At 43.1% G+C, this 144,179-nt stretch overlaps 1 protein-coding gene across 2 annotated transcripts; it reads left to right on the forward strand.

Moving 5' to 3' along the window:
• The first annotated feature begins 3,863 nt into the window (after positions 1 to 3,863).
• Positions 3,864 to 116,953, forward strand: LOC146174876 (synaptotagmin-10-like). 2 transcript variants are annotated; one of them, XM_084584050.1, is made up of 9 exons: positions 3,864 to 5,057; positions 86,480 to 86,642; positions 88,233 to 88,444; positions 89,683 to 89,873; positions 99,336 to 99,440; positions 103,919 to 104,137; positions 109,215 to 109,338; positions 110,492 to 110,663; positions 110,842 to 116,953. In XM_084584050.1, exons 2-9 carry the CDS (start codon positions 86,491 to 86,493, stop codon positions 111,026 to 111,028), a joined length of 1,362 nt encoding a protein of 453 aa, XP_084440176.1. In that variant the 5' UTR covers positions 3,864 to 5,057; positions 86,480 to 86,490; the 3' UTR covers positions 111,029 to 116,953. The 2 variants fall into 2 exon arrangements, with proteins under 2 accessions (XP_084440176.1, XP_084440177.1); XM_084584051.1 differs by having other exon boundaries at positions 3,864 to 5,053.
• Positions 116,954 to 144,179: the final 27,226 nt, after the last annotated feature.

A 144,179-nucleotide genomic window follows, 5' to 3' on the forward strand; every position in this document is an offset into this window, starting at 1 on the left:
GTAAAGTACAAAAAAATGTGCATAACCAAAACCAACAGAATCACATGACACTATACTACACCATAGCAATATATACAACAATGAAATAATATCCAACGAAGATCTCCTCCTTTATAACTATACAATTTATAGCTATTCCCTTATACCTTCCTTTAATACAGGTTTTCATTAGGAAGAACTACAAGACAAGCTGACCTTATGCCTAACTGTTCGTAATAAGTGGTTTACCTTAAACACGTTGCATAAAATGCATAAGCTATATATGCTCCACATTTCTGTATATATGCATCAGCCGCAGAGATGTCATCCATTCAAGACATCTGTTTGAACACGGGCTAGTAGCTTTCGTTTAACCAGGCTCCGAGTATAAAATACACACCAGCAAAATTCTTACAGGCTTTTCTCTACATTGATGGGAAGCTATGGGTTTTACATTCTGAAGCATCTGGAGGTTTCAAGGAGTGCCGTAAAGACAAAACATTTTCTTTATTCTCTTCTTATGTACAAATGCATAATCAGCACTGGGAAGTATTTTCTAAAATAAATAGCTCCAGCAGTTGTAAGTATATGGTTTTATATATCTGGAACTACCTGCTAGGTTAATTTTTTATATAAGCACGGTTCTCTTGCATGTACGAAAGCCTCGGCAAGTAAATGCCTCTTGCATGGCGGAATTAGCTAAGTTCATTGGGGCCAGGAATAGCTATAGTCCCTCCAGGGCTTCGACATACATTAGTAGATTTTTTCAGCCATATATATTGGTTTCATGCATGTTGAGGTATAATGCACACATGATAACTGAACATTCACAACAAACAATGCAACATATGTGATGAAGTTACTGTTTATTATACAGCTGAAATAATAATAAGCTGCATGATACTTTTTATTTCTTTTATGATACTCGCAATCCTTTTGTTTATTGATAGTTATCAATAAATAAAAGGATTTTAATACTAGTATAATGTTAACCACGATACAGTTGATAGGAGCATGCCTTGATTCTGTAGTATTTATTTAATGATTTATTTAATTAAGCAAACTGAGCTCCAGAGAGCATGAAGTATTCCCTTCAAAGGCTGGGACGGTCTTGTAAGGAAACCTCTATTTTCACCAGAGCTCGACGCACTCTTAATTAAAAATGGCATGTACCAGTTTAAGCTGCTGTGCACCTTGCTTGCAGCCTCAAACCGGGGTTAATCGCTCGGCAAGAAACCCTGCTGCTCCTGCTCAGTGCAACGAACATAACATGTGAAACTTTTGTAAATACAGTAAAAACAAAACAAAAACAAAGTTCTCTTAAAAATTTGTATGCGTTCAGCTCTTCGCCGTCGCAGCCGCAAATCGCGTGGCAGTCCTCTCGTGTGCACGTAATGCTAAATTACGGCTGCTATAGCGGCCAGAATATTCAGCTCTTGGTAACACAAAACCACCAGAATATGTTTATTCTAATGTATACTAGACACACACGTAGGGGTTGCACGATAAAAATAGCAACACATGAACTTTAAGCAACTGAATGGAGCGTTGCTAAACTTCAGCACGAACAGACGACACTGGCTGCAACGGTCGCACTTACACGCATTTTCTCTTTTTTGAGGTATGCAATGCGGAACGTAGTCAGAATAATGTAAACAGCTCATGCAGTCCTTTTTTACGACTTCATTAGGGCTCAAAACACGAATGAAAACTTGAATTAAACCTTGACTGCACCGCGTTTCAAGCGCTGCTCCATAGACGCGCTCCTCGCCGAGTGAAACGCAAGTTGGAGTACCCAGCAAGCATTGCGCTTCGTTTGCTTTGACCACCACCTATATTTCACTATTCACCACTGCACATTTCATGTTAATCCCTGTTACAATCATTGCAATCGCTTCACTACACGCGACGTCTGAGCGCTATACTAGACAAAGGATTACACCAGCTCCCATCCCCGCTAGTAAGGCGAGATATACCTTATTCAAGAGATTATCCGTGTCTTCCACACTACCAGATGGATTCATGAGCTTCTAACGTTGGTTCACGCAGCCTTTAGACCCCGCAAACAGCCGGCTCAGTGTGTGCTTATGAGGCAGTGGGATATATATTGAGTTGCTTTTGTAGGTGCTGTAGCCAATCTTAGGGCGCCATTTCTCAGAGTGGGGATCAGCCGCATTAATCCTCCAGTCTCCAGAGTGTTGTAATGCGCTTAGGTGGCGGCTAGCCGTGTTTTATATCGGTTATTTCCTAGACTCTTTTATGCTCGGATGGGCGCTATGAATCATATCCTCTTCCGGAGTGTGTGGATCGTTACGACGATGTTCTTCCTTCTATAGCTAGGAACGTGTTTATGTTCTCTGTCGAAAAAAAAATATATACTGCAAGGTTTCAATGAATGAACAACCGCTGCTTCAAAATCTTCGACAAAAATGAAAAAGGTAGCTTCCATGTTATATTCTTTCTATTCTCCTTTACTAAATAACGATGCGCGATTTCATTACCATATATGAGATAAAAAAGCAGGCAATAGCTGAATGAAAAACAAGCAGTGCAAGCTTTAGAGAAAGCTTGACTACCGAGGATGTAGGAGATGATAAAAAAAAAAAAAACTTCGACATACACTGTACCGATGAAGCTTTGATTGAAATCGTCATCCGTGTTTGAAGCCATCAATACTTGGGAGTTATTATGCTTGTTTTGATACTTTTGTATCGCGTAAGCGTTTCAGTAGACGATATTATAATTATTTCGTCGAAAGCAGAATGCAGACAAATTAATTTATTAAAAATGATGCTATTCCCGTTTCGCGCTTGGCCCCCAAATGAGAGTTGGAATTATTGCACCATGTGTAGACAGACTAACAGAAAACAGCTCAAATATGTGAGACTCGGATTTCTAAGAATGCTTCAACAGAAAGTATGAAAAGGGTTGCCATGGAAAGGTAGTTAGAGTAGGCTTACCTAGGTGACACTCCGTATTGAAGAACGAAAACCGCTATAAGTTAAAGACCAATTGGGATGCCATAACATCATCGCGCATGGGATGTTAAGAAAGTCGGGCACAGAAATCTGTGTACTGCTAGAGTTCTGTAGCGTATAGCGTCGGCCGTATCATACCTCTAGATATGGCGGCTCTGAGAGACCCATGCCACTCAGCATTTCATTTCATTTCTTTTCATTTACTGAAGCCTTAAAGGCCCGAGGGCGTTACATAAGGCGGGGGCAATAACATTGTATAACAGCATAAGAACACCAGCATGCCGTGTGTACGTTGTTCGAAGCACCCGTAGTTCAGTTGTACTTTTTCAGCACAAGTCGCCCTGTTATAGAGAGCTTTCTTGACTTTTTCAGCGGAGGCCAGTAGAGATTTGCGGCCATAGAAATATTCCGAACAATTCGAACAGTTTGACGTTTGCCTTAACTTGCGCGCACCTGTGCCTTTCGAAACAAATATCAGAAAAGTTTGCAAGATCTGCAGATGTCAGCAAACACATATTCCCAGCAGATCTGCGGCACAAAACTGGCATACCGGGCGAAAGCAATACCGGGCGAGCGATAATGCGCAACCGGCGCGCATCGCAACAGGTGCGACTGGGAGAGACGCGTTTTTTGAATTATCGCCTCCGTTTCGGCGCAGAGGCGAAGGTGGCGCCGCAGACGCAAGCGTCCACAGCGCTTCGACGGCTGCTTTCTTGGACACGGGATCGAAACCGCCATCTGTTGCACGCCCGCGCTTACAGATTCGGTGCGCGACCGGTGCGCGGGAAAGGTAAGCCGCGACGGAGGGAGAGCATCAGAGGAATGAGAAATACTGAAGAAAAAAAAAAAAAAAGTTCTGTGCAGAGAAGAAAACAGGAGCGCGAAAAAAGAAAACGAAAGTGCTACTGCGCCTGCGCGCTATGGCTGGCTGGGTCTGCGCGGCGGCGCTTGGGACAAGGTCGACGCGTCGAGGGTTCTCAGTCTCGCGCGCCGCTGGCTGGAGCCAACCCAGGGTCCCCTCCGCAAGACCAGAGTTTAGTCGTTCGGTGTCTGCCGCGCCGGTCGAACGTGCGATCCTGACGCCGGTTCATCGACCCGCCACGCCGTGCTGACGCTTGTTGGTTGGCTCGTCGATTCGGAAGTTCCGCTTCTTGGACTAGACGCTCTGTAGTGGCTGTATCTGCTGGCAGCTCTTTTTGTTGATAGCGCGCTCGCTTTATTTGAGCGCCTACATCAATTTGTGGTGAGCTGTCTTTATCTTCCGTCGTTTGGTGGTCACTTTGAGTGCTGACAGTCCGTATTGTGGCGCCTTCGTTGGCTTGTGTATATAGCTTTGTTGTTTTACGTCTCGCCTCCACTCAGTAACTGGCCGTTTTCCCATCTCCACTAGAGGCTTTCCGAAAGTAAGTCCCCTCGTAATTCCCAACTTAAATCAGTTGTCGAAGCAATATTTAGAGATTATTATCTTCAGCGATCTCTATGTGACCTCCAACTGGTGTCAGAAACTTTAGTGTTCGGAGACACTGCACGCATCGTGCGCTTTATTCGCGGCAACACCTTTGAAAATCTCTCTCTGGATTTCCATATTTACACAGAGATCAGATCTACAGCAGCTTCTTGACCGTGAGTACGCTGGTGGGTTGTATTTTCTCCTTGATTCTAAGATAGGAATGAGTTCTTGCGAGGAAATTTCGCCACCTATTAATGGCCTTCAAAATGCTCACTTGCGAACCTCTGTATTTACAACGTACAGCCTAAAAGTCGGTGCCTCCAGAGCTTAGAAAAGCCCCTCGGAGAATCTCCATTTCTTGTTCTTGCATTTCTATTCAGTTTGCGTGTTCGATGTATTTCTAAAAAAAATTTCGGACTTTGGCTCACTTGACTGTTGTGCAACTGCCTGTTGCGACGACAACAGAAAATACTGGTTGCCCTTCTTGGTGCGCCGAAATTTCACATTGGTGTTGGTGCATACTTAACTCAAAAGTGACAATCACATGAAGTGCTGAACACTGAACGGGACTTCTCAGCCGAATTTGGCTGAAGAGCATCAGACGAGGAGGACGCTTTGTATTCAACAATCCTCGTTACCCCAATATGTGAGTAAGTTGCTCCCATCCAATTTTTTTAATCATTTAATATATTCAAATGCATTCGCTGCGTATCTAGATCAAACATTTTGTTGTGTGCTCGCAGTGGGGCTTGGTGATATGTTTTAGATACAACTGTTGCCTGCGTAGGGCATTTTTAAATGTTCTGCTCGTTGCTGCTTCTTTCGCTACAATCTGCAGTCAAATGTCTTATAATTTCGCGCGCACTGTTTAGAAAACATCGTGGAACATAAAAAAAGTTCAGTTATTTTTTAGACAGCGGCATTTATCGGGACATTTTTTTTAGCTGGCAGTGTTAATCAGCAGCGACACTGTTCTCGGTTTGTTATGATAATATGATAGTGCGCATAATTACTTCGCCTCTTTTGTTTTACGCGCTCTGCGTATGTCTTCAGTTGCGTCTGTCCGCCTAAACCTGCAGAGTTTGCGGTGTTTTTAAATGTTCGTTGACAGGTGTCCACTTTACATTATTGCTAAACTGACGAAGTAATGTTGGTACTGGAGCTGAATTTGCAAGAAAAGTGACCTTTCTCCAGTGCATGGTCAGCAATTATTATAGAGATCGGCATGAACTTCGTCGTCATTTCGAAAGCATAGAAGTAGAAAAAACTCATAAATAGAGCACGAATAGTCTGTTACCTAATTAAGCTACGTTGGGATATCTGTAATTTCTCTTTCTGGGGCACAATTGCGTGCAAGTTATACAATCGAACTATTTTGAATCGGATATATGGCCCTTCTATAATGAAATGTATAAATGCATGATTTCACGCAGTTTTTTTTAATTCTAAATTAGTGCCTTCGTCTAGAAAACATCCAAGATAAATGACAAACCTGAAGAATATCTGTACGCTAGGTAAAACTAAGTGAATAGCATGATTGTAGTGAGCATCGTTTTAACATTTTTTTTTCTTTCATTTTACAAACCTGAACTCTCTGTGGTCCTTCTTGTAACCAGCGGAATAACACATCTTTCGTGATTGGTAATATGGTATCCCCCCATACCCAACATCAAGTAATTTGCTAGGTGTTCCAAGAAAGCAATGTTTAATGCATGAAAGTATTGAAGAGCAAGTTAATAAATATTATTTGCGAAAAAAAAAATGCATGTGTCCCAAGGTTAGGAAGTCAAGGCTAATATTGAAAAAGAAAAGAAAAACAGGCGTGTTCTAAACACAAATTTATTGATATATATTCTTGTAGGAAGTACAAGAAAATCTGGCTTTGAAAGTATTCTAACGCACAAAGCAGTCAGCGTCCATCTTGTCAAAGCAGTACAGGGAGTATGGAAGTTAGATTAGAGGGAGCGGCATAGGAGATGGGATAAGCAAACTTATTTACAAAACAAAAAAGGTAATTTGTTCCCAAAACGGTAACTGTAAAATATACCGGAGTTGTGACGTTACACTGATTACCTGATCACAGCGAAATAACCTTGGAAATTATCTGCAGAGGCTTCAGCACAGGTGCCGAAACTTTCCTTAAGACATCATAGGCACTTTGCTTGAAACGTTTCACCTGAAGTCCCATTCTATGTTGACCTAGTTTCAGCCCCCACACGTTCCACGACAGGTCTTTATTGTCTGCTTTAGTTCTTCAGGAGAAGTTAGGAAAATCGAGCAGACCCTAGTTCGACACTTTGGTTTTCACGTGCTGCATACAAATGTCGGTGCGAAGATAAACGGAAGCAAAAAACATCAAAGCAATTTGAAGACAAGTGGAGCTTTGTACAAACCTAAACAATATAAAAAGTTTTTTCTGAGGTTTGCACAGCTGTTTTTTTTTTTTTTTTTTTTTTTTTTGTTGCTTCAAAGCAGGCTATGCAAAATGCTTTGTCGTATGTGCTGCTGACAGAAGAATAGATTTTGCAGCGTTTCTACAGCAAAATATCAGCACACAAAAACGCCTATTCGAAATTTTTTTTTTCGCCTTTTAGCTGGTCTGAAACGGACAATGTGGACAAGTAGCGGCAGCTGTTTAAAGATTAGCGTTTTTTACATACATCGTGTCATTGTTTCTGCTGTTTACAGATTTCCATTTCAAAAAGTGCCAGTTATACCTTGATGAAGTCTGTATAGGGGGAGGTGTTGTAGAGCTAGGCGTACATTATTTACGGTTCAAATCTTGACGATTCAACAAGTTAATCCTTAAATAGCCTGAAGAACAATTTTATTTTATTGTCGTTCAATAGTTACAAAACTTTCCTACCATTGGCATCCAATGTGCGTCACCATATCAAGTTTTCCTAATTTTCAATGAGCGTTGAAATGTTGAACGTCAAAAATATGCACCTGACAGCCCGTTGAGTTCAATATCATCCATTCCAGTACTCTAAAATGGTCTTGCTGTGCGTAATATGGCCGCTTAAATTCTCTAACCTATGAAACAGACAAACGCCACAGTGTATGCTGGGCAAAAATGCAGGCTACGCAGTTTTATATAATGTCTAATACAAAGAAACAGAGCAAATACATTCAGTTCCTTATTTTTTAAGATACGTGTTTCTAGCCAAATTGTCAAATAAGAAACATACAGGCACGGCAACCTGCTTTACATGTGCGAGTCAGATCAACTGTCGCACTAAAAAAAAAAAGAAAAAAAACGCAAAGAGCCTGCATTGCCTCTACACCGCACCCAGCAGCAACTCCTCCAACAGGACTTCCGAAATACAAATCCGTAAATGGCAAAAAAGCAATTACGAGTCATTGTTCACGCAACATATCACCTAGTTTCTTTTTATTGCATTCGGTATTTGACTGCTGTGTTGTATAGGTTTAGTTCTATTCCTAACTGTGCAGAAGAGCTTCAACTTGCCCTGTAATTATTGTTTATTTTTGCCTGTTTTCTTAAAATGCTTAGTTTGTATTTCCACCCTACTAAATCCCAATACTGGGATTGCGGTATAAATAAATAAACAAATAAATAATCTGAGCACTCCAAACCATATGTAACAGAATGCATGCATGTCTCCTTATAAGCATGCAACGCTTTATGCCGCCATTATAAAGTACGTAACAGCTCACCAATGCACCGGATGAGCATAACCAATCTCCGTTTAACACTCAAAAGAGAAAGGGCGACGCAATTACGAAAGCCTTTCATTGGAAATATTATCGAAGGTGGACGTTCAAATGAGGTATTTCGATCACTTGGTAGAAAAATATTTGTTAGCTACGGTTGACGTAGGTGGTAACTATACCAACTTTCTGCGTTGAGTATTGAAGGCTTGTTTTATTTCGACCGTTGAACGCGAGTGTTTGGTCACGATTGATTCACTTTATGCTCCAAGTATTGAGAATCGCGGTGCTTTAACACGCAAACGGTGTAAAGAGAAAATAAGCTCCAGTTGAGCATTTACATTGCACATTATAAATAGGAAGCTTACTTGAACATAGAGGATAGAAATCATGGTGTAGGTCCGCGGCACCTCACTACCAATCCTCCATATTATGCTGTGTGTCATAAGGATATAATGAGCGGAAGATTGAAAATATGCCGTTCTGAATTCTGGTTACGAAAATAAGCCTTCTTTTCCACGTTTTCCTCTGACATTACTCTTTCTTCTTTTTCTTTCTTTATTCAATACTGCGAACTTTGTACAGGTCCAAGCAGGGTGGTAACATGGCAACAAAGCAATAATAACAAAAGTAATTAACATCAAAGTGTGGAGAAAGACAATAATGAATCATTCCAGTCGGTTACTGTGCGAGGAAAAAAGGAAAATTTGAATAAATCAGTTTGTGCGAAATACGGCGTCAGCGAGTTAGGATGATGGTGGCGCGTATGCCTCGATGATAAAAGCGACAGATGTGGTGAAGGGTTAATAGCTAGGTCTCGATTCCAAACCGCGGAAAGAAATTTCAAGCCTAAATTGTTCCTTCGTTGTTCAAGACATTCAATACCATTAACCTGCATTAATTCAGAGGGTCAGTCATGCGGAGAAAATTTAGAGTAAATGAATCTCACAGCTTTTCTTTGTACCTTTTCTAAACGGGTGATATTGTCCCAAACGGGTCCCAAACAACGCAAGCATATTTAAGTTACGGTCTAATTAGTGTATTGTAAGCAATTAGTTCTACGCTCGAGGGAGAAGTCTTAAGCTTATGTCTTAAAAAGTATAGTTTACGTAAAGCGGAAGAGCAGATGTTATCTATATGTAAGTTCCATGACAAAGTATTAGTAAGCGTGGCACCTAAATACTTGTACTTGACCTCTTCCAACAAAGGTGAAGAACCTAGCCTGTTGATAAACTAGAGCGGAGTTTTTCTGCGAGTGAAGCGAAGAACGACGGTCTTATCAATGTTAAATTTGATGTCCCATGTTTTACACCATTCATAAATCTGAGCCAGAGAGGAGTTAAGATGGATTTGGTCATTAATAGAAGTTATTTCTTGAAAAAGCACACAATCATCTGCAAACAGCCTGATATGCACGTTGTGATCAAGGTCAGTTGTAAGATCATTATGTTGTAAGTTCATGAACGAGACGCTTTGTCCGCACGTAGTGCGAAATATAATTAAATATTGAGTGAGAACTTAATATTTAGGCGATTTCATGCATAGGGTTTTGTTTCGTATACCCTGTTTATTTTTTATTTTTAGGCATATGTTTTTGGGAGGTCTGCCTGAGATGCTCACGTTTCAATCCCTTTGCGTGTTCTCTACTGGCTTCAGATGAAATAACAAATCCACTGGAAAAGTGCGCCGACAACAATAATTCAGAACTATTAGAGAAAAGGTTTTAGCCGTGCTTCTCAAAAAGAAGACAGCTAGATTGAATGAAGGCTGCATAGCTTACGTGTACACATTCAAATTTAGGTAACAAGTTAGCGGCATATTAAGGCTCGACACTACGCACTACCCCACCGTCGTATTTCTATAGCGCCTATTATGAGCTACTGGGCACCAGGGCATTATTGTGTACGGCCCGGCAGTCGCAGGAAGATTTACAAAGGCCCATGCTTACGGTTTGTGTTTACAGTACAGTTTCGCACGAAGCGGTTCTGCGTTAATGCACTGGTGGCAGTATTCACAGCCAGGCTCATTTCCTAGAAAACCATTAGCTTTGCTCATCGACGCGCCTGACGGTGCTCTCTCGGTCATATGCGCTTCTCGAATAGACCGGTCTAATTAAAGGGCTCGGAGATAGCGGAGAAAGACAAGAGGGCTCTCTAGTATTGTTCTGTCTTTTATTTGCTTCGTGTACAAATAGACATCCACTTTTTGCGCGTAACAAAGGGCCCTGAATAGAATGTGAGAACACTTCGCTCGCCTGCCTTTGAAACAGCTTTCACAAAGTTATGGTTTTATATGCTCATTTTGTCGTTATCACTTTGCGATATCACGAAATCTTCACATATGTGAAACAATGTTAGCGTACCGGCATTTAAAGTATTCCGATAGATGCAGACAGAGAGGACTGAGGAAAATTCCCCCAAGACGTAATGTTTTCGCATTTTAGGAAACGTAGCGCAAAGAAGAGAAGGACAAAAAAGAAGGAAACACACACGAGCGCTCGTGTGTGTTTCCTTCTTTTTTGTCCGTGTCTTCTTTGCGCTAGGTTTCCTAAAATGCGAAGGCACCAACTCGCCCAATTTAGCATTCTTGTGCACTTAATGTTTTGCATGTGAAAAAGGCTGACCGCCGAAGAGTTGACGCGTTTGAATTGTGGTGCTGGCGAAGACTCTTGAGAGTTCCTTGGACTGCCAGAAGATCAAATCAGTCGATATTGTCGACCATAAACCCTGACTGCTCATTGGAGGGTCAAATTCTAAAGTTAAAGCTCAGCTACTTTGGTCATCTGATGAGAAGAGAGGAGTCGCTGGAGAAAGATTTGATGTTGGGAAAGGTTGAGGGTCGCCGGAGAAGGGATAGGCAGCGAACACGATGGTTAGATGGCATCCTCGAGGCATTGCAGATGAAGTTATGTGATGTTAGGAAGATAGTGAGAGACCGGAAAGCGTGGCGTGACATGGTCCATAGGGTCACGAAGAGTCGGACACGACTGAACGCCTGAACTGAACTGAACTGCTCTATCATATGCAATACAGCGTCAAATGAATACCAATATTTATAGTTTAATAGATTCATGACAAGATCAGATTATGTACGCCGTTGGCGTACTAACACAACCAAAGTACCATTGCAGTAACGGCGTTAATGAGTGTGGCAGAAATATGTTTTCAAATTCCTCTTGCTTGCAAAGGACTGAACAGCTTGAAGTTAGATGTTATTCATCCGTGTCAGATTGTATAGCTTCTGCACGATTATTGTTACGATCAGATCATGCTGTAATGTCGCTTAACTAGCTTGTTAAACAAAACATCAAGCATACAAAAATTTTTTGGACTTACCGGCATTTTTAGCAACACTTTGATAAAAGCGGTTTGTGTTGGCTGCAGTACGCAGGAGCAACGAGGTGCCTTACACAACAGCCAGCATTTCAGAACTTGCACGGAAGTTCAAAATTTATTGCTGCAATATAACGTTCGTATTTCTCACGGTAAAATGAGTGAAACCTTATCTCTAGAGCTTTATCTGTACAAAAATCGAAATTCTCTTTAGCACCGACCTTGCAATTGTGTAATTCTTTGTGATGCTGTACACAACATGTTAGCTGCCATGCGCCACTGTATAGTCGCTATGGTGCAAGTCACCAAACGTGATCAGCTCTGAGTGCCTTGCACGTAACTTGGAAATGGAATCATAATTTATCAAATGCGAATCTTTCATCGTTTTTTTTTTGATAGAATACAGGTTTGCATTGAAAATTTTATTTGCTTTCTGTGTTCTCGCAGAGTACTTTGTCAAAATAATTATTTGACGGAAGTGTGAACAAAATCTTCGACAAGATTGGGTTCCTCAAACAGTGTAATCCTAGTGATAGAGGTTGACTCCTGCTCACAACCGCAATATGAAAGATAAATTTTAAACATTCTTGAGGCATAGTCTATGACATATAGTCTTTGCTCGACACGTTCTCTCATTGCGCAGAACATAAAGACCGAGTTTCGGAAATTTTGGCGTTCCCTCAGCACTTATACTTAATTTGTTTTTCTAACGTTCTTGGAACTTCACATCCGCTTCAACAATTAGCTATGGTCTTTGTACACCTCTTCTCATGACTTTTAGCACTAAACAGCATTTTGTCTTGAGGAGCATATTTATTTAGTAGATCGTCATTCCGCGGAGTTTCGTAAGGTGGCCTGTACTAACTGGCCCTAGAACATCTACTCGTAGTATACCACTGGGAGTGGTAGGGGCGCATTTGCACTGGGCAGCTCCTTCATTTCCTGTCCCTAAGCGGCCGGTCGATGGATCACTGTCGTTCCCAGCCGATCAGGGTCGCAAGAGAGACTAGCTCGCCTGCCACGAGGCCACTCTCAATTAGAGTCGGGTGCGATCGTTCGGCGACCGACTATGGTCGTTCGGCGCGTGGTTTATTTATACGTCCTTAAACATACACGACACCCCTTAGGTCCGCGGCCGAAAACAAACAGTTGGCTTGACCATAGTGTGACCATGGAAGAGCATTACACTTAGCAAAGCAAAGGCTGCTTAATACAGCGTGAATTACTGAAGACATCTTCATGAGGCTGGTTAACACCGCTGAAACTTGAATTTCTCAACCTTATTGAAAATAATACTTGCTTATGAATTACTGCCTCTAGTTGGTGCGTTAGGTCTGACAGAGCCTTAAGAAGAAAAATAAGGGATAAGAGCATGACTATGTCAAGCAACATAAATGTTTTCACTTAGGAAAAGAAATCAGCGTACAGCAACACGTATGAAAAAATGGAAGAAAAATGTCCGAGTTCCAGCCAACAGCAAACTAAATATGAGTCAAAAGAGTTAGATAATGTCTTAGGAACAAATATGACGTTTAATAGAATACTCCACTTTTCCTTGCCTAAATTAAAGGTATAGTGAGTTCTTAATTATTTCAGTTTGTTTACAGTATTTTTTACGGAGTAATCCTTCTACCTTCTGCACGTATCAGTTCCACAGGATGGCTCAAGTTGCCGCTTCATGCAGCGCCTCCTTCCAACGTGTTTAATGCTCCTCGCCTCTTTCTATTGAGCATGAGCGAAGTGCTTGTTTACACCATGGCTGTCATATCAAAGCAGCATTCATTATATTGGTTCCATTCTTCTTGTTGTACGTCGCGACATGCAGACATAACCCCTGGGTGAACTTTGAATGTTTACGCCAATATATTTTTCGGGCCGCTGCCATTGCTACCAAGGCTACGAAAAGACACTGGGTTGGTTGAGCAGCCGTAATTTTACAATGGAAATACATGTTAAGATGCATATATTATTGATAAGTTACTAGCCCTATAAGGATGGAAGGAAAGCGTAGCAGGGGGCGGCAGAAAGTTAGGTGGGCGGATGAGATTAAGAAGTTCGCAGGGGTCAAGTGGATGCAGCTAGCACAGAACCGGGTTAAGTGGAGAGATATGGGAGAGGCCTTCGCCCTGCAGTGGGTATAATCAGGCTGCTGATGATGATGATGATGACTAGCCCTATATGACGTCTCTACCTCCATACGCTTTGCTCGTGAAAGCCGGCTCACCAGTTTGAGGATTAGAAGCAACGGGACAACAGACTTTGTTCCGTTACTCATATTCTAAGTTAAAGCTTGCCTTATACCAAATGTTGACGTGATGTCTTTCTGTTCTTAGTCAAATGAAGAGACGCATGCTCCTAAGCAAATTAATTTTCTAGGAGCCGTAGCGCACTTGAGAGTCTAACTACGCTTTTATCTTACATCTGTGACACGTACAGAGGCAGTACTGAAAAAGAATAACATTTATTTGAGGGAGACAGAAAAATTGAACCGCTCGGCTTCCCTAATGTGGTTGTTATTAAGGTGGATTTCTTAATATCTGTTGATGTTATGTAACAAATCAATTAAACAGATTTTAGTTTGCAAATAGAATGAGGTTAGGTATGGACCTCTTGTAAGTGAGACGCGTTTGGTTTGGACAAAATTGTTTCACAATGGAAAGAAAAATACACCATAAGCTGTTTGGCTTGAGTGACGATACTTCATTTCTTGTTGAAAGACGCAAAATATTCTTTGTCATGACATTTCAAGTTCTGTTCTTGGGGCTGTTACTTCATGCCCTACAATTACAAAATTTCATTTCGGTGTATGTGTACTTTTCAGCGATAGTTTGCAGCTGTAGCTAGAAGGGCTGTTCAAATTACATACGCTACAACAATGAGGTAGTTTCGAAGCATCACAATGTCTGCAGAGAAGGACATCTGGCTCTAAAACTAAATAAATATTGTAACAGTGGTCAGAAACTGCAAGCTGAAAGGAAAGTTGTTCCTCACAAGCTAACATCATTACTCTCCTATCAAAAGGCTATCCACTGCTCCCTGATTCTTATACGTTTATCTAAATTTGGCTGAGGAAGCTGGTAGATTACATCGAGACCGCATTAATATGCTCCTTGGAAATCAAGTCATACGGTTGTTAATTTAATGAGAAGGCCGATATTAGAGAAGGCCAAGCCTGCAAGTTAGGAACCAGAAATCAATGCTGTGACATCAGGGGGCGTCTTGTAGCTGCACCACTCCCTATATGTTGTTGGGAGCATACTCCATTTTACGAACTGTTAGCAGGGATAAAGCACCTAGATCAGTAACGTCTAATTCATGTTTCATGAGCACAGCAATTGGTATGACCAGTGCGTGAGAAGTGTTCAGCTAGTTCTGAAATAATTGTTGCAGCAATAGTAAAGCTAGGGCCGCAAGCTGGAAATATGGTGACGACGCAATCTGTTGAAGCCTCTGTCATGCAGAAGGTTCTCAATTGTTTTTCCTCGTCGATTACGTGGTAACCAGTCAGTTGATGACGGGGGCGGATTAGCGCATTTCTGCAGTGCACTTTGCTCTGATTGGATCAGATTGCCGCATAGGGGCAGCCGATCAGTGGTTTAATCCTGTATAATCTAGGTTATAGTGCCGCAGTGAGCTGTGCTTTGATATCAGCGTCTATTTATAAGTGTGTCCGATCCCATTTTTGTGGAATATAAATAAACTTAGTAATGCTAAAGTAACATTCTCGAGAAACCAAACCAAGAGCGCCTTGATAGGCACGCCACTTATTGTATTGGCTGCGACTAAGGGTCCTGATGTGGCATGAAAACTACAAGAGAACGCAAGCCGCCGTAAACTAATCTACTGCTTCACTGCCTACAAGTTCACGAGGCCGCATAGCTGAGCAGCCGCGGTGTGCAGCAGTTGAATGTAGACGCATAAATTCATATAAACGATTCCTCTTAGTGGCGAACAGAGGTATGAAAGGTAGTGCAGCGGTTTAGGTGTGAACTGCTATAAAAATCTTGCAAGTTCGCACCGTTAACAGAAGTGGCACTTACTGGGATGCGGCCGGTGAAATTGGAGTCAGATATGATCTGCAAATTTTTTATTGACACTGGAGGTTGCAGGGGAATACATTTTCTTGCTATATAGCTTATATACCATGCAATATACGAGTTTGGCTTTATTACCTTTAGTTGTTAGTTATTACTATTGCGGAGACCAACCTCCTCTTGATGTTTCCCTTGCTGAGAAAATTGGCTCTGCTACCTTCCTGGGAAAAACAAAGCCTGGCTCGGTTTTTCTCTGATTCGCAAAGTAAAGACAATGCAACGTGTAAAACTATTCTCAACAGATGCACGCAAGAGCCGAAATGAAACGTTTGGGAATAACAGCGGATGCTGCGCAGACATGTTGCTGCTGATATGTGCTCAATTTTTGCGCATTCTGAAATATATTAGGGCGAAAGACTTCCATTATTTGAGTGCTCCAGCTTTTTGGATATCGAACGATAGTCGAGCTCCAATTTATACTTTGTTTCCTCTTTAACAAATAAATTCTTGCCCTGGATGTTATTTGAAGCTAATGATGACACCGATAAAATTAACAAACGCTACATTCGGGCAAGCCGCGCTGACTCTGGTTTCACTGCACGTGGTCATCATTGTGTTTTATTTAACCCAAGACATTGTTATTCCTCTTTGTCGGTTTATATACATTTCAAGTGCTTCTGATTAATGCAGTTACAGAAGGAAGCATATTTAAATGAGATAATATTTGAAAGCTTTGAATGGCAAGCTGCATATTTTCTTTTTTGTTTTTCAGTCGGATGACCTCGACCTCCTGCATAAAGTCTTTTGATTGCCAGTGCGTTCATTCTTAGCAATACAGCATAAGCTTCGAGCATCGCCACTTCCCTTTGCTTGTCTGCATTCGTTGCAAATAGCAGCCTTTACGGACCTGATTAGTTTTGTCTTCTTACGCTCGAAATCAGGCTGAAAAAAAAGAGCAGAAATAAAAACCGGGTGCGAGAGGTCAAATGCATCCACCTATAAATGTCGCGAGATGGCGAAGGAGATATCCAATGAACAATATGAAACTTGTGTTCCATTCCGACAGCGCAGGGCGTCAACTTTTCTCGTGCCTTAAGTGAGGCTTTCGAGCACAAGTTCGTAGCCTCCTTGGCCTGTTTTCCTCGTCGTTTCCTTGCCTTGCAATGTACGTGTGTGTGTGTGTTTTATTCTTCGTTAGTGATGCATATTGTGGGCCTTGTTTAATCTTCGCGTGAACATAATCTCAAAACATGTATTTGGTTCAGCGCTACTGCCTTCGTTCCTTGCGTCGCCAAGGCCGACGCCACCTGGAAATGAAGTGAAAACATGTTTTGCTCTGTGATTCATACAATAGGTGGAACTTCAAATGTAATTTCGTCATAAGGTCATCGGTAGTGTCAAGTGGGCGCTTACAAGCGATGTAACGAAGGGAGCACGTGGATATTTCTTTGGTGATAGCCATCTTTGTGTGGTTGCTTGCATGTATAGCTTGAAAACACTGAACGTCACGAGACGATTCTTGTAACGAGGCAATCTAGACTTAGCACAGATTGGACTCCAAGTTGTGTCAATAAATGTTTGCCGAAACAAAGTAGTTGTAAGGGTTTGGAATGGATCTTAGTCGGGCTATCAAAGGTCGCGCATAAAAAAAGAAATGGCGAATGATTGTTCCACGTTCTTTGCCGTAAACCCTATATAATGGCGCAAACCATATATAATACACACACACGTGCATAAACGCGCACTTACGCGTACGCACACGTGCACGCGCACACGCATGCTCACGCGCACGCACACGCGCACACGCACAAACTAAACTGCGCACGAAGACAAACATGGTGGTTATTTTTATTACATTATGGCATGCACCGTAATGACCTAAAACAAAATAATAGTGTCAGAAAACTGCACTTGCACTTGCTGGCATAAATTTAAACAGGGAAGCAAGAAAGCTGCCCTACGTATCTGTGAAAACGAAGCGCCACCAGATTTGTTTTAATTAGTGAATTTTCTTAGGCCTGCCCCACAAGCAATTCGAACACCCAGGAGCTTCCAACTCACGTGCCCTTGAATCTCAAGCAGGTGTTGTCGCGCGAGGCAGTTTAGGAATGATCACGCAGGAGGCGGTTTCTCGCACAATTTAGATAATAAAACACAAGCTGCGAGAAGTTCGCAGCATAAAATAGTAGGATGTAATTACGGATAATGTTCTTTGCGCCATGCTTAATGCACCGTAAATAGCACATAAGCACTTTGCTCCGTTAACGAGCCTCAAAACTCCGCACTTTGTTCTTGGTGTCTTTAATGATGCGTGTGCACCGTGGATAGGACATTACCATGCGTCTTCCGTTCTTTATTTATTCCTATAGCCAGGTTCTACATGAGACGGACTGCATCCCATCGCCTACGTCGCGCGGTAATCTGACCTGAAATGTCCGCCACGTGCCGTTCTATCTAAAACAAACCAGCCGAAATGCCGCTTAAGTGCCCTAGGGGTTTTGTTTAGGTTTTGCTATCTTTTTGTGCCCTTCGCAATAAAATTGGGTGTCGGCCCGTGTTTCGAATTGCCTTGGCTAGCGTAACGCGAGCTGTTATGTCGAGGGCAAAGAGGTTTAAGGAAAAAAAAAACACTACATTTTCGCACGACATCTCACACCTCTGACGAGTTCCTGTCAGCTCATACGCCATCAATTTGGGTGGCTTTAGGGAAGGTGTTGGAGCAAAATCACCATGCTGCTAGAAGAAGGGGTCGACGAAAATACACGGTGATGAACTTGACTGGTACGCTGAAAATGCTAAAGCACACGTCTTTTAAACTTCGTTTGCAGTAATTTCCCTCCCCTCCCTTCAAAGAGAAAATAGGACTTCTTTGCTCCAATTCGCAAGCTGTCAACCATGGCATGTGGCTGTTCGTGCATCAACCTCAGTAGATGGAAGTATCTTAAACACATATGCGAACAGTTTTTGCGTGCATGACATTCACAATAATTTAGCATTAAAAAAGTAAGTATAACGACATCAGGCACAGCCATAACTGCGTAGTGAATGTACATAGCAACGTGTAAATTTAAAAGGTTACGGTGTACCACAGCGGCACACTAAGAATCCCGTGTATATAACGTGTGAATCTCGTCGCTAGAATTCTTTTGCGGCTTAAAACAAGGTCCATCTGAGAGTAGCTATCGCTAAACCTTAAAGAAATTCGTTACCATTAGAAGCAAGAGCCATGCCTCTTTAATTAATTAAGGTCTACCGACTTCAATAACAGCCACATAAATCAAGCAAATACAATGAATGCAAAACCGAGGATGCAGGTCTGATACTGTAGTGACTTCACAAAGTGAAGGTGTAGAAACAACAAGGTCGCTAATTGTCTGACAAGGCGCACTGCGATTTGCGAGAGTACCGTTTGTGATTATTTAAATCCACAATGGTAATGTTTATTGAAAGGTAATACTTTAATTCGATATTATTACTAGGGCCAGTGATGCGAAACCTGTTCGTCATTTCTGTAATTTTCCACCTGGCAGCCTTGGTGTGTGTATTGTAGAGAGAGGGGTCCTATCTTTCCGTTTACAGGGGTGAGCAGGAGGGCGGAACACTTAACAAATAAGCAAAAACAAGAATCGTCAAGAAACACTAAATATAAATCAGTAAATCGTGCAATTTAACATTCAAAAATGGGATAAGGATATAATTGCAAATTTAATAAACTTTCCACAAATAAACTGGAATCTGGATTAGTATAGAATTCAAACTAGTAGACTTACATACGAGAGAAAGAAATTTTGTCGCAATCCCTGAGCAATAATCTCATTTATTGCCCCTTGCTGCTGTCTGTGTGAATACGGGGGGTGAGAGCTCATCAAGCTGCTGTCCAGCAGCTTTTTCTTTCACGTTCCCATATTTATAAAAAAAACTAAATAAACAATGTCCACCTAAAACATTTGGCTTGTTGTCGAATATAAAAAGCAAATTGGTGTATATATGTGCTAGTTATAAACCAGCATATAACCAAAAATACAACCATATGTCGATGTTGTGAAGCGAACACGTGACCAGCTTATGTCGCATGCCAAATTTCTACCCCTTTTGGTTTTCGTATTATCGAGAAAGTATCCTGTGTTTCACTTTTTGCCAGCGCTAGAAGGTTGATGTTTCTTGTGGCTTCCAGAACATTACCGCATTTCTAAAATCAGCGTTAAACATACGTGACTAAGTACAAATTTTGTAGATATACACTTGACAGAATCAACCTTCCTATATTACTCGAGGCAGTTTAAAGAGCTTTCAATCTCTTATTGCCTAGAGAAAAAAAAAAGAATGCGTAGAGCTTACAACTTTTAACAGTAGAACGCAATATATATCTTGTGACATTGGATACCCTGGGTAGAGAACTGATGATGGGAGGAAATCGGTTTCTTTTCAATTTTTTTTTCTTGCCCAACAACTCGTTTTCCGCTGTCTCTTTCTTACCCTTCAATTTAGCAGTCCATATTCTTCTAGTAACATTGATTTATAGTAAATGTTTACAGACGCTGTAGAAGCTTTAGAACAGTGCGACTTTTTGGTGATGGAGGCTAAAATGGCGGAATTTATCTTTATATCAGGTATGAATTCTGAACGAGAAGAAAACGCTACCTGCCGAAGTTCTTTCTGTGCTCCCAGCTTGCACAGAAGACCATGAGAGCTACTGAAATAATAAAGGCTTTTGTTGTCTGGATTGAAAACTGAAGTATGTGAAAAGGGTTTTTGAGACGAAAATATATTCGCTTGTTAGTCTTTTGCGCTGCTGCACGAGTAATAAATCATGAGGGAATTCCCACTCCCGTCATGTTTTAAAGGAAATTACTGCAATGGTGCGCAAGTGATAGTGTAGAAACCAATCTATAATATTTCCAAAGTTTATCTTCGGATCGTGTCGTAGAGCAAACGATGGTTGCTAAGCGATCAAGGCGATATTTATATAAGGGTCTTCTTCGGCCACCTATTGCTGACGAAAATATTGTTAGCTGCCCTAACAAGGCTCTGCGTGACAACGCGAAAAATTAGCGAAGACAAACATGGCTCTGCCTGGCACATACATCCGAACTAAACTTTTAAACCGCATAATAAAGTGTCCTAGGCGTGTTGTCGGTGCATCGAAAACTATTAATTACAATCAGCCGAAATGTCTCCATTTATTGCACATTTCTGTCATCAAAGTAAGTTTTAAGGCGCGAATTTCCCAACCACGGTCTTCTTTTCAACTATAGAGGTTGTACAAGACCGCAAATACCTGCAGCACAAAAACTTCATGTTTTTCCTTGACGGCCTTGAGGTCATAACCTCCGCATTAAACTTGTTAAACATCGTAGAAAATGCTTCCAAAGAGGTTACAATGCTAACTTTCTTTTAGTGGACGAGTGTAAGCCGTGGTAAAATAGAGTACTGAAGTGCTGGTTACAACATTTATCACCTGAATTAAAACGAAGTATGGCCGCTGTAAACTTAGTAAGCCTTGTGAATATTTCGTGTAAAAGAGGCCTGCTACCAGTTTCTATGACGGGAACGTTTGGCACACCAGTGCAACTAGTGTTGAACAGCGCTATGTAAAAATCGATACGAGAGGTCTTTGCTCTCACAAAAGTCGGATTTAGTGAATGATCTCCCAGTACCCATTAAGTGCAGGAAAAATATGTTATTTGTTGTCAAATAGCTCGAAACAAGAACAGGTATCGCTATTGTTTCAAAGTCGAATGCGAGAATTCAATGCGCGCCCAGTTGGAAAACGAAACTATACAGTACCGCGTTATATTATGTCAAACTGTTTTGTAGTCTGGCGTACGTTTGTCCTAACATCCAATATTTGGGGAGGAGTGCAAATTTTTATGCAGTGCTGCAGTTTTTCTTTAGTACTTTTCTGTAGTCACCAGTTGTATAGTATTTTTCTGTGGACTCTACATAAAATTTTGATGTTGTACAAAAATTTCTGCATCACTAAAGGTGTCTTGTCAAACAACGCACATGAATTCTCTTGTCAAAAAAGAAACGTTTCCGTTATGTTTTTCCACTGCTCACGTTACCATGGTGAGGGCAATAATAGCAATGATAGTACTAATGACGATCATAATGATTACGACATGTCCCTCTCATGGTGTCGCAACAAGGGCGGTTTCTCCAAACTGATGACGTTTCAAAGGTGTGCGTTTTTTCCTCGTGAGGGAGACGATGCTTTTTCCACACCTTTGTGAAGGGCGAATAATTGCGGCGTTTTCTTTGTATATTTTCCCATTGGTTCACAACAATTTGTGAGTGCTTCGTCAGGCTGGCTTGTCTGCTGCAGGATAGCAGAAATATTCAGATGAGGGCCGCCCGCACTCGAATGGTATGGCCACTTTAAGACGAAATATTTATTGTTGTATTTATTTAGCCAAATATAAGGCATACAATGGCCTAGTTGGCGTCACAATGTGAAGCATCACGCGTGGACTGAAGGGTGATGAGTTTAGCAAAAGCGAAAGCCTGACATAAAGCGCGTGCTCAATGAAACAGCGGACCTCTATTTTGTAGTTACGAATACGGAAGCGGTCAGTTAGCAATACACGTGGCACACATTACCAAATGTCACGTAACTGGCGGAGAAGTGCTGGAGTTTGCCTGAATAAAAGCGCGATTACTCTAGCATACAGCTAGTAAACACATTATGCGTTCTGTGCTGACATAATGTATGCCTTTAGCACGGAACGTTCATAAGACCGGAACCCGATGAGCGGTATGCCGACGCTTGCGTTTGACCACTGCCGATTCTTCATCGATCAAACCCTCGAAGGGCAAACAAAACCAATATGGTGGTGCCATGAAATATAGGTGCCGCTGCACCGACTGTGTAGACGATTGAACGATGCTCGAAGGTTCGACAACCAATCGTTGACGGTGATGGGTGGCTGTAGGACTCGCAAATATGCAGTTCCCAGCAGTACCTACCTGTTTCTTGCATGCACCAGTCCGACCGTACCTGTCGAGGACTCGAAGGAAAAGAAGTCAGCAAGCGCAGCAAGGCCGCTTGTGCACATACTTCAATAGACGCAAAGCGAGCGAAACGAGCCAGCGAAAGAGGGAAGCAGACCTGTCACTCCAAACCACTCGCACGCAGTCGCCGATTAGCCTTCGTATGATAAATGCGTTAAGTTGGTGTGCATAGCTCAACTTATTTTTCGAATGTCTTTACATAACAGCCAGTGCAGTACAGCTTTTTCATGTTGACATGGGTTAGAAGTTCGGTTCGGTCTTCTAATGCTTATATAAGCCTCGCCAAAAAGTCTTAACTCTGTCGTAAGCAGGTATGAAAGAAAAAAACAAAACGCTGCTTCGCTGCTAGTTTTGTTTTTATTTTTCGTTTTCCACAACCAGTTTAGAAACCCGAATAACTCAATTTCTTAAAGATAAGCCGGTCATTAGTGAATAAAAATTGCGGTCTTTTCATTTTCATCCAGTCATGCCCGATGACAGGCCACTCGTGCTCCCAGATGACAGGCTCCTGGTGTAGACAATAACGGCCTTCATCAAGTTCCGTCCGCGAACCACTTTCGTTACGAAACTCATTTGCATCTGCGTGTGTAAGGGAGCCTGATATCAGCAACGCAGGTAGTACCTTGAGCGGAATAGCTTCCAAACCACTAATTACAGCGGTAATTACCGATGGATGATGTTATGCACACGTGCCCTTGCGGTGCCGTTAGCTAGGGGCGATTAAGGCGTACGCCGAGATTTTAGCGGCCAGTGCCCTTTCAGACCCAAACAGCTGGCTCTTCATGATTAAAATGAAAGCGATCCCACGATGTTCAAATGAAATGTGGCAGCTTAGCCAGTTTGGAAACAATTTTGAAGCCCGGCGGCGAAGGCAGCAGAGCCTAAGAAGAGAGGACTTTGACCGGTGCCGAGCGGCTTCGACTGAACGCTCCACCACACTATAGCCTGGCCCGACTGAACTCGCCTTTACGTGCGTGCGTGCCGCCTGGAAGCGGCTTTTCTGGCGAGCGTTTGGTTGCTTCCCCGCCTCCTCGCGGAATCTCGCACTTACACAACACACCGACGCGAATCGGCGGTGTGTTGCTTAGAAGAATTAGCGCACAGGCGTGCGAAACTTGGCAGATGGTTTCGAGCCCTGAGAATTACGGCGGTGTGTGTGTCTCAATCGATACGGAGGGATAAAGTTGCCCGCAGAACATTCCGGGCAACGGTTTTGTTGCGGTGGGAAACACAAGCCTCGCAGAGATCTGGGCGCCGAACTTAACGCCGGGTACGTCTCTTAGTAGAAAGGTAGGCTTGAAAATCAATATGCAAAAGACTAAGGTAATGTACAACAGCCTCGGCAAGGAACAGCAGTTTACATTAGGTAGCGAAGTACTGGAAGTAGTAGGCGAATATGTCTACTTAGGAGAGGTATAGTAACCGCCCATCCGGACCATGAAAAGAAAATAACAAGAAGAATAAAATTGGGATGGAGCACATTGGCAAGCACTCGCAGATTATGACTAGCAGCTTACCGGTATCGCTAAAGAGGAAAGTATATAACAGTTGCATCTTGCCTGTACTCACCTATGGGGCTGAAACGTGGAGGCTAACCAAGAGACTTCTACTTAAGTTGAGGACAACCTAGAGGGTTATGGAACGAAAAATGGTAGGGGTAACATTAAGAGATAGAAAGCGTTCAGAGTGGGTCAGAGAAATAACTCAAGTTACCGACATTCTAGTAGAAATTAAGAAGAAGAAATGGACATGAGCAGGACATGTAGTGCGAAGAGAGGATAAACGATGGTCGCTGAGGGTAACAAACTGGATTCCAAGGGAAGGAAAGCGTAGCAGGGGGCGGCAGAAAATTAGGTGGGCGGATGAGATTAAGAAGTTCGCAGAGGTCAAGTGGATGCAGCTAGCACAGAACCGGGTTAAGTGGAGAAATATGGGAGAGGCCGTCGCCCTGCAGTGGGTATAATCAGGCTAATGATGATGAGGATGATGAGCACTACCCCCCCCCCCCTCCCCCCTCGGGAAAAGCACAGTCTTGGTGCATTTTACGTTTGTGAAACAGAACGTGCATAATAGGGCTTCAGGCGGGACACTTGCACTATTTCAGAGGATGGCGCTCTGAAGGAGGATTTCGGAGGTACAGATTCAACTTCGTATGTGACGTCGGTCACGGGGCGCAAAACTCGGCAAGGGCCTGTGTAACCGGGCAAACGTTTTTCACACAAGCCAACGCGACGGCGGCACGGGAGCCACAGCAAGACAAGTGACCCAGGAGTATAGTGGTGACTGTCACGGTGGCGACTGTCGTACCGGAACTTTTGAGAGTCTTGGGATGCAGAGAGACTGGCATGAGCTATCCGGCGGGCATCATGAGCGCGGCCTACGGCATCACTGGAGGTAACTCTTTCGATCACCGTCACAAGCTGGATCTCCGCAGTGGCCGACGCATCGCTACCACCACTATGACTATTGACGCCGCTACATCTACTGCCGCCGCACCTGCTGTCGTCATGGGCCATCCCCGTGACCCCGGAACCTTCTGTGGGACCGACGACGTTGATGTCGACGACTGGCTGGGCCAATACGAACGAGTCAGCAAGCACAGCAGGTGGGATCCCACAGTTATGCTCGCTAATATCATCTTTTACTTGACTGGGACAGCGCGGGTGTGGTTTGAGACCCATGAAGAAGACCTCACATCTTGGGATATCTGTAAGCAGAAGCTCCACAACCTCTTCGGAAAGCCCATTGGCCGTCACCTTGCCGCCAAAAAGGCGCTCGCTTCTCGCGCGCAAACGTCTACAGAGTCTTGCATCACTTATATACAGGACGTCCTATCCTTGTGCCGCAAAGTCGACCACGCCATGCCTGAGGAGGATAAAATCGGCCACATAGTAAAAGGAATTGCCGACGATGCTTTCAACCTCCTTTTATGCAGGGATTGTTCCACCGTGGACTCTGTACTACAAGCGTGCCGACGTTTCGAACAAGCGAAACAGAGGCGCATATCTCATCGTTTCGACCGCTTACCGAACACGGCTGCCAGCTCCTCCTGTGTAGATCTTCCGACTCCTCGACCGTCAACTAATGACACTACTTTGACCCGCATCGTCCGCAATGAGGCAATGACTCCTGCAGCTTCACTCTCACATACCGACACCCCGACAACACCTTGGCTACAATATCACTCATTCAGGCTGTTGTTCGCCAAGAGGTTACCAGTATGGGTCTCCCTTCTACCCCGCACCTCCACCAAGAGATGTTACGGAAAATATTCACAGTACAGCAGCTGTCCACACCACTGAGGATGATCATCGCACAGCACTCGCACAGCACAGCACTCTTCTGCGTCTTCGTCTTCTTGGAGTCTGTCGCACTTTTTTTTCGTCAGCACGACCAGCGAATACCGCTCAGTAACAATATTAATACTCAGCCGAGGGACGTTGCTCGATATTATACGCTGACGTTTGTTGGGTTCCGCGAACCAACTTAATTAATAGCGCTATTATTCTGAACAAAAGAACACCTTATCTATCCAACTCCTTTGAAATTGTTGAAGGAGCTTCGTGAGGTTACTTGTTTCGACTGTTTGGCATAATTTTTTCTTATCTCAGGTGCAGAACAAAAACTCTCTCCTGACGTCACTGAAATATGGTGCGGGAAGAACGGTACTGGACGACTGGCCATACGTTTCCTGTGTCTTTTTCTAAGCAATATGACCTCGTAGTATCATGTTCACCCCTGTTACTGCAACGCGAAAGCCGGATCCTCTGCAGAATGGGTCGTTAGCTTTGCTTTTAAAGTAAATAAAGAAAAAGGCGAAAAAAAGCAAGATTCTAGGGCTTTAGAAATTTTTCTTCCTTTTTGTGCGGTCAAACAACCAACAGAACAGTGGAGGCGCCTAGCGCTTCTTTTCTCTAGAACAACGTTCGCGTGTTACACGAAGAGTACGGTTGCCAAGGCAAACGAGCAACACTAACACCTTGCGCGATATCGGTGTGCTTGTGCAGGCTCCCAATTTAATTAGAGCGTGTGCGTAACTGCACTGGGTGCACTCCTGGGTTTCCCAGTAGTTTTGAGGGCGTGCGCAATCAACCCCTTCAAACTGCGAGTTCGAAATTACGGAGGAGGTAACAAGGAAGTACAACTATAGCATGCATAAACAACGAGATCTCGAGGAAAAGCTCCAGAAGCGGGAGGAGAAAGTGTTTCTAATTTCCACTTCGAATCAAGAGAGGATTCAGTTACGCAATTTGCGGCAATGAAGCCATGCTGCGAGGTCAAGTCTGCCTGCTGTGCAAGGTGTTTCGTGTTCTGCAGCCGCAGCCGCAGAAAATGGGCATAGTTAATATATATGTACATGAAGGCAGTATGGTCTCACCGCGCCGCATAAACGAAGGTATATAAAGGAACTGTTAGCGCCTAGTTTGTTTTTGGTTGTCGTAAACAGAACTGTAAACCATATTGAAACAATAGCTTTGTTAGCTGCACACTGCATTGAGTATACGACCATATTCACTTCGCTTCACTTTATTACCTATCACCAATTATAACAGTGCTTATTCAACCAAAAGTAATTGATGTTTGGGGAGGATAAAGGAAGCTTAAACTGTACTTGACAGGTCCGTTTTAATGCCGGTCGAAAAAGCCAAGTATGCACCGGGACTGAAATTCGGCGAAGCAATTGCATGACAGCTAATTTTAATATGAACTCGGTAAATCAGCCAAGCGCTGCGTACTGTTACTCCACTGCAACCACGGATTCCTGTTGTTGGCGTAGGTTCTATCTCGAGAGCATTTGACAAGCAGAAAGTAGTGTCGGTCTAATTCTTTGTAATTTTATTCGCAGTCATAATTTTATTTATTTGAGCCGTTACAACGTTAAAAACATATGTAGCCCAAATCCTGCTGCGTGTCTGCCAGTGATAATCTCTGCCCATATGAAAGAAGGCGTAGAAAAAAAAAAACGAAAATACGTGACGCTTCTCGTAAGTAAAACCACCCCATCGTTGGAACTCACGAATAATTTACTTTCTGATCACTTGATTTATGCTACTTTTTTCCTTCGTTTTGTTTTCCCACCGCCAACGAGAACAAATAGGCTCACCTGATTTGCGAAATTTTGCTTTATTCCTGTTCTTGATGAAAACATTCGACGCAAACAAATGCATTTCGCTTCTTCAAAAAAATGTCTCTACTCAGGTGGCTTTTTACAGTCTAAAAGGTTGGATTAGTTGCTTGCGGCACCTCGATTAGGGGACTTGAATGTGTGCGGTAAGTGAAAACATTACAAGGTTTTAAGGAGAGTTCGGCCGCCAGGATTGCGTTCTGATAATGACGTCACACAGAGGAGAGATAATTTCAAGATTTTTTGCTCCGAGTATCAGGGAAACGTTAAAGTAGTTTGAGGGTGTTTTTTAATACCTGTTCGGAGTACTGCCTGGTGTAAAACGGTTTGCCAACCGTTTTCCCCTAAACAATTTTCGAAATTGTAGCGGCCACCCATTGCGAAATTAGAATTACCAGGAATTAGGCAAAAGACGTGATCCTATGCGCGTTCATCTAGTAAGCGGCAAAGACCGTTGCGTAAGTTTGGAACAGCAGGGATGATGTAGATGGCCCAATCGTACAGTGATTGTGCGAATAGACCGAACCAGGTTTTCATTATCTTCATCATTGCTACCCTGGTGGAAGCTAGTGACAGGTGGCTTGTAACGATAGCATCCGGCCATACTAGTTTTAATAAGGAGGGACTTTCATGATAATCAATTTTAGTGGTGATTTTTCGCTGCACCTTGGCAACCATTACCCCGCTAACAAACTAACAAGGACTGGAATGCTTTCAGAGATGTGTATAAGGGGTTACTTTCTATCGAAAGACTAAAACAAAATGGGCCAAAAATTATAGCTGGTTGGAACCAATGATACATAAAGTGATGACATTAAACGGAAGTAGCTGATTAGCTAAGACGAATTATCTACCTTTTAATGTAGAATTAGGAACACAATTGTTTTTGTAAATCTGTGGGAAATCAAGAAACAAAGTTTTATTCTTCCTTCCAATATAATTTTCTGTGGTCCTTTCTTCTAATACTTAAAGAAGGTTAGCATATTTTGAAAAAAGTACCACGTGTCTGGTCCTGCGTGCTGCTGTGTCACTGTGCTTTAAGCTTCCCCGTGAAGAAGAAAAAATGGGCGGGCTGGGCGTGGTGCTGACAGCAGCTGCCAGTCTGTTCAAAGGGCATCCAAAGAGCACAAATTATTTAGAGACTATTTTGAATGACATAATGTAAATGTTTTCCTTCCTTTTCGTGTTTGATGCGTTTTATAGGCTCATAGCTTAATCGAAGTGCGAATTAGCTGTCAACAGCCTACCTCTTTTTTACTCCCCATACGGGCCCCGCCAAATGCGCAACGACTGAATGCTCTGACACACAGCTCAGGCAATCCTGACTAAAACAAGAGCCGTCCACTTTTAGGTGGTTAACGTAAACATGTCGACAGTTTAAATGCCCTTTAACTCTTACATCTTGATTTTGGATAAACGTAATCGAGTGGTTCTTTTCATATCTGGGGAGATTTTTTAAAATGCTTTAAAAAGGGTGTGGAATATGGTATATTGCTAGAATAATATTGTTGCCTAAAATATTTTCAGATCAATATACTGCATCAAGAAAGGCGATTCTCCTTGAGGAAAATATAAAAATGTTAAAAAAAATATTTGTTCCCATCTTTTTTTTGCGATTTTTCGAAGAATCTCTGAGGAGTGCTCACATGATGACGAACAATGTGTCGTTGATGCGACGAGAGCGGGGTTCCCGCATCTTTTTTTAATCCTTGGTCAAACATAGATGATGCCCTGCACAAATGCAACAGTAAGGAAGACAAAACTCGCACTTGTCACGAGCTTAACGGGTACGTCGGGCCACGTTGCATATCATGTTGCCCCAGTCCGAATTCAGAATATTTTCCTTCAGCACAACAGAATTTCAGTGTGGCCTTTCACAATAAACTTCTTGTGAAAGCAGACATTACTTTGGGGACATCAAGAATTTTTTCTCTTCTGACAACAGAGTAGAAACAATAAAAAATCTACTGATCTCGAAAGCATAGAAAACTACCATGTAAAAAAAAAAAACTTTAGATGTAAACAAGAGTACCGCAGAACTAAACGAAAGTATGAATATTACCGTATTTTTGGCATGGTTGTATATGTTATGTTTTTTTTTTGTTTCACCGGGGCTAAGGCTGCATGGCAAGGCTAATGTTGTTTGCTTGTTAGAAAGGAATGCAAATTTTCAGCGCGGATACCTTTGCACAGTTTATATCACAGTAAGATAAATGGGCGTGCAACTGCTGCCGTGAATAACTTTATAATTCGCTGAAACTCATACTTCAGAAAATGAAGAACTTTGTATCGCCTGAATATAGTATTCCACAGGTGTGTGCTTCTCGAGAGCAGACGCTGACTGGTGGGTGCGTTGAGCGACGTCACGTGTCCACAAATGTGGAGAATTGAGAGAAGTTACCAAGTCATTCAGCTTCCGTGAGGTGGGAGACTGTAATGTGAATCTATCGGGCCAGCCAATTGTCCTCAGTGAGACACACTTTAGTCTTTTGCCACGCATGCTCGTTTGCATGGTTTGGTTATGGGGTGCTTCATACCTGTTCTCTCTAGGGTGGTCTCTGGCGGAATGTTCTAAGGGGATCTAGAGTCGGAGCACTGCGCGTAGTCAATAGCGTAACGGACTCACAACTAAGAGGTGCAGAAGCGCAAACATGGATCATTTCGGTTGAGAGTAGCCTAGTTCAGACTATAATTCAGAATGATAATGCAAAAAATGGTGCCTTTATTTACAAGTTGAAAAGGGGCTGAGAGTTGATAATCAGAAGGCTACCTGATGTCAAGTATGCAAGGAAAAGAAAGTATTAACACATGCAATATTATTATGTGAGTTAATTAGAACCTAGGTATAGAGCAACAACCCACTCGCGCAATTCAGTCCAGTAAATAAGTGGTACCGCAATAGAATGTTTTTTTTTTTATTTAAAGCTCGTTCTTGGAGGTTACAGGCTGAAAAGTAAACTTTGCAAGACCTTAGCGAATCATAAGACACGTACCATGGTTTGCAGAGGTGCTGGTGGCGAGTCATTATGTTACCATTCTTTGATTTTCTAGAAGCGCAGGAGACGTCTAGCATGCAGCAAGCATGACATTTCTTTTCAGGGCCTTGATATTTCGGCACAACTCAATATTTTTTATCCTCAATAAATTGATCACTCACACCGGGTCATCATTACACGAAGATATGCCAGGAATGGGATAAACCTTGTTCATGTTCGTGCAACAAGATGTCTGTATATGTACAGTGCTTTCCAAATGTCTAGAGCCCATCGTGTCTACTTCTGTACCACACCATGTGACTGGTAATGCATTCTTACAGTTTTGAGGCTTCTTAAGATTAAATTTTTGTCTTAAATTTTAGAGTGACAAACACCTTGATGACGCATACCACCACTATAACGTTTAGAAGTAGACACCCTGGGCTATAAACGTCTTGCAAAGACTCTACTTCGGAAGATCTTTCAAGTAACTCAACTCGTGTAAAGTTTGGGTTGTTAAACGTTCTCAAGAATCTGCACTATTTCTCTTTTTGAAATCTGGGAACGTCAATATTTCTTTCTTTCAACTGCTAAACATCTTTTAAAACACCAATGCCAAACAGTTCCAAAATTGGGCTCATTTTAGGTAGAACGCTGCATACTCGTTCAGGAGGAACTCCTGGAATTCAGAAAGACAGGAATACAATAACAGGCACTCCATAGCAGGCAACCTTTTAGCCTTTTGAGCTTCCCTTACGCCGGCGACCCATCCTGACGCCACTATAGTTGGACCGGAAAGACTAGTAGCTTCTTCCGGACACCCATTTCCTTTCGCTATCTTTTATCTTCCCCTTTCTTTCTCGAGAATAAGCCCTTGATTGGACGTTGACAGGCGGGACGTTCTTCCACAGCGGAACTCGTCTCGATGCGGAAGTGATGGCGCGACAGAAAGCGAGACTGACGACCTTTGTCGTCGATTACCGAAAGAACGTCCAGAAACGCGATAGTGAAGGGCGCATGGGACAGTGGCGCTAAGGTCAAGGGCAATATCAAATCACGGATGTGACAGGCAACTCAAACCTGGTCGCCGAAATCTTGGTTCATATGCCTTTGGCTGACACTTCCTTTCTCCGCGTGTTGTTTTTCGATGTGGAAACACGTGCAGATACAACTCGTCAGATAAGGACGGCGCGCGTCTCTCTTACCATCCTCGTGCTCCTTATATTTCCGCCGCTACAAATGCTCGTAAGAACAGGCAGGTCGCAGAGAGCAGAGAAGGACGTTAGAAGGACGTTGTGTACTTTACATATGACGCTGTCGATCCAGGAGCGAGGGATACAATTACGTAGCGTATGATGAAAGCCTAACCACGAAGTAATAATAATAGTAATAATAATAGGTTCACGGGAAGGGGAAGGCGCAGTAACTGTCACACTTGCTTCTATGGACACATTAACCGCGCCGTAAGGGAATAGAGGAAGGTTGGAGTGAAAGTCAAAAGAGAGACAGAGGAGCCATAGTAGAGAGCTACGGAGTAACTTCGACCACTTGAGGATCTTTAACGTGCACGGCCGCCTCTTTGTTTCGCCTCCATCGAAACGCAACCGCCGCGGTCGGGATCGAACCCGGGAACTCCGGCACAGTAGACGGGCGTCTTGCCACTGCCCCAACGCGGCGGGGCAACCACAGAGTCCTTTTCGAATATTTTTGTAAGTGCGGTGCGTAGGTGTGCTGGAAGTTAAAAGGAAATACAGTTTTTTTTTTCAATTGATTGCTGTCGCCCTCATTTAGTGAGCTCATTGTAGCATTGCTCAGTTCTCGGGCTTTAACATATCTTCAAGGGCACTTGTGTCCTTCACAATAACGGTGAACTTAGATGAAATTTAGAATCATTCTGGAGGTGGAGGCTATAAAAACACAACGATTACGTCCGCGAATTTCGGATTGTTGGCGTTCGCAACGCAAAGAGAGGAGGCTTAATGAAAGAGCTGCTTTTGGCTAGGCTCAGTGTCATCTATATTTTTTTTTGTAAACGACGTAGCATTCAGATGATGGCACAATCTATAAAGACACGAAAATAAAAGAAAATATACCGTTGTTTGTCTTTGTTGTAAAAGGAATGAATTTATCGCAAATTATCAGACAATCTTTGTCTGGCCATCGTAGCATAATAAATAAGTTGTGCAATTGCCTATCACATTCATTTACGTAATGTGTTTGCAGGTTTTGCATTGTTAGAATATAAACTATAGATATCTTCGCTATGAGCTCAATTTCGGTAACATTTTAACAACAAAAAATGCCTGATTTGTGGGGCTTAATGCCCAAAGTGACTTAGGCTATGAGAGACGCCGTAGTGGAGGGCTCCGGAAGATCGACCACCTGGGGTTTTTAACGTGCACTGACATCGCACGGCTCACGGGTGCCTTGCTTCCCGCCTCCATCGAGCAGCAGCCATCACGGCCGTGATTTGATCCCGCATCCTACGGCACAGTAGTCGAGCGCCCTAACCAATCGAAAAAAAGATTCAATGATAACATTGTTACTAATCCTACTGAGATAATAACTGCAAAAAATATTATCTTGAAGGTCAGGACATGTTTAGGGCACTTTTGTCGTCTGCGCCTAGCTTCCATCAAAACAAAACAAAAAAAAATTTCCCGGGTGCCCCTACTAACTTGCGTTCATGGATAAAAAGTGTATATTTAAGACATACGAGCTAAACGAGGTTCGCATGCGCTATTTTACATTTCAGTTGTGTCTTATCGTGTCCCGTAAACCTGTACTTGTATGATGTTTTCTATCGCCTACCTCTTTATTTAGTCTCTGCGGCTTACTTATTATTCCATGTAATACCTATCCTGTTTATGGTACCTTTGCTTGCTCATGATGTTCATATTTTTTTTTGCACAGACCGCCCCCCCCCCCCCCCCCCACGTAATAGAACGGTGGGTTTCAGGGGTATGCTGAACGAATGAATAAATAAACAATCCTACAAGCCAGGTTGCGCACAAGTCATTTTTATGCGTTTCAATGAATCATTTCGTTGATCAGGGAAAATGCTTAAATGGGCAATATTGATTTTCTACAATAAGTGGGAAATACAAATTTGGAGAGCACATTCAGAAAACCTAGTGCATCATTTATGACAAGAAAAGCCTAATGTGCATTTTGTTTTTCTGCTTCCAACGAAAGCTCGCGAAATAGAAAAAGAAAGTCCCGTGAGTGGCACATTCCCTCGTGAAGTTAATGTTGCTGTCAGACTTGGTTTGAGCTGGCGAAATCAGCTACGGCCGTAATTGTCTACGTTGCACTGCAAGTATAGGTATTTGGCCAATATGCTGGCAGGATTAATGAAATATCGGAGCGTTAACTTTGAAACGGGGTGGTAGCAGTTGCTATCATGCTCGTTTTATTCCTATATCTTGAATATATTTTTATACCGATCAAATATACCATCTTTCAATTTATTGATGGCCAAAGCGACCACTCCGCTGTTTCAACAACTTTGTTTCTTACCCTTACAACTGTCTGACGGCTGTTAAGAAACCATAGCCAAAGTATCCACAGCAATCGGGCCGTCATGTGCACGACTACAGCATGCCGCTGAAGTTCGCAGCCCTGATCATATTGGTGCCCCTAGGGGACGTCGAGAGCAAGTTCCGGTGTCTGTTACAACAAACAACTGTTTAGCCGTGACCCTGCCCCTCTCTCCAATTCTTGTGCATGGGCGACGTGCCGTAGACTGACTTGCTCTACTGAACAGAGAGAGATTAAAAACAGTGATAAAAATGGAGAGCCGCAGGGCTGCACAGATCGAACATAGCAATGTTGTCATGCTTCTGGGCTGACCACTCGTGCGTTGAGCGGGGCCATTTCTCCGTATTCTATGGCTTCGATTTGTTGCGCCCGCATGGCCGGGTATAAGGACTCAGCAGCCATAGGCTTTCAGGGTGTACGTGAGCGCTTTGTTGCTGAGCGCTACACAGAGTAATACTGTAGGAGAACACGAAACGTCGCTTTGCGCGATTCTCTCGCCTGTCCTTCGAATGGATACGAAGCCATTCAATCTCGGGAATCACCGTCTGCTGGCCAAGGTCGATAAGAATAGCTTAGAATGCTTTTTATTCTTAACCGTGATGCATTAGAAGCGGACGCCTTTATTACATTTAACGTCGCAGGAAGATTGAGGCTCCATTGGTAATGAAATAAACCGATTCTACGCGGGTTCGAAAAATCCCCATTTGCAGCTTACTTTCGTGTGGACGTGGGTGTTCAGCAGGAGCAAGCATTTCGATAGTAGAATCAACTGTTCACCATCTGTTTTCTTGGTTTGGTGCGTTCTGACAGCTTGAAAATGATGACGTAGAGACATTATAATGCACCGCATTTCCAAGAAAGCATCAGCGATAAGATTTTATTTTGTTTTGTTTTGTTTCTTTCTTACTTTATATTCTCCTCTGCGATAGCGTAACAGTGAGTATTTCTTCGTTTGATACGCCGTCAACTTTTGTGATTATGTTGATTGTCTGAGTAAGGAGCGGTTAGTTTTTCATTCTGTTTTTCAACACCAACGCACCAATATTCTCTCAGTAAAGATATCACGTGAGTACCATGATTCCAGTTCCCCCCCCCCCCCCCCCCAGCTATAACTGAACTTCACAAATGAGTTTCAATCGGTGTGTAATGACATTACAATAAAAATTACAGGTGACGCTAAAGACCAGTTAAGAGCAATGAAGCGAAAGCTTTTGGGACAACGCCTATTGTAGTGTTTATTTGTAGGATACTATTTGTGGTTTTTTTGACACATTTTGCGATAAATTATTTTGTAGTCATGATCCATGGGTATTGCTTCTTATTTTGGCATGCAAAATGACTCTTGAGGAATGAAGTCTTCTTGTGTCTGGTGACGTGTTGAGTCGACATTCAAGACCCTGCTCTGTCACATTTTCTGATGCCAAGTTCTGATCACAATTTCTGTACATGGCACACATGAGGAAAGAAAAGCTTCGCAGTAAAGAAGGGTATACAGCGATGGTTTTGTGATGACTTGGCTCGTGTTGTGTGATATAACTAGATATTGTCAAAAATCTAGGAGCAAATGCTCTGAAGCCCGTAATTTTCCGTGTGCGTCACGAGTAATACGTTACTCGCGTCAGGTTACTGAGGATACTGCTGATGCCGTTGAACGGGTTATAACATAACCTAAACTTTTCTCCACAGAATTCGGTTTAAAGCGTATCGCTTTTAACTCAAGGATGTTTTTGACGCCCATGCTTTACCTACAGTTCTCTGTCTATAACCGTCAAAGGCCTAACTTGCATGAACGACATTCGGCTAGTAAAAAAAAAAAAAAATAATCTAAGAGCAAATGCGATGCGACTGATGTTAAAGGGACATTTTGCCTTTAAAAGGTGACCTAAATGAACTTCACCCGGGACCTAAATGAACCACGATATCGTCTTTTTGAGCATAACTAGTCTTTAGGGAGGCCTTATTTTATATCAGAAATATATTAATGTCTACGTTACTCTATGCGGTATTGGCACATGATAGCCTTAGTTGCTTATGCGCCATAAAACCCAACACAACTCTATGGGGTATTCGGTTCAAATATTTGGTTACCGCATACATGTTACCCTATTTACCAAACCATCGACTCTTTCATAGCGCGTGTTCCTAACATAAAACGATCACATTAAGATGCTGCGATAAAAAAAATCAAGGGTTCGATAGGTGGACACGCAGCACTCGAGAAAGATGTTGACAAGTTTCAAAACTACCTGATGAACGGTTCAGAAACTGGCATACAGCACTTGGTGTGGTGCGTTACCAATTTAAAAGAAAGCGGCACTAAATATTTTCTATTTTTCAGTATTTTGAACGTTGGTTATATGTTATGCTTGTATTGTCGGCGGTCGTTCCTTCAGGTTTTCTTTCCAACGTCATTTGCACTTCGCCGCTAGGTTCTTCCTTCTCCGTGAACGTTTCCATCCCTCGAAATAAAGGTACTTTAATCATAACTGAGGAATTCGAAACAGGCAAAGGAGGACTGAAATAGCAGTTAAAGCTCCCCGTACCGGAACTCTGGGCGGAAATACACGATCTTCGCCATACTGTCACGTAGTGGTGAGAATGCCGTCGTCAACAACTGTAGAGACTTGAACGTCACTTGAATAACCTCTTTATTGGGCTGACTTACGCCCACAAAAGAATTATGCAATCGGTGGCGGCGATAGCAACAATCGTGCTCGTCAGCCGTCGAACAAAGAAATTGCGTCATACAAGAAAGCACTCAATTTGTATGCGGTGAGGTAACATCTCGATAGAGCCGCAAACGGTGACTAGCACAGCCTAGAAGATTGCAGAAACATACTCGAGCCCGGATATCTTCAAGATACATCTCGACGCATCACGCGCGACGAAGAAACTGATAAAGCTGCGGATCGCGACAACCAACATGAGAAAATAAAGAATTTTAAACCAGCCAAAAGACCAGACACAGGAAAGAAGAGAACAACACAAGGCTGAACTAGCAACTGAATATTTATTGAAGGAAAGAACACAACGAAGACTCGTTCTGAAATGCGCGCGCACAACCCAACCAGTGAAATGGCAGGAAAAGAAGAAGAAAATTCAGAGACATGGCCTAACTATCGATTTTTCTAACAGAACGAATTCGTTACAATGCAGGCTAACCGATGCCTTAGCCGCACACTTTTCCTTACCTTTAGCAATGTAAAACGCCTCAACTAACTTTCGACAGAATTATTTACCATTGCTGGAAACTACACCCGTGTTACTAAAATCTGGCGTGCAAAGAGACGGGTCATCGTTTGATTTACACTCCCGGGATTGCACTGTAGCCCGTTACGAACTCGCCCAGTCGTCAACCTTGTCAAACAAAGAATACACAATTGATACGCATGCCAGAGTCAGAGTGATAAGGCCGCATGCCGGCGGCTGCCGAAAAAGAACAAACAAAAAATTGTACGATTTGCGGCAATACAAATTTTAAAGGGCACTTATAGGTTCTGCCTGCCACCTTCCTATTTGTCATTCTGATTTTTACCATGGTAGTTAAATAGCGGTTAGTCCGCTTCAATACAGGTGTCGTTTTTAAATTTTCGCATGAAACAACCTTCCGACAACTGTCTGAAAAAAAAAGCATTACACGGGTATGCCCCACGATTTGAAACCTCTGCTTGGTGCGACTATAATTCTCGGTTTTCTTCAATTCAACCCATGCCCTGGAATGGCGGTGCTGTCAGCCAAATTTTTGTCATTAGTTTTGAGAGGCCGTGATTGATTGTTTGACAGCCCACGAGCATCATTTCCTGGGATAAATATTTGTCCGTATTACTCTTCTGGAATGAAACGTTACTGTGGGTCACAGCCTCGTGTTTCGTCAGAATTCAAAAAAGCGGCATAGGTTTTTGTCTTTTTCACTTTGAGATTAGTCTGTGTGCGACGAGTCGTCGTAAGCCTCGAAGCACTACCAAAGGGCAATCGGCTGCTCTTTGCGGCATCTGTGTAGAGGTTGTATCTACATCGCAGTTAAGCAAAAGCAGGTGTTTTTACAGAGCGATCACCTTCACCTTCTACTCCAAAGAAAAATAAGGCACAGAATAAAACACAATACAACACAACACAACACAACACACACACACACACACACGCACGCACACACGCACACACGCACACACACACACACACACACACACACGCACGCACGCACACACACACGCACACACGCACACACACACACACACACGCGCACACACACACACACAGAGGAAGACAAACGCATAGACGCGCACAAACACACGAGCACACGCCGCGCATACACACAGTCTCACGTACAGGCACACACTCAAGCACACAAACGCTCACGGGCACAAATACAAACAAGCGGGCGCCCACACACGCACAGATTCTAATACATATACAGTCTGCGTTTACATTTGCTCATGCTAATTTTTGGCTGAACAAGCAAACATACGGGCACTCATTAAAGGTTTCTTTCAGGTTCCCGCAAGTCGATCAAAATGAGCCTCCAAAATATCCAAACTTCATTTCTGCATCGGTAGTCTCTAACGAAACTAAGACCTGGCGAATGTTTTTCCTCGGTAACATCGCTAACGCGCACTCTGCTAGCACTGTTTACTGCGTGAATTTAGGGAACAGGATACGAATAATTGGCGCCCAGGAACGATAAGGGATTATGTTCTTTACGAATAAAGGTGCATCGCGGTTCTATACAGGGCCGGGAAAGTTTGTCAACTCGGTAATACGGGCGCCGTAAACTTAGCAACACACAAACTGTCGACCCGAAGCTGGCGCTTACTGTGCGTTGTGTTAGGATTCCAGTCAAACCCTTTAGTCGCATGCATCTTCGTTACGGATCTCAGACGTGAACTAAAATTTTTTGTTGGCTCTAGGGTATAAAGAACAACGACAGGAGCCCACGATCCGTGCTAGTAATACGGCGGAAGTAAAGCCTTGTGAAACTGACCCTGGCAACGTTTAATGCTAGAACCCTAGCTAGTGAAGCTAGTTTAGCAGTGCTGTTAGAGGAACTAGAGGGCATGAAATGGGATGTCATAGGGCTTAGTGAGGTTAGGAGGCCGAATGAGGCATATGCTGTACTGAAGGATGGGCATGTACTGTGTTATCGAGGTTTACCAGAGAGGCGACAACTAGGAGTAGGTTTCCTTGTCAATAAGTATATAGCGGGTAATATAGATGAATTCTATAGTATTAATGAGAGGGTTGCAGGCATCGTAATTAGGCTTAATAAGCGGTATAAACTGAAGGTTGTACAGGCCTATGCACCTACATGTAGTTATGATGACCAGGCAGTTGAAAGCTTCTATGAAGATGTAGAATCGGCAATGCGAAAAGTAAAGACGCAGTATACTGTACTAATGGGCGACTTCAATGCCAAGGTAGGGAAAAAACAGGCAGGAGGCAAGGCAGTAGGTGACTGCCGGCATTGGGTCTAGGAATAGCAGGGGGGAGTTACTAGTTGAGTTTGCAGAGCGCAATAATTTACGAATCATGAATACCTTCTTCAGCAAACGGAAGAACCGAAAATGGACATGGAAAAGTCCTAACGGAGAGACTAAAAATGAAATCGACTTCATAATGTGTTCAACCCCCGCCATTGTGCAGGATGTAGAGGTAATCGGGAAAGTTCGATGTAGTGACCACAGGATGGTGAGGTCCCGAATTAGCCTAAATCTGAAGAAGGAACGCAATAGATTAGTAAGAAAGAATCCCATCAACGAATTAGCGGTGAGGGGGAGGGCAGAAGAGTTCAGGATCTCGCTACAGAATAGGTATTCAGCTCTAACTGAGGATGGCGACATTACCCTAGAGGCAAGGAACAATAATTTCAGAGATATCATTACTGAGTGCGCGGTAGAAGTAGGCGGTAGGATAGTTAGAGAGGATACCGGTAAGCTGTCTAAGGAGACGAAAGATTTGATTAAGAAACGGCAGAGTATGAAAGCTTCCAATCCAACAGACCAGATCGAATTGGCCGAGATATCAAAGCTAATCAATAAGCGCAAGGTGGCCGATATAAGGAAGTATAACATGGAGAAAATTGAGCATGCTGTAAAGAACGGGGGAAGCCTTAAAGCGGTAAAGAAGAAATTGGGCATAGGCAAAAACCAGATGTATGCGATAAGGGACAAGGCGGGCAATGTCATCACTAATATGGACAAGATAGTCAAAGTAGCCGAGGAGTTCTATACAGATCTCTACAGTAGCCAAAGTAGTCAGGACCGTAATGAGATTGGCGGTAGGGAAAAACAGTCAGACGTTCCACCAGTGACGAAGGACGAGGTCAAGAAAGCACTAGAAACTATGAAAAGGGGGAAATCAGCTGGAGAGGATCAGATAACTACAGATTTGCTGAAGGACGGGGGGGATATCGTGCTAGAAAAACTGGCCACCCTGTATACGCAGTGCCTGGTGTCATCGACGGTACCGGAAGCATGGAAGAATGCAAACATTATCCTCATTCACAAGAAAGGGGACTCTAAGGACCTTAAAAATTACAGACCAATCAGCTTACTGTCTGTTACGTATAAGGTATTTACTAAGGTAATCACTAATAGAATCAGGACAACCTTAGACTGCAATCAAGCAAAGGATCAAGCAGGGTTTCGGAAACGGTACTCTACTATCGATCATATCCATACCATCAATCAGGTGTTAGAAAAATGCGCGGAATATAACCAGCCCTTATACATAGCATTCATTGATTACGAAAAAGCATTTGACTCAGTTGAAACCTCGGCGGTGATGCACGCATTGCGAAATCAGGGGGTAGACGAGCCGTACGTGAAAGTGCTGGAAGATATATATAGTGGCTGCACAGCAACCATAGTTCTGCATAAAGAAAGTAACAAAATTCCCATAAAGAAAGGTGTTAGGCAAGGAGACACAATCTCCCCAGTACTATTCACAGCTTGTTTAGAGGAAGTATTCAGAGACTTGGAATGGGAGCAGTTAGGGATAAGGCTAGATGGAGAATACCTCAGTAATCTGCGATTTGCTGATGACATTGCCTTGCTAAGCAACTCGGGAGATGAACTGCAAATAATGATTGATGACCTAGACAGGAAAAGTAGAAAGGTAGGCTTGAAAATCAATATGCAGAAGACTAAGGTAATGTTCAACAGCCTCGGGAAGGAACAGGAGTTTACATTAGGTAGCGAAATACTGGAAGTAGTAGGCGAATATATCTACTTAGGACAGGTAGTAACCGCAGATCCGGACCATGAAAAGGAAATAACAAGAAGAATAAGATTGGGATGGAGCGCATTTGGCAAGCACTCGCAGATTATGACTAGCAGCTTACCGGTATCGCTCAAGAGGAAAGTATACAACAGTTGCATCTTGCCTGCACTCACCTATGGGGCTGAAACGTGGAGGCTAACCAAGAGAGTTCTACTTAAGTTGAGGACAACCCAGAGGGCTATGGAACGAAAAATGGTAGGGGTAACATTAAGAGATAGAAAGCGTGCAGAGTGGGTCAGAGAAATAACTCAAGTTAACGACATTCTAGTGGAAATTAAGAAGAAGAAATGGACATGGGCAGGACATGTAGTGCGAAGAGAGGATAACCGATGGTCGCTGAGGGTAACAAACTGGATTCCAAGGGAAGGAAAGCGTAGCAGGGGGCGACAGAAAGTTAGGTGGGCGGATGAGATTAAGAAGTTCGCAGGGGTCAAGTGGATGCAGCTAGCACAGAACCGGGTTAAGTGGAGAGATATGGGAGAGGCCTTCGCCCTGCAGTGGGTATAATCAGGCTGATGATGATGATGATGATGATGATGATGATGAAAGCCTTGTGAATGCTCTGCTATTGGAGAATTCCAATTAAACATTGTGCTTAACCGAGGGCACATGCGACAAGCTTACGCTTATCGCCACAGCAGCGCAAGTTGACATATTGCAAGCTTTGTGGAGCCGGCGTAGCGATGGTGCAAATGTAAGTTAGGTGGCGGAGGTTAACGGCATTAAAGGCCAGCTGCGGTGGTGCATAGATTAGTGCGCCCGACTTCTGTGCCCAAAGATGCGGGTTTGGATCCGGTTCTCGGTAGTTGCTTTTCGATGGAGGCGAGACCCAGGCGCTGGTGTGCTGTGCAATGTCAGCGCATGTTAAATAATCCTAGACGGTCTAAAATTTCTTAGTCCTCCACTACGGCGTCTCTTATAGCCTGAGTCGCTTTGGAACATTCAACACCCAACATTTTTACGGACTCGAAAGCAGCGCTTCAAGGCGTTCAAGCTGCGCTACGTCGTGGATCACATGAACGACTAACTGCAGAGATCCGCGTGCTATACCACGACGCTGCATCAAAAGGTCATGATATAATTTTCCAGTGGCTACCTGGACATTGCGGTATTGAGGGAAACCACCAGGCAGGCCAAGTTGCCCGTTCTGCACACAACGACGGAACTACAGTGAACATTCCTATATCTAGAGTTGACGCAGCTTGTCGACTTCGTTCCTTAGCGGCAGAGCTAACGCTTTCAGCCTGGAACAAAGGAGAATTTTCCAATTGACGCCTCAGGGAACTAGACCCTGGGCTAGGCCTTCGTGTTCCCCCTAACAAAGGGCGGCGCGAAACAACCCTGATGTGCCGTATGTGGCTCGGTGTTGCATTAACCAAAAAATACGCTCATGTGATGAGAATGGCGGATAGCCCTAACTGTGAAAGATGCGGCTGCGAAGAGACCACACAGCATCTCCTTTGCGAGTGCCCTGCTTTTTCAAGCGAAAGATATGCGCTGCGTTCGGCTCTGGACCATCTTGACAGCCGTCCTTTCACAAAGGAGAAAATCCTCGGCCCATGGCCAGAGAAGGCGTCTAACGGCAAAGCCTTCAAAGCACTTATGTGTTTTATGAGAGACACAAACTTGATTGAGAAACTTTGACTATGTGCTCCTCGCCGCCTTACCTTTCCTATCATTCTCTTCTATCTTTCTCCTTTAAACTCCTCAATCCCCTTCCCCAGTGCAGGGTAGCAAACCGGAAGCTTTCCTGGTTAACCTCTCTGCCTTCTCTCTCCCTCTTTCTCTCTTTCAACACCCAAAACCAAACCAAATAAATGATTTTGATGGTTTCATAAGGTATACGGTTCGTTTTGAAACCAAGTAGGATTATAATCAACGCAACCACGTTGCTGCAAAAAGAAGCCCGTTATAGAAAACCGCTGCGAGTAACCTTGTATATTACCAAATAAGGCGAATTGACACCCCAAACACTACCAACATATCAGATCATTATTTCGCCAGCACCAAACATTAGGTTCGTACTCCGCTCACCGTTATTCATGGGTGCTTTCTTTCTCGTAGATTATCTCGAATACACAAAATATACACAAAATGCCGTCTGAAACACAAAACACGTAAAAACTCATTGCTGTATAGAGACCGTGAATTAAAAATGTGTGACGAAAGCTTACGTGATAAGCGGGACATGCATATTATGACAACAAGTAGTGGTGGAAAATGCGGAAAAACGATTTCTGCTTGCTTCCTTAACTGCACCTAAATTGAAGACAAAAAATTTAGCTTGTCAGAAACCGATTCTCAATGACTCCGACAATAATTCTGTTCTTTTTGGCCAAGCGGCGCAAATTTGATTAGACACAATATCGACTTCCTTTTCTTTAGGGAAGCTTTGGGTTCTTATAGAACCCTAGTGGTCTTATATCTAATCTCGTGATGCGAAGCAAGGGAAGGCGGCTGCAGCCTCCACTGCATGCATTTTGCCGCACCAGAAATATTATTCAACATGTGTTTGAATACAGAGAGCGTAATTTGCATGACAAATTGGAAATCTGAGAAGCGGTCCTGTGTTAGTAAAAAGAACATTACTTTTATATAAGTCGTTTTGTCATTCATATAAACCACATAGGTCTGAAGGGAATATTACTTCCAAGAGGATATGGAAAATTTTCAAAACAGCTATTTGGCTATTTTCAGAGCATCAAGCCGCTGCGAACATGTTGTGTTCGTTATTCCTTGTTATTGGATGGCCACTCTCTGTTACTCTTTCTCTATCGTACTACGCATACTGAAACTTGAGGTTTTTACGAAGGCTCTTTTTTCTTTCAAACGTTGCCTAGTTTTTCTTCCTTCAGGGTGGCATCACGGACCAATCATATATTAAGAGTTGTTCCATTACTTTTCTCACGGGCGGAAGCAGTTAGCGCGACGTCTGGACAGGCAATGGTGAAAGGAAATAGCATTTTTGTACAACGAAGACGAATATATTTTTAATTGCTACTAAAGTTTCTGCCTTTCTTAGAGTTCATGCAGAAATGTTTGCTGCCATGCAGATATAAATATAGAGGGTGCACCGGCGACCAGCGGCATGCGCATCAAGAGTTCTCTCTCTCTCTCTCTCTCTCTCTATATATATATATATATATATATATATATATATATATATATTGTGTGTTTCCTTAAGGGTTTCTACAGCATTATTTTCAACCTTGGGACGACAGATGCTCAAGGCGGACATTACATCGATGATCGAACTCAGTGGTGCAACCATTACCCCAAAATAACATTTTGCTTTGCATTTCATCGCGCAATTATATATGAATAATATTAACGAACGTAGAAGTTGCGTTTAGTTTATAAATTATCTCAATTCTTCTTATCGGCAACAGGTTTTGCAACATTTACCCGCATCGCTCGTAATGTAATGTTAAAGGAAATGATGTCAACTGCTTCTACTGCACCAAATAAGCGAATGGATTTGGTACTTGTGGTGTTAGGAATGCATGCGATGCCATTTTAAAAATATTGGAAGCCAACTTCCAAGCTAGAAAGGGCGTAGATTTGAAGATCGATATTTTTTAACTGCACGGTCTAAAAAGAAAATAAAAGCAGACATTACGCTTATGTTGACGACCCTAAATTCTTATTAGAATGTTGCCTCTTAATCTCAAAATCAAAATGTTGATTAGGTTTCGTTTGGGTGGTGGGGTTTAACGTCCCAAACCGACTAAGGCTATAAGAAAAGCCGTAGTGGAGGACGCCGGAAAATTCGACCACCTGGAGTTCCTTAACGTGCACTGACATCGCACAGAACACGGACGTCACTTCATTTCGCTTCCATCGAAACGCAGCCGCCGAGGCCGGGACTCAATCCCGCGTTCGTGAACATAGTAGTCGAGCGCATTAACCGCTGCGCCACCCCTGCGGGGTAAAATTGTTTATTAGTTATTTTAAGTCAACTAATCGTTTCGCCATTGAGGACTATCATGTCCATAAAGTTCGTCTTTCTTTAAAATTCACTTGAGCATACCTCACCTAAGTTTTTTTTTCGCAGGGTATAAATTAACGGCCTGTAAACGATTGAAAAAAAAAAACACCCCTTATATGCGCTTCACGTGCACTTTAGGTGTCAAGGGTTCCCTGTAAACCATATTGCGGTAGTCCCAAAAACAGGAAGGTAAAAAAATGAAAATCTGTTCGCTTGTGCCTGCACAACTATAAGGTGTATGCTTGAGTTTGCCCTCGTGAACACGTGCCTGGCGCACGTCTGTTATCGACCGGCCCATTACTTCGCATTACCGTGGATGACATCGGGCAGTGTCCACGTATGCGGAATGCGGATTCCGTATTCGGCGCATTTTTTCCCGCTTCCATGCCTTCTATTCAGGCTTCTACGTTTCTGGCATATCGGAAGCTCCAATGCGGCAAACGAAGCTCACGGCATCCGAGACAGCAAGGTCAGGAGCTCATAGGCAGCCGAATATGTAGCCGCATCGGCTTCGTGGAGATGACCTGCCTGCACGATCTCGATACAGCTCCTCCATTCAATAAAAGAAGCCCCCAAGCAAGTAAAAGGCAGCAACAAGGAACATATCCTAGACGAATTTGGTCACGGACAGTATCCCACATAGTACTCGGGCGGTTGTATTGTGCGTTATGCTGCCTCTTTATTTTGTAGGTGTTTAGTTTGCATTGCTAAAATAAGCTTCGACTACTGCATGCTACGTAGCTATGAGTGATGCAGGAGAAAAAAAAAAGCGGGAACAATTGAGGTAAAAATAGCCGTTGTAGGGAAGAACACCCTGCCACCGGAGATAGGCAGGGTTGCCTGCGTGCAAGTACATGTTTGTTCGTCCGCTCGTAGGTTCCAGTATTCGTTCAATATAAGTATGTATTTACACTTCTTTCGTGGGTCTGCCGTTTTCCCTGTGAACTCCGCCCTTCACCAGCAAGGTCATTACACCTGCGCCAACTACTGAAACGCTACTTGTTACTTTGTTTTATTGCTACCGCCTTTTTCCACGCCCGCGCATGGTTTCTATCGAGCGGTCGCTGATGACATGCGAACGTGGGTACAAGCAAGAAACGCCGATTGCCAGGCGTCGGTATTTGTCCCTTTGGTCTCGTTCTGCCTGGTTTTGCCAACCACGGAATGCTCAGATCGAGTGGCTGTTCAGGATTCGGGACGAAATCGTACTTTTCTTTTCTATCGCCTGTGCTATTCTTACATCCCTTTCGTTTTGTAACACGTGTGGCTGTGCCGGGCCTTTGGCACATAAGTAGGTGGATATAGAAACGGAAGTGACGGGATCGAGAAGATTGTGGCGAGAATAAAGAAGTAGGGGTTTTAAGCGCAAACGAATAAAGGACAAGAAAGGCGAGACACACACTCACAAGCGTTGGCAGGCATGGCGTACGTGTATTGTTTTCGGCACCCAAAAAGTTAGCAAATCTCTGCCCACGTATTTGTATGCGAAAAAAAGTGAGTACCTGAAGAAGCGCGATAAGCCGTTTGTTAAATGTTCCACTGGAGTGGTTTATTCCATACCCATGTCAGGTGGAAAGTATTACGTTGGCCAAACTGGACGTTGTGTCAATGACCGCCTGGGGGAACATGCCCGAAAATTAAAAAATAATGACTACAATTATAAGCACCTTGTTGCTCGCGTCAGTAAATGTCATGCATGTGGGGCCCGTTTTGAGGAGATGAAGGTTCTTGGAAAAAGTAAAGACACGACAGTACGGATTAGCCTAGAAGCCTATCACATTAAGAAACTTGGTAACGAATACATCAGCGAACCCTCTTTATCTCTGTTTGCGGCAGCGATTGACTTTTTCAACCCTACTACCTGTTGACTCTGGCAAAAGTGTCTTTTCAGGTGTAACAGGCGCCCACCCGCACATGCACCTTGATTTGCTGGCTTATACCTTGCGATTTCTTTTTTTCATTGGCATTAGCTTTCGTTTAATTATCGCCCTCCCTTCGGCCTATATATGGTGTTGCCTTCTACGAATAAGAAAAACAAAATAGCACTTGTGTGTGTGTCTCGCCTTTCTTTTCCTTGTATTTGTTTGCGCTTAGAACCCTTACATCAAGATGAAATACCAACTTGCCCAACATGAAGTTTTAATTATGAAAGAAGTGTATGCATAGGGGATTAGTTATCAGGGCAAAGAGTTTGTTAAAGCACTTTGAACTTTTAGATGTATTTTGTAATTCAAATGGAATTGTGGGAAGATCTTCTGCTCAAGTAAGATCGCTTCAGCGTTACACCTGCATTCACTGTTTCTGGTCTCCTAAATTATTACGCTCATTCTGGAATACCTGGTTTAACTGCGTGATCAAACGCGGAAAGAAAATAAAATAAACTAGAGAAGGCGCGGAGATGCGCGCCCTGTCTGATGTACTAATTTCTGCGTTCTTTCTTACTTGTTTACTTCCGTAGTTAAATTATAGTTTTCATTAAAATTTTCAGCAGGTCCACTTCTTACTCTGAGATAGAATGGCAACAATTTTTGTAAATAACGTTTGGAAATGCAGCGGTTTTACTAAACGTGCTCGCTGTCAAGACGATAGATACTTCGACTTCGCACTTACAACCCGGCAGTTCCTTATATCTTGCACTGAACAAGGCAGTTTATTTTTGTCAGCAAATTCTGCTTTGAAGAGATAAGGTCTTTCAAGATAAACAAATTTTTACTTGTTCTCAGATCAAGTAATATCATAGAATTTATTCATAGTTTGCTTGTTAGGTAAGGCCAGGACATGATAGTCTACCGAATTCAGAACTGGATTCCTTTCATATTATTTATTTATCAAGCATTGAGTGACGCTACTGTTTCAATGTTGCAGAATAAAACAATACGTTATTCTGTTGAAAGCAAGAAGCATTGATATGATTGTTATCATTATAAGCGATGGTTTGGGAGAATAAAGTATGCGCACTTTCGATAACTGCAAACCTAACGATTTATTCGTTCACTTGCAGACATTGTATCATTGTGACACTAGTTTTTTATGAAAAAATAGAATCAAAGCCTCGTGTTTAAACCGGATAGAGAATCGCTGTTGCTCATTTCACTCTAGTCTGCAGTGGTTTATTATATATTAGGTGTTCACAATAAGATATATTTCTGCGTCAAGTGTTCTTCAGGTAGTAAGCGGATAATCTTGGTTGATAATCAGAGGTTGTTTGTCTCTTAATTCTCATCTTTATGAAATGTCCCTCTGCAGTCAAGCCAGTTTTCAGGGCTTTGCAACAATTCTGTAAGACCAAGGTAAGACTAAGAGATCACTCCTAAGAGCGAGTCTTGTTTCTAGGCAATGAGGCGATAAAGGGTGCGCAGCTGCTCTTTCCCCAACGCCACTTTTTTAACCTTTATTTAGTCATAAACACCCACGCTTGCACTTCAAGTTTCTGAGAGTTTCCACATTTCAGCCCTCTATTCCGCTTGGGCAGTTTACCATTGAAATATATTCGAGAATCGATTTCGCTCACAAGTACGACTTCCAGCTGATCCAATCCGCCCTCTGGGCGGTGTATGGAAACTTACGGCATTCAGCACAAGCGCAAAAATAAAAGCTTCAAAATTTATTCGAGGGACTGCAAAGAAAATGTGTATATCCTGCCATTGAAGGCGTGCAATACTTGCATTTGTTTGTTCGGATCTTTTTTTATATATCCCTAGGTAACGGCGTTTAGAGGCTAGTTTGTCACAATAGCTCTTTTTGGAGCAATGCAGTATTTTGAATACACCAAAGGGGAGCGAGCTAGGCACCACAAATTTAAGCAAAAGCGTAGTGTTTTCATCTTTAAAATGTTCTTTAAACAACAAACTACGCATATATAAGGAAGAGAGAGAGGACCGAAATTTTATCGCGTTTTTTATAAAGCGCTAAGAATCGAAAACTTCGGCCAGGGAAATAAAGGAGAAGCAATTGTTTGAGGCTGTGGAGATAATTTTAGTTTTGTCATGAAATATCAGTTCGGAATTTGAAGTACACATATATACCATGTTCAATGTGAAATTTCGGGGGAATATTTTTGAAACGGGAGGTATGTGCGTGCCGGAAATGGAAGTTGACGTCCATAGTTATTGTGACTGCTCTCGAATTGCGTTTAGTCACCTGAACGCCAGTTTTACGAAGCTGTTGGCTTATCTCTTTATTTCGATGGAGTCAAAGCTGACATCACGTAATGATAAATATTGTTAAATGTCATTAGTCGCTGCATTATTCTCCCTTAGACCATTCCAAAACTTATCTGATACAGAGCCGTATGTGTAAATTACTGCTAACTTTCGCTACATTATAACTGTACAAAAATGTGTGGCTGTCTGCATCCCGTGTTCAAATGCAACACATGTCTTACTGCCCTTGATCACGTGTTGACAGGCAACACTTTTTCTTCCTTGTCCTGCCGCTCTGACCTCCACGAATTTCTATACAGCGCTTCCAAAATTTGCGCACGTGGTCGTTGAAATCAAGCTATAAAAGTTTTAGAACCAAATTTTAAAATGGTAGGGTCAGGTTCAACACTTTATGGCATGTCACACCCTGCTTTGGTAGACCGTATGCTGGCTTGGGCTGAATATACGAACTTTGGCTCAAAACAGACTGAGGCATTGTAGAGGTCGTATTCAAAGGAAGGGCACGCCAACCGACAGCATAAGCCGGCCACCCTTTCTAGATCCTGACTTCATTATGGCTTTCATGAACTGGAAGCCAATAAACACTAAACAAACCATACAGGCTTATAGAATAGCCTGCTTTTGGTCTAGACAGAAGACAAATTAACGTCTTTAGGTAGCAATTCATGCGAATTCCCGCAGGGCGGAGTGCCTAGCAATACTCTTTTCAACCTTGCTCTCGTCCACTTGATCGCCTTTCTGGCACAACCTGGTCAGATCTCTATGTATGCAGATCTTTAGGCATCGTATGTTACTCTTGCCCAAGTTAGCTTGAGACTCCAAATGGCGGCATCAATACTGATATATTACTCTCGTTGGTAAGGTCTAAATATTTCGACTTAGAAGTTTGCACTTCAGACGTTAAAATGCAAGGCAATACCATGTTACACGATACATATCATTGACAAATTCATTCTTTATGGGAGAAGTCATCCCTTTAAAGCTTTCATCGACAGAAATGTCTCACGGAGTCTCCACTTATAGTACTTGAGAAATAGACTGATAGCGATTACAATGTTCTCTGCTTTCCATTATGAAGTGCGGGGGTGTCATTGCACTCAGCGATACCACTGTACCGGTCACTATTGCTGTGCACTTGCCTTGCAGATTTGCCATGCTTTCTAATAATGTAAAGACAAAAATCCAGTCTCTTCTAAAGTGTGCAAGTGCGAGGTCTTTTCAGCCTTGAGCTGCCTCAAGCCTCAAAAGCAGCAACTTTGGTTATTGCCCTGAAACATCCTGTTGCGACACATATTGCGGTCCACGCCATGCCAACACATACTCCGCACCTCTCACGGCTCTGCTGTTTTCCTCTCGCTAATCTTCCAGTAGTCACGCCTCGTGATGCACTCGCCAAAGGCATTGGAGCTCGTTGCGCCCATCCTCCCTCGCAGTTCACCTCAGTTTCAAAACCGTGCTGACCCCTATGGAGCTTACTTGGTCGTCAGGTTCAACTTTCCATTCCTGGAATTCCAAAAAGATATCCTATCATTACCAACACTGAAAAAAAAAAAATGGCAGTGATTCATCCGCATTACAACCACAAATCACCAATACAAATCTCAAAGGTCGCTAAGTCAACTCAACCAATTCCTTGGTGTCCAGAGTGATGACTGACATGTTCATCTACTCGACTGATCTGGAACAGGTTGCCGTACGGGTCGCAATTGACTTCATTTGCAATAGCTTTCATATTACTTGTCAGTTTTCAAATACTCTTACCCATCCCTTCAAAGCTTTTAAACTGCACCACGCCCAGAGATTTGAATGCTATACCATGGTCTCATATTAAAAAAAAAGAAACATCAATTTATTTTTATCGGCTTCCTTGCAGTGCGAAATTACAGGAAATCCCCAAGATGACCAGCCTGTCTGTTCTACCCAAAACAAAGGCAATGAAATCAGTATCCATGCATGGAGATTTGACGCAGAATTGTCAGCTTCGCTCTTTGGTGCTGGAACTCACAATATAATCGTCAAATAAACGGCAGGTATGCATCCTTGGCCTGCGCCTTCGTCTTCCACATAACTTTACGGGTTGAGAAGTAAGATTGCTGTGCCGTCTATGCCTGCGTGTTGCTTTTGAAAAGCAATTATTTTTCCCGGTGGGGGCGGAAGAAGGGGCCGGTTTTCAAAAACGTTGCTGTAAGAAATAATTGAACATGTCTTGATTCAGTGCCGTGCCTTTACGACCTAAAGAAACGCTGTGTTTGGCTCTGAACCAACTCAAGCTTCGTAATTTAAAAGGAGATAAGATACTTTGTCTGTGGCCTTAGAGATGTACTGCCATCTACACTAGGCACTGCTTTATCACATTAGAATGACTGAAATGATTAACAAATATTGAGCGCGCTCCTCGTCCTTTGTAATTATCCTTCGTAATTTATTATTATCTTGCCAAGTGCAGGTTAGCCAACCGGGACCACGTTCTGGTTAACATGCCTACCTTCCCTCTAATTATTTATTTGTCTATCTAACCCACCTAAAACTGATTCCCTTAGCATCTCTAACCTACTGCTTTTAACCAATGTGGAGGCCAGGCTCAAACCAACATCATTTTGAACTTGGTCAATCACCCATTGGTCATATATTAAAAATCTTTCACAATGACCAGACGATGTTCCGCTAAACATTAAACTACTTAGATGCCCATCCTGTAGACCAACTTCCCTGGTTCACTGTCCAACTGTTCTCGCTTCGTTAATGCTATCTAATTTACAAGGTAGGCAGCCCACAGGACTGTTCATCAGGCTTTAAGCTTCTCACATTCCTTCGTTGGAGTGGCCTCGCTTCCTCCTCACTTCGTCCTGCGTGAAGTTGCCTAGGTGAATTTGTATGGCAGTGGTGCTTTGTAGAATGTCGGACTTAATTAAGAGGGAGCTTTGAAGAAGACTCTCTGAAGAAAGCCGTTCGCTGGAACTAAGAAAGTGTGCGAAGACTAGACTGCTATCTGATCTGCCAAGAGACTCCAGGACACTTTGAGCAGTCATGCATAGACTGCCCTCAATTAGCTTCATCATTAAGTGGAGCAAGTGGTAGCCAGGATCCCCTGGAGAAGCTGGCTACGAATTGGACGTTTCCTTTCCGTAGTGTTTTTTATTATTCCTTAAATATATATAGCGCTGAAAATCTTGGGTCGATCATTGGAAATTTAGGACGGCCAACTTTCTTTTCTGAAGATTTGAGCAGGTAGATGAGCAAGTATGTAGACAGGAAAGGCAAAATTTGTAAAATACGGCTGACCAAAATTCCTTTACTTTTGAAGATCACTAATGTATATTCTGACTTGATTCAACGGTGCAGACTTTATCTGGGACGTCGCTGATGAATTTTCGCTTTTTAGTTGATGTCGCTAGAGTTAGTCACAATTATCTAGCCCTTTTATTTACTGACAGTCTATAGTTGAATGAATTACTCCAAATTGATTGACTGACGCATTATTGATGTGCGCTCGAATTTCAGTTCAAAAACAGATTTTATTCCAGTAATGAAAACTTGCGAGCCTCATACTAGTATATAAAATAAATATCACATTAGCAGTTTAATCATGTCTGCTGGGAAGTCGTCGCCACCAGTCGTAGAAAATGCCGGATGGGATGAAGCTGTTCCCGCAAAACAAAATTAGGCGAAGAATGCTTGCAGCCGTTTCTAACACATTATCGCTCTCTGCTCCTGAGTGCAGTGATAGCAACCTTAGTGACTGATGTGTAGTAATAGGGAAAGGGTGAATACATGCTAGTGTTTACGTACATGGTAATAGCAAGCAACTGGCCGCTTGATTCCACTGCTGAAATTTACCGACTATTGTAACGATACCCAGAAAATATTTATGACCGATATATATATATATATATATATATATATATATATATATATATTTTGCACGATATCTTACATCGATACGCATATGAATATCGTCTCGCTTTCACAGGCAACTGCAGGCAGCCGCAAATACGCACTTTGACTAAAATAAATGTCATATATATGCGGTACCGCACATTGGCGATGATACGATAAATGTTAACTGTTTTTATAAATGCTTAATCGAGGTTCTATTGGATACTTATTTTGAGTAAACCGACCTCAGAAATACGTTTCGCTGCCTCAGCTGAACGCTTCGCCCATTACCGAGTATCAGCATCACAAAAATGTTTGTTACGCGTGGCCGCATTCTTATTTAAAAATCGATCGTCAAGCAGTTTCCCTTTTTCTAATCAAAGCTTTTGTGGGGATCTGAGCCTAAACCTTTTTAAAAAGACGTCCGCCTTAAAATTTTCCTTAAGGCCTTGGCACAAGGCTTCTATTTGCCATTTCTTTCTGTATGCTGATAGTTGGTCATTGTAACCCTCTTGCGAGGCAGAAGTCGGCGATGTATTTATCTATTTAAGGAAATAAAAATGAAATGAAATGAAAATGCGAATTTCTAAATCACCTCAAGCCGCTGAATCTCTAAACGCTAGATATTTGTCAGAAATAAGTGAAAATAACATTGTTTATCGTTTTGAAGCCTGCGCATGCGGATAAAAAAAAACATATTTAATACAGGCAAAGGCCAGGAGGTAGACGTGAACGTCTGGGTTCCTTATGACGGCTCTTTTATATACCCCTTCAAAGTAAGGCTCTGTGATAATTCGTTGCCCCCCAAAATTGAAAACACCAATCCGCAGTTTCCAGCCGATGGGTTTATCATGTTCTGTTTTCAAAACTTTGGGTCTGCACGTGGCAAATATTATTGACGAAAGGCTCCCATAGGCAGACTTTACTTACGAATTCTAAATTATGTGCGGTATAGAAGAATTATTAGGAAGCACCGCAGCGTAACAAGAAACCGCGAAGTAACCTGTTAAATAAATTGCCATGGGATAGTGTGGTGCCCTTATGGTGAAACAACTTTGCAACAAATAATGAAGTAAGAGTTTGCAGTTTTAAGCCGGGGCGCATTTAGATGTCGATGGCAACCAAGGAATCTCTTTTTTTTTTTTATTTGTCTGTGGTAGGGTGCTGCGCTACCTCTGACTAGAATATTAAACCGCCTGAGCGTGAATATTCGCAAAGGATGCCCATTTGTGACCTTCGGTACTGAGTAGCGATATTTATATTTTTCAGCTTGCGCTGAAATTTTCGCAGCAACACCTGTCACTGTTTTATTTTCATCGCGAAGAGAAAGGCAGTTTCTTTATGTTTTCATCCACTGCGTCAACGCATAGTTTTTCTAGACGTGCGGCAGCAAAACTTGAAAAAAGCGCGGCAGGAGCTCTGAGGCCTTTTGTCTCGGTAATATATCGTTTATAGTATACTGTGTGAAGGAGCAGTCGCTCTTTCGAGTGCTGTTACAGCCGAATTTCTGGACTAGAACATTATTCATTGCAATTTTATTACTTCCCTAATACAAATAACAATTTGAATACCAGCCCTTGATGTTCCGTAATTGTGCACGTCTGCTCTAGAACGGAACGACTGCGAGGTAATATTACATATTCATAAAGCCTCCCTTTCGGAAATATAATTTGGGAGGAAAGAAATCATTGATTATGGCTCTGAAGCGCACATATATTCATATTGGTATTCCAGGAAGGTATTTGCGCAGAATGTATTTTTTTATTGTTCCTTAAAATAGAGCAGCATGACGTGAATATTTAAAATTATCCGTATGTGACACGAAAATAGATTATTCTATTGGATGAATAGTAGCATAAAGTAATTGAAACGTTTCGATAAGGATGATTTAAATTATTTGATGTTCACGAATGCATGCTTGGGTTTCCTTTTCAATCGGGCACAAATGAGAGAGTTTCGTGTGTAATGAAAAAAGAAAATTATTGTTATACCATTTTTTCTCATTGCCCTGCAAAACACGATTCACAGGGCCGATGTTGCGTACTAATATAAGTGTCAAATAATAGTCTTTGCAATGTATGAATTAGTCGTTGTTCTCCCTTGCCTCAAAAATATTGAAGGTTTCTGCTTTTTAACGGTACTGATGATGTAACACCCTCGTCATAACAGCTCTTATGGCCGCATAAATCTGCCAAAGCCGAATCAGGTGCACAATTTTCAGGCTTTTTTTTTAGGATTTTGACAGTGAGCAAATTTTTTCAGCCTTTCGCCTTTAAAATCTAACGCCGTGGTATTACAAACTTGGTGGCTTCAGCGACACCTCATGTATTATGGCAAGCCATCTACTCTGTATATCGTTAATATCAAATCAGTCACTTCATAATTGGGAGATCGGTTGAGACATACAGGACAGTCTATACTGATATCGACATGTGCTGCCACGTCATCTGTGGAAAACGCATCCTCATAGAGGTTGGCCAGCTGTGGAATAGTCTGCTTGACTAGGAAATTGTGGACCACGGTTATCACACATCGGTATTCTATGCGGCTTTGCATAATAAATTGGTCTCGATTAAATTTTCAAGGTTTTCTTTCACCCGGGTTCTGAGCCCATAAGAGCCACCAAATATTTTGAATAAAAAAGGGATAAAAATAAAACTCTCCTCCAATTAGCAAAGAAAACAGCAAATGACATATGTTGGACATTTCTGGTCGGTTCGGCACAATGAATTTTAATCCGTTTTCTGCAACCATGAGGTTTGATTTAGTTTTCCTTTCTCATTAGGCAAAGAAGGAAGAGTCATGCAATTAAGGGTTTGGGAACAAGAATTTCTTGCACAAGAGCTGCGGCCCTGTTTTGCTGACCTAATATCAAGAAGAGAAGGCCTTCCCACTAAAAAAACTCGCATATTAGTGGCCTACATTAAGTAACTTTGGCAGAGGAATCAACGAGGGAGGGGGGGGGGGACCTGTAAATTCTAAAAGATTTGCTCTGTAAGAGAGAGCTTACTTATTTGTTTTGGTTGTAATACTTGCTCCCCAATTAAAAAGAAGCGCTCGCAATGCTATGGTATGTCTACACATATGCGTAAAAAAACAACAAAACAGAACCAAAATCAGCCTGTGCGTGCTGGAGAACGATGGACGGAGAAAATAAGCGAAATCCAATTTAGTCCAGCGAACTTCATTATGTGAACGAGAAAAACCGAGTGAAAAAAAAAATTCAGAGAATAACGAGTCGGCGAAACATTTAGCGTGTAGCGTAATTGAAGGAAAAAATTAGGAAAATTACTGAACGTCTTCAAAATTAGGTGAATTAAAAATTAGGTAATGGGAGGGCCTTTCTCACTCCTAATTAGAAGCTCATTACGCGCTTCAACGGTGAGGTGAACTGAGGCAACGAGAACTGATGCCTACGGGTTGCCTTTGAATACTTTAAAACATTTAGACCTCCTAAAATGCCAATTCTTTCTGTTGTCATTAGGTTTATTTGAAGTTTACCAAAACAAGGTTTGGAACATTCTTATTCGAATGCATGGGGAGGGAGGGATAAGAGCAAGAAAGCATTTATTTTGGCAAGTTCCTCTCTACAATGTGAACAGTGCTTTAATGATTCCGTATCGTCCAGGTTATCAGTGCCACAGAAAAGTGATGCAGTTTAAACGAAGCTATTATAAAAATTTACAATAGGATAATTGAAAGAAATTCGTGGTAATACAATGGACTTCATTGATCGTATTGAAAATTATGAAGTTAATCGGTTTCAAGAATACTGACACTTGATGTCTGGTAGGGTTATCAGTTGCACCTAATATTGTTACACAATAATTTTCAAGTTGGGTCTTTTATTTATTGTTTCGTCCACTTTTTCCCATTAGTCTGCACAGTAAGACTGATCATGCTTACTTGCTCTGCACATAGATAACACGCCGCTATTAGGGTAATATTCTAACTAACAAAGTAAATTTATTTTTGAAGAAAGGTTAAGTGCACTGTTTTTAGGTCATTTGAGAAAATAATTATAGAGAAAAGCAAATGTCCCGGCTTCAAAATGGAATGCTCATTCTGTAGGGAAATCTAGCGCAAAACCTAGTCATTTTGATATAAGGGCGAAACCCTTACTTTGCTCTTAGTGAAATCTCGCGTGGGCGAGACTTATCCGCGAGATATGCCCGCGTGTTTCCACGTGATATCAGAGAGATTCTGCCCAACCTTTAAAAAAATCCACCGTCGGGAACCCAACACCACAGTTGAATACCAGACACACTTAAAAAAAAAAAAGGCTGTGGTTTAGCTTCGGTTAAACCTAGTTGAAGCGAAAGCTGAAGCAAGGACACAAAGAAGCGGCGGCGCCGACGGTCATCCGAGCTGCTCGTCGCTCAGTCCTTGCTGCTAGTGTCATGGCGGAGACGTTTCGCAAGACGCACCTCAAATTTTTCGGCAAGCAGTGGGACATCATACCAAACGGTGGCGGTGGCGGTGGCTCCACAGCGATACGCTCGATGTGACTAATGGCGCGCCGCGAGCGCGGCGTCCGCCAGCGGCGTCAGTTGCCAAGCAACGTCTCAAGGAGGGGGTCTGTGGCTCCTTGGAGTACCGCCACAGCGAAATCAAAATTTCGTGGTCCCTGCAGCTTTCGCTACAAAACCGAGAAAACAAAAAGGGCCCACACTTGAGGCGCTCAACCATGAAGCCATGCGAGTCGTTACTGGACTGCCTCGAGAAACTGTTATCCGTCTGCTTCCTTACTACCTCCACCTGAAGACGCTGAGAGAATTGCCCGAAAACAGACAAACAGACCAAAAAAGGTTCCCGTCGTCCTGAATTCGAGCATCAGCCGCCTCGAGGAAACAACGGCCACTTTCCTTCTAACAGCCTCTTTTTCACTTCAAGTCACAGTCCTTTCCCTTCACCACTGTTTCCACAAGCTTCTTTCACAACGCCTGATGACTGTATTCGTTGCACAGATGCATCCGTAGCCACAACAGGTGGTTCAACTGCTTTTTTAAGCTCACCACAACCTCACCTGAAGCGCAGTCGAACCTACATTACCGATACAGAATCTCATTGTGCCTTCGAATTTCAAGCGATCCTAAGCGGCATAGGAGAAAAACCTGCCAACCCCATGTATAAACAGGCTCACTATCAAGAAGGCCTGAAGCGCCTAAAGGAAGTATGCAGTAACTTTAAGGTTGCACAGGTTATATAGACGGTGTTTGCCATCCTTACCCAGTACCTATACTCATTCACTGGGTCCAAGACGACATAGATATTATTAACTTCGCAACAGACGTGCTTCCTCATGCAACAGATGTGCCAGAACCTCTACGTGATTCTCTGTCACCAGATCCAGTTCTCACGCATTTGACATCTTCAGCGTCCCTCAGGCAGCGTACACGTGCTCTCATTTCCCCGTGTAGTATCCCTTCCACCCAATCTATCAAGGACGGAGGAGGACTCCCTGAGACGGCTGAGATTCGGAGTGGCCCTTACACCTGCAATTCGTCACAAGTGGCAAAGTGAGAGGATGCCAGGTCCGGGCAGATGTCCTCAATACGAAATACCCTCTTGCGACACCGCTCTCCACGAACTGCTATGGATGTGCCCAGGAACTTCGCTTAGGTGCAATTATATTTTCCAGAAGGCAGGACGTTCGCCAACTACTGAGTCTCATTTGCAGTTATGACTAACGAAGAACATGTATGCTCGCAGTTTGTTATTCCTTACATATGACTGGACTGCATACATTTTGTAACGCTAACCCTTAGTACCACCTTTTTGTGCCTTCTGGCAAGCTTTGCGCCATAAATAAATAAAATACAATTCCTTCCCCTCCGATCCCCAGCTGAGTGCGTTCACCTGCTGCACCTCGCCGGGCACGTGAGAGACACGTCTTAGTTCTCCTGGTCTAGCGTTCCTTCCGCTTACATTGCGACGTAGGGGAGCGACGACGGCGCCTTCACCCCAGTCTCCTGGAGGGAACGTGGCGCAAGCCGTCTGCCGCCAGCTATGAATACCAAGAGCGGCAATGAGCAGCCGCCATCGCCGCCGAGTGAAGCTACTCACCTCGAATCCGGCACGGGAAATGCCGCTGTCTTGCACTGTATAATAGGTGCGGTGCTCTCAAATAAGCACTGCAGTAACCAGTCCCGAATGTTTTCGTCTTATCGCTCTTAAAGGGTCTTAAGTGCGTAAAAAAAAATTACGTCACCTGCTTCCTAATGGAAATGTTCTTGAGTATCTAGGTTCAGGAGCTTAAGTATCTAATAACTGAAAAGAACTGGTTTTGTTTGTGTTTTCCTGCCGCAAACTCTAAGCCCTGTATGAGAGACACTAGCATTGTACTTAATTAAAAGTCCTCTACGGTGTGTAGAGACTATAGCGTCTACACGGCGTCAGTAGCGAGGCCCTTATTGTGAAAACATGCGCAAAATGAAACCAAAGAAGACGAATTTCTGGAACAGTTTTTTTCCCTTTTGCTAGTTTTAGTTTTACCCAACTATAACGGAGGAAACTGGAAGCAAGAGGTAGCCAGTAAAGAAAGAGTGGGAAAAAACACATTTCAAGAGCAGTATTCTGCCCTTTACTGGTTTCAGGTTTAGTTAACTATGACGTCGAAACCAGTGTCAAAAGTTGGCCTGTAAAAAAGAGCGATAATTACAACACGCAGTAAATTTTCTGGTTAGCTTGTCAGCCTAATGTTGTCATATATTTAAAATTTTATGTCTATAACAAATGGTTTTTCAATGTTTTAGCATCGTGATTGTATCGAAGTTGTAAAGCTGTTTCGTGGACACTTGGACTACGGTGTATATGATCGGAAATTTTAATATATGGCACGACACTGCAGATTGTGACTAAGCTGTTCAGTTAGGGACTGCTTCACTTTTTTCATTACGTGAAATACGCCTTTCCGCGTATCACATAAAGGGGTGGGGCCATATTATGATATCGTCAGAAGCATTTCTGCTTTCGTTTTTTTTTTTAATAATAGAAATGTATTGCAATAATTAATCTTCGATGAATGGATGCAAAAGGAGATCTCAAATCGAAACTGCCAGAGGGCCCCCGTATAAAAAAATGTCTAATACAAGTACATAGTTTTGGGTGATAGAAGGGAGTATATGTGCGGAAGGCTGTTAAAGTCGATAGCTGTTCGGGGGTAAAGTAAAAATTCAGCTGCGTTAGCTCGATAAGATCGATTCGGTTTCGAGACAGGAGATGCATACTCAAGCCTTGCTCAGATGAGCGATTCGTATAACAATCTAGAGGATAATGTGGCAGGTGAGGTTGAAAAGTCAAAACCATTTACTTTCGAATGCCTGTAGGAATAATTCTAGATTTCTGGAACATTCCGTACAATACGCTATTTCTTTTTCGAGCGCTATGTTTTGAAGGAAGGAGAGAGGATGTCGATATATGCATTTTTTTTTCTTCCTTTTTCGTAGGCGAAAATAGGCAATCGGTAGTATTCAAAAACCATACTGCTCTGACGGCCATTTTTTATTTATTATCGGAAGTGAGCAGTGAGTTGCAATGCATTTATTCGCATATTTTTAATTTGTAATTTAAGAGTCCGTTTCTCTGAAGCGTTAGCCAAGTCGTTTTGTATTCATTGGCGTTCTGCGCACAATTTTGTGCTCCCTTTTCAGCGTAACGCTGTTTTTTGCGCGTAAAGCGTCAGGTTTCACGAGCAAACCTAGGGCAGAACATTCTCAGCAGCCTTCCGCAATTCGCCAGGGTCATCAGGAAAACACACGTTTCGCGCAGTATGATGCATGACAGCCTTGGCATCGGGATGGACGCCGTAAACCTATTGCGGCCTATACACATAAAGGAAAAGCTTAAGTGTTCCCGGGACAGCCTTGTGTGAGGGCCCTCTTGCTAATGCCTAAAGCTAACCAGGAGCACAGGTTTCTACTCGCCATTCGGCAACCTGTCACGGTTAAGCCGGCTACCTGCCATTTGTGGCAGGTAGCAGCAAAGGCAAGCGCGTCAGCCGTCTCCTGCGCTGCGACGGAGGCAAACGTAGCTCTATCTCGCTCCCCACATTTAGGGTAGACGAGGACAGCATGAAAGGCAACGAATAAATTTTTGGCTTGGGATGTGGCGAGATTGAATGAACCCGTCTTCGGAGTGTAGCTGCCAGGCAGAAGGAGTCCGGAGGATGGATTTCCTTCAGTTAGTTGGCTATGAGCAGTGACAAATAGCGAGCAACCACTTCGTGTCGTTACAGGGAGTAGCCGAAATATGGCTACCGTAAAAGCAGAAGTATATGGCGACAACCGAGGAATGCACAAGATGACGAGAGTTGATGGCAGTGGAGGGGAACGCGGTTGGAGGCAGAGGACAGCAGTAGAGGCAGAGAGAAGGCTGAAGTCGGACGTGCAAATGGAGGAGGACAGTTTGGTTGGCGCAGGCGACAGGGCTTAACCTGATTTGCATAGTCTCATGCAAAAGTGGCGTGATGAAATGAAGGCGATGCCCACAATGTGTGGCAACTCCTCCCACTGATGTGGAGACCTTGCCTAAGACGTGCAGAGCCCGCGCCTTTCAGACTGAGGCGTTGGTCAAGCGCCTGAAAACATATTCAACTTCTAGAATAACAGACCTTCTTTGTAACAATAAAGAACTCGAAAAGAAATATCACCTAAAGGATGAATTTGTCAGGAAAACTAAGGAGTACTTATAAGTCCACGTATATAGACAAGTTTGTTTAGTACATATATGTATGTACAAGCTTGTGTCAAATTATTTTCCCCTTATCTAGCAAAACCGAGCGGCTTGAAGGGTTGCGTTCAAATTTCGCATAGTCGACTTTTGATAAGTTATGGCTATTCTTTTTTCTGTTTCCTGTTTTACGGTAGTATGTATGTCACGTCCGCGTGTAGTTTTCATCATAAATTGAATTATCATCACTGCTTAGTTTTTAAACTAATTTGCAAGGATAGACAGAGAGAGAAAGCACTTTATTTGATAAATCCACTTTACCTAAACGGCTGCAGAAACAACAATAAGAAACAAGCGACGATTACAACGTGATTGACTCTGCGCCTCACATGACATCACCACGGAATTTTCCTCATACGTTATTCGCCACTTGAATCGGAAAACAATACAATAAAGAGCAGTTGAAATATATCAGTAATATCCTGACCGTAATTTATAACTAGATTGCGATCTGCTCAAGCCGTTCCCTTCCTTACCATCGAAGAAGCTTCACGGCTGCGAACACTTAATATTTAAGTTGCTTGTGTGTTCAAAGCATCGTAAATGTAAATGCCGGCTTTATGCTTAGAATATCCAGAAACGAAGACATATTGTTATCAGTCGGGAGAGCCACGTGCAAGAAGTCGGCACACGAGCGCTGCTCGCAATGATGGCCACATACTGTTATTTACGACAACGTCAAACGTCCGAGCAGACAGTAAAAAATTGTTATGAGCGTGTTTTTCGCTCGGGGCGCCAGACAGGACACGTTCAGTCCACGCGCAAAAGGAAGCCCTATATGTAAGACACCACCCCACGCATCGCTCGCCGCTAGAGATCAGACTACCGACGGTTCTTTCTGCCAGTGGATTAAAAAAATGCGCTTAAAAGCTAACGCTATAATTTTCGATTTTGTCAACTAAAATAAGCAAAAAACGTTTGCCTCACGTAACCGCACGCAACGTGCGTAGAATTTGACAACATGCTAATGAGAAAGGGTTCGTTAAGTGAAGGGATGGCTTTTTGATGCTGCTTGGTGAGCGATTGAACCCTAAAACATGTTATATATAGCCTTGCCACTCAGTTGCAGCGCCCCAAATATTGCTTCGAAATACTAAGACTTTTTAATAGCCGGCTTACATTTTAAATGCAGACACAGTGCCGATCAGTAGCTTAGCTTTGGACTTTCACAAATAATATTTGTCTACGTCTATGGACGGTTCAAACTAAATTTTTTTTTCGCTTAGCTAAAGGTGCCTGTACATATTCACTTCACTGGACGGTCTGTACAGGAATCAGATCGATTATATTCTTTGCCGGCAGAGATGGAGAAGCGCTATACAAGCAGTAAAAACAAGGCCTGGATCCGATCGTGGCACCGATCATCAGCTTCTTGTTGCCAAAATTAAGCTTCGATTGAGGAAAACGCAGAAAACTAGAAGGTCTTTCAGGTATGATCTGGATCAAATTCCATTAGAATATGCTATGGAAGTGAGGAATCGATTTCGAGAATTAGATCTAGAAGACAGAGAGCCCGAAGAGATGTGGACTGATGATCGTGATATAATACAAGAAGTTCCTACTAAGGTAGTTCCAAAGCAAAAGAAATGCAAGAAAGCAAACTGGTTATCTGAAGAGGCTTTGCAAATAGCTGAGGAAAGGAGGATGGCAAAAGTTATGGGGGAGAGAGAAAGATACAAGGTTCTCAATGCGGATTTTCAGAAAATAGCAAGGAGAGATAAGAATGCCTTGCTGAACATACAGTGCCAAGCAGTTGAGGACAACAGCCAATTAAGGAACACAAGAGCTCTGTATAAGACAATCAAAGATATCAAAGGAAGCTTCTGTGCTAAGCTGGGCGTGATAAAGGACAAACAAGGCAAGGACCTCACTGAAGCCTCAGAGATAAAGAATAGGTGGCAGGAATACACAGAAGAACTGTACAAGAAGGACCCGAATGTGGAAACCCAACATAAGACGGTTGTGATTACTGATCTCGAGCCGGGCATCCTGAAGTGTGAAGTTGAATGGGCCTTAGCCAGCCTTGCTAAGAACAAAGCTAGCGGAATTGATGGCATTCCAGCTGAGTTGCTTCAAAACCTCAACCATGACGGTGTTAACATTCTGCATACATTATGTCAGAAGATTTGGACAACCCTGCAGTGGCCACAGGATTGGCGGAGGTCCGTTTACATCCCCATTCCAAAGAAAGGCAGCGCCAAAGATTGTTCCAACTACCGCGCGATCGCGCTTATTTCGCATGCTAGCAAGGTGATGTTGAAAATCCTCCAAGGTAGGCTGCAGCAGTATGTGGATCGGGTGCTTCCGGACATGCAAGCTGGGTTTCGCAAGGGCAGAGGAACTAGAGACCAAATTGCTAACCTTCGCTGGATCATGGAAAAAGCAAGAGAGTTCCAGAAACCCATCTACTTCTGCTTTATTGATTATGCGAAAGCGTTTGACTGCGTAGATCACAGCAGATTGTGGCAGGCTCTCCAAGAGATGGGAGTTCCAATTCACCTCATCTGTCTCCTCAGGAACCTGTATGAAGGGCAAGAGGCCACAGTCAGAACTGGGCATGGTCTTATTGATTGGTTTCCGATCGAGAAAGGAGTGAGGCAAGGCTACATTCTGTCGCCCTGCCTATTTAACCTATATGCAGAGTGCATCATGAGGAAGGCCGGTCTGGACGAGTCTTCAGCTGGAGTGAAGATTGCTGGAAAACGTATCAACAACCTTAGATATGCGGATGATACCACTTTAATGTCAGAAAGTGAAGTGGAACTCAAGAGACTTCTGATGCGCGTACAAGAAGAGAGTGAGAAATTTGGGCTTAAACTGAACATTAAAAAGACAAAGATCATGGCGTCTTGCCCTATCAAGTCCTGGAGCATCAATGGACAAGATGTGGAAGCTGTGACAGATTTTCTGTTCTTGGGCTCCAAGATTACCTCGGAAGGAGACTGCAGCCATGTAATTAGGAGACGCCTGCTTCTGGGAAAGAGAGCAATGGTTAGCCTTGACCGCCTAGTAAAGAGCAGAGACATTAGTGTGCCAACCAAGATCCGTATAACTCGTGCTATGGTCTTTCCAGTTGTGATGTATGGATGCGAGAGTTGGACTGTGAAAAAGGCTGACCGCCGAAGAATTGACGCGTTTGAATTGTGCTGCTGGCGAAGACTCTTGAGAGTTCCTTGGACTGCCAGAAGATCAAATCAGTCGATATTGTCGACCATAAACCCTGACTGCTCATTGTAGGGTCAAATTCTAAAGTTAAAGCTCAGCTACTTTGGTCATCTGATGAGAAGGGAGAAGCCGCTGGAGAAAGATTTGATGTTGGGAAAGGTTGAGGGTCGCCGGAGAAGGGGTAGGCAGCGAGCGCGATGGTTAGATGGCATCCTCGAGGCACTGCAGATGAAGTTATGTCATGTTAGGAAGATAGTGAGAGACCGGAAAGCGTGGCGTGACATGGTCCATAGGGTCACGAAGAGTCGGACACGACTGAACGATTGAACTTAACTGAAAGGTGTGCATACATTTACACTATTACGCTCCTTCCAACTTCCTAGTTATCTTTATTTATTCCTGTAATAATATACCAGCCATGCTATCGTCGCGACAATATGTGCCAGCGGTATATAAAAATGGCCACCTTACTTCTAGAATGCGCTTTGTTCGGCACGGTGTCACAGCAGCGCGCCGAAATAGGCGCGAACCAACTTGCCTTGTCATTAGAAAAAGCACGGGGAGAGAATCGCATGCGTCCCACGCAAACCCTAAATCCCGGAGTCCCGTTTCGAAAAACACCTTTATTTCGCCAGTTCGCTAACAAGATCGACGGCTGCGTCCGTGTTTTCCCATGCTTCTGGTGTATCGCCGCTGTTTTCCAGTGACGTCAGTCGAGCGGGTTTTCGCTCATGGCTTAAACCTGCACGTTTTATCTCTGTGCAAAACTTTCTTGCGATTCCTAGAAGACATAGAGTAAGGTTTCGAAAATAGCACCATACCTTCAATCTGTGCTGCTCTTTATATGGGGTCTCAAAAAAAAAAAATGTTGTCTTTGGACGGGTGGCAGCAGCGAAGGCATAAGCTTCACATACCGGATTTAGTGCGTTCCTATAAGCTGCTTCGTACGGAAGATTTAATTTAAATTTAGTAAAATATATAAGTTGCCATCTAAAAGCTCTGATCTTTTATGCTGTTTTTATGCTGTATCTACTGAGAGGGCATTTCCAGGTTCGCTGCTGTAGCTCTCGCTATATATGCTGTTCTTGAAAATACTGCATAACTATTCAAGGACCAAGAACGTACCTGAAAATCATTTTAGGCGGAAATCTTTCTTGGCTAATGGGTTGTGTCTGCAGCAGTGTTCGCAGGATATATCTGCATGAACTGACACTTAAAGAAAAAAATATCTGCATGCACTGTCCCACCGCTCCACTTTTTTGCTTCGTATATGTAAGATCTATAACCAGTTTTTATGCTGATGCAGAAAGGGCATGATGAAAAACAGTAACAATTACCAATAGGAATTATTATTTTTCCCTACCATATGCATCTTAGCCCTCGTAGAACCGACGCTTGTGCGTAACGATCTAATACGCAATTTCTTAAACTGAAGCATATTAGGTGGAGCAAAAATGCATATTGAAAAGGACCGAATACAATACTTGATACCGTTATGGAAGATAAATGCATGATTTAATCACTGATGAAGCCTTAATTGATGCTCCAGTCATCCATAGAAAATATCGCTGAGTACAACACCAAAACACGCTTGTGCCGGTCGGCCTACCTCATACACAAATACGAATATCGAACCAGAATAAAAACTAATCATTTCATGGCGTTTGTGCCAGAATGTGACCGCTTCTGCTGGAGTTATAGTTCTCAATAAACATTGTTATGATTAAGAGAAAGTTGCAAAACCTACCATTCTCCTCCAACATCTGCTTCTGAAAGCAGCTTATTCTTGTGCTTAGTCCTCTATTCATGTCGGTCTGGTGCGGCTGAGAATTATACGCTTTAACTTTTCAGGCAAAGAAAGAAAGGTAAAGATTGACATCTAAATGGTAATATCACCTCTATTCATCATGCGTAGGCAGGCACATTAGGGCTGGTGCTTGAGAAATGAGGCAGGCTGACTAAGGAGGCCCTCTGATTCAATGGTGAAAATATTCTGTCTGCAGTGACACCGCAAAAGATATATTAACTCGCTTAGCCTACGTCTCTAAGTCACGGCTAGTTCAGCTTCCTTCAGAATTCAGGCTGCCCACACAAAATTGTTAACCGGTTTGCAAGTTTAAAAGAAAACACTTGGGTCGTTGTGATTTTAACATCTATCTTGTACTATAGAATTAGTTTTAGCGCACAATATCTGCCAAAATAAGTATCGGTACGTGTTCTATTGCTGCCTTTGTCCACAGTATGCTTTGTGCCATATGCCAAGCAGTTCGCACCGCCATTTTCCTCTTTTTTCTTATCAATGCTTGTACGGCGGCCAGATGTCCTTGAAGAAGAAAAATACAAAACGAAACAAAATCTGACGGAGCGGTTAACTAAAGAACTTCAGCGTAGCTCACTGTTCTACGCACAATAACAGCTTCCTTATTTCTAATGCGGGCTTTCGTCATTCATATCAAAATTTGCTTCTTTACAGCTCTTAACAGAATTACGACCGCGTTTTAATGGTTATGCTATCTTTTCAATTGATATTTTTCTCAAAAGCTTCATCATTCCTCTCACTTCGGAGTTCCGTGAGTTCTCTGTTTTCGTAGTGAAACCTACACTAGACTAGCTCTAGCGAGTCTCGCCGTGCTTGTCCGAGGCCACAACTGCGCATGCGTCGTAACCATGGTAATCCGCTTTTCGTTGGACATGCAATCCGCCGCTGTACCGCGGCGCCGGCTCGTGGCGTCACTTGCTGTTTTATGGAGACACGCTGCATATGCGCAAAACGCTCCAGGGTCACATAGTGTTTCTTCTGGGACGCAGTGCTCGCCAAAGAGACTTGAATGAAGGGATCGGCCTCCCTGCAGATGCGTACGCTGGCGTGGAAGAAGGGCAGTGTCTGCAATGCGCATTTTCTTGCGCTGCCACGGAGTGAGAAAGCGTAAGGTGAGAAAGCGTCTGCTGGAATCACACGTGCAGGGAATGAAAGTGGGTTCTGCATAGACTCCGGGGAAATGTTTAGCACTTTAACAGAATGCTGGGTGTGTTCGATGCAACGATATGTCGCCCGCAGCCAAAAGTTTAGCTTCACATTCGCCCCAGCATGCGTGTAACCGCTCTAATTTTTCTCTTTGTTTGGTTTTACGTTACTGTGGAAGATGTATTCGGATGTGAGCCGGCTAAATATTCGGCCAGTTTTTATGCATATGGAATACTGGTTCGTTGTGGAGGTGAAGAACAACATGGAAGATCTCATTCAAGCCGCGATAGTATAGAATCCTGTCTTGAGGCATTCCACTTCCAATTTCCAATAACTTTGAAACAGGTCGGTTCCAGGAAAGACCTCTTTGGGAAATAATTATTTGTGCTTTTCTGCAAATGGGTGCTCAAGTGCGCAACAAAGACGAGACAAAGAGGAGAAGTGGACAACGACGGCGCAGAACTGACAACTTATTTAATGGAAGCTGTCAGTTCTGCGCCGTCGTTGTCCACTTCTCCTCTTTGTCTCGTCTTTGTTGTGCACTTACATTACTGTCCATCATGGTTCACCAACTCGCCCAATCAGCCGTTCTTTAACACTTTTTAGAATACTTTTCAAGTTCCGTTACCAGTATATCAGCGGTTTTCTTCGCTTCGTCTCTATTAAGTGCGCACTGAGAGTATATTATTATGACCGGCAGCTCTTAAATATTGAATAAGTCAGAATTTGTTGGCCTATTTTTCCTCAGGCTCAAATGGCCTTAATTGATATTTCTTCCACATGTAGCTGCATTTATCGCATGCACATTCTGCAGGCTCTTACATTGTACGCGTTTGTGGTAGCCTTGTAGGCCTCAGGAACAATGGACGCGGGAGCTGATACGGATCTAGACCAGAACTGAAAAGCCAGCCTTAACTTTACGTGCCACCGCCAGCCGCCGCCTTTATTTTGTCCCTCCAGCGGCCGTGCGTTGTCCGCGCTCTTGGCGGAGCCAGAAGGAAGCGGACAGGGTTCTCTCACTTTATGCACCTTAGCTGCATAAGGCGCGGAATGGTTTGATAGCAGCGTTTTGTACTGTATTGAAACTAGGGCATATTAAATTAACACATATACGGTTTACAGTATGGCAAAATTAGAGGAAAAGACAGTTTCGCCATTATGCTTCGTTCATATATAAAAAAAAATGCTAAAATATTTCCTATTGTCCTTGCAGTATCTCGAAGAGCGTTGAAATGATGAGCCGAATAAAGTCACTGAAAATTTAAAGAAACCAAATATGTGAAAGTGTATTTCGCAATCACGCGAAGCAAGATGAGACAATGCACTTTGTGAATATGTAAAGAATCTTTGTGAGCCTGTTAGAACAAGCGGCTCTAATGTGAGACTTAGCGCCTCTTGAGGGTGTGCCATGGCCCACTGTGGTATACTCTATTATACATGTTTATGTTGCCCGGCAGGGGTGTTTTTATATCTTTTCTTTCATGGCAACTTTTTGTTACTTATTGTTTATATCTGTTGTTTTACTCAGGCGTTTTTGACGCGCATACGATTTGCATCGATTCGGACTGCAACCAGGCTTAGGTCTTTCTCTGTTATATGCGCCTGTCACGGTCTGCTGAGTATTGCAAATTAAGCTCTTCGTCACATTTTATTCGCCTGCAATGCCTACTGGGCCAATAACGGGACATGTTGCGTGTTATTGCTACATTTTGTCTGTGCGAAACATGGCAATAAATATTTCATCAAAAGTAAAAATCAATAATAATTCGTTAGCCAGACGAGAGAATTAGGCTTAAGACTAATGAAACTTAGAGAATCAAGCTGGCTGTTTGTACTGGCAAGGCCTAAGTCCTTGTAGGGCGAGCTAGAAGTAAAAATATATAAAATATTGTCAGGGCTCTTATTAAGCACTCCTCTCCACATCATCGTCGAAATATAACCAGGGGCAGTATAACAAAACTTCTGAACTTGACGTATATTACAGCATATTCTCCGGGGTGAGCTCTGTTCCCAATTCACATAGTTAAAATAGGGGCTAAATAACAGGAGAGTATTGCTTTGATGATGATTTCGGGCGAAATGACAGTAACAATTTGAAGATAATAATGCGTAGCACTACTTGGCTCATGCACGTTGTATACGGATTGTGTGTACAGAATGTGTCAACGGAGGCTGTGCGGCTTAGATCGAAAATAATAAGCACAATTTTATATCATTGCATAGGTTAAGTCGCGAATATTGCATCTAAAGTATTGCGGGCGTCAAATTGTTGCCGTTAATTAGTTAGTTGGGAATAAAAAGTACATTATTTTATATGACTATATTTATAGTTGAATAGTTTATTTTTAGTATAACTGTATATGCTGCTTATCTTTTTTAAAATAGTTAATCTTGAATAAAAATGAACTTTACGCTATAGCATCAAGTTTTATGACCTCGGATAGCTTATGTCGATAGTAATTTCACCCGAAGGAAAGAGATTTATAATTATCTAGTGTTTAGTTACCTGTGAATAAATAACTACTTTCGGCTATTGTGTCACGGCATATATCGTTGCATATCTTATACCGAGCATAATTTCGGTAGCCCTGTTGTAGGTCATAGATAATAACCATTAAGAAGTCATTTGATATCAGCAATTGAATTTTATGCTACAATATCAAGTGATATGTGGCTAAAAAGGTATCGACGCGTAAAAACGAAACTAAAATGCTAAACCACATGAAACCACGCAAACCTAGCGTTATTCAAGCATAGGATTTTGATAGTTAATTTTATACGAACATTATATATGTCATAGCACGTTAGGTAAGCAATAATTCATAACGTAGAACTAACACCTATAACGCTCGTATATAGTAAACAAGGCAAACCAAAGCGTTACCTAATCTAACGCTCGGTTTCACATGCTTTTGTCCAGTTTGGTGTTTGAGTTTTCGACTTTATCCATCGAGGCCATTTCAACCATATTGCCGCGAAACCTACAAAACAGTATTTGTTGTTTTTTAACAGCCGCCGGCATACAGGCTTATCACTCTGATTCTGGACCGCGTATCAGTTCCGTAATCTTTGTTTGTTACTGCTCGATGTCGCGAGTCACACCTTTATCAGTTTTGTTGTAGCGCAAGACGCACCGAGATCTGTCTCGAAGGTTCCGGCCACTCGGGTGTCTTTCCACAATGTTCCAGCCCGTGCTGGTAGCTTTTTTGCGACGTTATCTAGATTGTTCTGTGCAGCCTTTAAATTGAGCGTTGCCGAGTGTGACGAGCATTCTTTGTTCGACGATCGACAAGCACGTTTCTTTCTATCGCCGCCGCCGAGTTGCTTAGTTCTTTTTAGGGCGCAAGTCAGCCAAAATAGAGTTTCTTTAGTGCAATTATCGACCCCTTCATTTGTGTCGTCGACCTCGTCACCACTACGTGACATCTGGTGGAGGTGCTGCCTTTGATCCTTCAAGCGAAGACCCAAGCCTTGTTCCTGTCGCCGTGGAAGACCAGCCTACAGGTCACCGAGCCAGCCGCCGACTTCAAGGCCTACAGCCAGAGCACGGTCTGCTACCTGACCCTATTCGATTTCGGAAGACATCGACGCTGACAATGGCCCAGCCTACAGCACCGGTTGTTTTCGTCCAACCCCGTGAGCCCCCCTGCTTCCATGGACGACCGGACGAAGATGCGGGAGATTGGATGGACCTTTTCGACCGTGTGGCAGATTTCAATGGTTGGAACGACGCTGCGAAACTCAGGCAGGTCTACTTTGTTCTTCAAGGACATGCCCGAATTTGGTTTGAAAATCACGAGACTTCTTTCAAGGATTGCGAGATTTTCAAAGCACAGTTCTTGATGGCCTTTACAAGTTCTGTCAGAAAAGAAAGAGCTCAGGCCCTCCTCCAATCAAGAATTCAACTACCAAACGAGCCCGTCCTGGCCTACGTAGAGGAGATGAAACGCCTGTTTCGCCGCGCCGACCCTAACATGACCGAAGATGACAGAGTGAAATTCTTAATGCGAGGCATTAAAGAATCGCTTTTTGCGGGGCTTGTCCGGAACCCGCCGAAAACTGTGGAAGAATTTGAGAAAGAAGCATCGACCATTGAGAAGACGTTGGATACCCGGATGCGCCACTACGAGCGACCACTTCAACCAAACTACTCATGCCACTACCCCAGCACATCTGCAAGTAGAGAGAACCTTCGGGACCTAATCCGGGAGATCGTGCGAGAGGAGCTCCGCCGAATGCTGCCATCATCGCAACAACCCCAGGTGGCAACGCTCGCGGACGTCGTCCGTGAAGAAGTTCAGCAGGCGCTGGGCGTTCCTGAAGCGACGGTTGCGACTGTTCCAGCACAAGAAGCAACAGCGATGAACTACGCTGGTGCATTACGTCGCCCTCCGCCCCGACGTGATGACTTTCCCATCCCTCGCCGCTACCGTCCTGTTCCTGAAAACCGCCCCTTGGCCCCCGCCCGCCGAGCTTACCAACGACCCCCAAACCCCAGGAAGTGCGACGCCTGGAGGACTGCAAACAACCGGCCATTATGCTTCCACTGCGGTGAGGCCGGCCACATTCTGCGCCACTGCCCGTACCGACGAATCGGTCTCCGCGGATTTGCAGTCGACGCCCCACGACCACGCCCAGGTGAACGACCGCAAGAAATCGACAACTATCTGCGCAGCGGTGAGACTGCGTCACCAAGCCGTCGGTTCAGATCTCCATCACCATACAGGGCCCGCTTTGCGTCGCCAGGCCGTAACTATGATGAGAGTATGCGCGGAAGGTCCCCAAGCCCGCGCAGGGGAAACTAAAGGCAGCAACCTTTGGAGGTGAGGTTGCTCAACGGCGAAAAGACGAAGATCCTCCGCCGCCGACGACCACTAACGACGACGCAGCCATTTCACCGCCGCTCCACACGTCATCGACGACAACACGACCAAAGTGCAAGCAGACACCGCCGCCCAGCGAAGTAACAACGGTATGCCCGGCCATGACCTGAAGAAACGACGCAGCCGAGATCAGACACCAAGGCCCACGTGCAATGCGAGGACGCGAACAAGTGACCTTGAAGTTGATATCGACGGTCGCAGAGTCACTGCCCTAGTAGACACCGGAGCTGACTATTCAGTCATTAGTGGACCGTTAGCCTCTCAGCTCAGAAAAGTTACCACCGCTTGGGATGGCCCGCTGATTCGCACCGCAGGTGGCAACCTGATTACTCCATCGGGACGATGCACTGCAAGAATAACCGTAAATGGGCGTACTTACCCCACCAGCTTTGTGGTCTTGCAGCAGTGCTCCCGCGACGTGATTTTAGGCATGGACTTCCTAAATGAAAATAGGGCTATCATCGACCTCCGATCCAAGCTCATCAAGCTCTCTGCAGACAAAGCCATACCTGCTACGTCGACTTCGACGCAACACGTCGCTCTAAACGTCCTCGACGGAGAATTGACCGTGCCGCCCCGATCAAGCGTCGCCGTCAGCGTAGGTAGCACAGACATTGAAACCGCTGAAGGCATCGTCGAAGGAAATATCCAATTGCTCTTGCAACGAGGTATCGGCATCGCAAGAGGCATCGCGAAATTCCGGAGAGGACAAGCTCAGGTGCTGGTAACAAACTTCACTGAAGAATACCGGCATCTAAACAAGGGCACGACCATCGCTTTTCTCGACGAATTAGCGGACCTCAAAGACGTATTCGCCCTCCACGACCAACCACTGGAAGACGCACCGGACCAATTCCGTCAGCCCACATTTGATATCAACCCAGTATTGACCCACAGTAGGAAAAACCAGATTCGCAGTCTTCTTCGAAACTACAGGGAGTGCTTCTCGTCATCATCGAAGGTACGACAAACACCACTGGCCAAGCACCGCATTATAACGGACGAACACGACCGACCTCTGCGCCAAAGCCCTTATCGTGTATCGCCGCGAGAACGGCAGGCCATTCGCGATCAAGTTGAGGAAATGCTGCGTGATGACGTAATCCAGCCATCGAACAGCCCCTGGGCGGCACCAGTCGTTTTGGTCAAGAAGAAAGACAGCACACTTCGCTTCTGCGTTGATTACCGCCGCTTGAATAGCATAACGAAGAAGGATGTCTACCCGCTTCCCCGCATCGACGACACTCTCGACCGACTCTGCAATGCAATGTACTTCTCATCGATGGACCTGAAGAGCGGATATTGGCAAATTTACGTCGACGAAAGAGATCGCGAGAAGACCGCATTTATCACACCGGACGGCCTTTATGAGTTCAAGGTGATGCCATTTGGCCTCTGCTCCACACCAGCCACGTTTCAACGAGTAATGGACACAGTCCTGGCAGGGTTGAAGTGGCAAATTTGTTTGGTATATTTGGACGACGTTGTTGTCTTCTCGTCAAACTTTGAAGACCACCTAAAACGACTACAGACAGTGTTGGAAGCCATCAAGTCATCGGGACTAACGCTAAAAGCAGAGAAGTGTCACTTCGCCTACGAAGAACTCCGGTTCCTAGGTCACATCGTTAGCAAGGACGGTATTCGCCCAGACCGGGAGAAAACAGCTGCAATCGCACAATTCCCACCGCCTACCGACAAGAAAGCTGTGCGCCGATTCCTTGGGCTGTGCGCTTATTATCGACGATTTGTCAGAAACTTTTCGCGGATCGCCGAACCGTTGACGCAGCTTACAAAGGCTGACGTACCTTTTAAATGGGAAGCGCCGCAAGGAGAAGCCTTCGACGAACTCAAGCGCCGCCTGCAATGCCCTCCCGTACTTGGCCACTTTGATGAAAACGCCGAGACCGAAATTCACACCGACGCGAGCAGTGTGGGCCTAGGAGCCGTTCTCGTCCAGAAGAGTGCCGGACAGGAGAAAGTAATCGCCTACGCGAGCAGGTCACTCACAAGAGCCGAAGTCAATTACTCGACGACCGAGAAGGAGTGCCTTGCGATCATCTGGGCCACTTCTAAGTTTCGTCCATACCTATACGGCCGACCATTCAAGGTGGTAAGCGACCATCACGCGCTCTGCTGGCTGGCTAATTTGAAAGATCCTTCCGGCCGCCTTGCCAGATGGAGCCTACGACTTCAAGAATTTGACATGACTGTAGTCTATAAGTCGGGCCGAAAGCATTCCGACGCAGACTGCTTATCCCGCGCTCCCGTCGATGCTCCCCCGAAGGACGATGACGACGACGCCTTTTTGGGACCGGTAAGCGCCAGCAGTTTCGCAGAACAACAGCGATCAGACCCTGAGCTGAAAGCGCTAGCCGATCACTTGGAAGGAAAGGCCGCTTCCCCACCTGGTGTGCTCAGGCGACATTTATCATCCTTCACGTTAAGCAATGGCCTTTTCGTGAAGAAGAACTTCGCACCTAACAAGACCGCGCTGCTTCTCGTAGTGCCTAAAACCCTTCGGCAAGAAATTCTGCAGGCGTTGCACGATGAGCCAACAGCAGGCCACCTCGGATTTGCGCGCACGTTGCGTCGAATCCAGGAGAAGTATTACTGGCCGCGACTGCCTGCCGAAGTTGCCCACTACGTGAAGACGTGTCGGGAGTGCCAACGACGCAAGACGCCGCCGAACAGACCAGCAGGACTACTAAACCCGATTCCGCCCCCAATCCTACCCTTTCAACAAATTGGGATGGATCTCCTCGGCCCCTTTCCATCTTCGTCTATGGGTAACAAGTGGATCATCGTGGCCACTGACTACCTTACCCGTTACGCCGAAGCAAGAGCACTACCAAATGGTACCGCGGCAGAAGTCGCCAAATTTTTTGTCGAAAAAATTCTCTTGCGACACGGCGCCCCAGAAGTGCTCATCACGGACAGGGGAACGGCGTTTACGGCAGAGTTGACGCAAGCCATCCTGGAATACAGTCACACAAGCCATCGACGAACAACTGCGTACCATCCCCAGACCAATGGCCTTACGGAGCGCGTGAACAAAACGATCGCGGACATGATCGCTATGTACGTCGACGCTGAACACAAGACCTGGGACGCCATCTTGCCGTACGTGATCTTCGCGTATAACACGGCAGTCCAGGAGACGACCAGAGCGACCCCGTTTAAGCTTGTGTACGGCAGGGAGCCCACGACGACGCTCGACGCAATGCTGCCGCACGTAACCCGCGAAGACAACCTTGACGTCGCCGCCTACCTGCAGCGTGCAGAGGAAGCCCGACGACTCGCACGGCTGCGTATTAAAGACCAACAGCGCACCGACAGCCGACGATACAATTTACGACGACGCCACGCAGAGTACAATCCAGGAGACCAAGTGTGGGTTTGGACACCAATTCGCCGTCGCGGATTAAGTGAAAAGTTGTTGCGTCGATACTTTGGGCCATACAAAATCCTTCGCCGCGTCGGACCCCTGGACTATGAAGTCATTCCCGACGGAACATCGGCATCACAACGGCGACGCGCACGCCCAGAAATTGTACATGTTGTACGACTGAAGCCATATTACGCGCGTTAAAGAATCTGTGGTGTTTAAACTTTGCAGTGTTTATGTTTAAGTTTCTTTGTTTTGGAACATCGAGGCGATGTTTTTTTTAAGGGGGGAGCAATGCCGCGAAACCTACAAAACAGTATTTGTTGTTTTTTAACAGCCGCCGGCATACAGGCTTATCACTCTGATTCTGGACCGCGTATCAGTTCCGTAATCTTTGTTTGTTACTGCTCGATGTCGCGAGTCACACCTTTATCAGTTTTGTTGTAGCGCAAGACGCACCGAGATCTGTCTCGAAGGTTCCGGCCACTCGGGTGTCTTTCCACAATGTTCCAGCCCGTGCTGGTAGCTGTTTGCGACGCTATCTAGATTGTTCTGTGCAGCCTTTAAATTGAGCGTCGCCGAGTGTGACGGGCATTCTTTGTTCGACGATCGACGAGCACGTTTGTTTCTATCGCCGCCGCCGAGTTGCTTAGTTCTTTTGCGGGCGCAAGTCAGCCCAAATAAACAGTTTCTTTAGTGCAATCATCGACCCTTCAATTGTGTCGTCGACCTCGTCACCACTACGTGACAATATATGATTTCATGTTGTAGCATGATTTTCAATTGTTAATCACAAATGCGTAATGAGCAATTATTAGCTAATAAATAAATGTCTGAATGGTAATTAACGTTTATGGTAATCTTAAACTCGTTACCGCTCGCTTAACTTGGTTAAAGGCATGCAGCAGAAGAGAAATAGCGAACTTAATGTTCACGCATTACAGCCCGTAAGGAGGCTTATGTATAGTCCGAACTTATGACCAAAGGTTAAGCAGTCCCGCCATTCTGCTACTTCTTTTTCAAATGACGTGCTTGAAGATACTATTACCGACAGCAACATACACAACCCTGGGAAAAAGGAGACAATATGTTTGGAATATAGACCAGCCTATCCGTAATCAATTGTATACATTATTAGTATACATAATCCGCCCAAAATATGTAGAAACTAGGTTCGCCAAATTTGTAATTAAATCGTCCAAATATGCCTGTAAATGTATTCGAAAATACAATATACGAAAGGACACATCAGGCACATTTCCAATACACGAAACGAAATATAGCGGTTTAGCATGTTGGCATTGAACTAAATTGAGTTTATATATATCAGTCTTAAAGTCTTAATCCTTATTCAAAATAAATTTTCAAAACTTGCTTGAATTATGCATCTTTAAGTATGCTTCAAGCATGTTTGAAATGTCCCAAAAAGATAAAGTTGGCTTTTGCATGTTTTGAATTAATTACAAGTGTACTTTTCTAAATATGACGTTATTTCGTTTGAAGTAGACTTAAAAATTGTTATAAAGGTCGTCTTTGGAAACTATTTCCAGCACTCTCAAACTGTGCTAGAAGCATAATTGTATAACTTCTTTATTATGAATATAGGTCGTGATTGCTTGAAATGTGTACAGTAACTACATTAGCGGTACATTTTATTTGCTTCATGATAAGCCATTGAGCAACATAAAAGCAACAATTTCAAATAGATGTAAAGAAAGATCCCCTCAACAATAAATTGAATGAAAAAAATTATTTAAGGCACAAGAGAGAATATGTGACAGCGCATCGGTGAGAGAAAATAAACTGAAAGATGAATTGATGTCTAACATGGGTTGTATGATCAAATACCCACAAAGAAAAAATCACAAAGAAATCGAAGACTGAGTCTGCATTCGGGTATAGACCCCTGTTTGCATTAAAGATTTTCTGTGGTCATTAGGCATGCTTTATACAGTAACTTTAATGGCTTAAATGGTTACATAAGATCGATGGTGCATTCATGAAGGTTAAATAACTTCGCCACTTGGTAATCAAGATCTTTTTCCCATAAATGGCTCTGAGCTTTCTTATTTTTTGTGCATCGAAAGCTAAAATATGCAAATATATCTGTGCAACTCGTGTAAGCATTTTTTCATGATGTGCATCAATTTTAAGTATTAAACCTTGTTGGCCAGTAATAAGTCATACTTTAGGAAGAGTGGCTGGGTTGGCGGGTCACTTATATATAATTTATAGTTGTCAAATAGACGTAAAACGTCTTTTTACAGTACTAGCAGCCTGCCGTAATTTCCTTTAGTCGTGCTATATTATATTCATCATCATCATCGTCAGCTTGTCTATACCCACTGCAGGTCGAAGGCGTCCCCCATATTCCTCTAATTAACTCGGTCCTGTGCTAGCTGCATATCCACTTGTCACCGGCGAACTACCCCGCCAGGGAGGCGCAGTGGTTACGGCGCTCGACTACTGTTCCCAAGGATGCAAGGTCGAATACCGGCCTCAGCGGCCGCTTTTCGATCGCGGCGAAAAGGAAGACGCCCTTGTGCTGTGCGATATCAGTGCACGTTAAAGAACCCCAGGTAGTCGGAAATTCTGGAGTCCTCCACAACGGTGTCTATCATAGCCTGAGTCGCTTTGGGACTTCAAACCGGACAAACCAACCACCACCTGCGAACGTCTTAACCTCATCCGCCCACCTAACTTTCTGCAGCCCCCTGCTACGCTTTTCTTCCCTTGGAATCCAGTTTGTTACCCTAAGCTACCATAGGTTATCCTTACTTCGCACTACATGCCCTGCCCATGGCCATTTCTTCTTGATTTCCATACTGCATTCATATTATTACTGCATTAAAGTGTTACTGCATACATACGACAGGACAACATTGCAGAGTTAGAAATGGCACTCGACAGGAGACCAATTAGAAACGACCAGTGATATCGGCAGAAACGTCATACTTTGCAGCAGCATCTCGTCTAGGTTGCCGATCAGTTTTTTATAGCACCTTCGAGAGTAACGGTTCCGAAACAGTGCGCAGTTACCCCACTCGTCGGCTCTCGAGGAGCAAAACTTACCCCACACGGCACAGTAATCATAATTCCTAGCAAAATGTGAGGCTTTCAACCGTCGCATTATTAGTGGTGCAATTCCAGTGTGCATAAGCTCCGCATGGTAGACAGGTATGACTGCATTTACATTAAGTATCTACTTACTTGCTTCACTAAATTGGCCTGAGCCTCATCATCCATTTTAGGATGTACTCTAATCTTACGCACTGTTAGGCGCTTTCTAGGCTAGGTGAGCAAAACGTCTAAAATACATTTCGCTTAGCTCCCAAGATTTCATCTCTAATGGGAGTTTTTCCTTTGGTCGGCGGTGAAAATTACTAGGTCTTCTCTAGCAGAACAGCGTAGAAAGCGCACATCCCGGTTATTACCCTTCTCTAAATGAACTGACAAATATAAGCAAGCAAAAATACGCTCTCTGCCCTGGTCGCGTACTGCATGACAAGCTCTGCTAACTAATGATGAAAAATAGGCTTTTCCGTAAATAGCCTGCAGTGTGTACATGGCATACATCTTCAACGTTAGCAATTTTCCGCGGCATTTCTATCTAGGAAGGACGGTTAGTCAGAATTGCGTTTTAGAACGTTACCAAAAGAATGTAAGATGAGTTTATATATATATATATATATATATATATATATATATATATATATATATATATATATATATATATATATATATAAGATGCGGTAGGGGTGCACAGACGAAAACAACGGTTTATTTCCGACGTTTCGCCGGGGCACGGTCTTCGTCAAGGAATATATATTCCAAATTGTTTCGTATATAATGTTAATCATTACGTGGACTCTGCAGTGGATTCATGATTAACCCATTTTTGCCCAGAGTCTTACACCATGTGTCAAAGACTCACTGAGTACTGCACTGTAAGCATTGCATTATGAAGCCATGTTCTCTCTTTTAGGAAGCATGCTCTACGTTTCTGCATATGCGTAAGCCTATTTATTCACCTACAGAGAATAAAGACATTAAAACAGACAATAAGATTTAAATGATCTGTAACGTCTACAATATATAAGTGCGTAAGGCAGATAAAGAATACATCTAGATTACATCTAGTCTACCCCTCGATGACCGCTAGAGAGGTTTCCTAAAGTTTTCTACTTGCATGCAGGCTGCTCTAATTTGGGCAGAAGTTTAAACATTTAGTGGATTCAACTCTCTCTCACAAGTCTACAACGTCTCATAATCCTAGAGGTCCCTCCAACTATGTATGTGAAAAATTCTTAACACGTAAAATTAGAACCTATAAATATTTTAAGAGGACATATAGTTACAGCTTTAACTCTATGACCGGAGACGTTAGGTTGGCAAACATCCGCGGTGAAAAAAAAGCTAACAGAGAGGGGTGAATAAAAAAAGGAGCGTTACCTCAGAGGAGCTGACTCCCCAAGGGCAGTTTAATCAGTGGGCGAAGACAGAGAAAAGCAAAGGAATCACCGAAAACAGCGCATTTGGAGAACCGCGCGGAATAAAAATTTGAGCGCGAAATGTTACCGATCAGAACTAAAGGATCGCCTCTCATTTATATAACCTAATTTCGTATCGCAGAGGACACTCATGTACCACGGAGCTATCAGTTATGTTTTCCATTATAAATGAGAACCAAAACTTCTTGGGCAACTAGGCCGGACAATGGAGCAGGCTGGCGCAAATAAAAAAACACTAGCGTGCGTTTGAATCAAAGGGCGCTATAAAGGAATAAGTTTAAGAAATTAACGATCGAGCAGGTCCGCTGGCTCAAAAGGCCGCACGTTAAGACACTTCCCCTCTGACCGAACCCTTGCCGCTCGATATGGGCAGCCTGCGCAAGAAACCTCTCTCTACATTCGATCAAAAACGTTATCTAGATGTATCGTCTGACTCATATTGCTATTGCCTGCAGAATTTTGGACGGATCAGAGTAAGGCTTTCGTACAGCTGAAAGCCTGTGTCTGCCAGACAGCATAAAAAGTGACAAAACATCCGTCCAATTTAACAATAAGGTCAGAAAGTGGCTCAAACGGCATTATAGTCATTATAGAAAGGCAGAATGCCATTAAAATACTTGTGCCGAAAAAAAAACTTTCCTTCTTAGATTAAAATCAATCCGGGATGTGCTTCCAGACTTGCAAGAGCACACCTTTTCAAAAGAAGGCGCTGAATTTAGAAGAAAACGAAAGGCGGTCGACAGCTGGATAACCGCGCTCTTACGAAGTTGGTGATGGAGAACTGCTGAGAGACTTCCGCTGCTGACGTCTTAAAAGCTATATAAGTATTGTGTGTGGTTCGGGCTAAAGACTGGCAATGATCATATAAGAAGCCGCCAAAAAGAAAATTCTTTCAAATCTATTGAAATGTTCTTCTCGAATTTGAGATCTCCCGCGCCGAATTTATCTTCAATTTCAAGAAGGTTACATAATGAAAGTAATTCAGAGCCTCTTCAGGAAGATTTGCTGCGCCTTTAGGGATAGAAATCTTTATGCAGTATTTGAAATAAGCAGGCGCTTATCTAGGGAGTAGCTGAGCAGTTCGAGGCACTGATCAATAAAAAGAAAAACAATACGGGATACGGCCCTTAATCTACTCGAAATACTCAAGGTATGGAATCTTTATTGACATGCATATCCAAGCTTGCACCTCATTACTTTCTAATCGCTGTCGGGCTTCTGCTTTGAAATTTGTTTTTCTTCTGTGTCATGATCGCATGAACATAAATAAATACACATATCTAAGACCACCATGTCACCACTCGCACCGGACTAGTCACGTGTACTATATCTGACTGCTTGTAATGAGCGGTGACATGCTCAAATATTTTTTTTCTCCGTTAGCCCTAGAAAAGTTCCATAGGTTACCGTGGGAATGCATCAGTATGGGTACAATTCAGCTTATAAAAATTTAAAGGTCTGGTATTTCACTGAGTCTCCCTGAAATAGTAGCATCTCATTCGTTGTTGCTTGTTTGCGGCAGGGCACTATTGGCTGATCTTGCTGAGGTATTGCCTATAAATATTTATTGTAAGTCGTGATTGAGAATTTTACCTTGCTCCACCAAGAACTGTCTAGTTAAGCATAATTGTACGCCTATTCTCGTATGATCTTGTAAATAAGGTTTACAAGATTGTCAAATAAATAAATAAATAAATGATACGGCAAGAATAGGCAATCCGAAGTAGCTATTTGCACATAGTCATGTACTCTGAATTCTAAGCTACAGGCACACTCGAGATAACCTTCCTTACACCGGCAAGCATACTTGGGGGGGGGGGGGGGGGGGGGGATGTAGAGTATTACGCCGCATCATGTAGTTGTCACGCATCTGAATGTAAGTACATTCAGATGCGTGGCAACTAAGATGCGTGATTAGTTCTAAGTAGAACTAATCCTAAATGTTCCTAAATAATCCTAAAAAAAACCTTATTGCAGTAAGAACTAGGTGGCGTCCACCTGCTGTGTAAACCTGCCATAAAAGGTTTGTGATTTGTCGGTGGGGTCTGTGCGTAACAGCAAAAGATGACATTTTATAGCAGACAGGCATGCTGGCCGGTGTGCGCCCACATGATATGGCTAACCGCGGTTGAGGCCTTGAAATCAATTCGCAGCTACTCTTAGTTATCTGCCGACGTTGATAGACAGCTCCTCGCGTCAGGTTTTAATCGAGCCACTATCAAAACGGCACGTGCTAATTCTAGTGCAAACTTTCGCAAACATGTCGCTAAAGATGGCATCTCAGTGCCTGCTCCACGCGTAGAGCATGCGGTGAGCTGAAATGACGGAAGAAAAGTAGAAAGATGAGATGACATCAGATTATAATGCTGTCGAATTCTCAGTGCCTCATATAACTTTTCGGCTCATAAATTGTCGTGAGCAAGAAAGGCTTCAGGCTGCTGCACCTTGTTTGAGCAGACATAACTTGCCATGACCTTTGGCTTTCGTTTAACATCCTTCTAAAACATAAAGACACAACTAAGAGCAAAATGTTTCAATACGAGGCTCGCTTTTTTCTTCTAAATAAGTCTTATAGAGAGGCTGTGCCTTTTCAAGGACTTTTAATTGCGCATGCTCACTCGATAGCGTGCTTTTCTGTGAGAACTAAGTAGAAATTCGACGTAGTAAAGACGTCGTAGAGGTGCGGAATAAATATTCAATAAGAAATAAGCTCGATCAATACAATTTCGCCAAAAATTCATGGCAGTAAATTCAACGGTCACGGATTCCGGAAAAAAAGGCGAGAAATAATAAAAAAAAAGAACGGACTTTTTCTCTCAGCTGCATAAGGCTGCACAGAATTTCTTCCTGGAGCGGTGCATTGCCCAGTTATCCGATTCTTCGGATTTTCTTGCACACACACATCCGGTCCTTGAAGTGCAGAAAAAAAAGTCTTTCAATGGTGTTTTTACGAAGAAGCCGTTCATATGCGCAGGCACACTATGGCTTCTGTATCTGAGCACGTTTTCAACAATGTCTTCCGTTCTATGATCAAAACATACACTACCGCACAAGCCGAGGCCGGGTGCTCTACGCCTGACGTGAAGATCGAAGAGTGAAAACTCTTTCTAAAAAACTTGCAAATTAGCACGTCTGAGTACGAAGAGGCTTTTTTTTTCTTTTACACCTAGTAGTTTCGCTGTAGGAAGGTACATTTATCCTTAGTTTACTTCGTCTATCCTAGCAGCACTGCCTTTTTTACGCTCTGGTAATACCACTCTGCTGTACATACGTGCTCTTAGGTTTTCTCTAATCCTTACATTTTACTGGCACACCAGATTTTGCATGCAAGACGTCGCTCAACGGTTAGAAGAGTCGGATTTCAAGGCAATATTTGCTTTCTCTCCTCCGATATGTTTTCACACATACATTAGTACCTTGGTCCTGACCTTGTGCAAGAGTACTTTCACTCGTGGTTGCAAATGATGCAACAGATATGACAGTGAGATTTAATTTAACCTGCAGGTTTGACTTCTGCAGCCCTTTACGCTAACCTTGATGAGGAAATGGCTCAGTGTAATAATCACGATCACTGCTACAGCTCAGCATATAGTGTGCGAAATAAGGCGGGCCAATATAGTTGCCATTCGCTAAGGCGTAAACGCAAACGTCGTTCTATTCGACGTGCAATATATTAAATTACGAAAAATCGAAAGGGATACTGCGTTACGTTTGCTATGGCAGCTGATGTGAGATTTATTCTTGCCAGCACTCTGAAATATTTTTTAACGCCCTAATATCTCTAACGTACAATGGCATATTGCACAATACAATAGCATTTCTGTATTGCTTCCCTCTGAAGGATCGAATCTGGGAACTAAGGATAAACCCGTCATCTTTATTAAACAGATCTATTGTACAAAAATGAAAGCAAGAATCCTAATCTTCATGGTTAGGCATGAGTGGTTATCTGCGTCCATTCCCAATGCGACGAGATGGATCCATGGAAGGAATAAACGGTGGGAAAACCCGTCCACGGTGAGCAGCTGCGATATGCTTGAAAACAGAAGACGTCGTGGTCGCTACAGCGCTTTGAATTTCAATACAGGCTTTCCTTATGCCTGTGCCTTTACAGCCTTACCTTCTTGAGGTAACAGCGCGGAACGTGGACGGGAGCACAAGATCAGAAGACGACACAACGAGCGCTGGTTGTGTCCTCTTGTGCTCCCGTCCACGTTCCGCGCTGTAACCTCAAGATGCATAACCAACATGCCCAATCTGCTATTCAAGCCTTTCCTTGTGCCTGCGCCTCTACATTATCGCAGCGTCGCTTACTTGTTCGTGCATTCTGCTTTCCTGAGCTCCTAATGTATTTGTGTGCATTAAAAACAAAACGTGCATGTCGAAGCTGATTTCAGTTCATTAGTTCCTGGCCGTGATATCGGCCTGTACCATCCTGTGCTTTTTTGTACTAAAACTGTTTGCAGTCGCATGTTTTAAGCTGTCCTTTCTTCGGTGTCTTTGGGAAGCGCGGCGTCTGGCTCGTAAACAATAGCCTTCATTGCTACTGCTTTATTGAATACTAAAGCGTGTTCTCTTTTGCTAGAAAGGTTCCTAGGTTTGGCTTGCATTTTTTGAGCAACCTTCACAATGTGGCCAAAACCTTTCTATGATACTGTTGCCTTCGGTGTACTGATGTGAGATTCTTTTGGAAACACTATTTGCTTAATAGTTCTTCCTAAGCTCTCTTTTTGCATTTCTCTCACTGTCCACCTTTCAATGTATTCAGCTTATATGTATCACTGCTTCCTTCTTCATTCGCTGGCTATGGGTAGGAGAAAGTGTTCAGTGCACAGAAAAAAAAGCCAGCTTTTCATTCTTCACAATTTCTCAATGTTTATATTCAAGTGAGACTTAATGAGCATGAGATATTTCAAAATGTGTACCGTTTCAATATTTCATTTCGTTTTTTTTTTCAATGTATATTTGTGCACTGTAGCCAGCCATTTTTGTTTTAAATTAAACGACATTACAGATATATAACCGCATTTTTTTCTTCGAAGTTGTACACTCTTTTAACAATTGAGCAACCACAATTGATATTTTCGAAGAAATAGAAAGGGAGTTCTCATAATGTCAGCGCCCCTGTATTTTCTCGAAGAAACGTATAATACACGAGCATGTAAAGAGTTAGTTTCCTTTTTAAATTTATGCCTCCCAGCTTATTTATCCAGCCACATCTAGCAGCCTGTATATAAAGCATTTTTGTGTCCATCACCTTCTCCATTTCATTACGCTTTCACCGAACAGCTTAGTCTTTCTCTCTTTGGCCATCTTGTTCAAGCGCCAGAATCCCTAATCTTCTGTGCTGTGAGAATACTTCTGAATTATAGTTGCCAAAAGAGTTTCTTAGAATTTAAATGGCAACAATTTTTTTTGCTCACTCTACTCTTGATGCAGAAGCGGAGGACATGTCTCTGCTGCTGCTCCTTTTGGCGGCCATATTTGTCTTCGCCGTGGTACTCGTAGTGACGTACTTCACCTACAGGCGGCTCTACGACAACTTGCAGTTCAAGCCAAAAGTGCTGAACGACAGCCCCGTCCACGTCAAGATAGCTCCGAGGTAGGCAAACACTGACACTGCAGTCTGCGGTTATTTCAACATAACATTAAGGTAATCATATAGAATGTTGAATCTTTTCAAGCTACAATTAGTCTCTTTTTCACAACACGTTGGTTAGCATAAGGGCTATTCTAAAACTACATTCTTTTTGCTGAATAAGGGGACTTTACACCATTAGGTAGCTATTGTTCCGTTTTAGGGGAAGCGAATGTGGTAACATTGAATTCACCTTTATTGGCGCAAGAAAGTGGTACAAGAGTGCAAATATGATGTCTGAGGTGATACCTTACAGTATGCGACGTGTCACATGAAGCTGGCAGCGTTACAGGCGGAATCAGTTCAGAAAACAAAGTTGAACAGTTTGCAAGTGCTAAACATTCAACTACTGCATACAACTCTAAGCCAATTAAAAATGCGCTTTTTCAGTTAACCGGTGCGACCAAGTGAACAGCCAAAGTTATTTTTTCCTTGACTTCGTGAAGTCGTTCAGAACGATACGATTGTGTTCATATCTTTCTGGCGCGCTAAAGGCATGGTTACATTTCTCATGACGTCTGAACAGTAATTGTAAAGAATAAATATGTGTTGATAATTCCTTCATGCGACTCCTTTGAACCTTTCAGTGTTCCTGTAACGCATACCAAGTGATTCGAGCTGTAACCAAGAAATTCAGAAAGATAATCAGGAAACGGTGACACCCTAAACTAGTGCAAACTGATGCAAATGGAGCTAGTTAACCTCAGTGGCTAACCACACCCTTACTTCCTTGCTCAGATGTGCAACCTCTTGAAAAGTGTCATCCTCGTTCGTGGGTCTGATTTCTTTGTATGATAATCAGAATTCTGAACATCGCTAGGAGCAGATTGTGTGGATATTGCCGCTCGTTTGTATCGTGTTCCATCAAGAATCTACATATTATGCGAATATCAAGTTTGTTACAAGCTGAGGTTTATCTTAGTAGATCCGTAGATTACGGAAATCTAGGCCAGATTGCAAGTGAATTAGGTGTAACTCAGTATTCAAGATAATCTCCCTGGAGTCTATGACAGTTAACAGAAAAGAATAGTGGAAGTAACTTCACGTCCATATTTAAGGCTTACGGACCCAGGCTCGCAGGGAACAAAACAAAACAACATGACACAGAGAACACCTACTCTAAACAGTTTTTCAGCTGAAGTATGTTTTTGTTCGACTCTTTAACGAGCATCAATGTTTGCTACCAGATAGAAAATAGAAATATAGAATAACGTACACAAAAACTAGTTTAATTATTTATTACGACAGCCGTTGAATCGAAATTTCTGGTTGTTAAAACTTATGCGCACTCTTATCGAAATGAAAGAAAATATAATAGAATAAATTGTTCATTTGCGTCGAAAAGATGTTATTATAAAAGGCCATCTTTATTTCTGTAGCTTTAAATCACTGATGTTATCAGTGTTCAAGCGTTAAAGAACAAAAAACTCGATACCACTGACGCACGCGAACCGAAACAATCCAGAGATCGGCAAGAAGGAGACGACGCTCGGGACCGCAAATGGTGCTTTTTCACGCACATGCTACAGCTCTGATCCGCTGTGCCCCGCGCAGGTCCCCGAGCTCTTCTAACGTTCCATCAATCAAGATCAGCCACAGCCTTCCCGAGATGAAGGACGTAGTGTCCGAGGCGGCGCCTGACGGTGTCGGGAAGAAAGTGGCTCCCCTGCGGCAGATCACGCTTCCCACGGTGCCCACGAGACACCTCACCTTTCAGAGGCAGCTGTCGCATCGGCTCGACCTCTCCACCACGGTGCCATTCGAAGGTGAGCTCTACTTTATGGCTCTCAATCTGATAGAGGGTCGCCGCCAGTATAGCTCCACTCTGCGGATTTCGCCAGAGCTCCAAGTCAGTACGTTAGGCTTTCATGGAAGCCAAGCGTACCTGTGTAGCAGACTTACGCCTCGCTTGTGTGCCAAGCAATGCGGTATTAGGAACTTGGCTGCGAGTGAAACTTCCTTTTTTTTGTTCTCGAAAGGTAATGCACCTTCAGGGCGTTCCTAAGGAATGCAGGAGCCAGGATATTTGCTGTAAAGCTTTAGAACAAGACTTGTTCATCATAACGATAAATTGAAGGCGTTGACTGCAAATCGCTGAAAAACAACAAGCGTGTCTTTAAAGGAGCTTTTGATCCGAAAGCCCCGCAGGTAGTCACCTTACGTTTGCTATAATAGAGATAACTAATAAAATTAGGAATGAGTAGTTCGCATTTCTTATAATAGACAAAAATGTCCAATATTTAGAAGTTGTGGTATGGCAAGCTACTACCTTAATCTCATGTCCTTCTTGAGAAGCGTTAATTAGGTTGTAGAAAAAAATAATCCTGGGTCCACTTTGGCCTCTAGTGCTTTCGCAGATGACTGGTCTAAGTTTCTGCACTTACGTAGCAAAATTCGTTTTCGTCATATTGCAAAATACATACAGGTCAGATGAAGAGAGTGTGAAACTGCGTCAGGACGCGCCGTAAAAGAATTGCTCTTCTTACTTCGAGTGAAATAATATAGCGAGCGGAGATTATCACCTTCGTATTTGAACAATAAACGTTGGGCATTGAGCAATCTTTAGAAAGCAGTGTACGTGGACATCAACTCATAACAAAAAATGAAATAGAAGCTTGCCTGGGGGATTCAGAATAAACGCTGTTACATATGTACATCATTCAAATAGGAAGTACAAAACCTTGACTCTGAAAGGGTGGTTATGGACACTGCTCTAACGAAACCGAGTAGTCTGTAAGAAGGCGCAACTTGTTTACTCACATTAGATGCACAGATTGCAAACGCAGAGGAACGGGTTGGGTATGGTACGTTTACTACAACGGCGTGTCGCATATCTAGCGCAGCTCCTTTTTATGTTCCACAACCGTAGACAATATATATTACAAAATAAAAATGACGGAGGGACAGTCGAAAGGAAATCGTAAATGTCACTTGTAAGGACGTGTGATTTTTCTCTCTGCGTTATAATACCTTGCTGACTGATGGTGGTATTGCTTCCACGCAGTATGCAACATGCAGCAGCGTGAAAACCATGGAACGGTGGGCGCTATACAACCGGAATTGTATGACCAGGATGGAGTAACATCAGGCGAGTCTGGAAGGGATTCAACAGACCTCACTGCCTCGCTCACAACGTGTGGCAAGCTGCACTTCACACTGAAGTACGATGTGGACATAGAAGGCCTCGTCGTGAAGGTCAGTAGACTCTCAGTACATTAAATTGTTCTTAACACTCAATCTAACTCTGCAAAATAGTTTGAAATAGAGTACTATGTAGTCTGCTTTATTATCGTGTGCGCTTCCTTTTAAATGCCATGAAACGTGCCTGGGTTTTTGATTAAAAGCACCTCAAGTGGTTTTCAACTAAAACCAGCGCTTTCGTGCCCTACAGAAAAAGGGCGATTTTTTAGCCAGGAAATTAAAGACAATTTTTGTTCTTTTCTGGCGGAAGACTATAGGGTATATTTTGAACGAACTTATCCCATGTCTCAGGCGAAGACAGCTTGCTAACAACTTTCTGCACGAGAATTTTATTTTCAGATCCTGCGTGCGAAAAAAAAAAAAAACGAATGTTATAAATCTAGGATTAGGGCATTTAATCTTGCTGCAGTGGTTCTGCCTGAAATGTTCATGCTTAAATAACAGCAGCAGTCTAGGCGCTTAATTGGGCTAGTTCTTTGCGAGATTCCGGTGTAGTAGCCAGCGCACAAAGAAGACTCATAGAGGTTACGAGACCAGGACATACAGGATAAGCGTTACATGTGTCGTGTGCTATAGAAGGCGCTGATATGTTGCCGTCATGACACCGAGCTCACTGGCATCATCTTAAAATGAACAAGGCAAGGAAGCGAATTGAAAACGAAATTATATAGCGAGTTTTAAACCTTTGCTGTCATGGACCATTAGGCTAATATGATCATTAAAAACATGTTCTCAGTTTTTCTCTTGCCAGACTTCGAAATAACATGATTCGGTTTTTGTATGAACGGAGCCTCTTTTACAGTAAATTGTTGTGCACAAAATATCATCTAGAAGAGAGGAAACAGCATTTTTCTGGAGCCCAAAAAGGAATAAATGGAGCAGCCGTGAGAAATAATGCACGCCGTAGATGTGCAATGCAACCGAGGCTTTGTACATCACGTGAAAATTACTGTTGCCCTGATGGTTTGGTGATAAGCGCAGATTTTGCAGATTTTCAATAGCTTAGCAATAGTATCTGATGTGTGTTTCTAAGCCCCTCCATTGTAATGAAGATAGTTACGTTGCGAAATATTACACACAGTTTTAATTTCACCGGTATACTGATTAGATATTGCAAGGTTCATTTAAAAATAATCGCAAATGATAAGCAAACGTTTTCACAAAGCATGCCGAACGACGCAAAAAATTACATTTATGACAGAGGTGATAGGCGAAAATATTGAAAAAAATCCCGACGGGAAATAAGAAAGTAAAAAGATTAGGTGGAAATGTAAACAGTTCAAATGAAAATGGAAATAATTTCATATTTTTGGGCAGTCGTAAAGAAACATATTAACATATTTGAATAAACTTGAAAAATTATGCTCAATTTATACATTATTCGGAATCCTATTCTAATCCAAGTACCATTGAATCTACCACTCGTTAAACATAACTGTTGGTACGTGGTGATTGGTAAATCTATAATTATTCGCATCTCCTCTTGGTCTTAGTCCGGACATAAGAGTGTAAAAGAGAAGAAAATGGTAGAAAGGAGTTGTGTCTTCATTAATGAAACTGTCTTTAGTTCGTGTGCAGCTGACATAATAAACGTCACAATTCCTGAAAGAGAGGCTGGCTAGGGGCAAAATTCATGATGCGACGGACATGTTTGTGTAACGAAAAGCGGCCGCCGAGACCGGAATTCAATCCTGCATCCTTTGAAGCCCCGCCGGGATGGTACAGTGGTAAGACGCCCGACTACTGTCCGGAATACCCGGGCTCGAACCCGACCTCGGCGGCTGCGTTTTGATGGAGGCAAAACGAAGAGGCGTCCGTTCACTGTGCGATGTCAGCGCACGTTAAAGATCCCCAGGTGGTCGAAATTACTCTGTAGCCCTCCACTACGGCTCCTCTTTCTCTCTTTCCACTTTACCTCCCACCTTCCTCCCTCCTCTTACGGCGTGGTTCAGGTGTCCACAGACACAAGTGTGACAGTTACTGCGCCTTTCTTTTCCTGTGAACCAATTATTATTGTTATTATTATCCTTTGAAACAGTAATTAGCGCCGTAACCACTGCGCCACCCCGGCGGGGTAATGGGGTTCAGCGAACGTGTTAGGTGTTTTTCGGCTTCAGGGGTTTAAAGCCCAAGAGCAGCTCAGGCGATGAGAGACTTCGTAATAACAGCTGAGAAAATTTCGACTGTCTGGGGTTCTTCTGCGTGCACTCAAACAGCAATGCACATGAGCGTCTTGCGTTTTGCCTCGTCGAAAAGAGGCCACTGCGGCCGAAGGGGGCCTCTTTGTAATGAGGCAAAAAGCAGATTTTTTACTTTTTTCCCTGCAAACAGCAGTGAAATGCCCTAACCACTGAGACACTGCAGCGGATTATGAGCTGTTACTCTAATGAAGTTATCACGAAATACATATGGCCTACTACCGCAAGATCCACAGGAAAGACGCCTGCTTCCTACAAAATATAGATGTGACAGTTTGAAATTGGATACGTGCTCGTGCCATTTTCTGGGCACAATTGTGCTACACGAACATCGAAATAAAAGTGAATCCTCTGCTCCTGTTTGTGGCGGGAACTGCTACCTGAATTTTTCATGGTCAAGCAGAGCTGCCTTGATGGATAAATGGACTGGATGGTTTAGAAAAACGATAGAAAACCAACGCGAAGCATATGTGACATAAACAGAATGCATTTTAATGCAGCAGATAAAAGGCACCTAAGCCTCAGTAAGTGCCACTGTCTTGAAACAAACGTTTAGGAATTACATCGAGTTTTTTGTTACATTAATATCAATTTTCTTCGTATGATTAACGAGCTATAAAAAGCGAAACAAATGAAAAATGAAAGCAGAATAATAGTAAATTTACTTACACATTATTGCCATTACCGTCGTTCTTTTTTCATAGCAGACAGTCTGTAATGCTTACCGTAATTTTTCTCGAATTTTTAGCGCCTCTCTTCACAATGGGGAAAATGATCAGTTCAGTTCAGTCGTTCAGTCGTGTCCGACTCTTCGCGACCCTATGGATCATGTCACGCCACGCTTTCCGGTCTCTCACTATCTTCCTAACATCACATAACTTCATCTGCAGTGCCTCGGGAAAATGATAGCGTATACTTATACGGATTTGCTAATTTATTACTTTCCGCTGTGCATTCCTGCTATACTAAAAATGCGCTCCGACCTAAAATTGAAGGATAGTACTTTGTGAGTTTACCATAGCGGCCTTATTCTTGATGGTCGCATTACGTTAGGCTGGCTGCTTCTACTGTCAGTTGTCGTCGAGCAAAGATGTTGCGAAAGCTGCAATGAAATTATCGCGGAACGCATCCTTAGCGAATGCAAAGTTAAGTCCGTGGTGCTCGCCCTGCTTCAAAGGTTCTGAGCACAGCATGTTTTATGTCAGGCTTTGGAGAGATTTTATCTGCCTGAAGCTATGCTCCCCTTCGTTGGAAATGTATAATAGCTTTGGAAATATATAATAGATCATGGCGGTCGAGGTGGTAAGGAATAGAACATTAAAGGAATTGTCATATTGGCTTAGCAAATTAGCTTGTACATTGGACCAAGCTCAAAGTAAAAAAAAAAAAGAACTAGTCGTGTTACTTGCAAGAAAAAGAAATCTCTTGGTAATCGCAAGCATCTCGCGCGCTTCCTACAAAGTCTAGAAGTGAGCAGCATAGGATAGCTTGTAGATATCGGGGATTCTTTAGACATAAAACACAAAACATTCAAAACAAATCCACGTGGTGTTGTCTTTAAATCGGAGGTTAACATGTCAAACGAGCCTTCCGGCAGCCTTGGTTAGTATCAGGCACGCTATCTACAGTGCACACAGAAAGTTGATATCTTGTGTTAAAAGGTTAGAATTTTGGTGTTCATTGGGCTCCACATAGCGTGGTAGCTTACTCGTCTATGAAAAATAATAATCGCGAGATAGAAGAATGGAGTAGGATATTTAGGATTAGGGAAGCAGTAAATTTCATGTATGGGAACGAGGATTTACAGCACTAGCGGCATTTAGGAGCCTAATAGCTCATTAGGGATATTCTCTTGAGGGGCGGTTAACTACATCCCACATTTCCTGTGGGATACAGGTTTATATGAGAGAAACAATGAACCAGAATTATGCATAGATTTGGGGATGAGGAGAAACAGAAACACCTAAGAGTATTTCATTCCCTGCTCCTTCTGACAAGCGGCAACAACAAATTTTCTAGGGATCTTGTGAAAACGGTTTACACCTGCCGCTCAAAAGCTATGGAAAGAAAATGCTCGTCTATGATATATTTAGCCAGATATCGATATATCGGTATTTTGGATAAATCGATTTAATATGTTCGCATTGCTCTCCTTCAAATTAGCTTTTTTCATTTACGTGAGCATAACTTGGGCTCGTATATATAGTGCGAAACGCCTGAAGAGCGTCTCCTTTTCGAACCTCATATCTGCGAGTTACGTTTCGCAAGGTCAAGTGAACCATAGTTTCAAAATGGCAACCCAGCTTGGCCGCCGCATAAAAACAAAGTATATATACCATGCGGCCAAGGAAGTACTACATAACTTGTAACCAAAATAGAATCACACAGCCTGACTACACCTGAGGCAGACAGCAAAAACGTCCGCACAGCGGCGGAGCAAAGGCGCCTCAATTGACTTCCCCTTTTGTCCCGCTATATATGGCCCAGTTTGGCTGGCTCCAAGGTTGGACCTCTTAATACCACTATTTGTGTACATTTGTGCATCACCTGTTTGGCGCAAAAGATTATTGATGGTGTCAAACGATTGGGCCAGTTGCGGAGCACAAAATTACCATTTCAATAGGATCCTTGTTTAGCGGTGGATTCGCACCGGTGACCTTTGCTCTCCCAAACCATGCTTCACGCGGATCGTCAAACGGTCACTGCGGTGGAATCATTGGTTGCAGGACGTTCCAGATTGTGTCAAGCAATACGCCGGTCTATGCTTTCCAAAATGATATCTAAATTTGGCTCCTAGCTCTCATTTTCAAAATAGCCAATGAGCATGCCCGATACATTTCACTGGTCACCCTACTGTTTTAGGCTGGTTCAAAAATGACAGATCAATTGCATAAATAGTCATTTTACATGTATGCAATTATGCTCTGTTGAACATTACAAATAGTTGGTGTACCATATATATAAACGAGTCGTGTCATTTCGAAGCATGCAATACACAGCTACATCCTAAAACAGTAAAGTATTGCTAAAACAGTTTATGCAACAACAAAAAGAAAATATATTTGTCGAGCTAATTCTTTTTAATCGATCGCTTCTTAGCATTCACTAATGTTTTGTGGGTTGTGCAAAATAAAACTGACAGTTCACTTGAGATCTTCGGTGCCTAAGGAATCCACGTGCAGATATTGAAACCCCGCCTACCAGTCACGTGACAAACCTTCCATCGCCGGCAAAGTAAGAGCGGGGGCATTTGACAAATCATGAAAACTTTATAGGGTGCTCGTGCAATATCGGTTCTTCCTCAACTTTTCGTCGGAACATTTTTTTCTTTCTTTTACGACCGTGTAACCAAATAACTTCAGCTGGTAGACGACATTTGCAAGGCACATTTACTTGTTGCCAATAACACACATGAAACAAGCATGCAAAGAGCCCTGCACGAAAGAAGGTACCTCCATCGGCCGTCCCCTTTGAAAACAGCGAGGCCTGCAGCATGGGAAGACATAATCATTGTCGCTATAAATGCTGTTAAGGCTGTAACACGATTTATGGTTTTAATATCCACAAGAACGCAAGCCCTTATAAACGCCTGCTTGCACGCACACACGCAAACACACACACATACGCACGCACACACACACAATATATAAACACAAACATGCACGCACAGAAGAGAGGACAAGTCGAACCTGCGATCTTAATAAGACGTCATGGGGCTGCAGTAGGTACGCTTATTTGATTTCGCACTGCGGCTATACTATAATCGACTATCAGGGAAGAAGTAATTAGAAGAGAGTGTTGATAAGAAATGTTGCCTAAAGGGCGGTGTGCTTTGAGCGATCAGGACACTGTCTCGTCTGTGTAAAGTCCGCTCCAGTAAAAGTAAAAAGTGTTAGCGAATGTTCAAAACGCAAGTAATCACCTATCCCATTTGTCTTTCTTGTTTCAACAGAGCTCAAGATGATCACTGTTCGTAACACTTAGTGCGCAATTTAAAATTGACCGAAAGTTTGCTTAGCGATTTAGAAAGTATGGATGAAGCGTTTCAGGGGAAGCGGTTGATGTCCATTCGGTTTTATGCTTGCACAGGCGCAATAACCACAGACAATTTCTTCGTATTGAGCAAGGTTTTCATGCAAAACGTGACTGTTCTTTCGTGACCTATATTTTCTCGCAGATTGCTGTAAAACTGGGCTGCACTGCTAGCATAATGCGCAATTAAGCAGTTCACGAAAAGCAAGGGAATTCTATGGTCAATGAAAGAAGCAGAAACAAATATACTTGAGGGGCCATATTCGACGGTTGCACAATCACGTTTATCCATCTTATAAATTTTAGCCATCGCTGGCGTTTTACATACGAAGGCTACGTTTTTGCATTTAATACCAGTTGATTAGACAGCCCCGCTTCCTTCATTCAACCCGAGTGCCCCGAGTTAGTGATGAGTGGCCTGAGTTAGCATGAAAAGGGACAAGCTTTCGGTGCCGAATTTTATTACATTTGAAAAAAAAAAAATGCTGTATTAAATGGCTCCCGAAATAAAATTGAGATTGTTTTGGTTGTACCAGAAAATAAAAGACATGACAAGATGTACTATTTTCATTTTATTGACGTCCGCAATGCGCGCATGTCCGCCTCATGCGACGCAGCTGCTGAGTAAAAGTGGCTATCAGATCGCGCGAAAAGGCTCGGTATGAGCAAATAATTTGAAGTATGCGGGCCACACAGCCGATGAGAATGAAGCCAGGTTGATGTAGGTTCTGGCTAGTGGTTCACGATCTGCTAACCCCATCTGCCTTTCAAACGGAGAACCAGCGATTAATATCTGCAGTGTAAAATAGCAGAGAAGACAGCATAAAATGATATCAATCGTCAAGGTTCATTTATGAAGCACCTAAGACGCCTGCTTCTGGGAAAGAGAGCCATGACTAGCCTTGACCGCCTAGTGAAGAGCAGAGACATAAGACTGCCAACCAAGATCCGTATAACTCGTGCTATGGTCTTTCCAGTTGTGATGTATGGATGCGAGAGTTGGACTGTGAAAAAGGCTGACCGCCGAAGAATTGACGCGTTTGAATTGTGGTGCTGGCGGAGACTCATGAGAGTTCCTTGGACTGCCAGAAGATCAAATCAGTCGATATTGTCGACCATAGGCACTGACTGCTCATTGGAGGGTCAAATTCTAAAGTTAAAGCTCAGCTACTTTGGTCATCTGATGAGAAGAGAGGAGTCTCTGGAGAAAGATTTGATGTTGGGAACGGTTGAGGGTCACCGGAGAAGGGGTAGGCAGCGAACGCGATGGTTAGATGGCATCCTCGAGGCGCTGCAGATAAGTTATGTGATGTTGGAAAGATAGTGAGAGACCGGAAATCGTTGCGTGATATGGCCCATAGGGTAACGAAGAGTCGGACACGACTGAACGACTGAACTGAACGGAACTGATGTAGCGTACTATCGAGAAAGTGTGCACTAATATATGCACATAGTTTATGTTTTAGAAAAAAGCATAACTTTGCAGTATTTTAATTTTTTTCTGCAGTCATACCTACTGTAACTATAAAGTACAATCTTCTGCAAACATTGCAGATCATTATCCCGTATTTCTCCCCAAGGTTGGAATAACTCAGAAGGTCCCCGAACCTATGGCTTGCTGAGCATGCTCTTCTATTTCATTAGTTTTGTTATCATTGTCTACAACACGCTCGACCGATATCCTACAGGAGAACATCGCGAGACTTACTGTGCCTGCAGATCCGAACGCTTTAGTCGCCTGTCCCCTAGCACTCTATATGTGCATATATTATGTCAGGACGCTAGGCAGTCTTCTGTACGTGCGCTGGACGGTACAGAGTTTTACATCCTCTTTCACTTCCAGCCTCTTCGATTCCGCATGAGTGCATAGCTCGCGTTTCACTTCCTAAGCGCTGTGGCGTTTTCTTCGATGCCTCGCCTGCGGACAGAAAACAAAGAGCGCTCCGTGCGCAGTCATTAATCTAGTTGATAAGCGGGCGTGTGAGGCAACGTGTCGTTGTCCTCCCCAGGAGATTTTCGCATGGCCGGAACTAAGCACCGCCACTCTGTGTTTATAGTGTTCTTGTCTTCCCGCTTTTTCTTTCTGCTTTCGGGCCAATTCTAGCCATATATATGAGTCCCGTGTTCCCAGACCGGCCGCTTTTTCGCATCGACCGGTGTATGTAGGCATCTCAGTCCGCATAAGCGGAGCTCAGACTACTTGAGAATGAAAATAAAACGCCTGTGCAGAAACTAGTCAACACAAACCGACAGAATGTCGTTGCCCTACAGAAAATTTTGCCTTAGTTTCGGCCGTGTGGGTAAGAACGCAGGAATGATAGCAGGGCATCTGCGTGCATCCAAGAATACTGAAATAAAGAAGGTAACTTGCAATTGCCTCTGCAAGTCAATTCTGAGGCAATGTCTAGCAGCAAGATATTTCGTCTAATTCTCAGTTGTGTTTGCTACTTCGCAAATACCGCACCAAACATCAAGACATTGGCCCTGAAAATGAGAAAGGCAAAAGCATGGTGCAGTGAGCCATTTCACGCTCTTGAGGGACCCTTTTCGGCTATTGTTCTGGGGTTTTTCATAAACGGTTAAGGGGCTCCTTCATCAGACCCTAGTTGTCTGGAAATGTTCCATTCGCCTACAGTCGTACTGGTACTGGGGCACGCTAGGGAAAAATGTTGCAAATAGGAAGGTCTGCTTTCTCACATTCTAACTTTCCAAACGCTCATCGAAAAAAATTGGACAAAAGCCAGAGTGAGCCTAAACCATTCGGTACACGCATGAGGTAACAAAACATGCTCATGTTTTGACAGAAGCAAACAGAACACTTGTTTTGAAGAATTTTTTTTTTAAATTAGGAAATGCGCTATGGTACACTGCCTTTAAAGTTATATAAGGCAACACAATGAAATGTGAACTGCTTGCTTTTGCCTGCACCAGCGTTTTGAAGTTCGTCATCTCAAAAAGTAACATTTAAGAATCAGGTGCTTAAGAAGGACGATAATATTGTCCTCATAACATTACATATGATATTCAAAATGTTCCGGTATAAATGACAAAGCTAACATGTGTTTGCGTCTTATTAAGGTATATTATACTACATTTCTGGGACGGGCAAAATAATTGGGCTCTGTCGGGAATGACACACAATGAAGTGCCTTTGATTGCATGCGTGTTTCTTTTTGTTTCAGAATACCGAAAGTTGATTTTTTTCGACGTTTTTATTTGCCCCTAGATTATCCAGGCCAAAGATTTGCCTTCTAAGGACTTCCTGGGCTCGTCGGATCCCTACATCAAGCTGTACCTTCTTCCTGAGCGGCGAAAGAAGTTCCAAACTCGGGTAAACAAGTTATTTATATTTTGGGCTTATTTCTGCTTTTCTTGTGTTTTAGTAGTGCCTTGTGTTGAATGATTGATAGAAACTAGCTTAACAGCTTCATGCACAAAGCAGACTGAGCTGATTGGCAATAGCCACTGATATTCTAGAGTGGAAGGCTGCTCGTTTCCCCGGCCGGAAATACAGATGGCAGGTTTTGCTCTCTCTCTCCCTTGTCTTTCCTACAACAACGACGTAAAACAGTCCAAAATGTCGTTAGAACCTGATGAGCAGCTGTCAAGTGGACGCGATCACGCGTTCAAATTTAGGCTTGCAGTTGTAAGTGCTTGCGTGATATTTTTTTGTCATTAACTTGCACACTAATTAAAGTTAACGAAGACGGCGACGCACAGCGTGAGAACGTCGTTGTTTAACACGGGCCATGTCATGCGCTATGTTGAATTATAAAGGTGTAGGCTCAAGTTGACTGATTAACTGCAATTAAAGGGAGCTCTCTGGCGCGTTTTCCCATGGGTTCGAATCAGGTTCACTGCCATGTGTTATTTCGGTACATTTATTTCATTTACTGATTCCTTAAGGGCCCGAAGACATTACATAAGCGGTGGACATACATAGTTTTAGAAATGTGGGAAACAATGGAAATAAAGCACACAGTGAAAAGTAAAAAAAGGAACTACAATATGCAATACACGTGAGAACTATGGTATTCATGCTGGAATTAGCAAATGAATATACAGCGCTATAAGACAAGACTAAAATAAGGAATAAAATGTACAAAAAACAGTCGATATCTACGTGAAATGAGCTTTTAATTTTTCGCGGAAAGTTTTACGATAATGCATGATGCGATGCCATTATGTAGCGAATTCCAGAGTACTATTGCATTACGAAAACATGAGCTGTTATAATCAGACGTGTTGCCGCTTATACATGTTATCGGTTTATCGTGGCTGTGGCGGGCGGACGTTCTTAGCGGGGCAGCTATCAAGTAGTGGCGTGATTTTTATGATAAAATTTGTGATATAAAGATAGACAGGTAATGACACGGCGTGCTCCGAGTGTTGAGAGACGAAGGGGCTGCTTGAGGGAGGTGGAACTTGATTTTCGTGAGTAACATGAAGTGATAAACCTAGCTGCCCGATTTTGAATTGGTTCCAATTCGATGGTGAGATAGGATTGCCCTGGATGCCAGATGGATGACGCATACTCTAACTCTGAGCGTAGAAACGATTCATACGCTAACTGTTTTATTCCAGGAGATGCAGATTTAAGATTACGTAGCAGGTTATGTCTATTTTTATATGCTCCCATCGCGTGGCATAATAATGCACACTTTGATGAACAGTCACTTCAGTGCCTTAGCGATTCATACCAGACATTCGACGGCGCGGAAAAATACGAGAATATATGTGAGAAATGTAAAAGCGCAATAGAACTCGCCGTCTCCATTGCTTCGTTTTTAGGTTTCATTCAGTGACAGTTTTTTTGCGGAGGAGCCTGGTGGCAGCATACTGAGGCTGAAGCACTTGTATACCATTGCGCATGCGCTGAACAAAATATTTACTCCAGCAAACTTTATTGGCGTTTAATTTTTTTAGCGCCGAACTGGTTTTCCATGAGAGCGCTCTGTTAAAGAATGCAGCACATGGTGCAAAAGGCGTTTTTCAATAGCCAGTTTACATGCTCAGATATTGAGCTTAGAATGTGTTAAACATTGTTTGCTATCTCCCATACAAAAATTTCCTATGGTCAGCTATAGAAAATCCTTTGTATGGTCGGCTATAGAAATTTGGCCCAACTATCTATAGCCGCTTCTATGGCTGTCTTTAGGTTTTTCTATAGTCTGTTCTATAGAAGTCTTTAACCTGTTCTATGGACTTATGGCTCCCTATTTACTGCAGTATTTAGCATTTTTTATGGTCAGCTATAGATATGTGACCCAAAAAGCTATAGCCGTTCTTATGGTAGTCCTTAGGTTTTTCAATAGTCGATTCTATAGAAGTCTTTAACCCATTCTATAGACTTATGGCTCCCTATGTACTGCAGTCTTTAGCATTTTCTATGGTCGCATACAAACGTTTATGGCCAGCTATAGAAAATCCCTGGTACCGTCGGCTATAGATATTTGGCCCAAAAAGCTATAGCCTGCTATAGAAGTCCATAACCTCTGGACTGATCCCGGTGTCCTAATGTAAGTATTGCATTCTTTAGCATTTTCTATGGTCAGCTATAGAATATTCGCGCGCGTGTATGTGTGTGTGTGTATGTGCGTGCGTGTGTTTGTTGATGTGCAAGTGTGTATGTGCATGTGTGCCATGCTCTATATCTTCGGACGTTCATTTTGATGAATAAATAACTGAAAATCGGCCATCAGTGACCATTACCGAAACCATCGTGGGTCAAAGGTACTCACTGCAGGCGTACCTCCATGCGGCGACAGTGCTCCCACCAGCTATACATAGATTGTGGCGTAATCCATTTGTCGTACAGCGTTGTAGTTGGTGACATACGGTTTCTCGTTGCACACAGCACACAACTCTTAATCAAGCTAGAGTACAAGTCGCACGAGGAATTCGAACCGACGATATATGTACTTTCATATAAGGGTGTACGCCTACTGGTCTATAGCTTTTGGTATATACAATATTCTATAGCCAGCTAGAACAGGTTATATGGCTTGCAGTCTGTAGCTTTAGAGGCATTGACATTTCTATAGATGGCTAAAGATAACTGTATGGCTACTAGTCTATAGCTTCGAGAGCATGCACTTATCTATAGCCAGTTAAAACAGCTTATATGACTTGCAGTCAGCAACTTTAGAGGCATTGACATTTCTATGGACAGCTAAAGATAACTGTATGACTACAAGTCTACAGCTTCAGGAGCGTACACTTTTCTATAGCCAGCTAAAGCAGATTATATGGCTATCAGTCTGTAGGTTTAGAGTCATTTAAATTTATATAGACAGCTAAATATATCTGAATGACTAATAGTATATAGCTTTAGGAGCATACACTGTTCCATAGCCAGCTAAGCAGCTTATATGGCCTGTAGTCTGTAGCTTTAGAGACATTCACATTTCTGTAGACAGCTAAAGGTAACTGTGTGACTAGTGGTCTATAGCTTCAGGAACATACACTTTTCTATAGCCAGCTAAATCAGCTTATATGGCTTGCAGTCTGTTGCTTTAGAAGCATTCAAATTTCTATAGACAGCTAAAGATATCTGTATTACTAATATTCTATAGCTGAACATAAACTTCTCTATAGCTTGCTAAAACTGATTCTATGGCTCGCAGTCTGTAGCTTTAGAGGCATTCAAATTTCTACAGACAGCTAAAGATAACTGAATGACTAATAATCTATAGCTCCAGGAGCATAAACTTCTCTATAGCTTGCTAAAACTGATTCTATGGCTCGCAGTCTGTAGCTTTAGAGGCATTCAAATTTCTACAGACAGCTAAAGATAACTGAATGACTAATAATCTATAGCTTCAGGAGCATAAACTTTTCTATAGCTTGCTAAAACCGATTCTATGGCTTGCCGTCTGTAGCTTTAGAGCCATTCAAATTTCTGTAGACAGCTAAAAATAGCTGTATGACTAATAGTCTATAGCTTCATGGACATATGGTTTTCTATAGTTAGCTAAATAGATTTTGTATGGTCGAGAAGCTATAGACAAAGTGGTATAGAATTTTCTATAGCTGCCTATAGATATTTCAATGGCACTTTATAGCCGACTATAAAAGTCCATAGACAGACATAGCTAACCATAAACTTTTCCATTGAAGTACATAGACCATTTTTGTATGGGCTTGGCTTTCTATTGAAATGTGACAAGGACTACTGCTCCATTCTCTTGCTTCGTGCTCTTATTTAGAGCTCTTATTTAGTGCCAAGACGGAATCTTCATCGTCAAAAAGAGTAATTTAACATTGCATTCATAGCCATTGTTCATAACCAAGTCACAATAATATTCGAACATGACATACCATGTTTACGCAGTACCAGCTGCTTGCGATTACCTACCTTTACTATCTGACCCCCGGATAGATGCGACTATCATTTTAAGAAATGTGCAATCAAAGAAACAAATAAGCTTTTTCTAACTTGACCGTGTCTCTGTACGCTGTCAAAACAACGTCGGCTTTTGTGTCGCATTTGTAACTCCGTTATACATGTTCACGAGAAGTCATTACATTTTAGGTTGCCATATCTGAAGCCGTGAATTTTGCTATAAGAGATACTGTGAAAAAAAGAAAAGAGGTATTGAGGGAAAATCGCTAAAAAGCATGAATTTGTATTCGAGCGATTCAGACAAATCCCATTGCGCTTTATGCTATGTTCTAGGGGGGTGCATTGCTTTTTATGTCCCTCTCATGAAACTAGTTAATTGGTAGGTTTCTTCATGTACGATTTACTGGGCAATTCATTGGCAGCTCTAATGACACAGTGCCGTACTTTCACGCCCTCCACATCAGGTGCACCGCAAGAACCTGAACCCTGTATTCAACGAGTCGTTCGTGTTCGCCATGCCGTATGAAGAACTCAGACAAAGAACGCTCCAGTTCTCCGTCTACGACTTCGACCGCTTCTCTCGCAACGACCTCATCGGTCACGTGATTGTGAAACATCTGCATGAGCTGTGTGATCTCGCCCACGAGCTCGAGTACACTATGGATATCGTGGGGGTGCCACAGGTGAGTGGAATTTCAGTGTTCGTCTTTAGTTTATTCCATCACCTTATTCTAGTTTGGTGCCGTATGAAGATATCAACCTTCAATCGCTAAAAGCCTGTTTTCAGTTCCGGTGCAGTATTTCCTTGTACTCTCAGGGCGGAAAAGAAGTGTTGGGAAGCGTTTTGGGTTTTAAATGTGAATATTTAGTATCCACGAATATGCCTTCACTTAGAAAATGGTGTGAGTAGTGTACTAACGCAATCTGTCTTCCGTTTAGACCCTAGACACGAAAGAAGATGACTGCATTGTACGTTACGAGACCTGCAAAATCAGTATTATTTACAGCCTTATCAGTTTTCAGTACCGTTTTATGCTTATCTGTGAAGTTGTAAAATTAATTCTCGCGTTTTTAAAACGAAACACGACCCACTCTATCCTAAGATTAAAGCTGCTGAAACAACCAACCACACAAAGAAACAAATACATGTTTAAAATTTTAAGAGGGTATTTTTACCATCTAAACTTGGCTTTAGCCTTCAATTTGGACCCTACAGTTAATGTATAAATTACTGGCCCATGTTGATCATTGTTAACATTGAAAACCTCAGTATGCTTTGCGGGCATTTAGGGGAAGCTGCATTATAATCTCTCAGAGGCATCTTCTGCTAAACTGGCCGCTTACATAAACCCTAACAAGTCAGGTCTCGTCTGTCTGTCGAGCTGATATTCACGAGACCGGCTCATGTATACGCTAGGTGGTCGCCCTGAGACGCCATCAACTCAGGATGGGCCAGCGCCACTGCAAGCGGTAGATTGACTTGGCTCGACCTGCTTGGCCCACACTGGTGCCCTATCGAGCTGATCCTACCTTTTGTCTCCAGTTTGGTTGAAATGGCTATGTAAGAGACGGGAAGCATAAACTGCTTGTCGGAGCTTTCCTTATCTAAAGCCTGCGCAGATGTTCCCTTGCTTGGCGTTTGCTGAAGCAGCGAAGGCGGCACAATAGTGACAAAGTGATCTAAACGATGCCTGGTATGTTTTGCCCAACCCGACGTCTAACGCGCCGCTACTAGACCCTCTAGGCTCAGATGCGAGCTAACTAGGCAAATTCGGTATAGGCGGACATATAAAAGGTCAAAGTTCAAAGATTTTACCTAATGAGGTTTTGGAAACTAAGATTACAATCTATGCTACTACAACAGGCGCCAGGTTGCAAAGAAAAATCGCAGCTGGCAGTAAGGTTTAGTAATGTCGGTTTAGAGAAATATTTTGAAGTAATTTTCGTCATGAGGTGAAAACATGCGCGAGTTTTAAGGTGCCCTCCCGCAGAGAACCGCTTTGAAGCGCACATAAGGCTAGGGCGCAAGTGTCAAGTGACATTCTTTGTTCCACCCTCGCTGCAAAGCTCGCCACTGCTGTCCTTTCCAGGCAGCAAAAAAAGAAAAAAAAAAAGAAAGGTCACGCGACACATGTGCATGAAGGGAGTATATTGGGGCTATTTTTTTTGTTTTGGGGGGGGGGGGGTGAGAACGTACGTTTTGAGAGGGTTGCCGTGAAGGTTTCTTTATCCATAAGACCAAACCAAATCGCTTACTTCATATTGCTCAAAGTGCATTGACAGTAACTAACGGTCTTCTACATACCACTAGCTCTAACCCCGGGGCTTACTGTGATGATCAAATATTTTTATCTGGAATAATTAGAAAAATTTAGCTATCATTCTTCACGTAATTTGTAATGTCCACCAACGCTGATAAATATTATGCTTAGAATGCCCTGCTTGCATCCTAAATATAAGTTATTAAAGTATATTTCTGTTTACTCTTAAACACTGCTAGTAATAGCGCAGGCTGCGGACCAAACAACCCCCCTTCCCCCCCCCCCTCCCCGTCCACTGTTTCATGAATAAAAAGAAATGACGTGCTATGATAACCAGACAGGCATATTAGGCCTTTTGTATATCTCATGAACAACCGCTATACCTTCAGAAAGCGTTGCATGTGGATTCCTGTGACGTCACTATGTCGCGCCCAACTGTAGAGTTGCAGAAAAAAGTAAAAGTAGAATGCCACTACCTTGAAAACGTTCATAAGCCTTGCATATTATAAGCTGGCAGTTGTGGTATGTGCAGTCTTGTAGCGACGTTCTGTCGCTTTCTTGAGAACAAATAAAGTCTCATTTCTTTTTTTTTTGTACCAATCGCGTGAAAGCAGTTCGAACAGAACTGCGTACCGCGGTTACATATGATGGCGCCATACATTGTGCGAGGGACAGAGTGCGCTTGCTAAATGCTATAAGGTGGATTAGATTATTCAAACAAGCAGCTGTTTACTACTTCATCAGTTGAAAATGAAATTAACCCCTACATCGTTTTGCGAAAGTTCCCACCTACTTCGCACAGTTCTCGCTTCGAACAAATTATTGACCTCCATAAGACAGCAATAAATTTTGGAGTATAGGTATTCTTTGGAGTCCGTTGTAGACGTCTCCAAACAAAGGATTGTGGAGCTGGCGATGCTAGCGAAGTTTAAATTGAATAACGACCAGAGTATACGAATATACGTACTCATTATTAAATGACTAATAGGCCTGGGCGTGCGTAATATTAGATACAAGAGATACCATTTCTAATACGGTGATGCTAACAGCCGTGCGCACGACAGTGATGGCGCAGAAGTAGAATTAAGCCTTGACTCGAAAACGTGCGTAGCGTCTAAAATAGAAAGTCGTTTTAATCGGTGAATTATCTCCAAATGTGGGGAGAAACATATTGCGCATATTATCTGAGGTAAAAATGGATAATTTCGTAAACGAATATATTTGTGATGATGTTTTACTTAAGAATCTGCTAAATGTAAGCTGCACTGAATAAATTTTTTCCTTTATGAGTTTGACATAAAACAATTTTAGTCTTGCAATCTTTTTTGATAGGTGTAACAGCATCAGCATGCTAAATCCATTTCATACACTTCTTATTCTCTTCTAGATAAACTAAAAGCAATTCAAAACAGCCTGCGTTTTCGACACTCAGAAAAAATAAAATTTGAAACGCCTTATTCAACGTCAATAGCAGAATGAAGCTGCGAGATATCAAGCATTTGCTCATGTTTTTGGCGCTTTCAGAGTCTCGAGCCAATTATGTGTTATTTTCCTTCATATTCTACAGAAGCGCCTGGTATTTTGTGTTCTTTGCCATGAGAAGGAGCCGAGTGCATATGACTGCATAGGGAGCTTAGCTCTGCGTTGCAAATTGGTGTACTGGTGGTGTCCGCGTCTTTATCAGCGGTAATTATTCATGCCAGGCACACTGGCACGCCCAGCGCCTGCTTGGAGGCTGTAATGCGAATGCCTTTGGGCTGTGCCAACAAAGAATGCAGTGGAAAAAGCTAACGCGCTGTTACTTCTTTTTTGTGCGCCGTTTCTCGGCGAGCCCTCATTACGATGTGTGGCCCGGTAAAAGCTGCCTGTCAAACGCGAAAACAGGGCAGCAATTTTGTCTGGTTCTTTCTGAGCACGTTAAGCTTCTTTGGTAGTCTTTTCTTGTAGTAGTTTCATCGCAACGAAGCGTCTATAATTTGGAAGAATGTTTCATAACAACATTTTTTTAATTCATTAAATTCATTATTGGAAATCAACGAAACAGAAGACATGTTTTCGCCTGCATCATACTTGATAACAGACGCTGATTAAAAAGGTGATATGAATATATTTTATCTGTGGCAAATATCAAATATCAGTAGGTTGCGAGTTTTTGAAAAAAATACTTACCTTGCCCAACTTCTGGAACTAATAATTGAATGAAAGACCATATCGGAGGAGACCGGTAAAACATTGCCTCCGGGAAAAATATTCTTGTGTAAACGGATATCCTCATGTTTTCTTTACTAAGTTGGTTAAACATATACTTTGGTCGGGTATATAGCGTTTAGCTTGCCAAAACGACTCAGACTATAGAGATGCTGCAGTGAAAGTCTCCGGATTTTCGACCACCTGGCATTCTTTAACGTGCGCTAGCATCGCCCAGCACACGGACGCACTGCTTTTGATAACCATTGAAAAGTCGTCAAGCTCGATGGGATTGGATCCCGTGTCGTTGGGTTGAGCAGTACAGAGCCCTAACCACTATGCCACCACGTCAGGTAAACTGACGACTAGAAATGAATATTCAGCGCTGCAATGAAGTCGAAAATATTCTAGCGCATTTTGGTTTTGGAACTTCATTCAGGTTCCTAGAACGATCTCAGCGTCAAGCGTATGGTGATATAAAGTGTGACATCAAAATATGCGAGCAAGCTCCATGTGGCACGTTTTTCTCTACATGCACAGTGTATTATTGAATTCACATCACTGTGTATGAAGCGGGTAACTGCAGAAAATTAAGTGGGCCACAGAATATAGGGAATTAGACCGTTGCATTTGTTATGGGTTAATATTCTGACGATTACTTTTACTGCCAGGATATTTTTCTCATTGCTGTGACCACAAAACCTGAGTTAATTTTTCTGCACCGTTCAAGTTGCCTTTTGAGCCACTGTGGACAAGTAATGAATACCTTTTAAGCGCATTTGGATGCTTACCTTGAAAACGTCAAGCTGATCTGGTACAGCTTGAGGTTAATGTGGTACCCCTTGTACTTCTCTTCTTGTGTTTATGTGTCTTTAGCTGGTTCAGTATGTTAGCTTGAAGTTATTTCTCAACCTCCAATGAGCAATACTGGTCATGATCTACATACCAAAACATTTTTGGCGCGTAGGTATGTCTTGCTAGATGGCTCATTATGTTGGTTTTAGTAGAATGGTATATTTAATGGTGCAGTGGTTTTATTGCCTCATTTCTTGAAACTTTGCTGTCTCTCCATTTATTGATGCCAATACATCGCTCAAAATTACTAAATGAATTATATATTTTTATGGCCAGTGATTCACCTAAATCTTATAAAAAAACAAGCAAAGAAAATAGGAAATCCGACATAAATTACCTTTTAATTATTGGGGCTGAATGAAGCAACGCTGCACAAGTAGCATTTACTAGGCTGTAATGTTTGTTCGAGTGGTCATCGTTTCTTCAGGTCACGAAGTGCTTTTTACTTTTTTTTCAGGAAAAAATGGACAAACTAGGAGAAGTGATGCTCTCTCTCTGCTACTTACCAACAGCCGGAAGGCTTACAGTTACAGTTATCAAAGCCCGGCATCTCAAACCGATGGACATCAGCGGCTCCTCGGGTAGGCCATTCTACGCATTACAAGACTAAACAGTACGACGCTGCCATTTAGGACGCCTCGTTGATATCTTTCATGTCATGTTTCAGGTTTCTCAGATTAAATTTTGCGCGGTAAAACTAATGCAAACAAAAGGTAACCTATCTATGAAGACAATTTAACCTAAGTGAAAGAAGGTCATGTCAGATTTGAAGCAGGCCAGATTTCAATTATTCCGGCCAACCTCTCTGCCTTTTCCTTTCAATAATTACATCTATCTATCTATACCTAAGTGAAAATGAAATTCGCACATACTTTTTTATAAACCTTTTACACTGAGTTTAGTTTGTGGGCCTGCTGTGAAAAAAAGGTGAAAATATATTATCAATATTTTCTCGTTAAGACCGCATGAGCGAGTCATATTCTACACCATTACTTTCGCCTAAAGACTGAAAGTATATATGAGAACTCGTATAAATGGTAGTTTAAAACTAGATGTTTTAATAATAACTTCATCTAAACAACTTTCGCCAATCCTCATTAGTCTCATCAGTATTAAAAGATGGTAAATGCCTTTGCATGAATACAACTATTGAACTTCAAATAATAACTGAACATATATCGAGGAAAATCGTAAGTCCTTAACATTGCTGAGTATTCGCCGCATAACTACGTGAAGGTTATATCAGCGGTTTAAGTTAATTCTGCTTCTAAGAAATACACGAAATACAAATGTTTGCATTTCTCTTTCATTAAGAATAAATACTGGTTTCTTAATTGCTATTTTATTGATCCCGTTTTTGTTATATATAACAGGCGGTCCGAGGCAGGGCAGTCATATTTATTTAGAAAGCGAATCTCACGCAACATCAGAGCAAGCTTTCTTTAAATCCAGAATAAGAGTAGACTATACTGGTTAGTGCAGCTGTGCAAATGAATGATTTAAATTTGATGCAGGCATCAATTTTGGTGTAATAATGGTCTAGAGGCTGTTGATTGCGATTAAAATCATGACGTTCTGTGATTCCCTAAGTCAGAATTTTTACTAATCCTCCAAAACACGTAATATCGGTGTTAGAATGCGGATGCCTAAAGCAGCTGCAAATATTTGCCTTTTGCCAGAAATTACCTAGGATGCTAATACGTGGCTGATTTTTCCCTCCGTGCAAATATGCAGACCCTTACATCAAGGTGATACTCGTCTGCGAAGGCAAGCGTATCAAGAAGAAAAAGACAAGCGTGAAAAAGTCTACGCTTAACCCTGTATTCAACGAGGCCCTCGTCTTCGATGTGCCGCCTGAGAATGTTGATGATGTCAACCTCGCCGTCAAGGTTGTCGATTATGACCGGTAAGTCACTCTTATTTCCAGCTGGCGCATTGATACCTAATTATTCGAGGATAAAATATTTCTTACTGTCATGGAAGCAGTAAAATACATCTTTGTGACTTCGCTAAACATTCACAATGCGCAGAAATTTGATAGGCCGAATTTGTAGGTTTTAATGTTTTGTTTCACTCTATTCCAGTGTTGGACCAAACGAGCTCATGGGCTGCTGTGCCGTTGGAGAGTTGGCAGCTGGTGTTGGGCGGGATCATTGGCTCGCCGTAATGGACAACCCCCGCAAACCCACCGCCCAGTGGTATCCTCTGGTCGACAGCCTTCCGGCCGAATTGGATCCACCGCGGACACCGTCTGTGACTTGCTTAAAGTGAAGAGTTTTCAAGCAGAGAAATAATAGCGAAATATGTGTGACCGACTGTCACTTGTCTGCCTGTAGTCTGCGTGTCATGTTGAGACGGTCATTTCTGTGGGGCTGCCCTTGTAAGCCGACACCGTGTTATTTCAACGTGTCGGTCGCGTCATCTCATATGGGTTCGCCTGCATGTGAAAGGGAGAACCATCAACGGAAGTTCCTTGTGGGACGCTCCTCAGAGCTCTGTACACAAGCGGTAAGCTATGATGCACATTCTGTAGAAAGATCGGCACGAAGTTCGAAAGCAGAATGTGATCAAACAAGGAAACTGTCCTCTGGATGCGAGAAGTTCCTAGGACAACATCCGTGAGATATAAATATTGTTCTGCGTGATTCCTGCACGGTTGGTGTATTTTCTGCCATTAAAAAGAAATAGTGGTGAAAACATTGCAAAGTAAACCCTATTTGCGTTACAGTAATATTACATATGAAGAGTATACCTGGCCCTGCTACATGATGATGCATTTACTAACCACACCCACAAACAAAAAGAAAGAATTGCAAAATCACATGTGTAAAAAAATATGGCCCTGGAAGTTTGAGGAATGATGTTCTACAATTGCTGATCTTAAAATTAGTGGAAATGAACGTAATGTTTATATTGGCCTCGTGCTTGATTTGAATAATTTAAATTTCTTTCCGAGGACATTTATTGCCTTTAAACGCACCATAATTAAGTTATCAAAATCATCGGAGAGTTACTCTACGTAAAAAATGACTGTGATCTTTTATTGTCAGAATACTGTCATATTTGTGCAGTATCTGGCTGTGAATAACCGTGAATGTGGTCCCCTGAAGTAATTCATTGCCGAGGAGAAGCCAATACTCAAACCCTGCCACATAATTGCAACCGAACTATCGGCAGTAACGTGTCACTGGAGTTAACAGTTAACACTAATATAGACTGCAAATCGAAGTACAGGTCGAACCACATGCGCACCGTAATTCTCGTATTTACTGAGTAAAAAAATAGTTTCCTGACTAGATGCTTAGAAAGAAGAAAATTTTTATTTTAGGGTGCGTGTTTCTCCGACATCCTAAACATTATTTCAGATAACTTTTAAGATAAAGCTGTTTAGTGATTTAACTTTTGCATTGACCAGATTCTATATATAAATTTGGTTTACTATTGATGATTTTGTATTATTGCATTTGTTCCTTGAATAATCTGTTCTTAGAACATACTCTTTCTGACATAACAGATTCCTTATATACCGACCTTCTTCGGTGCCATTGTGTTCTGCCACCGAAGCTGACGATTGATGCATGTGCTTGGACTAATAATAGTACAATCTACAATGTAATCGCGGGCTTTACGTGTATTGATGAGGGAATCTGAAGGCTCATCAGAGCTACCACGTGCTGTTACGTGCTGCGGATACCACGACCATATTTGTTTGCAATCAACTTTGAGGTCTTTACTAGTGGAGTAGATAAAGGATTCGGGTTACCCTTGGCTTCTTTTATTGTACCATACGCACAATATAGTTTCGCTATGTTAACACAGTTTTTAATGAAAACATGCATGTGTGACGTCGGTATATTAAGATGTTGCGGAGAAGTGATGTGCTTAGTCCTTTGAGTAAAGGTTCAATAATATTTGCATTACATTTTTTTTGTCAGCTGTGGCCTTCCTTGTCAGTGATTTTTGTACCATCTGAATGTTTCCTGGGTACGAGCCGTACCGCGAATGCGCGCTGAATATACCTAAGGCCTAAGTGTAATTTTGTCAGTGACCGTTATCAGTGTGATATGTAGACACCAGAGAAGATATGTTTTTCATTGTAGCACACAAAGACTGTAACCCGTTTTCAGCACTATCCTTGCAATAGCGTGAGAGTGCATCTTCACCTAGACATTGTTTACACATTACACACAGCATGTTCCACAAGTTGTGTCCCATCTATGCCTCTCGCGAGATGCCATGTTTAACTGAAATACATCAACTATTTTCCTCCGCACAACGTTATGTGTTGTTAGTGTCCCCGGCAAATTATGGTGTCTGCATGGTTTGCTCGAAGGAGCTACATTTTTTGGGGGAGTAACAGAGTGGTAGAGAATGGTCATATTCGTTAAGCTTAAACTCATGGGGTCAGATGTTCCAACTCGTTGAGGAACTATGTCTGCCCTCTTTGAATACAGGTCAAAGTTTACGCAGGGCGATATATATGTGATTTGCTTCAATGATTGCAGAATAATTGTATAACATCTTTGTGTGCCCAACACTATTCACCGTTCGAGACCCTGTGAACACCTGTTCTGCATGTTGTTATTTTGTACCATATATTCAACTGCAAACGTGGTATTCTAGTTTGCTTATCTGTCGAATTTTAGGTCCTGGCGAAAAGTCAGCGAACGTCACATTGCCTAACTGCACAAGGTAACGCATGAGCCCGCACCTAGATTCTGATGCAGTTTGCTATCAAGATTCTAATGGCCGCACGTTGGTAGAATGCGCAGAGAGGAAAGTATAGCAGGCGAGCAAAGAAAGTGATTAATACAAATGTCTTCCATTGTAATCACTAATGTGCGTGGCTCTTGAGGCAAGACATGTTGCGAGTAACTGCACCATGTTTAACTTCATTCCGTGATATATGTGCAATGGCGTCTTTATCGGTTTAAACACTGCGTGGTGTTATGCTAGTGTAGTGAAGAGTGAAAAATTATTGGGACATTACATCCGAATATGTCCAGGTCTTTCTAAATAAAAACAAAAGGCATCGGTTTAGTAGGATGCAATAACTTGAAACTGCACCACCACGAAACCGCCAGCACAAAGAGGAATGTTCCATTATTAGCATTAGCTGTAAGGTTTATGGTTAGGTGCTGCCTAATGTCTGCTGCTGTGAGCGAGGAAAAGATCATGGTTGACCGCATCTGCTTAATAGAGCGTACGCTTGGTGGCCATGAAGGAAATCGCTACTAGAAGGGCTGAAACTCAAAATGGTCTATCAACACTATGACCCGCATTATGCAGGTTAAGTTTAGTACTTGGGTAGGTCTTCGCGGTAGACATTTTGAATTCACAGTTGTACATGTTTTGGGTGCGCGAGTGGGAAAATAAGCACCGAGACGTTTGCCGGCGCAATTGTAAACTAAAACACAAAAATTACTCGTTGCTTTTCAGCTTCAGAGTTGTGCTGCATTTTTTGTTTATACTTCTGTGTCCGAAGCATCCTTTTATGCTGGTAGGTGTATTTTTAAAATTTTTTGTGTAGTTTAGATATTGTATTGTAATTTTTATGGAAGGTCAATATTATGTCCTTATTCCTGACACTTCTGCAGGTATCATTGCTGACACAGATTTCGAATATTTAGGGTTGTGAGTTTAGAGCGCGCGATACACTTCGTTGTGCCATTGCTAAGTTCACAGCATCACTTCGTTTCATTTGCTATTTTATGCCTCCGGTTATTAAGGGCTGCACCAGGATATATGTATAGAGACGGCTCGTACGAAAAACGTCGTATAAATTGACATTACTCTAATTTCTTGCGGAAACCGCAGAAAAAAAGCTTTGCATCGATGTTACTTCGGTAGTTAGCAAGACTATCAGAAATTGATAGTTACTGAAGCGCATTACGTGTACAGCGCGCCGGTATGACATGTAGCAAAGTGAATACAGTACATATAGTAGAATCACTTAAAGATCACTGAGGGGCTTGGGATGGTAACAAGTTCACTTCGCTTAACTTTCGCTATTTTACAGTTATTGTCGTAAAATGTCAATTGGTATCCAGAGCATGACACTAGACGTTTTTTCTCCCAGTACAAAGTAAGGTAACTGAAGCCATTATTTGCAAAACACTTTTAAACTACGAGGCATTATCGGTAATCAAGGGGTGGCGTTTTGTACAACAGTACTTTTCATTTTTGGAGCTCTACATAAATTGTTTGATATTAGAACTATGCATCATAATAGGCCGCCATGGTAGTAATAAAATTGACATGATGAATTATGGTTGATGTTGTTGTACTGCTATAGGTTGTTTAAGGTATTGCTTATCACGTAACCCAAAACAGGCTTTCAATTTCGTTGAAATCAATGCTTAGGTATTTTATCATTTGTTGTTTTAAACGAACGCATCTACACATTGAGGAGAGATTAGGTGCACATACAGGAGGAGGTCACCTTTTAACATCCAGGCTTATTGAGCTAAATATTCATCAGAAAAAAAAAAAAAACATTCCTCATAAAGTGTGCTCCCAAACAGAAGCTATACAAAGAGCTACAAGCGAATTTCTCTGCACCTTCCCTCAAAGAAGAAGAATATAGCTATATATACGTGTTTAATGTCATGCTGCTTTAAGAGCGGAGACAATCTTGCTTGAAAGCATTGTTCACCCACCCGGCAGGAGCACGCCATATCAGTGCACCTTAATTTCTCCCAATAATATAAAACAGTATATGTGAATGAATATTTAAGATCTACAAATTTATTCCAATTTTAAATTTAAATGCCAAGAAAACTGTGGTGAAATTACTAACACTAAGCATTATTCTTCGTCTTCTGGGAGTGCCGGCAACGCATTTTCGTAACCATTTCAAGCGTCAACAATATTAAAGGGTAAATTTCACAGATCTTTCGAAATCGTGTGTATTTGAGTGCTTCTTCGTATTGATCTTTATTATACGCATCCAAGTGCTGAGATATTTTATATTCTACTGCAATTTGCCTGCACGCATACGTCCAAAAAGGTTATGGAAAAAATTATTTTACAAGTTTTTTTATTATCAGGATATTTGAAAACAACCATAGTAAATCAACGTAAAAAACATGGTTCCATCAGATTCTGTATGAGGGTAAGGAAAATACTGCAATTAAAGCCTAATACAAGCTTACATTATTGCCTCAATGTTTCCACCTTCAGTTACGTCGCAAAGATTTTGCACCAAAATTAGAGAAAACGGGTAGCCGCGCCCAGCTCTCCTCGTATATTATCGAGCTGCAAAAATTTGAAACCACTTCACAAAGCAAAATATTCAGAGTGCGCTATTTTTCGCAGCCTTTTCAATTTTCATTAATACATACATTTCTTCAGTACTCATTATAGTATCCTTGTATTCTGGGTTCAAACGTCGGCACTTGAGCCTTGGTGTTGTAAATATTATGCTCGCGCGTAAGGCATCCTGCGAACCTTAAGGCCACATCTCGTGTACAGACCACCACCGTAACCCCTTTTTCTTAGGCGTCTCTTTCGCGTCAGTGTTCATTTGCAGCATCATAGAAGTGAGAGATCAGCTATGGCAACCTTATACCGGTTGTGCGAAGAACTGGGAAAAATTACCTTGCGCAGCGCTTGCCTATACTTGAGGGAAGCATGATCGCCCAGAATGGGCTCTGCAATTGTTTTTGTTATGCATGGTTGCTTGAGATTCCTCACAAACTCGCCTATGTAGACATTGAGGTAAACGCACACCATGGGTATGATTGTATATTCTTTGTGCAAGTGGAGTGCATTTCGTTTTTCACGTACATTCGTGCTCTCTATATAAAACGTCGCTACCCGCCCCAGCGTTTACCCATTGCAGAGTGCAAACAACACCCTCCCACTTCTGCAAGTTGGTGTGGTTTTTACGTGATACTAGGCTTCTTGGTACAAATGTGGATGCGCTGTTAGCTGCACTGTGTACAGATTCGATGTCAGTGTGTGAGCGAGCGTGATTTCCTATGAGATATATTCTTTTGTAGACACACAAGCTCTGAAAATGTGTTTACACTGATGTATATTTTTGAGACGAGGACGCAGCTCGGTGGTCGATTGTTACGGAAAATTGTTGTAAACAAACATCTACCAGTGCTTACATTCCACAAGTGTGAAGTTCCACCTAAAGTATATGTACTTGCCGTACATGAACAATAAAACATGCTGTTTATTTTTGACGTTAACAAACGAGAGTGTATTCTGTGTGTTTTCTAAGCGTTCACAGACCTGTCGAAGGTAAAGCACAAATCGATATAAGGCAGACTATGATATCATAAGCTCAGTTTATATAACTCTGCTCTTTAATTGTGCCACGGACTTCAAGATATCATTTCGCCGCAAATAAGCCCTAAATAGTTAGGTATGGAGCCCTAAAAAGATATGCATGTAATTAAGACGCTTTATTATTATCATCATCATTGTCAGCCCACTTAAGGACGAAGGCCTCTCCATATTCTTCCAATTGACCCGATCGTGGGCTAGCTGCATTCACTTGTCCCCTGCGAACTTCCCGACCTCATCCGTCCACATAACTTTCTTCCGCTCCCTGCTGCGCGTTTCTTCCCTTGGAATCTAGTTTGTTACCCTAAGCGAGCATCTGCTGTCCTCTCTTCGCACTACATGTGCTACCCATGCCCAATTCTTGTTCTTGAGTTCCCCTAGAATGTCAGTAACTTGAGTTATTTCTCTAACCCGCTCTGGACGCTTCCTAGCTCCTAATGCTACCATCACCATTATTTTTTCCAAGGCCTTCTGCGTTGTCCTCAACGTAAGTAGGAGCATTTTCTTTAGCCTCCATACTTCAGCCCCATTATTGTGTACAGTAAGATGCAACTGTTGTATAATTTTCTCTTGAGCAATACTAATAGGCGGCTAGTCATAATCTGCGATAACTTGCCAAATGCGCTACATCCCAATCATTTTCTCCTTGTTATTTCCCTTTCATGGTACAGATCTGCTGTCACCACCTGCCCTAAGTAGACGTATTCGCAACAAGATTATGACTTGACAATAACATGAAAAAAGTCCTTCGTACACTACATGAGTGCAGACAACGTATTGCTCGCAACGGTTGAGAAACTATCGCAAGATGGAAGTCTCTGATTCCTGCTTCATTGATCGCACAGGCCATCAGTGACCAGAACACCTGTCTTTGTCTGGTCGCCGTAGATAAACAGGTGTCAGGAGAGCAGTGACCCTGACCGTGGCCACTGCGCCATCTCCAGCCGTCTAGCGATCGATTTCTAGAGTGCCATAAAACTTATCGCCCCCTCCTCCCCCTCTCCGCCTTTTCAGTACCGGAGTGATGCTCGGCCATTAGCTTAGGCGCTTCCGGATAAAGTGGACGTAATTTTCATAACATTTGCATCGACTCTTAGGTGGATAGTAGTGTAAGTCTGTCATTCATGATGGAGATAACTGTCTGGTTAGTGACAATAAAAAAAAATAGATTCCAGCCTATACATGTAAACACCTAGGGGTTATATGCTCTCTACATCCTTGTTAGAGAGAAGAGCGGCTCTTAACCACCCGAATCAGAGTAATGGCAAGGCAAGGACGTCCTGGCTTTTCCGAAATTACTTGCGCGTTACTCTGAAGAGAGCAATGTGTCGTTCTCCCTGCCTTAGAAGGCTTGGCATTCGGCGAGGCGTCTTTCGCGATTTGGTTTGGGACCTCAGATCTTTATTCTTGAAAGAGCAATTCCTAATGTTAAGAAGTCATGAGCTCATACTGATCACATTACATTTCATTGCACACTCCGTGGGTTGCTTCTGTTGGTTGAATGAGCTGTAAGGCTTTCGGGCAGACGTCCAGCGCAGCCTTTCGTTCGCGTCGCTCTATTGGAAACACCCCTGTGCGTGTGAGATCGAGGCATTGAGTTTAATCCACATTTCAGAAAGTCGTCTCAGTAACTGTACTCCTCACGTCCTTGTTTTAGAAAAACGCACAAGGGGTAAGAGCTAAGGATCTTCTAAATAAGTCGTGAGGAGAATGATTTGAGTTTATTTCATAGAACACAATCTGTGCTGACGGCCGGCGTGGTTGCTAAAGTGTCGTGGAGGTTTCAAAAAATGACCCAAGTGTCGTATTTAATTGCATCGAACTGTGAATTCATTTTTAGATAATGCTAACAAATCCTAGCAAGACATACCCAGTATCACCATATTGTCTTTCCTTTATGAGTCCCAGGCAAAGATTTTCTGTAACCAGCCAATAAAGAGTTTCCAGTTTTTTTCGTGTGTATTCGTCAAGGCCGACTCACTGACTGCGTTCAGTTCTCAACAAAAGTAATTTGCACAAACGTGTCAGTAGTTTGAAGCGGCATCGTTACATCATCGTCATTGTAAATTAATTCAAGTCTATGTTGGAAAGCTTGTGGCGGCCCAAAAAGAAAACCAAACAAATAACTTGAGAGCCAGGGAAAAAAAAGATAAATTAACGCAGAACAACAGCTTATCATTATTAGCATTTTTATTTTGGAGCTAATGATTTCTTATATGATAAAGAACAGCCTTGCGTTCAAAAAGCAAAATATTATTGTTCTTTTCGAATAGAAGGTAATTGCACTGTGCATTGCAAGGTAACGTCAACTCAAAAATAGCACAGGAGACTGTCGGCTACCAAAGGCAAAATACCTAGCTAACCAAAGGGTAGAAACAAGATCTGCACCTTTGTAACCTCTTCACACTTCAGTTCAGTTCAGTCGTTCAGTCGTGTCTGACTCTTCGTGACCCTATGGACCATGTCACGCCACGCTTTCCGGTCTCTCACTATCTTCCTAACATCACACAACTTCATCTGCAGTGCCTCGAGGATGCCATCTAACCATCGCGTTCGCTGCCTACCCCTTCTCCGGAGACCCTCAACCTTTCTCAACACCAAATCTTTCTCCAGGGACTCCTCTCTTCTCATCAGATGACCAAAGTAGCTGAGCTTTAACTTTAGAATTTGTCCCTCCAATGAGCAGTCAGGGTTTATGGTCGACAATATCGACTGATTTGATCTTCTGGCAGTCAAAAGAACTCTCAAGAGTCTTCGCCAGCACCACAATTCAAACGCGTCCATTCTTCGGCGGTCAGTCTTTTTCACTGTCCAACTCTCGCATCCATACATCACAACTGGAAAGAACATAGCACGACATATACGGATCTTGGTTGGCAGACTAACGTCTCTGCTCTTTACTAGGCGGTCAAGGCTAACCATTGCTCTCTTTCCCAAAAGCAGGCGTCTTCACACTTAGGACCTAAAATAATTGAACCTCGGTGCGCCGCAGCAATAAACGGGAATATTTTCTCCAAATGATCTGGAAGCATAAGCCATGTTATTCACTCGGGAAAAGAGTTATGACTGAAGCTACTTGCATTTCTTAGGAACGAGTTAAGAGGCAAACAAGATGTAATATTTCTAGCTGACTTTTGAATTTATTGTTACGTCGTGGCATAACAAGCAATGGAACACAGCGACACAACAGAAACAGAACGACGTGATGACATGACGATGAAATATGCTTTAATGTCTAGCGGGCCTGGCGCGAGCGCTCCATCCCACGCCACTGCCCACTTCGTCATCTTCGTAGCATTACCCGGGGCCACCGAGCGATCGTCCCGATCGATTGCTAGAAATGAAATGCATGACGTGACGATGAACACAGACACAGGATTGGGACATGAAACGCTGGACACCGCAATGAATGCAAAGATGGGAAGAATGCTTGCACCGGAGCATCAAGTCCAATCTTCACCGTTTGCCGAAAGCCAAGGCTCATGGACACGCCGAACGGCTTGGGAGGGGGTGGTGTCTTCGCTCGAGTTGTGAGGTCGCTTCGTCGGGGGGTCGGTAAGGTCGGTAGAGTCGGCTTTGGGCTCTTCCTGGTCGTCGTGTGTTGTGGTCAGGGCTAGGGACGAGGCTGGGGACAGCGGCTGGTCGGGTCTGAGCAAACAGGGCTGGGGCAGAGCTGGGCGGCAATCTCCACGGGCTTTCGGCAGATGGACCCGGCGTACGGTTGGCTTCGACGGTGCAAGGCGAGGATGGGGATGGACCGCACCTCCACCAAATGTTACGTGGTGGCATAACAAGCGATGGAACACGGCGACACAACAGAAACAGAACGACGTGATGACACAATGATGAAATATGCTTTAATGGCCAGCGGGCCTGGCGCGAGCGCTCCCCCCCGCGCCACTGCCCGCTTCGTCATATTCGTAGCAATATATTGTTCAATTGGTAAAATCAAGACTAACCACAACATTACACTCAAACTATTTTTTTGACGTCTAATATACACAATGCCATGTTCCGCAGCGGAAATAAATGCTAAAAATGCGGCGGAAATAATTAACATATATTAAGAGGCTAATAATCTCTTCCGAGATGTCACATTCCATAAGCAGGTTGTTCATTTATATAAAATAGCCTTTACTTCAGGCGAGTATGAATCTATTCAAACGCAAGTTCTGGGCATATAGTCTCATAGAAACCCTCTTCTAAATGAACATTTTCGCACCCAACCTGATAGAGCAATGAATATTACGATCCCTGAGATGTCCCTGCTCTTCACCTCACCCCACTCGAGTGGAATGGGAGGCGGCCCTGCTATGCAGATTTGTAATAGAGGAACAACGACCTCTGTTCCAATGGTCTCGGGCGGCGGATTCAAACTTTCCAAACAAGAACGGCACCTAGTTTTGTGCTGCTCAGAGGCGCCACCCTCTTTCGTGATAGAATAGACGTTTTCACTACTACCACTACTGCAGTGCGAATAATTCTCGGCATGGAGGACTCCCACGGCATTCCACGTCCCATACTCACAGCAGTAAACAAAGTGGTGTCCTAAATATTTCCATATTTGAACAATGTCGAACTGCCTATTTCCCTTGTAAAGATACGGAAAGTACAACTCGCGTTAGTGTCATGACTTTCACATATGAGCGTAGAAGTGATCAAAAGCTCTCGTTACACCCATTAGCGGGTTCGTAAACAATAAACAAAGAAAACGTATGTGTTTTCTTACGTCAAAAAAAGTGCAGGTGTGAAAACCGTGTTCCTGGCTACGAACGACCTTTCTGCGTCCCTACACACTCCATTCCTGAATGCCGACAGGTGCATTCAGACCTAAACCAAAAAGGTACGTAAACTCTTTAATAAGTGAGTAATTACTCAGTGACATCCACCTAAGCGCAGCCATACGACTACAAAGGAAAGTTATACAGCTTTCTCAGAACATTTGCAGTTAATGACTTTACGAAGTTACTGAGAAAGCTGTATAGGTTTCCTTTGTAGCCGTATAGCTGCGTTTGGGTGGATGTCAGTGAGTAATTACTCCATTATTAGGAATCTGCTCCACCTTGGGGTATTCTCCTAAATATTTGATCAACGTAAACTCTTTGTTTAGAGATACGACATAAAACGTTTAGTCCTGCGGTCTGAAACTATGCTTTTGCATCTTTAGAAATTGTTATAGCGCATACTATAGACAAGCACAGAAGAGAACATGGATACGGGACTAGTGTGTTGTTAACGCGCACAGGCACATTCCGATTCGCTTACTAATGGATATCTTACGGCGCTTTTGTTTCTTGCATACCCATGACCGTACAGTATTGAGCTGCCGCAATATGTACAAACCGCCCGACATACGTACAAAGCACCGCTCTAGCCAAGCCATTAGAATGTGCTGGTGTGACTAATTAGCAGAGCGTTTCAGTCGAGGACCAATGGCCCCATGCCGCTCCACTTCCATCTCTATCTCAAAAAAGCTGTTCGAGTTGGCAACTCTTGCGACCTAGACCATATCATCCGGTCTTTACGTAATTCAACATGCTCTACGAACAGCGCCAGCCATGTCACCTGTAAAGTTTCACATGTTTGTGGCGTTGTCGGTATTTTTTTTTATTACGCCGATAATACTGGTAAAGCAGCAGGATACATCAAGTTAGTCTTAAATGCTGAATTGTAGCTTATTTTCGCGCATCTCGCATTGCATTGCCAAAGTAACGAATGAAGTGACAGAACCCTAATACGAAATGCACTCGCGATAATCGAAGTGATCAAAGAATAATTCGAGAAGGGCACCACCCTCTGCAAGTCCTGGACTTTGGGAAACATATACATATCGCCATCTTACACTGGGTAGCCACTCATGTGAAACGTACATCCATGCTAAACCGGTAGTCTACAGAGCTAAGAGAGATATACCTGGATTCGGTTGTGTACTGCTTTTGTAGAAACCAATAAAATCAGCGTTCAAAACAGGTTTTTATGCTTTACCGTCTAGTACTTGTGCCTGAGAAAACTGGCATGTTCAGAACATTGTGATCTTCAACCCGTGCCTGTTTATTTCCAAGTTTGGAGAGATAGAAAATTGGCAGCTGTTACAGTTTTGCCCGTGTCCAGCTTAGAGCCTCTAGAAGATGGGTGCCGAAAACTTGCTCAGTCAGGTTGATTTATTTTGTGAATCGCGTTTCTTAAAAGACGCACAAGATGCTAGTTAGAACTTAGCTTTCTTTGTCAGGACTATTAATATTCACTCATGCGGGAGCCTAACTGATACACAGCATTACATTCTCAGCTATGCATCATTCGTTGCATAACAGACGATGTAGTGCATGATGTAGATACTACTACGAATACACTATTTATATACATTGTGCGAGCTGAAAGAACTGCAAAATGTTAGCAAAAGATAAAATGTAGGGTTGGAACGGAAAAAACAGCCTTTCTAAACAATATCGTTTCCTTTCACCACTGGATTTTTAAAAGTGGTCAAAACGAAGAGGCCGTTTTGTCGACAGATCCTCGGTTTTTCATGCTTGCAAAAAGATTATTGGGAAGTCAACTACTAGCGTTGTTTTTTCTCACTTTATATGAAGATAAATTATTTAATTTGCCACTTCTTATTGAAAGTGCATTCTAAGACGATGAAGAAACCTCTAGACCTGTAAGATTAGGAGGGTATGTGACACGTCCGATAAACACCGATGAGCAGTACATATGCGAGCCATTGTTTAGAAATCCTGATAGCCAGAAAAATGTTTCAAAATGTTTATCGGGTGGAAGGCTAAATAAAGCTGCAATTACTTCACTAGCGAGCAATATAGTAAGTGTAAAATAGCGCATTTAAGCTAGGCAAAATATAGTTCTATTTCCAGCTTTCGGAGTGAAATAATTTTTTGGCGCATTTATGTTCCGCTACAAAGGATGGTAGCTAAGTCTGCCCTCTCAGGAACCCTCAATATTTTGTTTTTAAATTTGCTTCTTTCCGCTAAACCAGCTCTGTATTTCAAATGTCGAAGTTCTTTTTTGCAGCCCGGCTGCGCTCCTTCCAGCTATTAGGGGCGCCATTCATTCGGTGCCGATTTTATATAAGTTTCACCTGCTGTCATGTATGTCTATCCTATACATTAGGTCAGTATAACGAATCTTGTGTAGTCTTTGTAAATTCAATATCTGTTCACCATGTCTTTAAAAAAAAACTAGTGGCTAGCAGCTATACATATTCAGGAACAGACAAGAGGAGACCAACAAAGGAAAAAGCAAAGTCTGTTGCAAATATAGCGTTCCACTTTATGACAGGCTTTATATATATCTGAGCATAATCCCGAAAGGCCTGTGTATAGAGTTTGTATTAACTACTATGACAAAAGCAAAAGAGCAGTTTCCACGAGACATTTATTGAAATCAACCGATACATTTTGAAATCGTCTGCCTCCAAGACAGGGGGTGTGCACCACACGTCAAGGGTTATTGTGAGCGGGTTACTTAAAACACAACCACTGATCAGCTTCTTCGGAAGGACCAAATACACGACCAGAGTGGCCTAACTAGAAGCTCAAAATTCTATCCAACTATCCAACAGACTTTTGGACGTCACCACACCCTTGAGGAGCGGGCAGGAGTTGGTGCGGACACTCTAGGACGGGTGGGCTGGGTCGGTGGGGCCCGGCGACAAGTTTCCAGGTGCGTTTGGGTTTGGTGAGCAGGCGGATACGGCCCCGGAAAGAGCCCGGTATCGCCGTGATGCCTCAGGTTGCTGTCAAGTGATAGAAGCGCCATACTTCCTCGTGCGTAAGATCAGGAACAATCAGCATGTTACCGACTGCGCGTGCCGGCCCAGAAGCCCAGGACCAATGCATGTTTCGGCCACTCCAAGGTCTGGTTGCTCGGTACAGTAACAGAGCAGGAGAGAGCAGGCGTTCCCAGATATGGCAAAATGATTGTAGCCATGGTGGGATGCGATCAGCCGGAGCTCCGTGGCCGCCCGCCCTCCAGCAAAGCATGTTGTGCCCGGGCGAGCCACCCTGATCCCACTCAACCGAGGGTCGGACTTCTCCTGCTGACACCATCTTTGCCTGCTGCGGTGTTGCTTCTCAAGGCAGCGGCGCATTGTCAGAAAACACTGAGGGGTCATCATGATCAGACACGTCTGGAATGCCAGATTCCCCACGGACACCGGTGCCATGGAAGCGAGTCGCCTTCGCACTGCGGGAGCTTTGAAGCGAGCGATCATCGCGCTCGCTCTTTGGACCTGTCGGGCCATCGTCACGTGCTGCCTCCTCCGGATTGGACAATATGAGTGGTAACATCTTTCAACGCTATAGAAGCGAGCGCACTGCCTCCGGAAAGCGAGACATCAACGAGGATTGCGGTGCCGCTCGCAAGGATGGGTCGCGTCATAGTCTCCCCGACCGTCGCTTGGCGACTAGAGTTGTTGGTAACTGTTAGTCCGTGGCCCCCGTGCCAATTTGGCTCTAAATATTCTCTGTATATAATTTATAAAGATGCCTTGTCTTCATCACTCCGACTCTGACTCGGTTTCATCGCTACTGCCAAGGGAGCAGGCAGCTCTCGTTCACGAAACCGGTGACATGAGCTATGGGCCATACTCCCTTCGGCACAACATTGCTTGGCAGCGGTGGGAAGTCCCAGGCGTGACCGTGGTGCTACAGTGGTAGGAAGCGGCCGGATGCCACAGGCATGACCGCGCAGCTGGCTGGCACCGGTGACCACGCAACGCTGGAGGAAATCTGCGGATCGACCGGCGTCAGGCACATCAGTGCGGTGAGCACCTGATGTTTCCCTCAGACGCCACACTTTCTCTGACCCAGGTTAAGATAGCTTAGAGAAAGGTTTAGATGTAGCGTTGTATTATCTTGCGTGTTTCAAGCCAAGAAGACAGTGTTTGAAAACCAAGGGATGCAAAAAGGGTAAAAAAGGTACTATGTGAAATACTTGCGCGAGTATTGCTAGAATGAGTGAGCAACCGTCCAGTATATTCTAAAAAAAGGAACAGCAGGAGGCCAGTGTGAGAGACGGAAGGCTACAAGGCCAGAGAGACTGAAGGCTACAAGGCCAGAGAGCTTCTTCAAGTTTGTGATGAGTTGGGCATCGAATTGGGCTCAACAAAAAGAAATAAGCAAATTCTTGAGATCAAGCAGGCCGAGAAAGTGATGGTTGAGTAAGCCAATGAGGCCTGGGATAATATTCAAGAGAGAAATAGGAAGGAAGACGCCGAAAGGCTAGAACTCCAAGAGCGCGAGGAGCGCGAAAAGCTAGAATGTCTAGAGTCTGCGAAGAAACATCGCGACGAGGAAATGAGGGAGCGTCAGTCATATAAAAAGTACAAGCTTAAAGTTAAAGAGATAGAGCTCCTCAATAGCTCGAGAGTTGGTTCTGACGGTCCAAAAATCACAACCAACTACCGCCCTTTGTCATCGGCGAGGATATGGCTAAATTTCTCGTGACATGTGAGTATGTGTGCGAACGGAATACCATCAAGCGGTCCTTCTGGGTAAAGAATCTGTTAGCTTTGCTTCCCGAGGAGGCATCTGACGTAATTACGGTTCTGCCGAAAGTGGGTTTTGAAAGCTACAGCGATGTCAAGGAAGCGCTACTGCGGTAGTATATACTGTCGCCTGAAGATTTCCGACAGAGGTTCCGGTATGCATATATGAACAATGAGATGCTTGTTGACTTCGCGTTTCGTCTAAAAGTCGACCTAATTGAGTAACTGAAGGACGAAGATGTTTACGACGGCCGCGAAGAAGTCGTAGAATGCATCACATTAGAGAAGTTTTGGCAATGCATCGACGATTATGTCAGAATGGTTGCTAGACGGGCTAAATGAAGTTACGCTAATGAAGGCAGCGGAAGAATAATAAATCAGCCCAGTTTTGCGCAGCAGGGCCGTTCGCTTAGAAACAGTAGAGAAGAAAGATGTTTTTTTGAAGAAGTCCAACGAACGCAAGCCCTTCACACGTCGCAAGTCCCGGAAATACTCATCTCTTATGAGATAAACGGTAAGGGAAGAACAGAATGACTCTCAAAATGCTAACGATGTTCCCCAGCAGGAGAACGACGCGACAAGTTCTTGTCAAACACGGAACCCGTTGAAGTGCTATAACTGCAAAAAGGAAGGAGAAATCGTAAAGACCTGCGAAGAGAAAGTAGCATTTGCAATAATTTGGCAAACAGATAAGAATTTGATACTGTTGAAACCATATATGCAGGAGGTTAAGGTAAACGGCAGGAAGTGCAGAACACTTCGAGACACAGCAGCAACTATGGACGTTGTCCACCCTTCTTTCGTCTCCCTAAGCAATTTGACGAGAAAATGCGCTTAGATACGACAGGTTGCCGAGAAGCAGTGTATGTTTACACGTTGCAACGGTTACCCTTGAAGGAGATTTTGGAAAACTGAATACAGAAGCCGATGTGTCAGCCTCCCTCGCGGTACAATTTTTCTACCTCTTCTCGAACACCTAGGAGTCGCTGCTGAAGAGTTAGGGCAGGTCATTGTTTGCCGATTAGGCGTATGAGGAGATCTCTGCTAAGGAAGTCCCAGATCAAATTGAACTTGCACCAGAGAGTAAGAGACAGCTCGGGCAAGTGGCCGAGCAACGCGACCGCAATCGCGGTTCGACCGAGCCTCGATCAGAAGAGCACTGGGTTACCTTCGTCGAGCCACGAGAATCCGGGACGGTTGGCGTCGTCTCCATCGGAGAGAAATGAGCAGTGACACCGTCAAGCGAGGTGAACTGCATCCCGCCCCTTGTAGCTGTAAGCAATCCTATTCCACCAGACGAGAGTGGGCATCTGGCTCTAAATGAACCACCTGTCGACTTAAAAGCAGTTGTAGAGCTTGGCGGACATGGACGCATCCTAGGAGATGGCAATTTTGCAATTTCCGAAACAGCGTCGTCGTAGAGCCGGACACGCCGAAAAAGATGTACCGTTCATGAAAAATGCGTAGCCCACAAGTTTTAATCAGCCAAGACAGACCCAAGACGCGGACGCTGTCGAGAGCCATACTTGTGAAGTCGACAGAGAGCGAATAGACAGGAGCCAGAACCTGTCGTGTCTTGACGCACTCATTTGTATTCGCGAAAGCAACAACCCTAGTGCTAACGCAGATGAGGCACATTGCCGCCACGCGATCCAAAGCGCCCAGCTGTTGAAGGAACTTGATCGTGCGTCGATTAGCACGGAGCGATGCGGAACACCGGCGGATCTGGGTAGCTTGAGTGGCGAGCCGGCCTACCTCGGGGGCTGGCGTGAGCGGGCTTTGTTCGGGCATGACTGAAAGTGAGTCATGGGCTGCTGGCCGTGATGCAGACGCGGCGCCGCAGTTAGACGACGCCGGCGCCACGCTTTCTCCGGTTACCGCCAGGTTGAAAGAGCTTGCAGCGAGAGAAAGAAGAAAACGAGAATTCAAGTGCAGTCCCGAAAAGAACGGAAAGGCAAGCACATGAAAGAATGCTGTCATCGAATGAACAGAAAGCTCAAATCAAAGCGAAATGAAAGCCGACGACTATCCCAACAGCACAAATTCTCCCGGGCACAAAAAATGCGCGACTCGTGCGCAAAGCGCACGGAAACGGACCGGTCGTTAAGCAAATGAAGTCGTATTGGTTAGTATATGGCATTGGTAAATCAATTCCTCTGCAATATGTAGTCAACCTCACGTTAACTTGCACAAGAAGATAAAAAAATCTATGTTAATGTCCCCACCTAGAACTAGGTTGTGCTTGTTTACTGTTATCCATTGCAGATAGTCATCGAGGAAGACGGCGAAAGTCCAGACGTTTCCTTTGAAAGGCCGTTAAATTCCAAAGGAGACGTTCCTGCCAATTTGTAGCGAAAGTACTTCGTAATCTTCGTGTGCTACAGTAAAGTCAGCCAAAATGTTGCATTTAAAAAGTTTGAATGTTGGCAATAGCGGTCATTTTGTCGGTATCCGGCACAACACCAGCGTGGTTAACACCGTGCCCCAAGAACTTGATCTCGGTGTAAGCAGAATGACCTTTATCGTTTTTTAAACTAAGTCCAGAAGATGTTATGGCTTGCAGAACTGTTTCGAGACGACGAAGATATTCCTAGAACATTTATGAGTACCATAATGACATCAAGGTAGACGATACATGTATGCCACTTGAGATCTACAAGGAGTGTGTCCATAAGCCGCTGGAATATTGCCGGTGCAGAGTACAGAACAAAAGACATAGCCTTGGACTCATAAGCCAAGCACATCCATCGGATGTCAAGGAGTCAGGTTTTTGCAGAAGTCACCGATCATCACACAGCGGCAGCGAGCTAGGTAAAGCCAGCGGCTCAACGTGAGAACTTCGGCTTCTTAGCCTCGACGAAGCAAACGCTCGCGATCAGCACAGATAAAAGTCGTGGAATGCGCCATGTCAATATTATATATGCACCAATTGCACAGTTGGTTTAGCATTGTGCTAATTCACACACGTTTGTGAACAAAATATGTGAACTTTAAATTAAATTTTAGGAAATATTACGGATTTTGCGAGCTTTATGTAAGTGTAATGTCACTATTATGGGTTTGTAATGATCTAAATATCAGTGTTTCGTTTGATATAATTTTACTCCTAATAACTCTGCATGATGTGCAATGTAACTATCATGCCTTTCAAATCCTCTCAGTAACATTGTGTTGGTTAATACAATTTTAGTCGGAATTAGTGAATATTTACATTGAATTCTCGTTAAAAGAGCACTCAAAGAGAGGCCCCTTTTTTGCACATGGTTGTACCCTGCGAAATATTCTAAGGGGCGTATCTAAAATAAAAACTAAAATATTAGCGCCCACATTTTCGTCCACGCTTCAAATTATCTGCACAAAAGGTTTTATTTGTTTCATTAAAAATGGTAGAATAACTGAGAATGTGCAACAGGCTGATACATTTTAACTTTTTTTCTGCTTCCGAAATGGCGACACTAAGCACGCACAGCATAATGCGGTTGTTGCGCCCCTGTTGCAGCCCTGTTTTCGAGAGGGGTAGCAAAGCATTTTTCATAAGCCGCATACGCCCACGCTTCAACGCAGAACACTTTGTGTAGTGAAAACACTCGTGTTTTTTTCTTTATTCCTCTCAATGCCATATATTATGAACCCCGCTATAGTAATGCCCTTTCCACGTGTAAAATGGACGCAGTGCCAGCGGCTCGTGGGGCATTCTTCCTGAAATAAATTTCCAGCCGCGCTTGCTGCTTGCACCTCAATCGCTCTGAGCGTGCGCTGAAACGATTAGGAGCTTGAAGAGAAATGAAGCTCAGGCAAGCAAAAGGAGCCGTATTCAATATGTAACGCTTGCTTGGATACGCGCTGTCCATAAAGGTCCTTTATTAAAATTAAAGTCAGCTGAACATTCACAGTACAAAAAAAGTTAACATTCCGCGCCTTGCATTCGCGACGAATACCGGTACTGAATAATAAGAAGTTAGGCAGATATATTATTAACCCGTCGATATTGTTGAGTTATAGTACGATGCTGAAGGATCCACAGTACCTCAACTGCATATTTGAAATTTCGCGGTAATACCAGTGACGTATTTAGTGCTATGCTTTCTTTTTTTAACAAGAAGTTTCTTAACTACTTGTTAGCGGATCCTTTTTTTTTTTCAGATGGCAGTGTTATATTGCTAGTACGTTTTACGTGTTCGCATCTCCGCGCTTGATGCGCTTCGTGTGTCACTTAGACATTATTGATCACGAGATCATATCTAACGATGAGTACCGACTCCTGATATACCATATATTTAGGCCATGTCCTTTTTCTCTTTTTTTTTGCGTTTATCTTCAGCGTAAAAAAGATTAAGGTATGCATAATATTCAAACCTGAACGAGTGCCGTAAAGAATTCTGATTGAAACCTGGTAGAAAATGCGTCTTAAATAGATTGTTTCCTCCTTGCTTCTCGGAGCCCGTTAAGGGAACGGAAATAATCAGACAGATAGGGTAATTGCTTTGTTGACACTTTTCTGCACAGCTTGAAAAAAAGTAGAAATGCCTGACGATTGCGCACACGGTTAAAAGGGGCTGCAGGGGAGTGTGGGGGGGGTGGGAAATAGGTTATACATAAAGGTATTTAAAAGCATGCGCTCCAATCGAAGATGCAGTATACTGCTTGGCTCTTTGCACGCTGAGTTTCCTCTCCAGCGCACTGTACGGCGGGGTCGGGAGGGCTCATTTATTTCTGGGAAAAGAGAAAGGCGTACGGTTGACAGGATTACGCAGCTTGGCAGGAGCAAAAAAAGCCGCTACTGCAGCAAGGAATACACATGGTCTCTGAGCGTCAGTTCGAAATTTACAAAGCAGCTCGCCGTTGTGTAATTGTGCCTTTAGAATGCCGAATGTGCCCTGTAACGGGACGCATGCAAAATCATGACCCACTTTAGAGGCATTCGAATACATAATTTGTTCCTTCTACGGCAGACATAAGAACAGCCTGATCGAATGTTCCCCAACGTGGAGTAGACTTGTTATGAGGAAGAAATAACTCATTTGCATCCACTCATGCGTAGACATACGGCCAGAAAGTAAACCAATATAGATTTCTCAGCAGCTTCGTCTTTGGAAAAAAAAATACCAATATTTGATGGAGAATTGCCGCCTTGGCGACATTGCCCCAGATGCCCCAAAAATATGGACATTTTGACTATTTATGTAATTAAAAACTTATGCTTCAGAGAGCGAAATGGATCGCATATACCTGCTTTAGAATTATTTTGTAAATTTGATGCTCACCACAGTTTTATTGGCCTCTGACAAGAACCTGGCGAACAGATTCTGTACACCTCTTTTTTGTAACAAATTTCGAAATTTTCAATATTTTATGCCATAGATTTCATTCCAGTGCAAGTCCGCTTCCGACTCATGTGTTGTCTACCACATACTAAGAGTCCAGGCTTTCTGCGAATTTCCTGAGAAATAGGTGCTCGGGTTTGCGGCGCTGACAGGTTGTATCTTTAGAATGAACTGACATGCTACAGACATGATTTCGAAGAGATTTGACACATTTGTTTCTCACACATGGTGCACAGGGATAGCGCGCAGATACTAGGGTCACTTAGGAAGTCCCAAATGGAAGCAAAGGGAATGTACTCAAAAAGGGATGGGAATCCACCAACTTTTTCAGCTTGTGATACAATTCATTCGCTTTTTGTACTGTCACACTTGTGACTGTTGTAAAAGTGAATGGAGTAAAGTTTTGCGGAATGACAGATTGAGGGGCGAGTTGGTGCTTCATAGTACCCAGAAATGTGGCGCAACGAGCACAACCGCGTGAATAGAAAACACAACAGAGGCCTGTGTTGCGTGTGCGCCTGTTTTGTGTTTTCTATTCACGTGATTGTGTTCGTTGCGCCACAGTTCTAGGTTACGTTTTGCGCTTGGTCACGCTTGTGACGGAGTAGAAAACTGTCCAAATGCATCACTAATTATAACAGATAATCAGAATACTAGAAGTATTTTCTAAGGCAACAGATATCCATTTAAACGTAGTTAGAAGTGTTTGGCTCGTTTGGCTTTACATTGGCGCTTCTAGCCCATAGAGTCTAAATAAAAAATTTTAGTTCAAGATGTTCACATAGTTTTGCTGCATACCATGTCTGCAGGCAAGTCACTTGAACTTTCAATGATCCAAACAAACAATGTTTTTGAAAATGACCACAGTTCATGGCGGGCGTAACTTGGATATTCAAATATATGTTAAAATATCAATATCATGTTTTTAGGTATTGGTGTTTTCTGTAACGAACGAAACAAAAATGCTATGAATTTTAAGCCAATTAGATTGGCGTTTCATTAAATAAAAAAGGTACAATTCCGCTCCGCATTGTTGCCACGTTCGAAAAGCGTCCCTCAGACCAATTCATTTTAACAGTAAATCTATAAAAGCGATCACAGCTGCGTAGGACAAATCTAGCGGCAAGAGACAGAATTCTCTCAAGCGCGCCAGTGTTATAACAATGGATCACATCCTACATGAGCAGAAATACACTGATAAACTCGCCTAACATGAACGAGCTACGCGGCCTCTTTCATATTGTTATGTTCGTTAGATTACATTATAAGAGACTGATAGACTGGATATCGCTACTAATTAAAGTATTTACATGCGAGTTTTGAAAGTAAGTGTTAAGAAGTATATATACGTAGATTTTAGGTTTTATGCCTCACGATTATGTATAAGATGATTTAATGTTTTCACTTAAGGGAGATATGTGCACATCTTCTTCTACGTTAAAGGACATCCCCTTTTTAGAGGATAATAGTTGCACACGCATTTGATAATTAACTAGAATTTTGGGATACTGTTCAGAAAACACTTATTTAAAGACCGCGACCATCATCAGATAACAACGAGAGTTTAGCTACACACTAGAAGAAATAAGAACCTTGCAGACTAACAAAAATGTCTCCAAAACAATAATCACGCCTTCCTGTCACAACCGACTAGATAAGTGCTGATGCCATTGATTCCAACCGTTTATTTCCCTGATTAAGTATAGTCATTGTCACGAAATCGGCGCCCATTTTCATCAAGCCGGTACGGCGCGAGGCCCGCACGGCGTCGCGTGGAAGGCATGGAGAGAAAAGCCCCCTTCCCCGCGCGGGAGAGCGCGTAGCTTTGTACGCGTTGCCGTCACCCTCTTTCCCATTGCCCGGGGAGGACGGTGGTTCATCGGACTGGAATCAGCCAGAAATTTCCAGCATGTTCTATGGGACCTGGCCAATGGCGACGCGCGGCTCGACGGGAGGAAGAGAGAGCGCTATAACCAGCGAAGCTAAGTGTGTGTGCGCGCTAGCTTTGGCGCATGTTAACAAACAGACGCGGCGCGCCCTATTTAAAGAGACCGCGCCGTTTGATGAGTCAGTCAGTCAGCCAGTCAGTCAGTTCGTCCGTGTTTTGCGTCGTATTCGCCTGTACTTCGGCTGGACTCCCGGGGATCACCCGCTGCTGGCAAGCCCACGGACTTTCAAGGGAGCGGCGCTCGTCTCGTATGGCGGCCACATCGTGACTCTTGAGGCGTAGGACTGCAACAGTGCCCGGTGAACAATTTGGTGTTTGTTTATGTACTCTCTCGTGTTTCATCTGTTGTAAAGCCTCTACGTTATTGGATACCTGTGTAATTGCATGCTTAGCGTTTGTATTCTGTGAACCTCTCGTCTATGTATTTCAAGTGATCTTGTGTATTCCTTTGTATCTTCTCTTGCTGTGCATAAATTGTGTTTTGTTTGTTACTTCTGACTCCGATCCTTTCTCTGGTTTGAACCGGCGACCGCTGGGCACCAAACGACCACCCCCTTCTGTCACCACAAGGTAGTTGAATTCCGGCTGCGCTTGCCACGCAGGTCGAGGGCATCTCCTTTGCGACCGGAACAGCTACCCCCACTCACTCAAAGGGTGTCTGGGAGTGTGCGCACCGTTAAGGGCGCATCGTTAATAATACCCCCTTAATTATTAACGGGTGGCAGTCATCCTGCCATGGAACAACTTCAGAGTCAGTATTCATTTCATTTAGTTATTGAATCATAGAAGAGAAGACACTATACAATGCTTTCCCGATATTCAAGAAACACGTTCAAATCGAATATTTGCTTCGAATTCAAACGTTTTTTTATCGTAGATTTCAATCAGGTCTTATACCAAGGTAAACAGCTTCTGAGCTACTTTTTAATTATTTATCAACCATTTACTTCACCGACTTTCATTATTGTCTAAACTTGGCAACAAACTGGAGTGAGCGAAACCAGCTTGTAATATAAAACCCAGATTTTAATCCGAAATAGAAAATAGAAGCTATATTTGTAGGGTCTCATACCAGGTTAGCATGTCCTCTCAAAACAACATTTTTATAACACTCAGAAACGAGGGACTACGAAAACGAACTTTTCACATTTCTTAATGAGATAACATCATGAATGCAACCTTTTATCTATCAATATTTTAAAGCACTTTCGATACATGTCAAGATTTACCTTAGTCTTTTGATGAACTCGCCTTGAAAATTTTTATGTTGCAACAAAGAATCCCTAGCTTCGGTCGGGAACCTGGCACAGTCCCACATGATGTGCCATTGGTCCTCCGGACCGACACAGGGGAGTAGTAAGGACTGAAGAATCGTTTTACGCAAGGTATGGTGTTCATAATTATCGATAACAACCAAAACTCGACTTGAGAGTGGTCGTTTTTCGTTGTTTGCTGCAATGTTTCGTCTAAACTACACAAAAGATCTGCTCTGGCTGCTTTTCACCTGTAACGTATAAGGTGACTTTAATCCCTGTGTTTATTAATTCTACTTCGACATTTTACAACGAGATTTGAGAATGCACCCGGCGTCTTTTTGTTCGCCAAACCAAAACGCAATGTTATGTTAATTCCTTCTTTTCTACAGTTTCTGGGCTTATGTGTTCTGCACATGAGACTTGGTACCTAGAATAGAGAGTACCTAGAAATAATTTACGCGCTATATGTCTGAAAGCCTATAAATGAAAAACTACTACGGTAATGATCCTTAAAGTCTTCTGTGATCTTTGTCAATATAATTTTTCTGTCTTCATATGATTATACGTTGCTGTTTGTGATAATTTAGCATTATGTACGTGACGTCTTTAAGCCCTCCTATTAGGCACATTAAATATATAAACTCTGTTTTTTTTCTTCTGAAACGAGAGAGCAGAAAACTGTTTTATGCCAGCGTTTGGGATGCTTATGAAGAGGTGTGAGATACGGCAGGAAGAACACTGAAACATTATTGAAATAAAGTACTGCTCCAAAAGCTACATGACAACCGTGTTTTGTGTCACCTGTTTCTAAGTTTCTCCTCAGCATGCTTAGTCCACAGTGCAGGCTTGGAGAAAATGAGGATCGAAGTACGTTCCTTTCATCCCACTGCTGTCAGCTTTAACTTTGCCCGCATATATGTAGTTAAGAGCTGGGCTTGTAACCGCGGCTGATTAGAAAATAATATGCTTTCACCAACTCGCATGAAGTGAACAGCGTAAGGCTCTAAGATATGCGATTTTATATCAGTACTAGAAGCATGTTTATCTGAGCCCAGCGCTTATGTATTAAGTAGCACTTCGGATGCTGATTACGGAGGCTGAAACAAGGCACTTTCTCGAACATGGAAAACCATGAAGCGCGTCTCTAGCAAACCCTGAGTGGAAAAACAGGTACCAGCTTTCATCTAATTTGTAGGCGGCGCCTAATGTCCAACCTGGCTTATTTACTGTTACAGACACCACTGTTCATAACTCGAACACAGGGCCTGAATGTAGCAGTGTATAAAGGAAGGATACCTTCTTAAAGGAAAAAATGCATTTTGCTGAGTTTCAAATCTCAAGCTCCATCTATCGCAAGTATTTCGCGCCTGAAAACGTTAGTGCTTTGCCTTGTGCCAATTTGCTCGTATTTTCCTTGGCGGTATCATGGAAGTCACACAGGAAGAGGTTTTCTTTTGCATGAGTCCACTTAAAAAGTCGAATATTGTACAGAGCTGCCGAATGAATTCGTAAGGGTACCATGCTACATATGACAAAAACACAGTCGCAAATGTGTGGGGAAGTTCAAGCACAGGCCTCCTTACTTGAAAATGCAACAAGTCAATGCACATTATATAATATGATACGGATAACTGTGTGCGCAGACAGGGGCAAGGAGAATACTATGACCACGCGTAAGCTGAGGAAATCAAAGAAATTCACGAGGGCCACATCGCACAAGAGCAGTATCCGCTGACTAATGCAGGCAATAAAATATAGGCAAGGTATTGCTCTACATCTCTAAAGAGGCCAGGAAGTGGACCTAAATTTTGCTAATAATTTCGTCTTTGGAATATGCTTGACGTTCCTGTTTGGTATGGATGAAAAGCACATGTGAAAACACAACACACGCAGAAAGCTCACAAAAACCCATGGACAAGGAGAAAGAGTGAGAAGGTAGCTTCAGTTTGTCATTTTGAACGAAGTTCCTGTAGGTCAAAATGAATCTCAATTTCGGCGGTCTCCGAGTTCACGTGCCAAAAAGTCCACTTGGACAACGTTGACTTTCTTGGTGTGTTCAATTGTTTTTCATCATATGCCTTAATGCGTGCAAATCAAATACAGGAGCACATTTTCTTCTACAAATGTATCCGCATGCTAAATGTTCGCAGAAGTAATCGAACATTTGTGAGGCGGTCATTCTGCTGTATACGAAAAAGCTTAAGATAAGGGCAGACAAAACATGAAGTTGACAGCGCATCAGTGATTATTACGCTGCTCAAATGTGGGATGCAGATAACTCAAAGCAACTGGTTACCGGTAGCCACATAAACCACACGTTTTAACACATGCTAGAAGCATCATTTAATTTATTTTGGCGCGCTGCGTAAGACCGCCTTGCCACTCTCCCACCTTAGCGGTTTCTTTTCGCCTCAAAGATAGGCACATTGTGTTGCAGGGCTGCATAATGATTATTAAACCGCAATAAGCATTTCTATAGCTTTTAAAACGCAATCGAGAGAAGGAACACTTTCGTTCCAGTTAACTTTGCTCAACCGTATGTCGTTGCTCTTCTGCGTTGTCGTCCATGGAACGTGTTGACAGGCCGCTGTGTGAACTGCTTGTAGAATGTTCATATCTCCATAAGAATGAAGCGCTTTCATGTTCCACCCATTTAGCTTTCAGAGGCGGAAATAATTAAAAGTTTGCAGGGAAGGGAGAGCCACGCCAGCCTTGCTGAAATCCATGTGCCCTACTTTCTCATGTAGACGGTGTGACAGGAATAATACATAAGATATAAAGGCTACCGTTGCGCCGTATAAAAAGATTGTAAAACAAATCATACGCTTCACATTTTAAGGAAAAAATAACACGCCGAAAAGCTATGCCAATGTATTTATGTAAATTTTAAAGATTTGTGTAAACGTTTCATTTCGATTTGAGTCAACAAAAACGGCTATATGGTTATATCACCCTCGCGGCACAAATAAAAACATTGCGGCCATCTTAATGAGGGGGGCGGACGGTGCATATGGAGGGCTATATTTGATTATCTTCACAAACAAGTTCATCAAATCTACAGTCAATGTCCACCTTCCTCTATTGGAAAGACAATACTAGATTGTCAGAAGTGGTCTGTTCTGTTCTCATGGATGCAGCGATGTCGTTTTAATGCAAGTCTGTTCTGTCTTCAAAGCTTGAGGGAAGTGGTCCTAATTTTAGGGCCGCGATATTGTTCAAATAAGGTAATAAAAAGCCTTCCGAGGACAGAGCTTCGTACTCACACCTAGAACGCGGCCGCAGCATTACAGCAGGTCCCGTCTCAAAATAGGATTTGGCCGCCATGGTATAGTGTATGGCCAAAACATTCTATTGTCTAAAACGTAGTAATCAAGCTTTGAGTCCTAGGGCGCTCTTGGTTTGCAGGCTGTTAAGAAGGCTATCATTCCCGTGATGCTCCGGCAGTGGCCATGAAGGTCTGCTTATGGATATGCCGCAAATAAGGCTGAAAGTAACGAAGTTACGGCTTGAACCATACTCAGCGACACTAGTATAGCAGCCCCGCTAGAAGAACCAGCAAGCATTAAATCGATGGCATAGAATCTTTCACTTACGAGTATAAAGGAAACATATTAAGGACTCTATAGTGGGCCTCTATAGTGGGCGGCTAAACGTGAAATTAGGGCACTCGGTATTCCTGGTCAGCAGGCACATGGATGGCAGCTCAGAGTGAAAAAGTCAACAAAAAAATGAGGAAAGACATCCCGATTATTGAACTGGTAACTGGGAGCAGCGGCTGGTAATCTCATAACTATAGGAGAAAGCCCAGAAACTGAAATCTGAGGATCATAAAGTAATGGATCCATTGGCATTAGAGATATCGAGCCCGAAGGAAGTGCAGACGAGAGATACGCTTCTCCAGTCCTTTGGCAATTGTTTCAATTGTGTCTATTGCTTCATGGGGAGTCAAAATAAAGGAATGTAGATTTTGTGCTTGCGGAATCTTTTTCCGCGAGCGTAAAAAACCAAATGTTTTACGTGTTTTCTTTTTTGTTGTTACTTGTAAATATACATCTAAACCACACGAATGATCTGTTCTGGCTGCTTTTCACCTGTAACTTATAAGGTGACGTTTAATCCCTGTGTTTATTCGTTATACTTCGACACTTTGTAATGGGATTTGAGAATGCACTCGGCATTTTTTATTCGCCAAATATAAAGTGCAATGCTGTGGTAATTCCTTCTTTTCTTCAGTTTCATGGTTGATGTGTCCTGCACATGAGACTTGTTACCTATAATTGAAGAGTACCTGTAAATAATTTACATGCTGCATGTCTGAAAGCCAAAAAATCAAAAACCATTCCGGTAGTGGTCCTTAAAGTCTTCTGTGATCTTTATCAGAATGATTTTTCTGCCTTTATATGGTCATACGTCGCTGTTTGTGATAATTTAGCATTATGTACGTGACGTCTTTATGCACTCCTATTAGGCAGCTTAAATAATTAAAGTCTGCTTTTTTTTCTTCTGAAACGAGAAAGCAGAGAAATTGTTTTATGCAAGCGTTTTCGGTGAATATGAATAGGTGTGAGATATGGCGGGAAGAACACTGAATTATTACTGAATTAAAGGACTGCTTCAAAAGCTACATTGCAACCGTTTTTTGTGTCAGCTGTTTCTAAGTTTCTCCTCAGCCTGCTTAGTCCACAGTGCAGGCTTGGAGAAAATGAGGATCGAAGTAGGTTCCTTTCATCCCACTGCTGTCAGCTTTAACTTTGCATGCATATATCTAGTTAAGAACTGGGCTTGTAACAGCGGCTGATTAGAAAATAGTACGCTTTCACCAACTCCCATCAAGTGAACGGCGTGAGGCTTTAAGATATGCGTCTTGATATGAGTACTAGAAGCATGTTTATCTGAGCCCAGCGCTTAAGTAGTAAGTAGCGCTTCTGAGTCTGATTAAGGAGGCTGAAGCAAGGCACTTTCTCGACCATGGAAAACCAAGATGCATGTCTAGCAAAACCTGAGTGGAAAACGAGGTATCTGCTTTCATCTAATTTGTAGGTGGTGCCTAATGTCTCACCTGCCGCATTTACTGTTACAGTCATTCCTATTCATAACTCGAACACAAGGCTTGAATGTAGAAGTGTGTAAAGGATGCAATTTGGAAGGGTTTCAAACCTCAAGCGCTATCTATCGCAAGTATATCGCGCGGAAAAATCTTAGTGCTTTACCGTGTGCCAGTTTGCACGCATTTGCCTTGGCGGTGGCGTGCAAGTCCCATAGGAAGAGGTTTCCTTTTGCATGAGTCCACCCAAAAAAGCGAATCCTGTACAGAGATGAAGAATGAATTCGCAATGGTGCCATGCTACATATAAGAAAAACACAGTCACACATGTGTGAGGAAGTTGTCAGCACAGGCCTCCTTAGTTTAAAAGGCAACAAGTCTATGCACATTATATAATATCATATGAATAACTGTGTAAGCAGACATGGGCAGAGAGAATACTATGACCCCGCGCAAGCTGAGAACATCAAAGAAATTCACAAGGGCCACATCATCCGCTAACTAGTACAGGCAATAAAATATAGTCAAGGTATTGATCTACATTCGTAAAGGGGCCAGGAAGTGGAAATTCATTCTGATAATAATTTCGTCTTTGGAATTAGTTTGACGTCCCTATTGGGTATGGATGAAAAGCACATGTGCAAACAAAACACACGTAGATATTTCACAAAACCCCATGAACAAGAAAGAGAGAGAAGGTAGCCTCAGTTTGTCATTTGGAACGAAGTTCCTGTACATCAAAATGAATCTCATTTTCGGCGGGCTCTCCGTTCACATGCCAATAAGTCCACTTGTACAACGTTTACTCTCTTGGTGTGTTATATTGTTGTTCGTCATACACGAGAATGCGTGCAATAAAAAAATAAAATACAGGAGCACATTTTCTACTAAAGAAGTATCCGTATGCTACATGTTCGCAAAAGTAAACGAACATTTGTAAGGCGGTCATTCTGCTGCATACGAAAAGGCTTACCATAAGGCAGGCAAAGTATGAAGTTGATAGCGCATCAATGATCATTACGCTGCTCAAATGTGTGATGCAGATAACTCAAAGCAACTGGTTACCGGTATCCATATAAACTACACGTTTTAACACGTGCTAATAGCATCATTTAATTTATTTTGGCCGGCTTGCGCTAGACCGCCTTGCCACTCTCCCAACGTAGTGATTTCTTTTCGCCTCAAAGATAGGCACATTGTGTTGCAGGGCTGCATAAGGATTATTAAACCGCAATAAACAGTTTTCGAGCGTTTAAAACGCAGCCGAATGAAGAAACCCCTCTTTTCCAGTGAACTTTGCTGAACCGTATGACTTACGTTGCCCTTCTGCATTGTCGTCTTTGGAACGTGTTGACAGGGTACTGTGTGAACTGCTTGTAGAATGTCCGTATCTCTATAAGAATGAAGCGCTTTCATGTTCCACCCGTTTAGTTTTCAGAGGCTGAAATAATTAAACGTTTGAAGGGAAGGGAGAGCCACGCCACCCTTGCTGAAGTCCATGTGCACTACTTTCTCATGTAGGCGGTGTCGACAGGAATAATGCATAAAATATAATGGCTACCATTGCGCCGTATAAAAAGAAATAAAAAAAAAACATACGCTTCACATTTTAAAGAAAAAATAACACGCCGAAAAGCTATGCCAATATATTTTATGTAAATTTTAAAGATTTGGGTAGACGTTTCATTTCAATTTGAGTCAACAAAGAACGGCGATGTATATACCACCCTTGCGGCATAAATTAAAAACATTGCGGCGATCTTAACGAGAGGGGCGGAATGTGCATATGGAGGGCTATATTTGATTATCTTCAAAAACAAGTTCATTAAAACTACAGTCAATATCCACCTTTCTCAATCAAAAGGCAAAATAGAATATCAGAAGTGGACTGTTCTGTTCTCATGGATGCAGCGATGTCGTTTTAATGCAAGTCTGTTCTGTCTTCAAAGCTTCGTACTCACGCCTAGAACGCGGCCTGGTCCCCGTCTGCTACCGCAGCATTACAGCAGCTCCCGTCTCAAAATAGGATTTGGCCGCCATGGTATAGTGTATGGCCAAAACGTTCTATTGATTAAAACGTAGCAATCAAGCTTTCAGTCCTATATAGAGCGTTCTTGTTTTGCAGGTTCTTAAGAAGGATATCATTCCCGTGATGCTCCAGCAGTGGACAAGAAGGTCTGATTTTGGATATGCAGCAATTTAAGCTGAATGTAACGAAGTTTGACGGCTTGAACCATAGTCAGCGACACTAGTATAGCGGCCCCGCTAGAAGAACCAGCAAGCATTAAATAGATGGCATAGGTGCCTTCATTTGGGAGTACAAAGGAAACATATTAAGGACTCTATAGTGGGCCCGTGCTATGATCTTAACGTTTTGCCGCTAAACGTGAGATAAGGGGGGTTGGTAATCCGGGTCAGCAGGCACATGGATGGCAGCTCAGAGTTAAACTGTGTATGAAACAAATGAGGAAAAACATCCCAATCATTGAACTAAACGGTACAAATTGAAGGCATAATACTCCCTCACGCATGCTTCCAGTCTTGATGACCGAAAGCGGGAGCTTTTCTGAAGGCTCGGAACGAGGAATGAGTGAAAAAAAAAACGTGCACTGCACTAATGCCCGAATTGAGTGGCACGGTTGGCAAGGAGCAGGCTGGAGACTGGACAGGGGCTGCATATGTTAATAGGGCCCACACACACCTCCCGAGCATTGCACACAAACTATCTCAGTCGATTTATTGTGCTGCGATACACATTTGAACGTAATAACACACGTCTACGTGCAGTGAAGGTTCCACAATTCTATTCGAAAGTTGGCGCACTCTTTCGTTCAACTTTTGCCAGTCCTGATCCTCCTCTGTGCAACGCTACTACGTATATGCGTTTTCGAATGACTATTGGTCTGCTTCTTTGCGACGTCACGCAGCCATTAAACTATCGCTTATGCCAGAATATTTGAAATACGCTAAACTTTTAGTTATCAGGAAAGAAAATTAGGATGTTTTGTAGACAAATATTTCTTCAAAGCTTTTTTTCCTTGCACGTCCGGTCTCGCACGCGCACCTTTGCCCTTCGCGCGGGCAGCGCGGCAATCGCGGCGCGGTCACTCGCAGCGATCTTGTTTCAGTTCCCTGCGGGGCGCTTTCCACCTGTGTGTGTTCTCGTTTCTTGTGTCGCCCTTGCGAAAAGAACGTCGAAGTCGGCTTACAGGTTTCCAGCATTAAGTCGGTGCTTTAAATGTCGTGCCCAAATGCACGGCGCCGAACGTAGTGCAGCAATATTTCGGAGGCAACTGCTGCTTCGTTCCTGTGTTCACCAAACCGAAATACGCATCTCGGATTGAATCAAGGCAACAACGTATACTTGTAAGTAATGTGTGTGAACATAGCGCACAAATGAACGACGCTTTCACAGGTGCAATGAGTGAGTCATTGTTGTGATGCATCATTAATGTGGCGGCTTTCAAAATCCTACCGTCTCAACTGTTGACCTGATTGCGTTAAACTACTCACGAAGGTTGCATTTTGTCTCTTAGTAAGTTTGTAGCGTATAAACTTTTGTCTTATAGTAAATTAGCTAAGACAACTGTACCTACCTGGCTCGGTCGTGCGCGATGCGCGAACCCGCGTTATCATGTACCGGCGTTGACGCTTTGGGTCCCTGATACCGGCGCAGACTGCGGGTTCGCATTGTACGCAGCAGCAACGAATTAAGCCCTCTTACCTAACTTACTATGAGCAAATAAAAGTTACAGCAATATTGTTACCTATATGCCACCGAAGAGGACGACGATACAAAATAGAGTGAGAGACGACGAAGCAGAAGAAACCGCTGGGCTTGCCTGAACACCTGCGGTGTTCTGCTCTGCTGTGCTGTGAATACTTGCTCATCACCTGCTGTGGTTTTCCTGTGCAAGTCTTCTGCCCCGTATCGTCTTGGGGGAGGTCAATCAAGGTCCCCCCGTACGCACCGATTAGCCGATTTACGCTGCAAAAAGCTGGATTTGCGCAGCGGCCGCCACCTACCTGGGATCCCAACGACGCCACAAACAG

The sequence above is a fragment of the Amblyomma maculatum genome, chromosome 11 (assembly GCF_055883805.1).
Source record: "Amblyomma maculatum isolate TAMU_Amacu chromosome 11, ASM5588380v1, whole genome shotgun sequence".
NCBI classification, from domain to species: Eukaryota; Metazoa; Arthropoda; class Arachnida; order Ixodida; family Ixodidae; genus Amblyomma; species Amblyomma maculatum.

Excerpts from the sequence above, each read along its gene's own strand:
- LOC146174876 (XM_084584050.1), top strand. The coding sequence starts at position 86,491 with ATGTCTCTGCTGCTGCTCCTTTTGGCGGCCATATTTGTCTTCGCCGTG. Across the intron at positions 86,643-88,232 it reads CACGTCAAGATAGCTCCGAG|GTCCCCGAGCTCTTCTAACG; the intron begins GTAGGCAAACAC and ends TGCCCCGCGCAG. Across the intron at positions 88,445-89,682 it reads CACCACGGTGCCATTCGAAG|TATGCAACATGCAGCAGCGT; the intron begins GTGAGCTCTACT and ends GCTTCCACGCAG.